At 41.8% G+C, this 122197-nt stretch overlaps 2 protein-coding genes across 3 annotated transcripts; both read right to left on the bottom strand.

Annotated features, from left to right (window-relative positions):
* Nucleotides 1-697: 697 nt before the first annotated feature.
* efna1a (ephrin-A1a) lies at nt 698-14051 on the bottom strand. 2 transcript variants are annotated; one of them, XM_039820854.1, is made up of 5 exons: nt 13724-14051; nt 3384-3679; nt 2778-2843; nt 2583-2678; nt 698-2451 (listed from the first exon to the last, which is right to left on the bottom strand). In XM_039820854.1, exons 1-5 carry the CDS (start codon nt 13819-13821, stop codon nt 2336-2338), a joined length of 672 nt encoding a protein of 223 aa, XP_039676788.1. In that variant the 5' UTR covers nt 13822-14051; the 3' UTR covers nt 698-2335. The 2 variants fall into 2 exon arrangements, with proteins under 2 accessions (XP_039676788.1, XP_039676787.1); XM_039820853.1 differs by having other exon boundaries at nt 698-2454; nt 13724-14050.
* A 37157-nt stretch (nt 14052-51208) lies between these two features.
* On the bottom strand, nt 51209-114247 carry efna3a (ephrin-A3a). Its single transcript, XM_039821181.1, has 5 exons — nt 113612-114247; nt 62321-62622; nt 61984-62049; nt 60114-60191; nt 51209-53567 (listed from the first exon to the last, which is right to left on the bottom strand). The coding sequence occupies exons 1-5, from the start codon at nt 113719-113721 to the stop codon at nt 53449-53451; spliced, it is 675 nt and encodes a 224-aa protein (XP_039677115.1). The 5' UTR covers nt 113722-114247; the 3' UTR covers nt 51209-53448.
* Nucleotides 114248-122197: the final 7950 nt, after the last annotated feature.

The raw sequence follows: 122197 nt of genomic DNA, 5'->3' as shown, positions 1-122197 counted from the left end.
TCTCCTGTCACATTAGTGTGTGTGTCATTATCTGAGCTATTGCTCCTTCTGTGGAGATCTTTTTTTCAGTGTAATCAAAAGTAGAAATGGGCTGGGTTTCCTAAAAAGCTTTTTAGCACCAAAAAGTTCTTTATTAAAAGGTAGAAAATTAAACATTTATTTAAAATGATGTGTGAACAAGACTCCTAGTCCTGTTAGCAGCTGGTGAGGCTGGACTTTGGCACAGTGTTGCTGTGAGCTATAAATGCTAAAGCTTGCATGGCAACATACAATGGCAATGTTAACATAATGATATTTAGCAGGTAGGTTAACCACGTTCAACATCTTAGTGTAGCCTGTTAGCATACATTTAACATTTTGTAATTAGTACTAAACACAAAGTACAGCTGGGGCTGATGGAAATGTCATTAGTTTGGCAAGTGTAACATTTATTTGGTCTAATAAAGCATTAGACAAGTTAACAGTTCAACCTGATGGTGCAAAATTAAAAATTAAAAACGTTAACGGATCAGAGTTATTACAGTTCATCCTGAGGATATGAATGTCTAAACTAAATTTAATGGCAATTCATCCAATAGTTGTTGAGACACTTCACTCAAACGACAAAACAGACCAACCAACATCCCTAGAGCCATGCAAGCCATACGATGCCTAGACATGCAAGCCATAGCTGAAAATGATCATAAGAAAGCCGTTCTGGATTTCCAAAAATATCTTTTATTTCACATGAAATTTTCACATTTAGTATATTTATCAAACAGGTCTTTTTATATAATATTCTATATATATATATATATATATAAATATATACATATTATACAATTTTCCTACTTACACATGTACAAAAGAATTAGGTAATAAGAATTCAGATAAAAAAAAGACTGACTTCAATGGTAGTCATACACTGTTGTGCTTTGTTGATCAAGCCAGCCTGTCAGGTGAAGATGTGCTTGGCAACTCGGGGTGATGCCGTGTCTAGACTGTTGTGAACTATAACATTTTCAAATCATCCAAAACTGTGATCATTATTCTGAAAGTGTAAATAATTTCACTTTGTGTTTAGAAGTATATGCTGGGGTTGAACTCATGAAGAAAAGCACCATGATACACAAGGTTGGTTCCTGTAGTAATGAAAAGATACCAGCACTTCATGTCAGACAGTTTAACCAATACAGCGGCGAGATCCAACAAACAGAGAAGTCCAGCCTCTCTGCGATACACACAACATCTCAGTGTTTGCTTTTGGCAGAAAAACATTTTGTCTTATCACTCTTTTCAATCAATCGCTCCCTTTTCTTACTCTCGCTGCAACTCACACATTTTTCCTTTCACACAAGCACTAACTCCACCAGGAGGGGGAGAGGGAGAGAGAAAAAAGCTCTCCCCATTGCCAACAGTAAACATTTCTTTTCATGAGCACATGGTATATACAGTAAAACATCTCAGCTGCAAATGTTATAAATTATCTTCACAGAATGTACACATAACACAGTTCAATGTGGTGTGTTTTCATGTCATATGATGTCAGTGTGTGTGTGTGTGTGTGTGTGTGTGTGTGTGTGTGTGTGTGTGTAACAGTGTTGTGGAGTGTATGTTGGTGTATCTGTACTGTGCAGTATTAGTGCTACAGTATATAAGCACATGGTCGAGTTCGCAAAGGAATGGTAGTCATGAGAAGAGCCCCCGTGTCTGCCAATGCTACATTTAGAGAAAGTAATCACTTGGGACATCAGCCACTCAATACAATTACGATAACAATACAACAAATAGTACACAATACACAAGGGTGGAATAGTGTACAAGTTGGAGAGAGGACTGATCTTTGGCTCAAAAGGTAAGGTACGGTATTTTTCCATTGAATGTGGATTCATCCCATCTAAATTTATGTAATTCAAACAGAGTTGGTGCCTTTGCTCTTGATTGTTCTTCGGCCGCTTTACGTTCCTCTTCAACTTCTTCATATTTTCTTCTATAGAGTTATCATCCAAAAGAGGTTAATTTTTTTTGTTTTTGGACAGAGCCCTAAAAAAAATACAAATAAAAAAGGAGAACTTGGGTCTTTCCATGAAAAAAAAATAAAAAACATACTGTCACCTTTTGGAAAATAAGACTAAGCACACATACTTTGTCTCAAATGCTCAGGAGTTACTCAGCACGTGTAGTGCAAGAGAGTCCATCTGTACTTTACAAGCTTCAAAAGTCTCTCCCTGTGGCCAGCACTGGGCATGGATAACTGTCTTTTTGAGTCAGTGGTTTCATCCCCACGGACTGTCTTCATTGTAGTCCCTGAAAAAAAAAAATAATAATCTGCCAACAGCAGTCCTTTCATGTACTCTCAGTGCAACAATAGCAGTAACGATGGGACTAGCAATGAGAGGATTGAGAGGGATGTCACTTCAGAGTTTGACCGTACACTCTTCTGGACATCTGGCAGGATTACCACTGGGTCATCTGCTTAAAGATGGGAGATAAAGAAGAAACATTAGCACCACATACATTTACACCCCAAAGTAATCCTCAATGTGCCTAGATTGTTTTATGGTCAGGGATAATTAGAAAGGATGCATGGTCGGCCAACATACCTGCAGGCAGTCTGTTGGACGGGTTGTGAACCCCACCCCCAGCTCCAACTTCTGCCCCACCTGTGCCTCCTTTAGCTACTCGGGCTTCTTGAGAGCCTGAAGGAAAAGAAGAATGCCTTCAATTACTCTGCTTGGGTATAGCCTTACAACTAGCAGAACTGCTCTCCGTACAGCTAGAAAGGAGTTTAAACTCACCATCAGCAGCTACGACGTCCACCCTGAGCCTGAGGCACTCCTGTCCATGGTGGTGCAAAGGTTTGGCTGCCGGGAAGAAACCACACAGGCGTTAACATCCTAACTAATGCACTTATACTCCGCTGGCCCCTTAATTCACCTTCATGCATGCGCCCACACACAAACACTTGGCAACAGACAGGAGCATGGACAAAGCTTAGGAAGCCATCTGTGACCAGGCGAAGTGTGTCTTGTCCTGCAATTTATCTAATTACAGCCATGGTCCGTGTGACAACACTGCTTGCCCTTTGTGGTTACATTCTAGCAGGGTAAGTGTTGAATAAACCTGGCAAACTCAGCCGACACCCCAGTTAAATGTCCATGTTAGACTTAGGTCCAGCATATCACAGTTAGTAGAAAAACATAGCAAAAATGCAGAACTTTGCCCTCAATTCCTTCAGTCGGTCAGTCTAACACCAGACTGAAATATCTCAATTCTTAGATTGCCATGATATGGTTCCCATATGATGAATCCTATGTATTGGATGGGTTGCCATGAAATTTAGTACACACATTTGAGTCTCCCTCAAGATGAATTGTAATAATTTTGGCTATATTGACACTTACAGATATAATAGTAGCTTTCTCCTTGGCGGAACTCCTTTCCCAGAGTAAACGGAGTAAAACGCTGGAACTTTTCCGAGAACTTCTCAGGGGCGTGAGGAGCAAACGGATGGCCACACTCCCAGCGCATCTGGTCGTATGATTGGGGCTTGCAGGATTCATAGTCCTCTCGCTCCACCATGTAGAGCACGTATCGCTCAGCATCCAGCAATGGTACCTCACCCTGAGGGTAATGGGGGCAAACGATGTCCAGGTAGTCATTGAGCTTTACCTCCACGGTGTAGTCGTCCCAGAGAAACCTACAGGGAGGAGGCAGAAGGGGACGGTTATGCAAGTGGCAGGAGACTGATAGCCGTGGTTATAGCATCGGAGCAGTAATAAATATAAGCCTCAAAACCTGTGATTATATATTGATCGGCTACACGCCAGTGTACAACAGGGAAATCAGAGGAAAGACTGAGAGGCCTGGGAATGAGAGATAGAGAGCAGGAGAAAGAGAGTTTGTGAGTGAGGATACATGTGTGTGTTGGAGTGGAATGAAGAGGGGAAAACGTAATAAGGGGAAGAATGATCTGCAGAGAACATGTGCATAAATATGGATGAACGTGAGGCCAGTGTAGCATCTGCTGCTACTTGCTGCCGTGTTGAGAGTTAGGAATGAGTGCACATTGATCCCACGTCCCACAGGAGTTGAATGATGTTTACAGAGAAACATTAGCAGTCAGTTAGCCCGTCAAGACAGGAGATGAGTATTGACATCTGCAGAGCTACACACCAACACCCACAGATAAAGAGGCAGAATGCATGATTACAGTTTCACTTTCACAGAAGCAGACACACACCACAGTACACTAAAGATCGGGATAAGAGTAAAAAGTCACATGTTTTAAGCCAGTCATTAGGGTCAGAGACAGGCGGACACATTCAAAATGAGTCTGGTGACGGCCTGTAACCGTCTCCCACCACACTCCCTCTCATTACAAATAGAGAGACACAGTCAGACTGTCTGCTTCCCCTCCCTTCCTCCCTGCATCTCTCCCTTCCCTCCTCCACCCTCTCCATGATGGTCTTCAGTAAACTCTCCCCTTGGACGTGGGTCAAAGAGCACTCGCAGAAATCTTTTTTCAGCATGCTTCAAATGTCCCCACGAACACTATTTAATTATTATAGAAAGACTGAGGCAGTTGAAATTAGCTTCATCTCAACTGTCCATGATTCCTTCCCCCTCCTGGAGATATTATGAGTTTATCTCCAGGGAATTGTCACTAAAAAGGTATTTCAGCTTTGTTCCCTTCCCCCTGACTGAGTGACTGCTCCAGGGGCGGTTCACAGCTAATGCTCTCTTCTCAGCCAAAGCCATCTATCACCAGCCTAGAGCAGTAGCTGGCCGCTAGCAACACACACACACACAAATACACACACTTCCCAGTAATTCCCATCTCTCAACAACCTAAAGCAGTAGCTACCTACCATTTGCACCCATCCACCCACCCCCTCCCCCCAAAGCAATGCCTATCAGTTTACCATCTCCTACTGTTCTGGATCTCCAGGGGTTCTCCGAGAATGGATGAAATTTGACAGACTTCAATATTTTCACAACACACAAGAAGAATGTGTGTCTAATATAGGGTTTTGTTGCTTTTGCAATGAATACATGAATGGTTCATCAGGTTTTCAACAACCCCAAAAAAAGAGGCAGGCAGCCAGTGTGAGTTACAGATTGCAATTTAATCAGATCTACAGATCTCAAAGAGTTATGAGTTCCCAAAAGCCTGCAGAGTGCCAATCGGACACCTTTAGCACGGAAAAAAACCCCTCACCACAGGAGTAGATGTTTCTTCTAGAATTTGTTTTCTCATAAAAACTGAATGTAACAAGCAGCATTTGGAGAGTTTGTGCGACAAGGTCCATATGTGTGACTAACGATCAAAGTGCACAGGCCCCTGTCGCTGGTTAGCTGCTGTTGTTTTTTTCGTGGCCAGGGATCTCCCTGGTACCCCCTGGTAAAAAAGGACAGACGCTGTGGCTCCAAACACCAGGCCCTGACTCCTGCTACCCCCACCCCTTTAGCCCTCTCCGCCTGACTGCATTCCCTCAATGCTGATGACCAGATTAGCCAGCAACGCCATTACAACAGCAGCACGGGCCTGTTAGAAAACAACCACCTTTTCAGTATACTGATGAAAGTTCCATCTAACTGGGCTGATAATAGTGTGCCCCCAGCCAACTTTTGGGGGTGGGGTGGAGGGGGCAACAATTATCATTTTGCCATGTTCCAGACAGTTTAGTGCTTATCTGCAGTTTGCCTGCCACGCTCTGTTTACCAGATTGCCGCTAAAGTGTTTTTTCCCCCTGCCACTTTCAATTCCAGTCGAATCGATAACACTATTGAACAAACACTGTTGTCTGCTTTTGCCTGACAGAGTTATCACCCCCTGCAAACACTGAAAACACACACAAACAACCTTCCTATACCAATCCCTCCCTCCAAGCCCAGATTACAAACTGGTTGTGGTATGCTTCCAATGGGTTCATCAAAGGGGGGTCGAAGGGGGGTGCAATTAAAACACAAAAAAGGGTATTAAAGTTGCCCTGGAGGGGGTAATTATGCCCTCCTGCTCCCCACTTCCCAGCCCCTTTTTGGGGGGAGGCAAAGGGCATGAATAGGCGTGGGCGGGGGAGGGTCAAAGGGCTTGAGTTGGAATTGGCTTTTGAAGTTTCTCTCAGTAAAAGTATCTATGCAAGTGCTACAGTTGCTTTATCAATGCCACTGTTTCATACAGTGTCTCTATTGACAACATGGCTGTGCTGATGGAATACATTACTTAGCAGAGAGAACAATGGCTGAATACACACCCGGGGAGGCTGGTCAAGCCCCTTTTATTAATGGCAAATAGTTTTGATTATCCTGCTGCCTTTTGTTCCCCTCTAACGCCTATGCATCGAAACGTTCCACATCATCTGCTTAATTAACTGATTGGAGTAACACACTTCAAAGAGAGCTTAGGCATCTGTGTGAAATGGTTTAGCTAACAAAGTCAAATCATGCCACCTTCACTTTTAGCAAACAAAATCATCTGCCCTGTTATTTACACCACCAGACTGAATCCCTCTCTCTGCCAACAGGACGACTGATTTATTCCCATTGTTTATCCCAGGAAGCTCTCTTTAAATGACAGCGAGTAACAGTAACAGCATGTAGGAGTTGTATTCTCTACTTAAGGATGATTTGTTGAGGTATGGCGGATATGCAGCAGGGATTATGTGCTTGTGTGTCTGTCTCAGCCGGAGACGTTTAAATGTGTGACTGTGTTGGAGTATGTGCGTGTTGTGTCTGTAGAGCTCTGAAGAATCTGGGAGTGTGTTTCAGTCATGATAAGGTGGATAATAAATGTCAGTAATGTGTGTATGTGAGCGCACAGTCACAGAATTAGACTACAGGCTGTTCCCGGCCACTCTTCCTCCTGTCCTAAAAAGGAATTCCTGATTTATTGGAGCCTCTTCTGGAGCAGGAGTCTAATCTCTCTTCTTTAATCTCTCTGGCCAGCATTTTGCTTTATTCTCCACCTCTACCCCCTCCTTTCATCCATCCATCACCCTCTCATCTCTGCACTCTATCGCCCTGTGGAATGCTGGACCTCTGATGCGAAGAGGCCGCAATGTGGATCAAAGGTCGGACAATCGCCAAGTCAGCACCAGAGAATTTTATACATGAACAGTCAGCAAGAAGGGGCCTTGTGCATTTCAAATTCTATAGACAGGTGCTATGACGGGAACCGCTCTCTTTAAAGATCGATTCAGAACTATTTTAAGGTCCATAAAAGGCCACCGTAGGACAAACCGCATATATCCACCACTACATGTAAAAACAGGAGCTCTAGTCTACTTAACCTGTGCTGTCACCCGAACCATATAAACATGATTATTTTGCTCCTGGATTTTACACACGCCATTAATGCAAAGTAAAGGTGACTGGCCTGCGTCACAGATGAGTGAACCGGAATGTGGGGACCGCCTAATCGGCTGGTCCAAGCCTGGATTATTGGGTGGAGCAAAGGCTCAGCTCTGGTCCATTCATCAGCACCAGACCCTGCTTAATACAGGGGCTTAAAGTGGACAGGGAGGCCCAGAGCGGGGGCTGAGGGGCTGGGGACAGAGTAAGGGTGAGATAGGCAGGGTGGAGTATTTTTTTCCATCCCTATTGTTCTCACACAGAGAAGGGGTAATACTTATTTACACTGGAGTTTTTGGGAGTTCAAAAAGAGACATATGAATGTGTATGTAAAAGTGTGTCGATGGTTGCAGAGGGGAAAGTGAGCGGTGTTAACAGAGTAACACAAGGGAGACATTTCTTTCAACAAAATATCGGTGAAAGCTACGCGACTCCACGAGGGAGGTGGCACATCATATGGTGGTGAAGCCTTTTAGAGGTGCATCATGAATTTAGTTAAGCCAGACTGTTTAATGTTATTGCTCAAACTCTTTTTGTTTCATCTGTCTATCTATTCATCCATCAAAGTCGCCCGTCCCCTCCCACTCTCTGTCCGTCTTTCATCACTCAATAAGCAAACCAGATCCTCGTGTCAACTCTGTCCCTCCCCCACGCCAGACTTGCAAAACCAATCACAAAACGGTTTCTGGTGGTATTCCAAATATGCAACTTTCTGACCCACCGTTCTGCAAAGCACAATGTAGCGTGGGTATGCTGGGGTCGTCATAGAAACAAATATGGTCCAACTCATTTTGCTCCTCCTTTTTAACATAATATTGCAGCTTTCATTCTTTGCACCTTTTGACTTTTTGTCATCCATCTTAATCAGATTTCTCCCATCTGTCATTCAACCTTTGTCTGTCCGGATCATTGGTCATTCTGCCGGCGTTCCTGGCTGAACTTGCATAGCTCCTTCTGCCACCCAGCAAAGCGACAAAGCTTTAAGTCCAGCAGAGAAATAATTGGCTGATTCCACTGCAATAAGAAGGCTTAGATGAATACATATGCTCTTTCCAATTGTCTCACACTGTCCCCTGTATCTTAAAAAGACAGGCCAGAACACAAAAGGTCACCACTGACATCACATTTCTCAGGGGGCAAATATGTGTACAAGAAAATCGATTTTGCTGGATTGATTTCCACAAGGCAAATCTTTCATGCTCATGTTTCTTTTTTCTGCAAACACAGTCTGAGCTTGTGGCTTAATGAATTCCATGGGGAAACAATATGTGAGTACAGGCCACAGTTAATAAATTGATTTTTTTATTTATTATTATTTGTATGTAGTAGTAGTAGTAGTAGTAGTTCTTGTTTACAGATATCTAATGGTAATAATGTCAATAACACAACTGACCTCTAGGGGGTGGCAGTATTTGCTATGAGGATATGTTTACACACTAGCCTAGACATCTAACAAACCAGAGAAAAAAGGAAAAAGGAAAAACGAAAAGTTACACAATGACCCTTATTTACACAACAAAACAAACAATGGTTCATTTTCAGAGATAATATCTGACTCTTGCTATCTCATTCAAACAGATACAACGCTGTTGAATGTGACCAAGATTCGACAAACAAGTTCACACACACACACACACACACACACACACACACACACACACACACACACACACACACACACACACACACACACACACACACACACACACACACACACACACACACACACACACACACACACACACACACACACACACACACACACACACACACACACACACACACACACACACACACACACACACACACACACACACACACACACACGTACTAATGGAGTTTGTCTTCCTCTTTGATTTTTGTGTGGGGTTATAGCAGCGCAGAAAGGAGGAGCAAAGTGGAAAAGAGAGAGGAAGTCTGCTGCGAAGATAAGATAGAGACACAAGGATGGGCAGGGGGCAGAGAAACACTGGCGGGGGTGACACTGATCAGAGGAGAACCCCAAATAGAGACACAGAGATTTGACAGCAGCGCAGGCAGGGAGGCAGATCCCAAATCATCCTCAAAGCTCGACAGTTGAGCACATCCCTCATAAAAGCAATCACTATTAAAAATCCCTACACAAATAATATACCTATTCTCAGAATTTGAACAAATTTGTTTCTCATACAAGCCTGGGAAATTCAATCAACTCCAGAGTCCAGACTTTTACAGTCTTGCGTGTGTTGGTGTGAGAACTGTATTGTTTATTGTGCAGACAGGATACGCTGTTTTCCCGGGAAAAGACGTAGCCAGGAAGTGCAGCACTTCACAGGGAAATACACAGCAGACAGCGTGCAGACTTTGGTAATGCCGACAGTTAAGTTACAACATTTTGGCCCGATTCTTTATCTAGTGCAGTCAATAAAACAAGCCCTCCCACCCTTGACACTGACAAAAGTGGGATAGAACAATCGGAACCGTTGTTAATTTGGTCACTTTACTAAGGTAAAGTCTTCTTACAGATGATTACAGACTGTATAAAATAGGAAACGTCAACACACGTCATGAGCATTGAACCTATAAGAGGCGATTACCATCCATTTGACAATCTCAGAGTTTTTTCCCCAGATTGATTTCACCAGACAGATTACAAGGCCAGATTAAGGGTGGTGTGAGTGGACAGATGATGCAAGAAAAAGACTGAGATAGATTTAGAACTTTACTGAAGAATAGAGGTGGTGGTGGTGGAGGGGGTTAGAGCATAGGCTGGATTAGGAAGTGAAGTGGGAAACACGCAGTTTTTAAAAGGAAAGTAGCACCCACTGACTACCCAATCTTATTCTTCATCTCTCAAACATGTGCACACTCACATGCACGGAAGGCAAACAGACATGTTAATCCACTCCTACATGTATACCTTTGTTTTTTTCCCCTTCATTTAAGTCCTGTCCTTACATTGTTTGAGTTCTCAGACTGGCTCTACCACTTCCACTGCTTCAGCAAGACACTCAATAAGAGGGGAGAAGCGCACACAGACAAGAGGGGAAAAAAACAGTTTGCTGGGAAGACTAGAGTGGCTTTTCATTGGGAGGTAGAATAAGGAAGCTTTAAGAAAAAGCTGAGAGAGGGGAAAAAAAGCGTGAAGGAAAGGGCAAAGTGCCTTGTGACGGATCGCCATGGGTGCCAAGAACGATATAAAAATTCCACACCTCTTAGCATGCTTCCCTCCTTCCCCCCTGCTCCGTGAGCCAGAGTTGGAGGTAAGGAAATAATAGACTGAAAAGGGACAGCTTGTAAAGTTGAGATAAAAGCTGGTGAAGGAGTAAAGGGGACCGAAAAGACAGGGGGGTGGGGGGGGGAGAATGAGAGTTTCCCAGAGGCAGAGCCATGGCCGTGTGAAGAGGGGCTGGCCTGAGTGGCAGCCAGTATTCAGGGACCACCGCCATGACAGAATGACTGACAGATTGATAGAGGCTGTGCCACTTCATCACATAGCGAACTCTGACCCCCAATCGGTCACACCAGTTACTATTCTCTTTCTGTGGCTCACCGTGAAGACTATTCCCCAATTTGTATGGGAAGCATCACAAAACACCCATATTGACTGGATAAATACCACAAAAAAAAAACACATGTGGGTGAAACATGCCTTAAATACCTCCCTCATTTGAGTCAACACAGCACAAAAGCATATTCAATTGAATTAATTAAACCACTGCACCAGCAATAGTAAACTGAAACTATCTGGAAGCGTTTTTTTTTAACAAAATCAAAAAGCTCATTAAAAAAAAGGCATAGCAAAAACCAAGACTTCATAGTTCGAACAGATTAGCTTAAAAATGGGTTACCAAAAACTGAAAAGGTGATGAGGATGATGTTAAAATAAACAGTGGCTCAAACTTCTCTCATGAGAGAGCCATGAAATGGTTAACAGACTCGCAAAACTGGAGACCATAGAACAGAATTTGAAAAGGGAACTTGGCCAAGAATAGGGGGAGGGAGGTGCTGGAGAGAGGGGGAGACAGGTACAAAAAGAGGGGCGGGGGGGCTGCTCCTACTCTGTCGCAGCAGGGGAAAAGGGAGGAAGAAGCAGTGAATGAACAGATTATTGCCTCACATCAGAGCTGTAGAGTCCAGAGGGCTCCTGGGATGATGTTAACATCACTCACAACTGTGTGTGGATGTGTGTGTTTGTGGATGACTGGGGTTAATGTGTATGAGTCACTCGAATCTGGTGATGTTGTGAGTGCGCACACACCTACGCGGGCTCCTGCACAGACACTCCCTTCACAAAAGACATGTACACACCCCCGAACTGACTGGGCATACTGGGGAGCCTCTTTCTGGGAAAGAGGCCACACACACACACACACACACACACACACACACACACACACACACACACACACACACACACACACACACACACACACACACACACACACACACACACACACACACACACACACACACACACACACACACACACACACACACACACACACACACACACACACACACACACACACACACACAACGAGAGAAAAGATGGACGTCAACATGCTGGATCAAGTAACGGATCAGAGGGGAGAGCAGATTACCGGGAATGATGAAAAGTACCAAATGAAAACATCTCAGAGACTCTGTGCTTTTTCTGCGAATACAGGATTAAAAGTAGCCAAATGGAGAGATTTAGCACAGTCATCCAGAAAAAAATAGCAAGTGCAAAAGGACGGATTACTAGTAGCCTATATATACACAGGAATGATCATTGTCGTTCCACGGCTGGAACACAACAAATGCCTTTCCATCTGGGACTTTCTTATTTTCAGTGAAAGGTTTTGTTGCTGTAATTGTGACCTTTCTGACAACAGTAAATGCTGTAGCTTTAACCACAGGGTTACAGTGGTTGCATTCAAGCTTGTGGGAGAATATTTGAATATCCGGGTGTTTGCAACCAAGACAAAGCATTCGTTTGTACAGCAGAGAGAGAGAGTGTGAGCCCAACACTGATTGATTTAGATGGCGTCAGTTGGTGTGATTGAGTGTCCTAGTTTGTGATTGAGTGACTGTCTGCCAGGAGTTTGGTTTGTGCTTGCCCGGCCGATTGAGCAAATGGGTGCGTTTGTGTGTGGGTGCATGTAGAAGTTAATTTGTGGTGTATAAACCTAACCCTGCTGGTACCCCTGAGCCATTTTACCCCAGCCATCATCAAACATAATTCTAATTGACCCCCACTTATTCCGAATGGCCCCTCACCCCGACAATTTCAGCTCCAATTTCTTCTCCCTGAGCAATCCATCTCTCTCCCACAGCGTGACCTACTGGGCAGGCCTCAAGTTACCTCCTCTGTCTCTGTCATACACCATTATTACTCGTCTCACCACCTGAAATATGAACACCCCTAGGTCTCCCTGACAGCCACGCAAACCCCATGTGATATCTCTTGATTTAGGATCTGCTGCAAACTCCCACTCCACACAAAGGTTAGGACTCTGTCAGATGGGGAGGATATTGCAACTGATATTTCAACACGTTGTGCTGTGAGTCAGACCTGTAAAACCAACACAAAAAATATATAACTCTTGACAGGGGAAAAAAAAAAAATCATCCCCTATAACATTTCAGGCCTTTGAATGAAGACACAACAGAACCAATAACACAAATTCACTGACTTTTAACAGTGTAATTAAACTAACTAACTGCTAAATTATTGCTGCACTCCTGCAATAAATAAACTCAGAAGACAATGCAGAAAAAAAAGACACGTTTGCATAAAGAGTCCAAATAAGATGTATTTCAGTAGTAGCTAAAGGTCATACTCAATCAGGTCCTGAAATGTAGAACAAAAAAAAACATTCTTGCATTTCTCTGTCCATGAAACATACATTCACCTTTAAAGGAGCTATCGCCTGAAAAGTATGTGCTATTAGCTCACTGTCAGTTCACAAAGATAAATAGATGACATCACGTGGTGTAACTAATCCCGCTGCATACACAGATATTGTGAAACATTGAGATTAAATCTGAACAGGTTCGACAAAGTATTACAGGTAAACAGCCAGATAATAACAGGTTCGAGCCCAGAAATGGAGGGAGGGAGGGAGTGAGGGGGAGGGAGAGAGACTCCCAACTGTCTTGCATTATCATGACAACAGCAGCCAGTTGCTTCCATCACAAATTCATCACAACAAGCTCGCTGAATATGCATGAGTTGCAAGTATTCAAATGCATCCGAGTATGGATCATAATGATCTAATCTGCACTGAGAACTAGGTTAAAAGTTCTTGTATATTTAAGTTGCCAACCAATTTAGTTTTTTGCACTGATAAATAAAGTAGTGAGTGCGAGGGTGGGTTTAAGAGCACTAAATTAACACGGGAAAACGCTAATTAAATGAGATACTTACTTTGAGTTCGTGCTGTTCCAGTAGACGCTGTGTCGCTCCGCTGACGCAAACCAGGCGCAGACGCTCACAACGAAGCCCACAATCCAAACCAAATCCATGGTGGAGAGGAGTGGAGGCGTGCAGAGAGGAAACAACTCAGGTAGGTTGAGAAAAAAAAAAACACCAAAAAGTTCACCGAGAAGAACTCCACGCACCTGGAGACTGCGCGCTTGAAAACACTTTACGCATGCAGTAGGTATACAAGAAAAAAGCTAATAGATTCGTACAGGAATAAAACCCGTAGAGAGATAAGGGCAACTCGACAAATCCGTAGTGAATGAACGCTCAAGCTGCGTGGTGGCTGGTTTTGTGAAACACACACAGCCGTGAGCCCCGCCTTTTTCACCGGAGGGGACCAATCAGAGGGCTGTCCGAGAGACGCGAGCTCCGCAGGTTTCTCTGTATACTGTATGTATGATTACGTGTTGTACACATTATTACAAGCCCAGCATGTACAGTATGTTGAAATTGACCTACAACATAACATTTAGAAATATGTTTCTGGATGTTTTTTGGACAGTTGAATGTGTGCTTACAGTTACCGTATCATACTTCATGGTGTTTTTTTTTATGCAATAAAATGTCACTGTGCATATTTTATAGTATACCTACAATTCTTTAGTACCCTATACTTTTAAATTCTTTCCTCAATGATTATTCCAGCCCTAGGAAGGTAATCAGATCATGCTCTGAGAATAACTACAGGTATAATACACAAAGAGTCATTTCCTTTATTATGTTGTAAAACAGGAAATCACTCATCATTTATTCATATGATATATTTTTTTAACGTTACTGAAATGTTAAGTAAACGTTTTCATTGCACTTATGAAATATAAATTCTCTCCTACAGGAGAGACAAAAACATGAAACTTAAAAACACAAAACGCCACAAAATACAGCCTAAAAAAAATGACCATAGAGTTATTTAAGCAGCTCTTTGCACATTGTAAATGAATCCTGAACATTAAAAGCTGCAAAACATTATTTGATTGTATTTGTTGCAAGGCTATTGCATTTCCTTGTACAGTTGTTCCAGTTATTCATTCCAAAGTCGAATGTATTTAAACTGTTGAGTTTTTCTCCTGAGCTCTTATCCATCACTGAAGTGCACCACCCTTGCTGAGTACTGTATCTGGTGTGTTTGCGCAGTTATTTCTTTTTATATATCTTATCTACAGGTTTTCTATGACTCTTCACTATGTGTTCATTTGTAATATCAGCATGGAAGTAAAATCCTCCTTAACTTTGAATATTATGGCATTTTGAGCCTTTGAAATCATTTATAAAATGTCAAATGTAGATAGTCAAAACTGTACCTTCAACTGGAAGCATTTAACCTCAATGCTGTTAGATACATTGCAAATCCCGATTCTCATTTTCTGTTCTATTGACAAGGATAATCTGGACTGCAAGCTGCTTGTTCAGTCTAGTGAGCCATATTGCCAGAGGGGGGTTTCAAGCCTGCTTCTGCTTGACATGGCACTTTATTTGCTATGCCTGCTTTGCAGCACAACAGCTTAAAAGGTATCAAAAAAAGTAAAGAAAAGTAAGTTTAAAAAAAAGGGGCAACCATTCTGGATACTGTAATACATTCAAACAGCTAATTGCACATAGTTTTGAGGATTGACTCCATTTTAGGACAAAGATAATATTTAGGGATGTGATCAGATAAACTCTGCAGGGATTTGGTCCATATTTAAGAAAGCAGTGAAGGAATGCAAAGAGTGCAGGATACCCTCCTGATGTAACCAGAATGTGACACTTAATCTGAAAGGTATCCCATTACAGAGAAAAAATAATGAAATAAATCAGGTATTCTTACAATATATGAGGCTCTGTGCAGCCCTGAGATGGAGCCTTTAAGATTTGATGTTTTTGCTTTAGGCGATCTCATCTAGACTGGGCTGGCCACAGGATGCATGAAATGTTAGAAGGTTGCGGCTGTCACAGAAGGCCCAATGTTTTCGCAAGAGGATTAAACTGTCAGGTAGACTGCTGATTGCAAATCAACAGTTTATCTGACAGTTTAATTGTCACAGTGCAATTATATCCCACTCATCTGGTGCTCCAACCAGATTAAGCAACTACTAATATCTATTTTCATCTTCTGTCCGAGTCTGTGCTGTGTTGTCCATGTCTTTGAATAATCACCTCTATGAGACACCCACACTATTTCGTCAAGCGTTTTACATAATGCCTTTATTTTCATTATTTACATTATGTAGCAAAAAACTCAAGTGGCGTTCTCTCTGTATATTACAGGCAATATATTCTATGATCACTGGTTCTGAGTATTCAAAGTTCAGGCAATTGTCAGTTGAAAATTCAGTCCAAACTGACAAACCATTTCAGATCTAACAGTACAAACGCAGAAAGGCACATATATATGGTAATTGTGTGCTATTCAGTGTCAAGCAGGTCGTCCTAAATAATGTGTTTTGTATTCATGAAGAGTGCTCATCCCAGTGGATCAATTTTTTAGAGTCCAATTGTTTTTTCTGGCTCGGTGGGAAGATAAAAGGGTTAGAGAGACTGCCAACATAATTGTCATTTGCATTGCAATCGAAAATTGTTGTGGAAAAGCTTTCGCTTTCGCCATGCCACAGACATTTATGTCAAAACTCTATCAGGAGCCAAATGAGTAGACCTTTAATTTCAAACCTGAAATACTGAATGAGTAAATAGAAAGATGAAGTGGAACGAAAGGCTGCAGCTCAGCCCTGATATATGTATTTTCTACAGCAGACAGACACACACAAACACACACGCATGGATCTCTGCAGGCTTGCACGTTCACATAGACACAAACGCAGTCGCGTATACACACATAAACACACCCCTATCCACCTCAAATCCTGACAGAATTTGCACTGGGCCTGTTCTGCGGCATGAAAATAAGATATAGGAAAATGATAGGGAAAACCTTTTCATGTAGGCATGGGAACTTGACTGTCCATAATTTGTTTTTGTCGACCATTTCAACCAGAGTAATTAGATGATGTCATAGAGTTGCACTTTCTGTGATCCTGAAAATAGGAATCAAAACACGATAACCTTTTCACTCCAAAATCTCTGAAAATTATAAAGAATATCTGCCTCTGTATGGGAACCACCTACACGTGGGACAGTTCTTATATCCTGCTGCATGATTTAAATTGTTTAATATGTTATCAAACAGTAATGTGCAGTGAGTCGCCTTCTTGTCTTGAAGCTTGTTGCCACATTTTTCCTTCTTGCTATACAGCATGGCCATTAAAAGAGAGAGAAGTGTTTGGTGGTGCCTTCACTGTGATGTTAGCTTTAATGACAGACTATCATCATCTTCCCATCCCCAAACAACACTCCACAATCTATTTAAATAAGAGAACTGTGTTGGTGTAAACTGTGCAGCAGCCCAGCAGTGCTCGGTCCAGTCAGTGTGTGTCGCATCGGCCTCCATTGGTTTGAGTCCTCCATTGTTAGTCAATGCAGCTCCTCTGCAGGAGTTGTTCCTAAACCTATGAGTTCTTTCTTTGCAAACAATAGAAGTAAAGTGTTTCCTGTAATTAGCATTGCACAGTTCTATCTCCTCTTATGAAATAGAGATGCAGTAAAGGTAGCTTAACCATCCTACCAATAGTTTGCCTGTAAAAAAACAAGTTTGCTCATGGTCTTGTTTTTGTCTGCTCTGGCGCGATTGTTGATTTTCCTTTGACTTTCCCGAGGCAATAGAAGCAAAGCTAATGATTAGGTGGAGCAATTTTAAAGCAAAACAAAGGTAATCAGTAAGTAACCCTAGCGTTACAGCAAAGAGATAAAGTGGTAAGTGCCAGTTCTTAATTAGCTGTAGTTAATTATCAGAGGTAAACAAAGAGGTGGTTGATTATGCATAGCCGTATCCAATGATCAGTGTGTCAGCTGGGAGATTGGAGTTCAGGAAAGACTATTAAGATGACATTGTAGCGAGTGGCCTTGCTGACAGCCAGGCAGTCGCCGTGCTTAGACATTTAGGAAGGCACACACATACACACACACATACTCAGACGCACCCACACACACAGACGCACAAAAATGTACGCCTGCATACCCACCGTACAAGCCAAACTGAGAGACAAAGAGCAGCTGAGAAGGAGGCGGATGAGGAGGAGGAGGATCGAGGAGAAATGCAAACACAATGTTAGATAACGAGAGTGTAAGACCAAGAATGAAAGAAAAAGTAAGGAGGCGTGTGAGATGAGAGTGACGAGCTTAAAAAAGATGCACTTAAGAAGGACGATATGCAAAGTAAAAAGATGCAAGAGGAATAGAGCAAAGGAGGCGTATGCCATGAGGCAACAATACACATGTTGTCAACTATAAATGATGCAGAGAAACCTTTGGGCCAGTAATTAGCAAACATGTTACCTTTACTGACCTGTAATTATGGCTCCCTCCCTTGGGCAAATAAAATTTTTAGAGGTGCGATGCATCATTTCCCTCAGACTGTCAAAAACGAGTAAGTGGTCTGAGATATTGCAGGTGACTCACAGACAAACAAATGAACAATGCAGTGCCTTCTCTTGGGAAATGCAGAGTCATTTGGAAAGGCTGGATAGTAGCAGCAAATGGAGGCCTCATCCATCCTGTTCATCCAGCTTTGAGCAGTGCGAAAACACCAACGATTCTACATGTGAGACAGAATTCAACAGGAAGTGTAATAACGAGGAGGAGATAAGAAGGAGGAAGGTTTAAAATAAAGGTGAAAAGAGACTTAGTGTGTAAACATGAATATATTTGAGGCGAAAGGAAGTGCAGAGAAGAAGCGGAAGCAGGGACGGATGCCAAATGAATAGGAGGGGGCCGGCGAGGACAGTGAGAAAGCTAGAAATAGACAGGAAACAAAAAAGAAGGACAGAGGGAGAGAGGAGAGGGACAAGATTTAATAAGATGTTCAGATGAGAAATAACTTGCGAGAGTGAGGCTGGAAAGATGGAACTTGATAATAAAGAGGAAGTGAGGAGATGTATGAGTATGATTTAATAAAGTGGAAATAGATTATTACTGTATTTACCACAGGACATTTTGAGCAGAGGAGAGACAGTCTAAGAAAAATAGCAAAGATAAGAAAGAGTGTTTGAAAGCATAAACGATATAGTTTTCAAGAAAAATATTGAAGACAGTGAGAAATTGAGATTTATTGAAATAAACATTTGGAGTGGGGAGAGAGAGTTTAGAGGGAAAAAGATGGAGAGGAGTATGAGTTAAGGTAGGCAGGCTTTGAGAGATGCTCACAAGAGTTTTGATCTAAAAAACAAAAGGCAAAACAATTTGCGGCCGAAAGATATTTGTAGCTAAGTGGTGTGAGAAAGGGAGGGGTGACGGGGGCTTGCGTCGAAGTGGGCAGGTGGAAGAGAGGGAGAAAAACAAATTGAATAGTGGAATGCAAAAGTACTTTTTAGAGAGATACAGACAGTCGCAGAGAGAAAGAGAGGGAGAGATTGACACTCAAATGTAAATAGGGAGAGGAGGGTAGGCTGGATTAAATAGCCGCACACTGGTGGATTCCTCAAAAGCCCCTTCAATATGTATGAGGGCAGTTCCATAGACTCCGGCAGCCACAAACAAGCGACAGAACAGAAAGGAGAGAAGAGCAGCTACGCAGGTTGTGTTGAAAAGAAAAGAGCTCTTCTCCTGTCAGCAGACTTTACAGTGTGTCCAGGGAGTCTGAGTCCAGAGAAAGGGGACCACCCAGAGGCTCTGTTTACCATCCCCTGCTATTCCTTGACACAACAACACAACAGCCTGGCAGTGTATAGGAGGCTCTGTGTGAATAACCTGCCCAGCTAAATTACAACGACACGCCAAAGCACAATTACATCATTACAGCAAATACAGGACTGTGAAGTGAAAACGGAAACCAAAATCATATCGCTTGGTAAACAACCCAGCACCACATTACACTTATACAATGGGGTTTTAAACTGAAAGCTCTAACAATCTCACAGGGGCCAGCTGAGCACCTTTCTCCAGAGAAAAAAAGGCAGAAGGGAAGCTGAATAGCAATGACAAGGTTTGCAGAGCCTTGTTTTTTTTGGAAGAAGCTGTAGGCTAGATGCACCTGATCCCAGAGAGGAGTCAACATAACCAGATTTGAGAGAGAACAGCATGTACCCACGCTGTCAATTCCAAGGAAGCCCAAGCCGTCCACGTTTGCTCGTTAACCCCTGAAATATGTTGAATTGAAAGTGACATGCTCTGCCTTCCCCCAAAGAGCAGCGATCTGCCCAAAGTGCCCAGATCTTTTCAGCACTGATAGGCCCTGGGGAGCCTCGAGCGAGAGAGGAGACATGGGCAGTTGGCATGCCCAGAATAGTGCCGTAGTGACTGTCACACTGACAGCAACAGCAAGTGACACCATTGCTAACAAGAGGTTATACTTTACATACGGCTACAGTGGCATTGCTGCTGATTCCTGCTGACAGATGGGAAGTAGTATTCATGCAACTTTCTGAGGTTTCTTTTTGCAACTCGTTTTGCTGATAGTGTGAAAGCGGGGGGAAAAAAATCATGTTTTGATAGAGCGTTTTATAATTGAAGATGGTTTGCAGAAACATAGCAATAGATGGTGTGAAAAAATATGCAGTGACAAGGTCTGGATGTATACACACTGAGAGACAGTGTGGTAAATAAATGGCTCGGGGCTTTTCAGCTGAAACAAGATAGTGTGAATAAAAAAGCTGCTGCTGGAGGAGCCCAGAGATAGTGGTAAATCCAACTGACACGAATGGTGAGCCTGTGTGCATGCTGAAGATGTGTTTACATAAGTGTGTTTATGAATGAGCAAAGAGTGTGCATATGTGGTCTAGGGCTCTAAAGGGAGGAACTGTCTCTGTTGCTGTGTCTCTGTGTGCCGTGCTAAAAAATCTGCTTAATAGCAATTACTCCACCCTCCATTCAAACAGGCACATGCTACTACTTATTACTTGAGGAAACAAGTGAAAGACTTTTACAGCTTCTGACCTCGCTTCCTTTTTTCCATAAGAACAGCTGTCCCTCTGCCACGGCACACTCCGCTAGTCAAACCTCTCTCTTTCTTAAGAAAATACAGAATAGGAAGAGAGGAAATGAATTTTATTGCCCCGTTTTAACTCCCTCTGCTTATTGACACACTCACTCTCAGCGACTTCTGCTTTCCCATTACTTAAAGCGAGGAAGGGAAAATGAATTTTACAGCCTTTGGTCCTATCTGTCTCCTCAGACACCCCCTGCCTCCCATCTAAAGTGGCACACTCCACCACTCTCCCTCTTTCTCATTACTTAACACAAAGATTGGAAATGAATTTTACTGCCCATGCCCTTTCTTCTCTCTTCAGCACTACCCTGTAGTTACTCATCTACATTGCTCTTATTGTCTCTCTCCTTTGCAACCTTAAAGAAGGAGAAAATCAATTTTACAGCACCCTCTCCTTCACAAAGTGGCACACTTCAGATTTTTCTTGTTTCTTCCCTTTCTACTTGTTCAAAAAAAGAGGGTCCAAAATCAATTTCTTGGCCTCTGCTTCCATTTTACAGCCCCGGGCCTTCTCCAAAGGAGCGGCACACTTCATCCTTCTGCTTCTGCAGTGCTGGCCTCTCTCTGAAAGCCTCACAAAGCATTAGCATACAGGTGGTGTCTTTTGTCTCCTTCTGAGGCACACTTCTGCTCTGTATATTGCCAATGTGTCCACTTTGAAAGCCCGCCAGTGGAGGTATTGTGAACGGGCCGAGGGTAGTAAAAGGTCACTTAAGATAACTCGCCCTTCTGTTGCCACACCTCCTCCGACACCTCGCATAGATAAGGTGAAGCCATTAGTCTGGAGCTGAGCTGCCCTTTCCCTGCGGCCCCACTTCTGTGTGAGCCCATTCAGCAGTATGGGGAGTGTGCAGGGTTACTGAGTTTATCTGAATTTCCGATCTTGTTAATACAATATTAAAGGTTTGAGCTTAAAATGTGAGCACTCACGTTTGACCTTCCACAGAATTTATTTTTTTACAAAGAAACATTATTGTGATTATAGGTATTATTTGCATTTGCTACACTCACAGAGCACATTTTCTACCAAGCAGGTCACAGAGAGCACTGGCTTCAAAACACATCTTTTGAGTCCTCTCCTCCCCCAAGACGTGCACTGTTACCGCAACCTTTTTTACATGACTACACACATATCTGCTGCCCAGATGCTACCCAGCCCCCCATCCTCCAAGCCTCCACCATGCCTCCCTCCTCCAGCTGCCTTGCTCCACTTGTGGCTGCTGCTCCAGCACCCTATTCATTAACAGCTTCTTAATGCTCCCAGATGGGACGACTGTAATTTATGGTGGCCTCAGTGTGTTTACGTTTGTGTGTATGTGAGATTGTGTGTATGAGTAGGTGTGTTTATCCATAAAATCTATGCATAGCAGGCACATTTGTTTATATGTGCAACTGTTCAGAACCAATGGAAAAAGCGTTATCTTAATTAGACTGCACCTACAATTGTTTAGATCCATTTTCCACACATTTGCATTCGCTCAAGAGTAAACTGTGAGCATATGCAAATATGTTTGTGCTGATTTCCCTTTTCGTCCTTTGTTTGACTTGAGCAGAAGCACGTATTGCTGGAGGGCAGAGTAAGGACAGCGATTAAGGCACATAGTTCAGGTTTTTACTTTGCTCACTCATCTAGGGGTTCGTCTCCAAAACTGACCTCAGCTGGAGCAATACAGTTTTTCCATTCTGTTATTCTCTCTGCTGTGTACCACTTTGCACTCGGTGATGCTGAATTAAGATGTCATGAGCTTGTGTGGGAAGTCCCCATGTCCACGCAAACATTAACATATGTGCGCAGTGTGTGCACGTGTATGCGTGTGTGTTTACGTGTAATTGTTTGGATGCTCACATGCGCATATGTAACTGACTGATGTTCCGTGCCCAAAACCTCAGCTTACGGATGCTGGCACGCTCACTTCTTCAGATTGCTGAGTATCGATTCCCAGCTTGTCTCCAGGAAGGGAAGGGTGGAGGTGGTGGTGATGGTAGTGGTGGGCGGGGGTTACAGAGGTTACAGCAGATTTGTCGGCTTTGCCAAGGAAAGCCTGTTTCCTAGAAATGGGGGGGACAAAGACACACAACACTCGTACAAACAAACACACGGGCAGTTCTCCTTGCCTAAACACAGCGCGCACATACTGTAAAAGCCCACCCGCATTTGGTTACAGTGTAATGTACACATACACACCCACAGATACACATAAACATAACCATGTGCACTACACTCAGAATGAAACACACATATGACAAACTGCTGTGTTAAGAGGGAACTTTCCCCTCCTTGACTCTTTGACCATGCTGCATTTCCTGCACATCTCTGCTGCCAGTCCAACAGAACTCCACACACAGTAAAAATAACCCCTTCAAGGGCCAGTCAGCACTCCCTGGGGCCCGCTCTGGAAACACAGGGTGCCCACATAGCCTGTTAGTAGCACCATTTCTATTTGCAGAGACGAGAGCGTTGGGTAACAGTCAGGCTCCAGTGGTGGGAACGGTGGCCTGAGAATGCGGCAAAGCATTGTGGGAAGGTATCTTTGGGGGGTTTGCGGGGTCTAACTGTTGCACCTTTGAGCACTTATTCCTAATTACTCCGTTTGTGCTCGACATTGCTAATGGTTCGCAGACGTGACACACATGTGGAGACACAGCGAAGAGGCTGAGATGATGGAGTGGTACATGGGGACACTCTACACACCAATATCCTGCCCGCTCATGGCTGCCGAGCAAGAAAAACAGATGAAAATGAGCACCAGCACACTCCAGCAGACGTGTAAATATACGTATACACACACAGATGTGCATACAGGTTCAGGGACATGAGCACAAAGGCACAAAGGCTGGAAGGAAATCAAACACAGACGGTAGGATTTTTGGTAGCGTCCACACTCTCTTTAGCACGCATGGATAGGCTGTCACATCCAAACACACACTCAAACACACACATGCATACAGGCCAAGTATGTCCTCATCACCAGCATGCGTAGATAAGTATATGTGTGTGCGAGTGTGTCCTCTACAAATTGACCACAATGCACAGCTGGCAAGGAGAGAGAGACCCGAGTGTGTCAGTGTGGTCAGGTCAGGGGCCCCGTCTCTCTCAACTTTCTCCACCATCCAAGTTCTCTCTGCCTTTTCCTCCTCTTGTCCTCCCTTGTTTTTAACATCGCCTTCCCCTCTCTTGGTCACATTTTGGCATGTTCATCCGTCTGTCTGCCTGGTTTGTCCAGACACTGGCCGTTCCCAGGTTTCTCCCAATGCAAATATACAAACACATGCAGATGGAAAGTTAAGAGAAAGAAAAGAGAATACTTTCCTAGAACTGCAGAGACACACACATTTAGAAATGTAGAGATGCATACATTTTGGACAAACCTAAACCCAAAAATGCAGATATTTTTATTCAGTTGTACAGCTCAGTTCACACGCTCGCAATAATCATCCAACCACCCTCCACTGGACATGTCTCTCGTGTGAGTGCTGACCACATTACAAATCGTCAAACAAAACACTCACTATGTAATACCAAACACAAAAGACCACAAAACACAGAAAAACCAACTTAAGTAAATACAGTCATTGGTCAGGACAAAATAACACAAAGACATGGGGATGTCACTAGGAGACCAAACACAAACTGGAATATCAGTGGAGAGTTGGGTTTGGAAAACAGGTCAGTATGCTTTTAGATCAACTAAAAGATAACCCAATGATGAAGCATAAATTAAAAGACTTTTTCTTAGAAGCTTTTGTTGTTTTTGGCACAGAGGATCCCCCAGGCATGACGGGATGTGATTTATTCTTTTGAAAACTTTATTGACATGACAGAGACTATACTAATCAAATTAAAAGGACTCAGCACTGCCGGTGGCAGGGAGGCAGCGGAAGTAAAATGGATGGAAATGAGAGTTCCAAAAAAAAAAAACGGTTCAATTCATCTGTCAATTTTGTGAAAGTGTTGGGTGTGACTGTAGCCAATAGCGGGACTGAACCAGACACAAGCAATTGGCATGACCTTTGAGCACAGTTTGGACATGATGCATTGATATGTGTTTTGTGGAAAAATGAGGGGAGTTTTGTTCCTTTGCCAAGAATAATTATCTTTGTTTTAGTGAAGGGGTAGAAATTCAACCAGCTAAACAGTTTGCGGCAAAAAGGATTTCAAACCAAAAAGTACATTTGTTGATATAATCATGAGCGTTGATAATAAATCATGTGCCTCTATGTAATGTAGACAAAGTGCTAGCGCGTACAGGCATGTGTATCAACATGTGTGCATCTTGTGTGATTAAGTGTCGCTTTGTCTGCATTTGTGCACGTTTAATGGCCGTGTAAATGGCCTGCAGCACCTTTGCATGAAGAACAAACACACCTGAGCACATTCAGCTTGGTGATAACAATATTTCATCTAGCCCTATTCACTATGTTTGTTTTTTTAAAGCAGAGAAACCTGTGACGAGGAGATCCTTGGATCAAATATAATTAGCCTGGACATTTGGCTCAAAGCTGCATGAAAGCCACTAAAAGATTCCTAACTGTCAGAATGATTTATTCTCATCCAAGCGTGGTTCAGGGCTTGCCAAAAATGTCTTTATTTCTTAATTGAAGAATGAAATGACCTTGGAAGCTAAAATAATGAGTTGTGTATGGGGATACTTGTATTAGCTGGAGTACAAAATGTCACTGCTTTCACAGACAGCAAAATTATGTGGTCACATCGACATGAAGATAATGATGTCCCACATGGAAACAAAGTGTCCTCAGCAACAATTAGGGTGTATGTCAGCCCTATTAAATGTACAATGTTGCTTAAATGACTAACAGAGAGCCAATATGATCTTACCCACTGCACCCCCTGACTGATTTTGGCATCATGGCAAAAGAACAATCATCGTGCAGAACCAAAACAAAAAAAACCCTCAACATTTGGCTGATGATGCCCCACGCATTGTGCAAAACAATGCCATCAAGCCCATCTCCATGACTTCTCATGACAACCAAGGTTTTTTCCCCCCTGATGTCAAGTGTGCCTTCCAGCTTGTTTACTGCTGGCAAGAAATTCAATCTTGCATCAAATCAAACCAAACAAGTGAAGCCATGTCTTTGTGGTTTAGCCTGACGCTCTACCTTTAGGTTATTTGCTTTGCCTAATGAAGGATGAAAATCACAGATGTGTTGAATGTCTTTCAAAATCTGGAAACACAATGAAGGACGGCCACAGAGCTATGAAAGGAAGTTCAGGGAATACATAATGACACATGGCTGGTGGTGATATGGGTTTTCTCTGATGGGCTGACTCATCTCAGCAGTGACTAGCACGCCGGGCTGCTTTTTCAGAAACCATAGAGAAGAAGAACATTGTGGTAATAACACACATGCCGAGCCAATAAACTCACAAATGTGTTTAAGCAAGTGAATACTATCCCACAGGAAGGAAGGCTTTCCTCAGTGGTTAAAGTCACGGATTAATGAGGTAGGACATCTGAAAACAACCTGAACTGCTGCAAAGTGAAGGCTGCAAATATGAAGCTAACAGCTGACTGCAACCTGTTAGCTTAGCATGAAGACTGGAAACAAAGGGAAAAGAGCTAGCCTGGCTCAGTCCAAATGTAACAAAATCAGCCTACCAGCAGCTCTAAAGCTCACTAACATGTTCATATCTAGTTTGCTTATTCTGTACAAAAACATTGTTATACCTGTGGACAGAGCCATGCTAGCCGTCTCCCCCTATTTCCAGTCTTTGTGCTAAGCTAAGCTAACTGACTGCTGGCTGTAGCTTCATATTTATGTATAGACACGAGAGTGGTATCAATCTTCTCATCTAACTCTTGGCCAAAAAGAATTTTTTTTTTTTTTTCATTCAAATGATCCCTGCTAAAAAACTGCTGTAGATACAGCATGACCCAGCCCAGTCATATTGTGAGGAAATACTATTGGCTGCTGCATGTAATTCTGCTGATTTAGGAATTTAATTCTAGTGATGCACTTCAAAGCTTCTGCTAAGTGCCTAGAATCTAAAAGTGAACAAACCTTAATCTCTTTCCATCCTCAAGCCAGTTTCTAGTTTTAACAGTCAAAATGAGTCATTGAGTAGGATCATAGGGTATTAATCCTGGAGTGAACATTATTGTTTGTTAATGAGGGCAGCGTACACTTAATGGCCCGAGGGCCATCAGCAATAGGCCAACCTGACCCAGTTTCAATCAACAGCTGACCTACTTCTTACGCTTGACCTGCTGTAAGAGAGCATTGGGCGGAGGGCTGACAGCATCGCCACAGTCTTCGTGAGCTTTTTTCACTGTTTTCATTCTCCGTCCAAACTAGTGATTAGATGTAAATGCACAGTGAGTCAGACAAGGTGAAAATGAATAAAAAGGTTCTACTCCAGAGAGAGCACAGCAGTGACTGTGTAAATATTCCTGCCGGTATGACAAGCCAACACATACATTAAAAATAGATAAGCAAGCTTCATCTAAATGAATGTGGGTTATTACATTTATGGCACGAACATGGACATTTCAATCAAGAATACATTACATTTCAGGTTAACCTTGTACTCAACAATATGGATCTTTAGAATTGGCATGATGAGGTTTGTATTTAGTATTGTAACGCTCAGCTACTATGGCTATAGTTGTTGAAGACTCATTTTGTTTTTGAAAAACAGCTCTTTTTGCTTACTTATCAGTCTAAATTTAGGTGTGTAGTCATAATCTGCCAATTTATAAAAAAGAGATATTTACGTGACTATGGTCAAGAAATGTACTTTATGTTTGACAAGAGATCAAGGTTAAGAGTATCATTATATATGAGTTTGTCTTGGTTTTGACAATGAGAGATTAGTTTAACAATAGTATAGGACTCTTAATTTAAAAATTATTCAACACTATTTCTTTTCTAATCATTTTCTTCTTTGTTGCATTTGCCCATTACTGGGCAACAGTTTTTTTATGTGTAACTATGTCCATGTACCTCCTTGAGGGGTCAAACACCAAAGCAGTCTTTTGTTTTACTCCTTTATCAGTGGGACCAAAGCTTGCTACTATTTTGCTGCCTTGCTTCAAGTACACAGCTGCCTCATTCACCCACAACATACCACTGTTGATACATTGCTAAAGGGCAGCACTTACTGAAATTAAACGGAGCAGTTTTTAACGGTTTTTATTCTTCCCCATTAAGATTTCCCCAACAGGGCCAGAATTGAAACCAGCTACCTTCCAGTCAGAATCGTGCTATTATAAAATCCACTCACGAAATGATAATGAAGTAAAGCTGCATGAAAAAGAGATATGGTGAGGCTTGACATATTAGAGCTGATTTTCCATCTTTTTTCAGTGCTGTGTGGTGAATGACACTTTGTTTATACTTCTCTGCAATCCATGCTGTTAAGGTTTTAGACAGTTTGTCAAATCCTGCAGAGTTTTTTCACAACATCTGTGTCCAGTTGGGCTGAATGCATATATTTAAAACTATCGGCAAGCATGATAGACAGCTGCTGGAAGCCACATATCTCTGTGCATTGTCTGCACAACTGACATGCAGCTGAAAGGGTCTTGACAAGGACATAACCTCCACAGAGATGGATATCTAGAGCTCACTGTGTGCGCCACTTTGCAGGCCTGTGTAGGAGTGTTAAACGCAAAGTCATAAATCAGCTGTGACACAACTTCTGCTGATGAGATTATTAGTTTCAGCTGTTTTAGGACATACCAGAACTATTAATTACTTGTAGAAGTGGCGTGATCGGTTACAGAGACATTTGTGTCAGTAAAGAACAACAATGACCACAGCAAGAAAAACAGGAGGGAAAAAAAAGAAAAATGTAAGAATAAATCAATTGTGTTGTTAGCTTTACAGCAACCGCCATTGGAAAGTCTAAGGCTGGAATTATGGTTCTCTGAGGATGCACAAAAACGTCTCTGTGGGTCTATGAAGCGAAGGGTGTTATGTAGAGGACTGCAGAGGAGCCGACACCTCCCAAATCTCAAGACGTCGTGCAGACCTGAGTGTCAAGGATATTGTTTGGTTGATCCCAACTCCTGAGCTTGATACCACTCTCATGTCTGCACACTAAGGCCACAGCCAGCCTATTTTAGCATAAAGACTGGAAGCAGGGGGAAACAGCTAACCTGGTTCTGTCCAAAGGTAACAAAATGGGCTTACCAGCACCTCTAAAGCTCACTAATTAACTAGGTATATCTCATTTGTTTAATCCGTGCTAAAACCAATTACTTTGTGGGTGCATCATCACCTTGTTTTACCAGACTACAAACTGTGTGATTGGTCTCAAACACTGTTTACAGTTTGTGATCGCTTTGCTCAATAATTTATTACCTACATCAGAAATGTGACATCACTTCCTTTTTTCGGTTGCGGAGAAATTCTGTTGAGCGGAAGGTTAATGTATCGTTACATTTATACTTAAAATCCAGTTCAAGGTCACATGAGAGTTACACAAAAGATTAAAGGAATAGTTTGACATTCTGGGTTTATACTCGCTTTCTTGCAGAGACCTCAAGACAAGAAGAAACAGCTTTAGAGGTGCTGGTAGGTGGATTCTGTTCCATTTCCCAGTTTCCAGTCTTTGTGCTAAGCTAAGCTAACTGGCTTCTAGCTGTAGCTTAGTATTCACTGTACAGACATCAGAGTGGTATCAATCTCGGCAAGAAAGAGTGTATTTCTCAAAACGTTTTCAACAGAGGGAGTTTCACGGTCTACACATACTGTTTTGTTTCTGTACATGTACATGTAACTCTCTAATCCTTTGGGGGTGTATATATATAAGTACAGTGGTGTATGCATTGCCTATATGTATAGCTATATACGTGTGTGTGTGTGTGTGTGTGTGTGTGTGTGTGTGTGTGTGTGTGTGTGTGTGTGTGTGAGATATGATGGCTGTCCTGGGGAGTGTGTTGTTGTGCGTGTTGCGTGCTGCTAAAGAGTTTATGTTATTCCGTCCCTCCTCTCTCCCTCGTTTACTGGCTATTCTGGGAAAATCCAAATTACAGTCTTTCAGCGTGTGGTTGGCTTGTGTGGTTCCAAATTTGTACTTAACCTACCCCTCCTGCTCCGTCCTTTTCCCTCTGCCTTCCTTAACTTCCCCCATCTCTCTCTCTATACCTCCGTTGCTCAAATGGCATTAATTTATCTGTCTCTCCACTTTGCATTCTTGCAATCTGCTTTTTGTTCATTCGGTTGAAATATACTTTGAGCGAGTTATTAGGATCATATTTGTTGAGTATGATTTAATTTAAATCCAAGTCGCATACAGTACCACAACTGTGAGAATTACATATTGAAGTCATAAGACACTAGTTCCTCCATGGTCCTCTCTGTTTTTTCTCTTTTCCCTAACACAGCTCATCTTTTTCCTCTTCTCTTTCCACATTTCTTGTTTTCTCTTCTTGTTGTTTTGTCCCAGTGCCTGTTGCTGTGCGGATGGAAGTCCTGAACACATCCACGTCTCCTCTAAAAACATATCCTCCCTGCGGCTTCACTCGCCGCTCAGTTTCAGCTCTTCCTGTCTTCCCCTCTAGCCCGCCTGTAATTACCATCGTAACCTATGGATTTGCAACCCCCTCTTCATTCACAAAATGGCTATTTTCATCTGAGTCTAAGCGACAGTGTATTTTTTTCAGATGTCTATTTGTGTAAGGATTTATGCAAATGCTCATTTAGTGGGTCTCTTTGCTTACATAATTGTTCAGCTCTATTCCTGATACCTGTTAAATCTATTCTGGCCCTCTGAATGACCCCTGCGCACACATATGAGCCTGTAAGATATCAGATAAGATATCAGTAATGGGTGCAGTCACTGAATTAAAATGACTGTATGAAAATTCTAACTTTACGGACACTGCACCTCGCTAATTGCTCATTGCTTTGACACACTAATGCACTTTTGGCAGGGCTTTGTAATCATCTCTGAATATTTTTAACATTGCAGAAAGTTCAACACCTTAAATGGCATGATGTACCAGGCTCCTTTGAAGTCCCTCTAATGAGGATAGGCAAAGCAATTTGTTAGTTTTATCTCACAGATGTGGGTAAACATTTGAGCTTTAAAAAGTCCAAATGAGAGTGCTTGACTTGTCAAACTGAGTCATCAGCTTTGATTTATTTTTTTCTTCTAGGCATCTTCATCTTATGTGTTGACACAGACCAGCTTGCTCTCAGATGGCTCTTTCACTTCTCCTATTTGACACTTTACATAATAAAAAAGTGTGCTTATATGGCCGGACATAAGTATCAATGCGTGATGCCTCAGATAAAGCTATTCAACTTTGACATGGAGCATTCTGGACGGGCTCAGTACAGATTATGTTATGATGACCACCTCCTCTGCAAAGTATCACGTCACGAGGATTTAACCAGAAATAGTACACAGAATCAGTTTGACACATTCTCATCATTGGGGCAACTATTTTTAGATTATTGCTTTTCAGGGCAGATTAATGAACTTCTTGGTAGAAAGATCTCAATGGTGGAAAGATCTCATTAAATCTTTGGGGCAAATCTGCTTTACGTAACATCTCTCAAGTCTGTTATTTCTGGTCTCTTGCTTTTTAGTCAGAGTGAAAGGCGACTGGATCATTAACCATCTTAAGTGACCAGCTGCCTCACTCTTTCCTTGTCCTTCCATGGCCTGTGGCCCCAATCCATGTGTTCCTGTGGTACTTGGCTACTGTTTATTACTTTATGCATGTGTGTTTTCCCTGTGTGCGCTTGTGAAGCAAGCTGGTGAAAAACGCATGACCATGATGAGTGCTCACCACTCACCCCTCTAATCCTGTGGAGGAGAAAGGGGAGAGGCTGCCTCAAGGCCAAGCCCTGCTGGTATGACCGAACACTGTGTGACATTCTCAGCAGCATCCCCTTCGGCTCCGCATGACAGCGACAGCGGTCACTTTTTTGCCTTCTCTTCCTCCTCCTCTTCCTTCTCTTCACCCGCTTTTCCGAGCAAAAAGAGCCCATGTTTGGTTCAGTCGCATGGTTACACACAATAAATAAATAAATCTGCATAATTACGTAATCTGTGTTTTTCTGAACTGCAGCCAAGAGTATTGCGAGTCAAGCGCTGATGTTATTTCTCATTAAGGGTGGTACAAAGCTCTCCTCAAAGTTCAGAAAAAAATAAAAATAAATGATGGAAAAACATTCAGGGTCATGCAATGCACGCTGGATATGTGCTGGTTTTGTCTGCACAGTGTGTGATCTAACAGGCTGGAAACAACTACAGAGACAAGAGCTTCTGTTGGCCTGATGGCTAATCTCAGATCAGCAGATGAGGAGCCAGTTTTCATCCACCTTCAAATACTCCAATCCAGTTATTCTTTTAATTCTGTTTTTTAGTCCAGCTTCTAAAAGTCTCACCAGAAGTCTCTCTTCCATCACAAGCCTTTCTTTCCTGCCTTTAAACCGCTCTGCTTATCGCTCCATTTTTCCTTCCCATCTCCTTTGCCTTTCCACACTTCCATCACTGCCTTTCTCCCCCTTTTCTCCCTCTTTCCCTCCTTGTTCCCCTCCTTCAGTTTTGTGAAAGGGGGCTTTATCAGTGAGCCTGAATGGTGCAGGTCCACTGGAAGCACGGACAATAGGACCATCATCAGAGGGAAGCAGAGCCCATGAAAGAGGAACAAAGACCTAGTGCCCAAGAGGGGCCCCACTCTGCACCTTACTCCAACACAGCAACAGCCTCCATTGGCCCTGCATGCTGTGTGTGTGTGTGTGTGTGTGTGTGTGTGTGTGCGCTTGGGAAAGACGTGCGTTTTTGCCTGTATAAGCAGGCAGGTGCTGCCCCTTGGGATTTCTGCATTATGGATTTGCCCCCTATAATGGCTTGGCTTTCACCTATCATTCTTAAACAGGCTGCGTTCTTCCACTGGCACTACGCAATAATCATTGTCTGAATCTATCTTTCTGCATGGCCTCCTGTGCATCATGCACTTGTGTTGTAAGATTCACCCAATGCAGGGATAGAAGGTACATGGTTTCCTGTCTTTAGCTGTAACATGATAATACACACTCCTATCATGAATATGCATGCTCACTCCCTGTCTCCTCAGGGGAGTAGGAGACTCTTTAAAAAGAAACATGTTTGTGCAGGGAAAGCTGTTTGTGTGAGCGGAGTGCAAGACAAGTCCTGTCTGTCGAACAGGTTTTTCAGTAGAAAGTAACTGGACATGACAGAGTTGACAAAGAACTCATCTGTTCCTTCATTTGGCATCGCTGTTGAGGAGGTGTACTCCCATATGCTGTAGGCTACACTTTCTTGGAAACAAACATGAGCTGAATTTGATAATTCATTAACTTTTTTGTTGTTCTTATGAATCACATAAAAGCCTGCTGATGCAGTTGCTAATCTTTTTAAAGGACAAAAACATACACATAACTAAAGTTCTGGACATTAACAGTCACGAGAGAGAGAGAGAGAGAGAGAGAAAGAGAGAGAGAGAGAGAGAGAGAGAGAGAGCAATGTAGAGATAAACAAAAAATGATTGAACAAGAGTCTATAGCCTAGCTCTGTGAGTGCTTTGAGCTAAATGCTAATGTCAGCATGCTAACATGTATACAGTAACAATGCCAAAATGCTGATGTTAAGCAGGTAGGCTATAATGTTTACCATTTTCAGAAATTAAGGTGGGCAAAGGGCAAAAATGAAAAAAAATCTCAGAATGCCCCTAAAAAACGCGAGGGGCAAAAATTGGTCTAATATTCTAATCATACATCAAGCCATAATTTTATTTTCACTCAATTAATTTAATTTCCATTTCCGTCTTTAACATACACTCACACAAACATCGCTATTACATATAAATGCACTGATAATAGCAATAGTAGGCTTTTTATTTACTCGTGTTGGCACAAGGTGGTAACCTGACTCCGCCAGATGGATTGCTTCGCATTTGCTCGGCATATCCATCTGGGAACTTTCCGTTGGAGAACTTTTGGGAAGGGCCGAAAATCCTGGTTAGCTGATTGGATAAACCATCTGTCTATCACCTATATTAGTGATAGACAGGCCAAATCAACCAATCAGATCAACGAAGCGTATGAAAATACAACCACAAGCCCCTGCTGCTGCAGGCAAAGCATAGCTCGTTAGCTCAGCATGCAAGCAACATGTCAGTAAAGGATATTTGCCGTTTGTGTAACGAGAATTTAGGAATAAAAAGGTACCCTTTCAGGTTCCCGGTCCATATTCCAAAAGAAGGATCCAAGAGAAAAAAACATTAGCGAGCAGCTAACAGAATTAGGGCTAGCGCTGTCTGAAAATACTGGTTAGCTGATTGGATAAACCATCTGTCTATCACCACCTAAACCCGCCTCAAAACCAATGCTGATTGGCCCGGTCGTTTGGCGAACGGCTCCAAATTTTCTCTATCTCAAGATGCCAGACTGATGTGCGAGTGGAAACTGGAGCTCGCGAGATCAGGACGGTCTCACGAGGCTAACAAGGTGGTGATTACTGTGTGCATTTTAATCTGGGCTCATTTCACATAAAAAAACCTGTAACGTTATGCACTAATTAGCCTACTATTTTTAGAAGTGCCCCCAAAATTTTGTGAATGGCCCGATTTTTTTGGCGTACATCTTCAGCGTGTAAGCATGCTCACATTTGCTATAGGCCAATGGCGGAGCCCGATAGATACTGCTGGACCAAGTCTCTCTGCAACCTGCCTGAAGTCACAATGTGGTTCGGATTGTAAATGAACACTTTCAAAGTAAAAAACATTTTGAAAACGGCAAAAAAGGCAAAAGGTTTCAAGACCGTGTACAGAAACTATAATAGACTTCAATGGTAGAAGCTTGCTCTAGCCGTTCGCAGTTTCGCGGGTACGGTAAACGTTTCTATGGTAACAGCGAGTTGGACCAATCAGAGACGTTGCTGTTATGCTTAAGATTGTGGGTAGTGTAGTTTTTCTCCATAAGATCGCGGATAAAATATGTTTTTCTTAAAACAAGGTTGATTTCATACAGACTTCTAGCTTCTACAGGAGCAGAAACTTTCGTTTCATAACCACATAGCTCGTGGTCAGTCTACCTCAGATGGTTTAGACATTATGGCTGATAATCTAAATCCTTATGGAGAAAGGGAATGTTCTGATTCCATACTCCACGTTCCGGAAGTGTGACATAGGCCTATTAGCATCAAAACACAAAGTAGGGCTACAGCTGATAGGCATGTCATCAGATTTGCAGATTTAGGTCAAAAACCAAAGTAGGCTATTGGTACTAGTTTTAAGTCATAGCACATGATCGTCATCGAGAGTTAACGGTGTCATGGAGATGGATCTGGATGATGAATGGATTTTTGTCCAACTACTGTTCCCAAGGCCAACAAATTAACTTTGATGTTTGACTTTAAAGACAACATGGATAAAGTGATATACAATCACAACAACTACTGAGCTAGCATATCAACAGACCCATCTCCATGACAACCAGGGACACAAAAAGAAAAAGCTAGTAGTGGACCTCGAGCTAGGATTGTTTTAGTTTTGGGAAGAGACAATTCATCCTTTTTAGCATTGTAGAGGTGTTCAGAACACAAACAAACAAATCACTGAATCCTCGAGCTGTACGGAGTATACTGAATCAGCAGCTTTCTGCAGCAAAGCATCTCACCGGTAAGAAAAATGACAAGATGTCAAAGAGACAAATAAAGGTAGTTGCTGAACTAAAGCAGGGATACATTGGAATGAGTTTTTGCCAGTGTTAATGTGATAAGAGTAGTGCATAGTATCGCATTGCCAGGTCTTCCTCCACAGTGCTGCAGAGGAGGGTCTGGTGAGTCCACACAGCATTCCTGGTTGGGAGAAAAATGTGCTCTGGTGTCTTGGCATTTCTTTAAACCAATCGCAATCATCTTGGGCAGCGCTAAGCGCAGCATGGTGCAATGGCGCAGCTGCAAAATAGCCTCGGGAAGGAACTTGTTTTGGAGGAACGTGTACGTTCAAAGGTTGTTTTAGTCGTGCAACAGAAAACTCAGATTGGACGGATAGTCTAGCTAGATGTCTCGATTTACCCTGCAGAGGTCTGAGGAGCAGTTAACCATAGTCCTCATAATTCGACCGGAGTTTAAAATGCCAACACAAAGAAAGAGGAAGGTAACGGACATCCGGCCAAAATGAAAGAATTACGGCGGAATTTCCGGCAGCACCTGAATAATCCCGGAAGTGGAACATCGGGGATATAGACTAGGTAGTGCATTACTAATATAACAGCTCTACTTTTCACCCCTTGCAGATGCTTGTTATACTATATATCACAAGATATATGAAAGAAGGTATGCCATTGAAGCAGGACATGTCTGACAAAATTCTGCTTTCCACAATCAACAATTGCTCTAGCCTTTTACTGCTTTGAACTCTGAAGGTACATTATGGCCATGAATGGATTTCTCTGAGCTCTGGACCAGATGAATTTTACTATGAATACATCAAATAACTACAGCTCCTACAGCTACTACGGAGAGACATTATTCTTTCCGATCTGACTGTATTGTGCAATAGTATTATATACAATACTTGAGTGAAGGTTATATTCATCAGTTGACTTTAAAGGGCTGAGCTGACTCATTAATGTCCATTATGCCAATGAAGACCTCTTATGACCTGGTGCAAATGATACTCTTTATGCAGAGGTTTAGAGTGCTTGAAAGGTCACTTTAGGCCTTTCTCGCTCATTAAAGAGAGGAAATGACGTGCTGTATATTGTATATATGTGAGTGTGTGTGTGTGCACCAGCTTGTTTGTGCATGTGATGTCCATTTGATGTGATGGCGGATACTCAGGCGCTGACCTGGATGAGAGGTCTTTCTATTTCTGAATGCAGACAAGATACAGGAAGCATAATATGCCGCCCACAGAACAGGACACTTGTAATCAACCTTTGACCCTGGGCCATTTCAAATCATTATCTCCAAGCTTTAGAGCAGGGGCTAATCCTTGCTGTGTTTACCACACAACTGGCACAACAGCTGGATGGTCTGTTTGCAGCCTCTCTTGACCCTTTTGGTCGGCTGATACATATGGATACTATCTGGGGTGATGTGCCCTCATTTGGATCTCCACCAATGGGCTTCAAGTAGGCATTAGTGCATGCACAGTAAGCTTCATCTCAGCAGATATGAAGGGCTCAGCCCAGTCGGGTCTAAATCATTCCATTGCTATTGCAAATTTCACTGTTCCAGTGAAACAACGCATTAGTGAAGGATTAATTAGAGTGTTCATGTTGGCCAGTGGGGTACTGGATACTACAAAGATTTGATAGACCTTCCTTGCAGGTGATCTGCTAAAAATAGATTGGGTTTATTCCAGCAGTTAGTCTGTTGCCTGGAGCAGCAGGGTAAAGGTGTGTGGAGAGCAGAGTAAGAGCCAAGTAGGAAATTGGTGGTGCTGGAAGCTTGGTGATATAGTGACTACATTCGCGTCACGTAGTCACGTCAAGTACACCAAAGTTAAAGGAGTAGTTATGACATTTTTGGGGGGAAATACACTTTCTCACTGATTAAATGAGAAGATCAATACCACTGTAAATATGGATCAAAACTGGAAACGGGTAGCTAGCGTGTTATAAATGTAGGTATATGACCAAGTTCTAAAGATGCTGAATCACAGCCAGAGGTGGAAAAAGTACTAAAATATTGTACTCAAGTAAAAGGACCAATACTTTGATGACAAATACAGTACAAGTGAAATTACCTATCTGAAAAATTACTCAAGTAAAAGTAATAAGTAGTTCATTTAAAATGTACTTTAGGTAAAAGTTACTTAGTTACATTTTTTTAAAAACTGTAAAACGGGGCAGTGGGGATCTCTCCCATGTAGTGAAAATAGGACAAGGGGTCATAAATCAAAAACTATTTTGTTTTTAATTTTTAAAAATCTATAAAAATGTATACACATGTAATAACAACTTAACACATTTCACACATGACATTAGATGTATGTGAATTAATTTAGCCAGTGTCCTACATACATTGTCCTACGGGTTGCTAGTGCTAGACAAAAATGAGCAATGCCCGAAACATGTTGTTTTGCTAATTGGCAATTTGCAATTAGTCATGAAAACTTAGTTTGAAGTACCAATGCACAAATAATTACCAAAACATGCTTCTGCAGATTAGATGTGGAGTTATTGAATGCTGCCAGTTCAGTCACCTTTGGGAGGCACATCTGACAATGCATGATGATACTATTGGCCCTCTTGAATTTACAAAACAAATGTCTTTTCAAATGTTGCCAAGGACTTTCGTTGTTTTGGGCAGCAGAATTCGATGTTTCAGCTATCATTTCTACTGAAACAGTCTCTCAACCGTCGTCGCTTGCCTGATCCACCTCCATCTCCTTCTCAATCTCCTACAGAAAGACTTGGCGCCTGGTAGGCAGCCTAGATGCTGATCATTCGTCACTGTAGTGGTAGCGATTTTTTCTTCCTTTCGGTTTTCATTAGTCAAAGTTTTTTTTTTTACTCAGTAACAGATGGAATTTGTAATGTAGTGAAATACAATACTTTACTCAAAAAGTAATCAAGTACATTTTAAATTACCAATTTTAAAAACTACTTGAAAAATACAAAATACACAACAAAACTACTCAATACAGTAACATGAGCAAATGTATTTTGTTACTTTCCACCTCTGATCACAGCATCTGGGTTAAAGCAACAATGACAGCAAGTCTCCTGCCTGATGAAGTGTGTTTTTACAAGACATTGAACGTCTACCAGTTGTTGGAAATGTTGTTTTGCAGCTAAATCTGTAGTCTTGCTGCCTTAAAAAGAAACATTTATTATTATCTATGACACAAAATTAATGATAAAATTGCATTAATTATAAAATTACTAATAATTAGTAATCATAATTTCTTTCATCAGTAAAATACCTATTTTATCAGAAAATATCCACTTACGAAATTGTGAATACCATGTCAGTGAGTTGTTTAAAGGTGCTCTAAGCGATGTAGGGTGACGGCACTTCTTGTTGACGTTCAAAAAAATTTCAAACAAACAAGGCTAGCTCGCCCCTCCCTCCTCCTCATCCCGTCCCCTCTCCCTCCCTTCCGTGCTTCCCGCACTAACCCCTCCCCCTCCCTCCCCCCGCTGGAAGACTGTTTGTTATGTTTGGTGTAGGTTGGCACAATTTGTTTTTGTTGCCGTTTGTGGAGCCTGGGCTGTCTACAGAGGCCGCGTTTTTTTACAGTGTGTTCAGGGGACAGGCAGCTCGCGGATAGTGAGGAGATGTTTGCTGTATGTGACAAAAAAAATTATATAGCCCTAAAAAACGCGTTACATCGCTTAGAGCACTTTTAAATGTAGGTAAGTCTTTCGCAATAACAACAAACAATTGAAGGCATTATCTGCTCCATCTGTGGGCGGAGGAAATGTATGACAAATTAACCTAAAAAAGACAATCTATGATAGAGCACAATGCAAGAATGGGCATTTGCTATGTAAAGCTAAAACAACATTTAAATGTACCACTGCCAATAGTGACCACAATTAACAATAACTTGTAGAAAATATGAGCAGAAGGCCAATGCCATTTTTAGTTCTGCTTTACTGTGACGTGTCTTCAACTGAGCAGGGATTGTGTAACAGCTCTGCCAGGACAGGTGAACCATGTAACCATGTTCTGACTTGTTTTCATTCTGTTGAATAAGTACTGCCTTGAGCATGCATCCACATGCACACACACACACATGCACATCCCCATTTGCACTCAACTCACTCAAACGAGCCCCCACTGACACTGAAACACGTCTCACACGTCAGTCTTTTTTACTCATGCTGCATCTACTTCATTTGCTCTTTCAATATCCATTTATAGATTTAAACACAGATGCTACGGATGTGTGTGTACAATTTACCTCCATTTGATCCCACTCAGTAAAATCAACGTTATTTCATAACACATCCTGATAGCCTAAGAGGGCTTAGCCCCATGCATGTCCGGGCCGAGGTCACAACTGTGGACTTCCCTCATATTTCCCTCAGGTTGATAATGGATAATAGGCCAGCTAAGGTTTTTTAATTGATCTCTCTCTCTCTCTTTTTTTTTTTTTTTTTATTTTTCTAAAAAGAACTGCTCTCAAACTCTTATTAATAGGGTGTCGTTAGGGATAGCAGCATTAGCCGTATGGGGATAAACTGAGTTTGTGCCTGGAAGTCATCAGCGTCTGTCAGTACTGACGCTTGCGCCCATTCTGGGACCTCGATGCCAGAGTGGGAGTGAGGTTTGTTCTGGGTCATTAAAGGGTAAATGAACCAGGAAGTCCCACGCTCTCTGTTAACAGTCTCTTTTATTTAAATCACACAGAAATGTTATGGATAAGAAATATTAAAAATCATTATCATCCTTCATGAAAGTGACATAAGATATGTTAAATTGAAGATGGAGCCATTAGAGATTGCCAGAAGTGCAAACTGGCATTTTAACATCAATTCGTCTTTAAAATTACTTTTTTTAAATCACAGTTGTTTTTTTCAGCATTGAAAGTTGCTAATTCTATCAGAGTTTCTCATAATGGCTGCTGGTGGAACAAGTAAAAGTGGTGGGGAAAAAAAAATCTGTTCCAAAATCTCAATTGTCTTCAGGGAAGTGAGAGGGAAAGAAAACCTTCATGCACAAGCAGCAACATCCTTTCTGACAGAGAAACAAAGGTGTTTATAAGTGTTTGCCTTAATTTTCTGTAAAATACAGGCTGGTAATCATATCTTCCATGATCCAATTTGTCTAATTATATAAAGGTGTCAGAATTAATATGACACCTTTGACATGATGATGAAGATGAAGATTGATCTTTTTGAAAGTGAAAAGAATGAGAAAAACACTTGTCAAATTACTTTTTACAGTTTAACAAAAAAAAGTTCTCAGTAACATTATTCCTCATTCTTCCGTCACTTTAAATTGCAGATGCAAAAATATGCAAAAGCAGAAATAAAAGTATACGCGATCAGAAGAAAAAAACATCTGATAGCTCTATCAATGCTCCATGGGAGGGATTGGGATTACAACCCATTAGTTATTAATATGAATATCGCACCAAAACATGCTGTGGCCTCCGGTCCTGCAGAGAAGCAAGCCAGGCTGGAATAGTCACAGTCAGGTTTTACTCATCAGAGGGCCTTCTATTCGTCTTCTTCTATTCCTGCTGGTTTTACTGTTAAGCTGTTTGATCAGTGTGTGGAGCGTTAAATGTACCAAAGATGACCAAAGTGTAGCACACTTACTACACACTTTACCAAAAACAGGTAAAACTGCCATTAGCAACTGTTGTCAGTTGTCCATTCACAATAAAATTACATTTAAAGCTTTAGTGCATAACTTTGGGGGGGGGGGTTGCGCACGATCACAGAAGGCTGTATCATGTGGATGCGCCGACAGTTTTGTTTTGTTTTGTCATTTCTTAGAACAGAAACAGAAACTACGCAATATAGCTTTAACATGGATGGCTGTAGAAGGGATTAGTAGCCTACAGGATGACCCTCCCACCCACATAAACCCTGACTACTGGACAGACCTTCAACATTTGTCATTATTGATGTGGCATTTAACACACCAACTCTTTCTTCTCTTCTTTAATTTCTTAAATCTCCTGCTGATGGAAAATGCTGGAGTGAATCCATTTTCCAAACGTGTAAATCAGTGGGATATCAGTTAAGGAGTTGGTTTGTGGGGAGTGATTGTTAAATGTTTGCTTTGATTTTATTGGTTAATTGTTTTACATAAAGCCTCCTGGTACAGTACGCTGTGGCTGAGTTTGGAGGGGTTGTAACATGAAACATACCACATGTGCCACAGTTTTACATGTAGTGTTTAAAGTTAAAGTCGTTCTTCATTTCAGTCCCAGCCTTCCTCAGTGTTTACTGAAGCTCACAGATATAAAGGCAGGGGTTTGATTAGGCACAGGTGCGGCTTGTTAAAGGCTGGTCCTCTGCTGGCTTCCAACCAACAGTCATGCTGCGTTCACGTAATGTTGGGTTTCCCGTAAATAGAAGTTGCCAGTTGGGAATTTTCTTTTTTTAAGTAGGACATGCAATCTCTGCAAACACTACAGATGTTGCCAGTCTAACTTAAAAAAAAAATGTTAAAAACCAATTAACTCTACTTATGGAAAGCTATGTTTCAATTATATGGCTGATTTATTAAAATAACTCAATGTGTGCATTTACAACACTGTCAAGCTCTAGCAACAAGATGTCACTCTGTTCTTTCACTTTATTTGAATGCTTCAACAGTCTGTTAACATCTCATCTATCATTATTTCCATTAACACTTTGCAGGCTGCTGGTGTAATGTGGCGCTCACACGAGTCTTATGTGCTGTGAACGGGTATTTGGCTTCAGTCTGAAATATTATTTATGCTCCAAAATTAGAAACCGTTTTCTGTTGAAGCCAATGCATAGCTGTCAATGAAACACAATGAAAACAGTGACAATTTATAGACACAGATTTTTTGTGAAACCATGAATGTTTTCATGAGATTGGTTTCCGTATTTCAGTTTCTTTTTGAATGTTTCTTTTTAAGTCACACAGCATGTCGGTCTTAGTTTGCATCAAAGGCTGCAAAAACAGAAGAAAAAGACTGAAAGTGAAAGGCATTTGCAAAATGAATTTGTCAATCTGACATTTTGGGAAAACAGAGTCGAGATACCTTGTGACATCTGAAGCAGTCAGTTGAAGTAAGTGGATTTGACATATGCTCACACAAGGTACAAAATATAGTTATGAAGTGCACCACGCCTTACCTTTTAATAAAATGCCCCCTCATATCCGTGATTTGTCATCAGACTAAAGAGTTTAGTCTAGGGTTTAGGAGTTAAAATGTTCAAAACTGGTGATGACAAAACCAATGTGTCATTTTAACAAAAATCCCCTATGAAATATTTATGCTACATGGTGTTATGGAATTGAATTCATATTGTGCATATTGTGCATTTGTAAAACATTTTGCTGGTATTGGACATGAGTGGACTTCTGCATGACTGCATGACTCTTGATATAGCAATGTTAGTTGGTCCATCACTTTGAATTATTAAAATTTTTTTTTTTTTTTTTTTCATAAACCATATCTCGAGATCTATTTTTTTTCAATATTATCCGGTCAAATTTTAAATTTTTTCAATACTTTGGTTTGTGACCAAATACTTGCAAAACAAACGACATCAGCTATACTTTTGTGTCTAGTACTAATTAGCTTATCTTAGCATAAGATGGTGAACATGGTAGACTTTATACCTCTTAAACATCAGCATGTTAGCATTGTCATTGTAAGCATGCTTAATTTAGCATTCAGCTCAAAGTTGTTGTGTCTGCTGTGCCCAAGTATCAGCTCACAGAGCTGCTAGCATGGCTGTTGACTTGCTTACCTTTCAAACCAATGATTGATTATTTCTTTAATGCTAGCATTCATTTAAAAAAAAATATTATCAACATTTAATAATATATCAACATTAGCTCAGAAGTGATATCCGCAGCAGTTTCGAGTCATGAATTAAAAGTAAGAAATCCAAGTTCCTGGTAATATAACATGTCATTTTTAAAGCGGATTTTCTTTTTAAGATTTGTTTACAAACCAGACTAGATGTACTCTCTTTGCAGCTTTCTGGGAATTTTACAGCATTATCTGTTTGCTTTGATACATATTTGGGTCAGTCTGCAACATCCTGAATCGTTCGGCCTGACACAAATACTCTCTCACAACATCTTTTTTGGAGACAAACATTAGCTATTCCTGGGCTCAAGTTTTGACCAGATGCCCAAAGTGTGGGCACATGTACATATCTGCCCACACACACACACTGCACAAGGTCTATTGCTGTTTGTGTGAGTAGGTCCCCAGCTGTTGAGTGCTGTGCAGATGTAGCAACCAGAAATGAGGGATTAAAGCTAAATCTAGAGGGAGGGGGGGAAGAGGAGGGGGGTAGGGTACAATGTGGAGACTGGAGGGATGGAACCACAGTCTAAAATGAAGAAAAGGGTTCGAGGGGTGAGAGGAAATGCAACCTGATAGAAAGATTACACACAAAATAAGAGAGAGGACACAGGCGGAGTGCAGTGCAAGATGTAGTGAAAATTAGAGAAATAGTGAGAAAGCAAAAGAAGGAAGAAGAGATGTGAGGCAGGTTTTTTTTAACAAGTGAAAGCTCGAGGGATGAGAAAAAAGTCTGTTAAAAAGAAGAGCTATACCATTGTGGGAATTTGTGAGGCTGTAGCACAGTCCGTTGTTTTTCATTTCATTACAAATTCACAGATTTCTTCGACTTTCAGAAAAGGTTGTGTTAATGCAGCCAAGAAGAAGCTGCAGTTAAAGCATCTTAAATCTCCATCCATCCATCTTCGTCCGCTTATCCGGTGTCGGGTCGTAGGGGGAGCAGCTCCAGCAGGGGACCCCAAACTTCCCTTTCCCGAGCCACATTAACCAGCTCCGACTGGGGGATCCCGAGGCGTTCCGAGGCCAGGTTGGAGATATAATCCCTCCACCTAGTCCTGGGTCTTCCCGAGGCCTCCTCCCAGCTGGACGTGCCTGGAACACCTCCCTAGGGAGGCGTTCCGAGGGGCATCCTTACCAGATGCCCGAACCACCTCAACTGGCTCCTTCGACGCGTGAAGGAGTAGCGGCTCTAATCCGAAGCTCCTCACGGATGACTGAGCTTCTCACCCTATCTCTAAGGGAGACGCCAGCCACCCTCCTGAGGAAACCCATTTCGGCCGCTTGTACCCTGGATCTCGCTTCTTCGGTCATGACCCAGCCTTCATGACCATAGGTGAGGGTAGGAACGAAAACTGACCGGTAGATCGAGAGCTTTGCCTTCTGGCTCAGCTCTCTTTTCCGCTACGGTGCGATAGATTGAATGTAATACCGCACCCGCTGCGCCGATTCTCCGACCAATCTCCCGCTCCATTGTCCCCTCACTCGCGAACAAAACCCCAAGGTACTTGAACTCCTTCACTTGGGGTAAGGACTCATTCCCTACCTGGAGTAGGCATTCCATCGGTTTCCTGCTTAGAACCATGGCCTCAGATTTAGAGGTGCTGATCCTCATCCCAACTGCTTCACACTCGGCGGCGAACCGATCCAGTGAGTGCTGAAGGTCACAGGCCGATGATGCCATCAGGACCACATCATCTGCAAAGAGCAGCGATGAGATCCCCAGCCCACCGAACTGCAACCCCTCCGCACCCCGACTACGCCTTGATATCCTGTCCATAAATATTACAAACAGGATTGGTGACAGAGCGCAGCCCTGGCGGAGGCCAACCCTCACCTGAAAAGAGTCCGACTTACTGCCGAGAACCCGGACACAGCTCTCACTTTGGTCGTACAGAGATTGGATGGCCCTGAGAAGAGACCCCCTCACCCCATACTCCCACAGCACCTCCCACAGTATCTCCCGGGGGACCCGGTCATTTCCAGATCCACAAAACACATGTAGACCAGTTGGGCATAATCCCAGGCTCCCTGCAGGGTCCTTGCGAGAGTGAGAGCTGGTCCGTTGTTCCACGACCAGGACGGAATCCGCATTGTTCCTCCTCAACCCGAGGTTCGACTATCGGCCGAACCCTCCTTTCCAGCACCTTGGAGTAGACTTTACCAGGGAGGCTGAGAAGTGTGATACCCCTGTAATTGGCACACACCCTCTGGTCCCCCTTTTTAAAAAGGGGAACCACCACCCCGGTCTGCCACTCCTTAGGCACCATCCCAGACTTCCACGCAATGTTGAAGAGGCGTGTCAACCAGGACAGCCCCTCCACACCCAGAGCCTTGAGCATTTCTGGACGGATCTCATCAATCAAAGTTGTTTGACTACATCAGTGACTTCTGCCTGGGAAATTGACAATAATCCCCCATCATCCTCCAGCTCTGCCTCTAAAATAGAGGGCATATTAGTCGGATGCAGCAGTTCCTCAAAGTGCTCCTTCCACCGCCCTATTACTTCCTCAGTTGAGGTCAACAGTGTCCCATCCTTACTGTACACAGCTTGGATGGTTCCCCGCTTCCTCCTCCTGAGGTGGCGTTTTCCACAGTTTTCCAGAAGCAACTTGGTGCCGACTGAAAGTCCTTCTCCATGTCTTCTCCAAACTTCTCCCACACCCGCTGCTTTGCCTCTTTCACGGCAGAGGCTGCATCCCTTCAGGCCCTTCGGTACCCTGCAACTGCCTCCGGAGTCCTCTGGGATAACATATCCCGGAAAGAGTCTTCCCTGACCACCGGTGTCCACCACGGTGTTCATGGGTTACCGCCCCTTGAGACACCTAAGACCACAGCTCCTCGCCGCAGCTTCAGCAATGGAAACTTTGAACATTGTCCACTCGGGTTCAATGCCCCCAGCCTCCACAAGGATGCACGAAAAGCTCCGCCGGAGATGTGAGTTGAAAGTCTGTCGGACAGGGGCCTCCTCCAGACGTTCCCAATTTACCTGCACTACCCGTTTGGGCTTACCAGGTCTGTCCAGAGTCTTCCCCCACCCCCTGACCCAACTCACCACTAGATGGTGATCGGTTGACAGCTCCGCCCCTCTCTTCACCCGAGTGTCCAAAACATACGGACTCAGATCAGATGAAACGATTATAAAATCGATCATTGACCTTCGGCCTAGGGTGCTCTGGTACCAAGTACACTTATGAGCATCCCTGTGTTCGAACATGGTGTTTGTTATAGACAATCCATGACTAGCACAGAAGTCCAACAACAAACAACCACTCTGGTTTAGATCAGGGAGGCCGTTCCTCCCAATCACACCTCTCCATGTGTCTCCATCATTGCCCACGTGCGCGTTGAAGTCCCCCAACAAAACAATGGAGCCCCATACAGGACTCCACTCAAGGTCTCCAAGAAGGCAGAATACTCTGAACTCCTCCAGATCTAACCGGTAGCGCTCCACCTCCTGCACTAGTTCCTGCTCCTTCCCCCACAGAGAGGTGATGTTCCACGTCCCTAGAGCCAGCGTCTGCTGCCCGGGTCTGGTCCGTCGAGGCCCCTGACCTTCACTGCCACTCATGTGGCAGCACACCCGACCCCAGCGGTTCCTCCCACAGGTGGTGGGCCCATGGGCTGGAGAGATGGGAGCCACGTAGCTTTTTCGGGCTGTGCCTGGCCGGGCTCTGTGGCAAACCCGGCCACCAGATGCTCGCTGATGAGACCGCCATCTGGGCCTGGCTCCAGACAGGGGCCCCGGGCTTCTTCCGGGCAGGGTCACTCCATCTCTACCTCATTCACTCATAGGGTTTTTGAACCATTCTTTGTCTGGCCCCTCACCCGTGACCACTTTGCCTTGGGAGACCCTACCAGGAGCACAAAGCTCCAGACAACACAGCCCTCAGGTTCATAGAGATACACAAACCCTCCACCACGATAAGGTGATGGTTCCCGGAGATTAAATCTCACATCCATTAATATACTCACACATGGGAGATGTTAGGATGTTTTTGCTAAAAGTTTCTGCAAAGGAACAATGCAGCTTTCAGCAGTGTTACATAGTGTTTACTATAATTGATACAAAGCTTTAGCTTCTTAAATGGAACGACAGATAACTGGTTATCATCAGAAAAAAGGTGACTTTACTGATACGTTTATAAATGAAAATATATACTGAAGATCTTAACTAAGAGAATAAAATCTTTGTCCCTTTTTATGACTAATATCTACCTTGGTTTATTCTCGCCCAGTTAGTCAAATCCTGCCCTCTTCAATATTTAAAACATTTTCAAGCACACGCTGTTGCAGGTAGTACTCAAGGCTGCTGCAGACGGCGAATGTGGTCTGTTTAATATTCTGCGATAACTTTCCTCCACTTGTCAACACATTAGTCAACTGATCTGAAGAGGATTGGCAAGAGCCCAAATTAATGTGCGCAACAGCAAAGCCCTCTAGGAAGCTTAACGCCGTTCTAATTAAGATGCATTCACATTTTCCTGCCTCTCTTAACATGTCCAAGAAGGTCTGCCTCATAAAACCCAGCAGTGTGCTGACATTGTAAAAGTGGATGTTTTCATTTAATTTAGGCCAATTATGACTGTTAAATAAATGCAAGTTTTTGAGGAATTTCAAAGAAGCTAAATGTCTCTTGCTGACAGATTTCACATTTCGACTTTAACACGACTCGTTCATCTGATCAGCTCAAAAGGGAATATTAATGAGATTGAATGCAGACCCCACATATCCTTCTCACCCTGAGTGCCGCGTGTATCAGATCAGTAGCTGTGAAATATAATAAAATCACCTGCCTTTATAGCTTGCTTACATCACCAGTGGACTGTCACATCATCCTCAACTGTCCTGCCAATAGTTCTGGGTTAAAAAAAAAAAAGCTTTCTTGCTGAAAGTGTGATAAATATGGAGCTACTGCCAGCAGCTAGTTAGCTCAGCTTAGCATAACACTGGACAGGGGGAAACAAGTAACCCTCTGTACACCTAAAGGTAAAATAATCTGCCTAGCACCTCTAAAGTCATTTCCCTGTTATACTGTGTTTCTTTAATCCATACAAAAAAAGAAGTGTAAAGACGACAAGTAGCAGTTTTACGGGGGGGATTATGTGCCAACAAACCTTTCCTCAGTTTAACTCAGTAGAAATAGGTCAACTTTTTCTGTTTTACATGGAAAATAAGTTCATTCTTGTCTTAATCTGTGATGGATCACCCTTGAACTAACATAATCCTGAATAGGAGCAGCTTAACACATGTTCAGACCTGCTTAGATGAATAAAGATAACAAAATCTATTCCAAGTACACAGACCACATAATACATAAACCAAACTCATCATTGTTTGCCTGAATTGAATTTGTATCATATAGGCAAACATACTTACAGTAAATCTGTTGCATAATGTTTTTCACATGTCCTGTATGTATCTCGCTGTCTCCCAGCAGACACACAGAATGAAAGAAAGCTTTGGCGACACCTGTGGGTGGAATGTAAATGTGGTGATTACACTATGTAGACTATACTCATAATATCTGCTGTCTAGCAACAAGATGGCTGGTAGAGATGTTTTCCCATGTTATCAAAGTTTTTTTGTCTTAAAATTGTAGCTGGAAAACTTGTGAGTATATCTGACACACAAGAGCACATGAAACTGAAACCTTGTTACACATAGATTATACAATAAATGAATGGCTGTACATATACTGTGCCTACACCTCAAAGTATTTTCAAAAATCAGGAACCCACAAAAAACTGATATAAAAAAGGCTTCCTCAGCGGTTCAGTGAGTGAATGCAGAAAATATGTAATATACTTAATATGTACACACACATACAGGCACTGAGTGGCATAAAGATCACAGAAAGACTTTTGGCAGCTAGGCCTACTATGGATTGTAAAGGATTTCCATAACCAAAGAAAGTAGACTGTAAAGTGAGAAGCATCTTTTGTAGATAGCTGGCATTGAAATATGTTTTCATGTTCACTCTGTGTAGTTGCAGTGCATGTAAAAGTAATCATTATGCCATGCATTATACATTTCCTGGTGGTTGCTCAGGTTGGTCATAAATCGTAGTTGGTGTTTGATTCCTGCCTCCTTCTATTCCAAATTCAGCAACCCCTGATATACAGTATGTGTACTGTATTAAAGAATTTGTTTTTAAGTATCTTTGGACAAAAGCAGCTGCCAAATTTCTTTCCTGTGCTGCATGATTCCACAAATAAAACACAAAAAACCTTGATTATGTCAATTACATAATTTTCCTCGCCAGAGGCATGTGACCGAAACACAACTCATTTTTTACGACTCCAAGCCTTGAAAGAGGAGTTTCCAAAAAAGCACTTGAAGGCAGCACCAAGTCTCAGTGATTGTCTCATTGATGTCCTGAGCTATAACAAGTTCTCTGAGGAGGAGGCATCTGTTTCATTGTTTGGGTCAGATGGTGCAGCTTGTCAGGGGAATTCTTCTCGACGGCACGGGCCTGCCCAAGCTACAGATGGCTTATCTCACAGTAAATGATTCAGAAAACGATAATATGTCTCCAAATGGAGGAGAGGCCAATCCGCTTTTGCTAATGGAATGTCTTGCGTAGTTAGAGTCTGGACAGAGCACTTGTTGGATATTTATTTCACAGTGGAAACGTGAAGCTCTGTGTCAGCTGCAGAGGGAAAGGTGGGCATTTTTAATCCACTCACAACACTCATTTGAATAGTAAGCGCATCAATTAATGTTCAATTTAGGCACAAGCAAAACATACGATTTTCCAGACATATTTAAGGTGTAAATATGACAGCATAAATTCCCTTACATAACTAACCAGAGACAGCCTCACTGCCAAAAATGCAGCAGGATGATTTCCTGCAAAATTATGGTTTAAGTTGTCAACTCAGGCCCTGGAGCCGCAGCTAAAACCCTTCCCCTCTTCCCCGATGACAAAACTCAAACTTCTAAGTAGGTAAAGGACTGTAATCCAAGACCTACTGTAATATTCAACAATTATCAGTCTGTCAGCTAAATGCACAAATGTCAGACAGAATCAGAGTCAAACAGCTGTGAAACAGATATTAAATACGTAATCACTTCATTGGAACCTGCTTGGTTAAGTATGACTCAACTTCTGACAACTAAATCATCAATCACATACAAATTAACGTTGAAAGTTTCTTTGCACTAGCTCCACACACACACACACACACACACACACACACACACACACACACACACACACACACACACACACACACACACACACACACACACACACACACACACACACACACACACACACACACACACACACAAAGTCTGGAAGGTAGAAGTTGACAGCCGACAGCAAAATCTGCTCTACTTCTTTCTCTCCAATGTGATGTCAGGCCTGATGTGTAACATCAAAGACAAAATCTTATCTGCTCCCTCCGTCCTTTTTGACATGGACATTAGTGCATCTGAGACATATGTCCCTCCCCATTGTCAGCTTCTTTCTGTTCTGCGTACAAAGATTAGAAAGAAGCTGACAGGGGCAAAGTGAAAGGAGAGCGACATGGAGAGACAGAGGGAGACAGATTTGTGGAGACATGAATGGCTTGCAGGTGTTATTTTCGTTTTTTGAGAGAGAGAGAGAGAGAGAGAGAGAGAGAGAGAGAGAGAGAGAGATGATAGAGTGGGAGATGTGGAGCCGTGACTTTCCCCCCACGCTGTCATTATGTTTTATGGCAGAAGTGTTTGCAAAAACCGAAGCGAGGTGCTGTAAGGATGGGCTGTGTAAGAAAGTGAATATGCAGCAAGAGTGCTGTCTGTTCAACCAACAGATCTAAAAGTGGGAGTGGGAGAAAAAGAGGGAGAGCATTGCCTTCAAGTAGTGCTCAAGAAAAACAAACAGAAGTGAGTGCAGAGTGAGTGAAGGTGAAGGAGTCACTGTCAAGACAAAGAAAGGGCAGAGGCAAAGAAACAGTGCATTCAGTTTGTTATACACTGATAAGTAAACAGAAGTAAATTTGCAAAAAGACTTTAATTGGCATTGCTTTAATCATTCTTGGATCAATTTACAGTTTTTTTTAAATTCATTCTTGTCAAAGCTAAACACGTTTCTTGTGGTTGTCTTCAACACCAGTAAATGCTTTTTGCCCGCTTCCCAAACCCCGTAACGTAAACTAACATTACAGAAGAGCACATTCTCTCATACACACTTGCATATTCAGATCCTACAAACGACTCCTTAACGGGTACGAAATTTCTAAATGCAACATACTCGAAAAGCGCGGACAAACACATTCTACATACATACGCATACAAATGTGCACACGTTTTTTTCTCTTACTCGCTTCCACACGCAGGAAAGCAGGCAGATAGAGCCACACACACACACGCACGAACACAGCACAACGCACACACACACACACACATTCCATAACCAGCATGTATTATAAATATACATTACAATGCAGACGCATTCATTTTCGCAAGTGCAGCACTTGAGGAATGCTGCTCTTCCATCAACTCTGTTTGTGCATTCACAGTTGGTTTATGACATGCACTTCAGCAACACAATCTGGTTAGCAGTATCTGGTACATGAGAGTAGGGTTACTTCGTGTATATCCCTACTGATTAGTCATAACCAATAACCCTCTCTGTTTGTCAGGCTGAATTACATCTGCTTATTTATCTACACAAGCAAAATGCTGCAGTAAAAATTCCACTGTTTAAAAAAAAGAATAAAAAAATGGCACAATAGCTTATTGAGCAAAGGCCTACAAATGCACATTAATAAATTAGGTAAATAAATAATATACTTTAATGTTAAAATAAATACATTTGAAAAGTAAATAAATTAAAAAAGCACAACATTGTAATCTGATTATTTGCCAGCCTATGTTGTATTACAATATAAAAAAGTGAACTTCTCTTTATTTGCACATTCACACGTTTTTTTTTTTTTAACAAAATGGCGGCAGCGTTACTTTGAGACTCAAAGCACAATTTCTCCTCAGGCACCTGCTGCCGCACTCTGGCGACTGTATGGGGTCGTTTCCATGGTGACTGTGACTGCTGTAATGACCATCAGCACTGATTGACTGGGAACCTCTGAAGTGGAAAAGGAATAGATTGGTTTGTCTGGCATTAAAAAGGGAACTTGGTGCGAGAGAGGTTTTTGAGAATTGTAAATTAGTGGTATTCTGAATAACTCGGCTGATTGCTGCCAGGAGAAAGGTTTGACATCCGGAAAATCTATGCGAAGTGCTGAAGGTAAATGCATCTACACACATCTACCATGTCTAAGTGCCGTCAAATTACTAGTCCAGGGTCTGTATTTTTCTAGGGTTGTTACAGTGTGAAGGCAGAAAATGCAGACAAAGGACTAGTTCTAAGAGGACACTCGCTATCTTCTAAAAAACACAGGCTTTGCATCTGTACCTATCACAAAGCCAGGGGTATTTTTGATGTCTGGTGAAAATGGTTTCTTGAAAGGCCTGTGGATATCCTCACAAAGTCTTTCCCTTTTCTTAAGAAACAGCTTGGGCTCTTATTACCAGCAGCTCCCTCACACCAGTGAAAAAACATTCTTCAATGTCCAGGATAATGGCAGCTGTTCTCATCGCTGACTGATTATATAAATATCCTGTATAGCCCAGGTAAGATCAGTACAGTTCTAGAGTCCAGCTTGCTCTTAACTACATCTAAGTCGAGTTTTAAACATTTGCATTCCTAGTCCATGGTCCAAGGCCTAAAAATCCACTGCAAAGTCCAGGTTTGCCACCTTTTTCAAAGCTTACAGTCACAAAAAAACGTTGCTTTCATCAGCTGAACAGTGCAGCTTAAAATCCTTTTTTATATCCATGCTACAATAAGAGTGTGTAGTCTACATCCAATTTATTACAAGTCCACTTTCTCAGGCATGACAGCAGCACAGAAGTTTGATCGGAATGGTCTCCATGTTGTGGCATGATGATGCTGTGGTATTCATATGATAATGACGTCCATCAACGCATGGAGTGTCAAAATACACTAGTGTAAATATGACAGCAAAAGGCCTCTCCTTTTTAAAAGTCTAGTTAAGTTTAAGTTCAAGGATTTCCTTTCTGTGTCCCCTTTGACTGTGGTTCTGTTGCACCTCTGCATTATCCTCTCCTGTGTTTCTGCCAACTTTTACTACAACAACTTGGTGGATACAAAGCCCTTTGGACAAGGCGGTCCCAGCCATGCATGAGGTGTCACTCACGGTGACAAGTCGCTAGGACAAAAGGACAGCAGACACGAGCAGCATCGCCACGGTAAGAAGAAGGCGGTCACGTGATGGGCTGCTGCCACTGACGCTTTTCTCCAGTTTGGGAACTTCAGGGTTAAATTCATCTGGAGAGAAAGTCACAGAAAGAGAAAATAAGGAAGCGAGAAAAGAGAAGAACGTGAGTGTGAAAGTGTTAGAGGGTGTGTGTGTGTGTGTGTGTGTGTGTGTGTGTGTGTGTGTGTGTGTGTGTGTGTGTGTGTGTGTCAGACAGAAGTAAACAAACCATTACTACATTATTAATTCATCAATCTAAAGGCAATGTGCGATGCATGCAAATTGTGCTTTAACACATGCAGAAAAAAAGACACAACGCAATTATCAACAAACCACCAATTATCATCAGCACTGGTACATATGGCCATTTTCCCCGTGGGATGGAAAATTAAAAACACTTTTATTTCTGATCTGTTTTTGTTTTTTTCATGTATTCCTCTTTTCACACTAATGATGTTTTTATCCTAGAGGGATTTCAATCAAACCAAATTACTATGGCCTTGCCATTGATTAGACACAACAGAACATTAGCTGGAGGGGAAAGATGGTGAAAGAGCTGGAAGAACACATTTTGTAATATTCGGTAAAAAGTGGATTACAGGGAGTCATTATGCTCTGTCTTGACAAAATGTTTCTTATTATAGCGAGAGGTTTATTACATGCCAAAAGGAGCCAAACTGCTCTGTTGCTTACACAACTATAAGAACAGCTGGGCTGACTGCACTGAGATGTTAGAAAAACCTGTTTTTTTTCTATAGAGTAATCCAACAAAGTCAGAAGAAAGCTGCAATTTCTTCCTGACGTGAGTCACATCCAGCCCACATCAGACATGAAAGAGAGATGTATGTGAAGAAGAGGGGTGATGGAAGAATTTAAAGGCTTGATATGTGTCATACTAATGTTATATTTAATCATTAGAAAGTTACTTAGGTTTAACAGCTTAAAATCACACTGCAAAGATGAAAAAAAACTTTTTTGATTGTTTTGATACAAGAAAGGATATATCTATTTGACAAATTGTGTGGCAAAACAGCAAAAATCTTGTGTTTGTCTATGAAAATCCCTTTACTTTTACTTTATTATGATGTCAACATAATATCCCAGTGCGTTAAAGTTCCAGCGGGCATATCGTCTTCCATTAAATCAAACCGGCTTTCAACAGGAAATACATCAAATTAAGAAGGTACGATGTCTTCAAAATGCTGTTTCACGGTGACGTCAAAGCCTCGCCTAGAGTTTACCAAATATAATGGAGACAGTAATTGGCTGCAACTAAAAACAAGGGTTGTGATAAGAGATAACAGATAGAGACAACAATCACATGATGTTTGATGGATGAATGGAATTTTGTTGTTGCCTTGTCAATGACACACAACACTGACATTCACACCGCAGTACACCGGGATGAACCCAAACAGAAAACAGTCAGTCAAGGCAGAAGGGAGAATATAAACCAGCACTGCCTCAGGTAATGCTCACAGGTCACTGCGGGGCCTTCACACCATCTGGGTTGTCTCTCCAAAAGGTTTAATCAGAGAGGCTCCAGAAATAAGTTGTAGACTCAGTGACCAGAAGAAGAGACACCCTGCGCCTGCAGAAGAAGTGAGCTCTCGCTTACTTTTACACAAACAAGAACATGCAGCCACAGCTGCATTTCCACAGTTTCTTCAGATGAACTGATTCATTTTGTGTGATGTTACAGACTTTATTTGTGGGTGCCAAGAGCTTTGACAATCACAAAGCTGTACAATATGCACCTCGTAAAAACCCTTGCTATTTAGGGAGGCCGCCCTTGGAAGATAAATGTGGGGGACGCCGGGCGCCTCGAGCATAACAAGTTATCAAAAGGTCCACAGTATGACACTGAACATCACAGTACAATTGTGGGATACAGCAATCAATTTCCGAGCGCTCTGGTGCTGTCTCGTCTGTATGGGGTATAACAACAGACGAGCACACAGGGTAGCTCTCCTGTCTGCTGTAATCGCCCAAGGCATTTACAGTGAGATAAGAAACATCAGCTCTAGACTGTCCGTGAGTGGAAGAAGGCTGTCTGGTCTGATAAATCCTTGCGCAAACTATGCCACAACGATGGTAGACTCGCAGTGATGCGTGAACAACGTGAGGCGATGGACCCGTCATGTATGGTTACTGCTCTATAGTGAGTCAGTGGGGGAGATGTAACAGTGTGGGGGAAATTCAACTGGCTTAATGCCATCTTTCTTCATAGTTACCTGGAGCTACCTCCGTGACATAGAGCAACAGAAAAATGACAACAAGCATGGATGAGATTGATGCAGCTCTAAGTTCTTGTAAGATTACAAACAGAGCGAACAACTGTTTAATATGAAAATGTCTTTGATTGTCATGACAAACCTGAACTTAATTGCTCCTAGCAACCGCTATCGTAGCTTTTGTGTGTCAATTCAAAATATCGTGATGGATACATTACTCACAACTGACTGGTTAGAACACAACAAAAAAATAACTCCTCGACCCAAGAAAAGACAGAAAATGAAGAGGAAGCTGTTAAATGGGGCACATCATGAAAACTTCTGTAGTCCTTGTGCACATACATTTGAGTATCTGGAGTGCCTACCAACCCGCAATCTGTGAAATAAGACAACCCAGTTAGTTTTTTGTGGGCTGCCTAGATCAGAACCATGGGACCAAGCCACTTAGATTTGACTCCCCTTCCTATGCCACATACAGGCTCCTTAGAATATACTCCCCCACCCAACCATCAGAGTATCTCCCCCCACTACCTTTGCAAAGGTGCGCCATAATTTTCTCACAAGCTAATCAGAGCAGACTGGACTTTTCGGGAGGGAGCCATAAAGAGACAGGCACTCAAACAGAGTGTTTCAGACAGACGGTGAATACAGGTATATTCAGACAGACAGCACGAGAAAAAAATAATGTGTTTTTTGAACATTAAAGCATGTAAACATGTTCTAGGAGGAACACAAAATACAAGTATGAACCTAAACATTTGCATGATATGTCTCCTTTAAAGGGATACGCCACTGTTTGTTGAAATAGGGCTCATCACGGTCTTCCCTAGCTGTGGGCCAACGCATTTTTTGTCTCCGTGCAAGTAATTAGGTTGTTGTTTTTTTTGTTGGCTCACTTTTACTCACAACATGCTAACCGGCAACATAGGATTCCATTCACTACGCTAAGCTAACTAAAGCGGACTAAACAATGCATGCTCAAAAAATGCGTTGGCCCACCTATCTACAGCTAGGAGAGACCGTGATAAGTCCTATTTCAACAAACGGTGGCGTATCCCTTTAAGGGTAACTACCATTTTTTTCAACCTGGACCCTATTTTCCTATGTTTTGTGTCTAAGTGACTGATGGGAACAACAATCTTTGACATTGGTCCAGTATTAAGCAAGATCTCTGCAGTCGGCAGCAGCGAAACAAGCTACAATGTAAGTTAATAGGGCAATTGTCCAGCTTGTATTTACCTTCACAAAAGTGTTTGTTTTACCACTTACAGGCTCAGATTAATATTCTAAGTGTCTGACAACATTATGGAAAGGATCCCTTCAGAGATAGACCTTTAAAACCTCTCTGAGACCTTTCTGTTTAACCAGAAACAGCTCTGAAGTCGCTAGCGGTAAACCCACCAGATTCCATTTAAAAAAGCAATACTTTTAGCGTGTATAGAGCCAACATATTTTCACATGTAAATCGGTAAACTATGCGTTTATTTCAACCAACACTAAAGTTGTGATGGTTCGAATGAAGTGTATTTAACGATGCTAAAATTACTGTCTATTTACATGGAGTCGGGTGGGTTTAGCGAACGCAATTTCGCGGATGTTTTTATGTTTAAGAAAAGGATCTTACTTTAACAGAAAAGTCGACCTCCTTAAAAATCCTTGTCAGACACTAACAATATTAATCTGAGCTTGTCAGTGGCCAAACGAGCACTTTTGTGAAGTTAAATACAAGCTGGATAATTGCCCTATTCTAATCAGTCACTTAGAAACAAAAGCATTGGAAAATAGGGTCCAGGTTGAAAAACGGTAGTTACCCTTTAAGTTGCTACTAAAGCACTGTAGCTGCTATCAGCCTCAAAGCTGTTTTTAAAGCAGTGTTTCAATTCTTCTTTGTATACAGACTGCACATGTTGGATGAAGTGTTTCTGATTACTTGGTGGATCACAGCTATATTTATGGCGGATTTTGAGCAAATCTGCACATAACAAGTCACTCAGAACGGATGAATCCAAGGTGCTGGTGCCTATTGATGCATCTTAAAATGGTCTGTTTACGGTTGCATTTTCTGGTCCACCAACTTATTTATATTGCAGCCTTCAGCCCTTCTACTGCTGCAGACACTCAATATAGGAGGAAAATGTTTAAGGGCAAGTCACAGATGGAGGAATGCAAAGAGTATACTAAGCTTTGCTGCAGGAAACTATAAGGTTATGATTAATTCAAGCAGCAAGCAGCAAGGCTGATGCTGAACTGTTGTAGCACATTTGTGGCAATAAGCCGTTCATTATAAGACGTTCTACTAACTAATCTCTGCTATTCTGCTATATAGAACAGATGTGTCTTTCAAGGGGTTTGGAAAATAAATTAAAATCATTAAAAAAAGATAAATCAAGTCAATTCACAGGATGCTTCTGGTTTATTACAACGTGGGTCTTGTTTTTGTAGTTTATGTTACAAAGTAGACTCAACAAAGTAATAATTGAGATATGAAAACACTTTCTAATGGGGCAACAAAGACAGGAGAGTCAGATTATCTGGTAGGTTGTAAACAAGCCAACAGCGTCCACTTTCACAAAAATGATTCACAAGCACTGCAGATTGCAAATGATGGCAGCAGCTCATTTCACAAATGATAAACTGTGATGATTACAGCAGACAGCTTGAGTAATATTTTTATTGTTGGCCTCCATTTTCTCTTCCAAGTAGGTTTGGCTGACCCAGGGATTTGTTTAAATCATCTAACTGCCCATGTTTCTTGCCCTCTCTGACTTTAGCAAGGTCACAACGTTTCCAGAACTAACTTAACAGCCTTATTATTACCCATAGAAATGATGGCTGAAAACTACAAGTTGTAATAGACCAGAATTATCCTCAAAACACCCTGTTAAATAAGGATAATGTGACATAGAAGCGAAGCTAATAATAAAGTAACGAGGATGACAGCAAATCCAAACATATGTGGAGAGAGAGAGAGAGAGAGAGAGAGAGAGAGAGAGAGAGAGAGATTTGTTGATGCAAAGCCAGTCTGTGGGCTGGGCTGGACCTGAGGGTGAGTCAGAGAGTGGGTGTCCAGCGGTCAGCAGGACCATCAGGGTTACCAGTTGTATTTAAGTATGTGTGCGTGTGTGTGTGTGCATACATCTGTGTCTCTGGATTTCTCTAAATTTATTCAGCAAAATGCATCACAATGCTAGAGGCTATGATTTCTTTTATGATTCCCTGCCAGTGTGTGTATGTTTTTTTTATATTAAATTCTACGTAAGCTCGGAGTCGGAGATATACATCAATTAATTTCGCCCACCACTGACTTTCTCTTTCCTCTGCAACCCCCTCTCTGCCCACTCAATGGTTTTATGTCTTCTATTTTTCTTTTTTTTTTGCCTGTTTTCTCTCTCTCTCTCTCTCTTTTTCTTTTTTTTTTTTTTTTTTTTTTTTTTTTTTTTTTTTTTTTTTTTTTTTTTTTTTTTTTTTTTTTTTTTTTTTTTTTTTTTTTTTTTTTTTTTTTTTTTTTTTTTTTTTTTTTTTTTTTTTTTTTTTTTTTTGCTGATCGCTCAAGAGCTCTCTTCACTCCATCTCTGTTGGTCTCAGTTTATCTTTTAGGCAGTACACTTTTTTCCCTCCACAAAAACCCTCTCACGCACGTTCCCTTTTTTTCCCCTTTTTTCACCCCCCCCCCCCCCCCCCAAATGAAACAAGCAAACTAAATGATTCCCGGCAAGAGGCTTTTGTGAAAAAGAAAAATAGAGGGTTTATGTAACCACTCAGCTGCACAATTGACTTGCTCTCTGACATGTTTGCTCTTTAGCAAACAGGAACCTTTCATTCCTTACAAGACCTTTACTGACCTTGTATACGTTTTACCTGTGTGTGTGTGTGTGTGTGTGTGTGTGTGTGTGTGTGTGTGTGTGTGTGTGTGTCTGTGTGTTGTACATTGAAGGAGATCAAGTTTTAGTTTTTTCTTTGTAATTCTGGTTTAATATTACCCATTATACCCATTCTGATAATTTAATTTAGGTGTCAAACTGATCCAATACTCATGCTGTTGGGTTAAGTGGGTTCATTTGTTCTTACACAGATGCCCTTAAATGCAGTATGTAATATGTAAGAAAGTAAGTGTGTCACTACTGTAGAATCACTAGTTGTATTGTTCACCGTCTTACCCATGTAACATTTTCAAAAGCAGAAAATAAAGGTTTTACTCATCGACCAGCTATGGGCTGTGAATTTTCTTTTGCAAACCACAGAATAAATAAACTAAAACGAACAAACGGTTGGTTCCTTTCCACAATGATTGGGACACAAATCGAGCTTTGCGGCCTCAGCAAAATATTGACCGGCATCTGGCTATTGGCTGCTATTCATTTTCGCCAACTCAAAGTCACTCACCAATGTTGTGTATTTTGATGTTTGGCCTGACTGTGTACTCGGGAGAGGTCTGACTGGAGTCATCATCTGCCTGGGAAACTGAGGAACACACCGCATGTACACACAAAGACAGAAAAGAAAGAAAATAGAGGGAGAAATAAAAAGAGAGAGGGAGGAGAGACCGGGAGAGAAAACACCTCATTAAAATGACAAGACTGGGAAAAATGTGCATTTTTTGGCACCACTAAATTGTATACAGATATAGCAGAGCATGGAGCAGTTGGTATGCCCCTGTCACTGAGAAAGCATAAAGAAATCCTGGACTGAGAATCCAGACTTCTATGTGAAGATTAAAAGCATTTGGAACCTGTGGACAGAAATCATTTTTACATTTGCTGTTCGTCTAGACACAGAATAACATTCAGTCTGCATCGCCAAATTATCCATGAATGAATGATGTGTGGGTTTGTCGATGTGCATGTGTATACATCTGTGTATTTTCTGCTCTTTTTAAACTAAATATGTGTGTTTGTGTGAGCCTGTGATTCTGAAACATAGTTAGGAAGATGAAAGAGCATTCACGGAGAATTTACATAGAAGCTGGTAGCAATCAAGTTGCAGCTCTTCCCAGATGAAAAACATATGCTATGATTATTCACATTATTCACTCTTTGTTATCTTAAAGTCCTAAAGTAAGGGTTAAGGTGGGAGACACGCAGAGAAAATAAAACCGGTCTGAGGGCAGCTGAAATCAACAGCTTTTTGATAGAAAGCTATTAAAATGACCTTGCTGAGTAAAGGTTGCAGATTGAAAATTGACTAAATACACCAATGCACAGATTGCCATTCATGCACACGTACACACACACACACATTAAAAAGATTTACAGCTGTCAAACTGCCATGTGCAGTCCTACACACATGCTCTAACTTCTACATCTCGCACACACACACAGCGATGCACACAAACACACAGAAGCAAATGGAGGCGTGGTAGACACATCAATAGATTTGCCGTGACACTGGGATGGGGTGGTGGGTGTTAAGGTGATGTGTACACAGGGGCTGACACTGGCCTGAGTGTGGGATGTATTAGTGCTGACAAGGTTAGAGGAGAGGGGGAGGCTTTCTGCACTGGGCTCCCTGATCAAAGGCCTGCAGGGGAGAGAGCAGGCTACCAGGGTAAAAACACACACACACACACACACACACACACACACACACACACACACACACACACACACACACACACACACACACACACACACACACACACACACACACACACACACACACACACACACACACACACACACACACACACACACACACACACACACACACACACACACACACACACACACACACACACACACACACACACACACACACACGGCAAGCATCAGAGAGCCAGAAAGAGCGAAGAAGAGATAGACAGTGGGGGATAGGGAGGAGGGGGAATGACAGAGAGAGAATGATGGTAGAGAGAGAGTTGAATCTTGCAGCTGCATCAGTTTTTTTCTTTTACATCTTTTGTGCGGCTTCACGAGAGCATGTCATTCACAGAGAGAGATAGAGCATTACTGTAATAGCACTGAGACAGAGAATAACATTAAGCCATCAAAGCGCTGCTTCGAGGGAAAAGACGCTATCATCAAAACCTCGCCAAGACACCGCACGGCAGAAAAGCCTCTCTCTGAGACAAGACTGTCAGATCTTAGTTTTTCTGTGTGTTTCTCTCTGCCTCTTTGTCTCTGTTTCTCTGTGTGTTTGGGAGATACAAAGAGATAGGAGGGGAGAGCAAAGTGGAAATGAGACACAGAAAGAGAGGAAATGGTATGAAATTAGTGGAAGAGACCTATGGAGGTAAGAGGAAGTTGTTGGGTCTCACCAGTGGAGCAGCAGACATAGACCCTGAGTCTCAGGCAGCTGTGGCCGTGGTGGTGGGTGGGCGTGGCTGAAACAGAAAGCAAACACACACAACATGTCAACATTGTGCCCTCTGCAGGCCACACCACCCTCAACAATCAGCTGTGCAAACTGCAGCTCTGCAACTGAGTAGCAGCCTGTCCTCAGCTGAACTTCCAGAATCTATTAGCAGCACCCACATGCTATCAATACATGTGGGTGACAGCGGCTGAAGGGAAGATATTAAAATATTGGATGTTCAGCGCTCTCAGGCTTTTTCTATCCATCACAATAAACCAGTGTTTACTGGCCTGACTCACAGATATAGTAGTACTCCTGGCCAACGTTGAACTCGTAGCCCAGCGAGAAGGCGCTGTAGCGCTGGAACTTCTCAGAGAACTTGATGGGAGCGTGAGGAGCGTGGGGCCGGTTGCACTCCCAGCGCTTGAAGCCCAGCTGGGGGTCACAGGTGCGGTAACCGCGGTAGCTGACCATGTAGAGAATGTACTGCTCGGCCACGGTGCGCTCCAACGTCCCCCGCTGGCTGGTGTTATAGTGCGGGCAGTAGATGTCCAGGTAGTCATTGACGCTGACCTGCACCGTGTATCCCTCCCTCCGTAGCCTGAATGAAAAATACAGATAGAGGAGAGGAAGGACAAGAGGAATAAAGAAAGAAGGAAAGACAGACAGAAATGTGGATAAGTAACTAGGGCTGCAAATAATTAATTTTTTAAATTATCTGTTAAGCACTAGTATAACATTTGGAGCCTAGTCGCCAGCATGAGGTTGCCAGGCAACCAGACTCCAGGAAATTACTTATCCCACACATAAAACCCCATAAAAAGGCAACTTGTCGGTTTTACACTTATAACATTAGTGAGCTTTATAGGTGCTCGCAGGTGAATTTTTGTACCTTTGGACAGAGCCAGGCTAGCTGTTTGTTGCAGTATTCAGTCTTTATCCTAAACTAAGCTAAGCTAAGCTAACTAGCTCCTGGCTATAGCTTCATAATGAACAGACAGATATAAAAGTGATGTTAATCTTCTCATCTTTGTCTCTGCAAGAAAGCAAATAAGAGAATTTCCCAAAAATGTTAAACTATTCTTTTAACCTCTCAAATACATTTACAATTAACTACCTTTTCCTCAGAGCACATTAACACCCTCTTCTCTTCAAGACAGAAACTATTATACCTTTCTCCCTCCTCTGTATATAAAAACACACATTTCCTCACTACATGCCTCAGGGCGAGTGCTGAGAACAGTGCTCAGAATGATAATCTGCACTCCCGTCTCTTCCCCTGAGCCAGCTACAGGCCGGGTCATTGAGGCGGAAGGAGATCCTGTCAGTGGCGATGTATGCTCTGGCCGCAGGGGAACCGGCCTGTACATGGTACATATGATGGCCCAAGCTCCCTTGGCAACCGCCGCTGATGGACGAGCAGGCTGTTAGCAGGTAAGGAAGGCCACTCTAAGGTTGAGCGTGTGTGTGTGTGTGAGTGTGTGACGTACATAATGGCACAGCTGATTCAAGACTCCTCACTGAACAACTGAGTCGATGATGTGATATGATGTCGCATTCAGCTGCCACGCTGTGATCTTCACTGTTTATAATACTAACTATGCTTATTATGTAAATTACACAATCTGTAATTAGACAAAGTAGAAGTCATTAGAAGGGCTCCTGCAGGTGAGCTGATGAGATGGGAATTGTCCTGGGCTGCAGTGATGTGAAACATGCATCAACTACAGCTGTAATGACCCATTTGCACCACTAGGTGGAGATATTGCACTGTCTTATATTTAAATAGCAAACCTCCCCCCTTCCACCTCTGCACTTATTTTTTCTCTCTCTCTCCTGGTTGTCTCCTCTTTCTTACACATTTTCTGTTACACAAATACACAAATACACAAATACACACACACACACACACACACACACACACACACACACACACACACACACACACACACACACACACACACACACACACACACACACACACACACACACACACACACACACACACACACACACACACACACACACACCCCTCACTGCGTATGTATTGTGCTCACACACGCGCACACACAAAGCTGCTCACACAACTATACGCACACATGCATACGTTACTGGGTCAGGCCTCCAGAGAGATTATTATTCAATTACAAAATGTGGATCAGAAATGTCATAACACCTCTCTCCTCTCTCTCTGTCTCGCCATCTTTCTTGCTGTGGCGTTACAATGGTTCCTTTTTTCTGGATCCTCTCCTCCACTCCCGTCCTCCTTCTCATCTCCACCTCTTCTCTTCGTTTACACATATGCCGAGGCAGATGAATATCAATTCTCTTAACCAGAGTTCTTCTTGGGCCATCAATCTTATCTGTGCTTTCGATCCCCGCTGCTTAGATGTGAGATGACAGACTTTTGTCTTGCAGTGTTGCGGGAAGAGACAACACAGCTATGCTTCAAAGGGACTATATTTAGAGAGGGGGTTGGTGGTGGAGGAGGAAGTTTGAGATGGGGGGAGAACAGAGGGGCAGAGACAGATAAAGCGGTACAATGGGTGTGGGATAATGGTAAGCAGATAGACATAAGATGAAAGTGGGAGAAAGAGGGTGCTTTGAATATAAAAACATGCCATGAGGAGAATCCTGGATGCAAGTGGCGTGTAAAAAGTCGGGAGAGTGATGCAGTCATTGAGAAATAGGTGAGAGGATGGCAGTGTGCGAGAGGACCTGAAAGTAAGGAAGCAAAAGCAGGAGGAAGAGTGTACGTGGGTCTGTATTTGAGCACTCAATCGTATCTATGGATAAAACGCTGCTGGCTGCTACTGAGACAGTAGGCTACAGCAAATGCAGCTAACTCACCAGCATCGATGCATAGGTTCAGGTTTTAAGATTTACTGGCTGGAGAGACAAAAAAAAAAAAAGACATGTACTGTACATGAGCGGCTACTGAAATGGACAATAATAACTTATTTGGTGCATCCATGTGGCTTGAGTGGACAAGCTGGGGATGAATCTAGGACTTCAATGATTCATTATCAATATCTAATTAATTTATTGATCATATAGTCCATACAATGTCAGGAAGTAGTGAAAAATAAACATTACAATCTCATAGAGCCAATAGTGACGTCTTCAAATTGCTTGTTTTGTCCAATCCAAAGTCTAAAGATATTCAATTTACAGTGATGCAAGACACAGAAAAGGCCTTTGAGCTGCACATTTGGGAATTTTTTTAATTTATTTTTTGGTAAATAACTTAATTTAATTACTGGAAATGGATTCTCAAAATTGTTGTTGATTCATTTTCTGCCGTTTCTGATTGTGTTCAGCCCCAGATGAACATGTGACTCTGTTACTTTACTGTCAACTGTTTTGTTTTTTCACTTCTGCCTCAGTAGACGTAGCAACACAGCAGGAGAATATTTTGTTCCTATCGTAAAGTCAGCGATAGAAGAATCAGAAGAAAAAAGCAAGAGGGGAAGAAGGAAGAGAAGGTAAGGTGGTGCAGAACAGAAAAAAGGAGACTAAAAGAGTGGAGTGAGAAGAACAGGCTGGCTGGGTGAGACGAGTCCCTCTAGGTGTATGCTGTTATATAAGCAGTCCACTTAGTCGCACAAGACAGAAAGGTTGCAGGGCAGAGAGGAATGGAGGGAGGAGAGGAGAGAGGAAACAGAAGGAGGGGTGAGAGGAGATTTAATAACTTACAGTGGGGGGGTGGGGTGAGGAAGGAAAATGCATTGAATGATGACAACAAAGAGAAAGGCACAGAACGGGAGTCAAAGGCCTAGACAGAGACATAGTGCTCCCCGGGGATAAACATATATGTGGTAAAAGTGCATAAAAAAGACTGATGGCTCTCATTCTCTTGTTGTCTTCCCTTCTCCTGCGGGCCCTTCCCTCTCCAACTCTCTCCCTCTCTTTCCGCTATGCATTGTCTCTGTGCTGGTTTTGCTGTCTCATCATCATTTTCCTATGAGTGGGAGTGTGCAGCTAGTTAGTAAAGGCTGCACAGGCTGGTGAAGACTGCCAGGGGAGGCAGATAGCAGGGGAGAGAGAGAGAAAGAAGAGGAGGAGGGGGGGGGACAAGCAAGGAAGACAAAGATAGCACTACTGCACCTTTCACATCTGCGCTAAAAAGAGTCTTTGGAGAATACTGGCAGTATCAATAAATAACAACTGTAAGGTAGCGCTGAAGCTAAAGACACTTAAAAGCATACAGTGGACAGAAACAGAGCATCTTCTACAGCCACAGAAAATCTATAATTCCTGTAGTAAAATATAAAACACCACAACACCATAAATAATAAGTTGTTAGTAACAAAAGTGAGGAATATTTCCCTCACCCTCCACATGAGTGAATCATCTCTTGTTTTGCTTGACTGAGCTTAAAACTATAACAAATCCATGTCCTCTGTCATGTTTTTGTATATTAATTTTGCCAGATAGCATCAAAGCAGAAGCATTTGATGCTTTCAAGGAAAATAATACCAGCGCAATTGTATTTGTTTCCACCCTACTGACATGAATGGATAATAAAAGTCTAAACCCAGCGAGGTATTCTTTACAGTCTGAAGTTAGTGAAGTTAGTTTGTTCTGCTGCAGGTTCGCCCTACATTACTGCCAGAGGCTCCAACTGTTTTCAAAAATCCATTAAAAACAGCTGGAAGAGACAAGTTGTTGCTTTTGACAAACATAGTCCAACTTTGTAGCAGAAAATACTTCTGACTGTGGAAGAAAAAAAAACACTTGTGGGTTTCAACACTTCAGGTATTAATGCTGATAGGCACAGTAAATAATACAATGATATCAGAATTTTACTTTGCAAATTAACATATCAGGAAATGTTAGAGGCTCACTTTTATGGAATAATATCATAGCTGCTCACTGGAAAATTAAAATGTCACATGAAAGCTAAATAACTGTTGTAAAGCAAAGTGCTTTTATTACTTCCAATACATAACGTTGCAAAACATCGGTTTACGTGCAAAGATATCAATGATCTGTCCTCCAACTTGCTTTATTTGCTTGTACATTTATGAAGCAATTATGAACAGAGCTTTTCCGTGTCAAAAACAGCACCATGGACTCAGTATGATAACATTTGAGGAATCGACTTTTGCATAAATGTTCTTGTCGCCGCACAGACTCACATCCACCACACCAACAGTAAGTAATCTATGTCTAATTAACAGTACAAGGTGTTTTTTTGGTGTCTGAATTACTGCTGTCCAAGATGGCTGCCATAAAAAATTTGTTAATTAAACTTTTTATTAAAGCAATTATGTAAAATCTCGTGTCTCTACAGTGCCACTATCCAGCTATGTTTTTTTTGGTTTCGTTGTAGAAGCTTCTCTCCGTAAAGATGAGGTCAGCGTCGCATCATTGATGACCTTAAAACACACACTCTCTGGGGTAATCAACATCACAATCATCAGGAGGTTAAACTACCGATGCGCAAAATGGCGTGACTAAAAAGCCATTTGCGAATCGTCTGTTTACCACCGACAAGACTCTTCCAATCGAGTCCCCTGGCAGGGACAAGCTGGGCCCTGCTGTTTTTCTCTGTACCTCAGCACCAAAACTCATTACTTGTGCACGCACACATGCGCACAAAGGACACAGACAACCATCACACATGCATGCGAGCGCGCGCACACACACACACACACACACACACACACACACACACACACACACACACACACACACACACACACACACACACACACACACACACACACACACACACACACACACACACACTCTCTCTATCTCCTGTGAGTCGTCACTGATTGAGTTAACGCCACAATTAACGGGTTTACAATGTTTCGATCCAAAATGGAGGATTGAGGGAGAAACAAGTGCTGAGCTAGTCTGTTGGAAGAGGCAAACGCTGCAACTCTCTTCTTAGACTATTAGACCACTGGGAGTCATCCACCAGTTTCCTCCACAACCTCTGTCCACTTTGGCCTCAGAGAAATTGAGGGGCATTACCTTGTCATATTTACTCACTCCTGTATAAACCTCCCAACGGCTTATTCCCCGGCCTTCCACCTTTGCTTTCCTCATTTGCGAAGCTCTGACACATTTCTTTGCAATAACATTTTCTAACATTTACAGAAACCTACAACTGGGAGCTATCCTGTACAGCTACACCACCTACAGCATAGTTCTGCTCAATAAATTACAAGTCTTGCTCAAGGACACCTGGACAGCTACAACAACTACCTTTTAAGACGATTACCTAAACACCAGGCCAAGGCTCACAAGTTAAGTTGTGATTTAAAAAAAAAAAAATTCAATTGTCATAATTTTCTCAGAGTGCTCCACTCTCTGCTCTGCTACTGACAAATGCCACCAATTTAAAATGAATTAATAACTTCAGTAATTAATACATTTGTGGCGATCATGTGGCTGGTCATGACATTTACTCTGCATGTCAACAACAATGAAGTGAAACAACTTCATGAGCGCAGCATTAAACGCTCAATTGCTGCTGCATTTTGAACATGCAGAAAGTTATTGATTTCAGCTTTAAAGTGATACTTTATTGATCTCCTATTAGTGAAGTCTTTTTGCTTTCCCCTCTCGTTGGGAGGTCACGGTGCAGCCTCAGCTAAAGAACAGCATCGGGCAGCTTGCAGGGCAGATTCTTGCCGACACGGGCTGAAAAATGGATCTTTCACTTAAAGGACAGACTATCTGCTCACTATTTCACCCTGCAGTTGTGTTGCTTGGTGTCTCCGTTTCCCCCAGCCTCACTACGGGCATGCCTTTAGTAAAGTGGGTGGGAAGGAGCTAGAGGGACCCGTTCAGAAATGTAAGGTATTTGCCAACTAAACAGAGGCAAATGCACCTATGAGAGGGGCATGCAGCGTCACATATTAAGAAACACAGAATTTCTGGCAGCAGGCCAGGATATATAGATATTATAGTTTAATAGCAGATTTATAGACCACAAATACACACAAGGTTCCCAATATGGGGCTTTTGGACCCTCTAAAGGGGTCACAAGATGATGAAAATTCTAGCAATTCAGAAAAGAAAATCTGATACAAAGGCTTAATTCCTTCTGTTATTCTCTTTTTAAATTATTATTAATTAATGCATCCTTTTGTCTATTCAACATCAGAAACCTTTATCACAATTTCTTACAGCCCAAGGAAACGTCTTCAAATCGCTTGCTTTGTCCGACCAGCAGTCCAAAACCCAAATAAATTCAATTAAGAATGATAAACAGCAAATCCTCACATTTGTGCATTTATTGACTAATTGTTTCACTACTATGTGATACACAAAGTTATATGTGTTATTCATGTATGCTAAAATGGGTCTTTCAGCATTTTTCTTGTGGAATTCTGGATAGCTTTACCTCTTCAATCCTTTCGGTATTTTTCAACCTGGACCCTATTTTCCTATACATTTGTGTCTTTGCATTTGTGTGGACAAAAATCTTTGAATTTGGTCCAGTATTGAGCTAGAACGCTGTAACCGGCAGCTGCAAACCGGCAGCTGCACACCGTGCTTCAATGAAATCCTATAGGGAAAATGCGGACTGTCAATGTACGTCCACTAAAAGTCCTTGTTTTTAGGTTGAAAAATACCAGAATTACCCTTTAAAACTAAACAATATTGGAAGTGTGGTTGAAATGCTCACATATGCCTTTCACATATGTAACGCTTAAACAGGGTTGCTCCTGTTTAAGGAGTTGTGAATCAAAAAGACCGGCCCAACGCAAAGGGCATTTTGTGTTTGCTTGTCGGCTCAATGGGCATTCTTATTTGAATTGTTGCAGTGAGGGAAACAAAATCTGATCATGATCAACATAATAACACCATTGCCACAGCGCCAATCTCTGATTAAATCATTTGCAAAGCATTATGGGTTGCTGCCAGCTCGTTGAGAGGAAATATGGACAGGCATAAATTCCATTGATTAATCTATGTGGCTTAAGCTGCTCTTTACTTTCTAGACATCCACAGAGGAAGTTTAAATATCAAACAGAAATATGGATGACACAGTTGAATATTAAACCGTGGCTCTCCTCCAGCTAGACTCTTTGCATAAAATAAATGTAATAGATGCCACTAAGCGTCTTTTTTTCCTTTTAATACAGTGAAACGTTTCCAAGGACCACTTGGGAATGTTTTTCTGGCTGTAGTTGGCCTCTGTGCTTTGGGCTTTGCATTGGTGTGGCAACTCAGACTGGCAGCAATACTGCTTACACTTTAGTGAGCACTCCAATCCAGCAATTAAACTCCATATTTTAATGACTGTGGTTTAGTTTAATGCAACTGGGATTTTGAGTGGCTAAGATAGATGCGTTATATTCTCTGTAATGTCCAAAAATCTGTTGACATTTTAATTATAAAAGCAGCATGAATGACACACACACACAAAAAAGAATAACATGGTGAAATGTGAAAAGATAATGGGAACCGCTCTTCTCCTAATGACAGAAAATCTTCAGAGGGATTACGAGTTTATGTCAAACCGCGGTCACGACTAGTCTTGAAAAGTCACCCATTTCACTGACTTCCTGGTGTGATTATATCCTGCAACAAGCCGTGATAACAAAGGTCCACCTCTCTCAAGGTGAGGCTCTAATTGTACCTCATCATTAAAGGCTTGATTGCTCACATCTGCTTTCTTCTCATTTACTGTCTCACATCCATCCCCCTCCTGCCTCTCGTTCACTATTTATCCGGCTTTGCAGAATGATGTTGTCAGATCATGAAAAGCACAACTCATTCTCCTCTCTTCTTCATCCAACACAGTCTGTTCTCCCGCAAAAGTGTACCTCATACATGGATAATGGACCGCACCAACCTTGGAAAATGACTGTGTTTGTGTATGTGTTCAGCAATGCATTCTCAGGAATGGGTTCGTATGATATCAACGGCCCAGTATATAGCAAACAAGATTAAAATTGACATGTTCTCTGTTCTATTCATCTTCCAAAATGAGTGCCTTTCATTAAATAAAACACTTTTTTTCAGAATGAAAAACAACAAATCACATGACAAAGCACTGATCATAAAAAAAAAAAATGAAATCAATATAATTTCTTTCAAAACAAAAGTAATTCCAACACCATATTTGTTGCATTCTGTACGTAACATTTGTTTGCTCTTCTGCTAAACACCTGTTTAGTACCTTCCATGAATGGACCTCATGCCCTTAGGGTGTCTGCTGCATTATGGAGTGAAAAACAGTTTAAGTCTAAATTCAGAAAACGACGAATTATGTGTAAATAAAAATGTGTAAAAAAAAAACTCACAGCTGCTTTGTCTCATACATGTTCTAATGAATCTGTTATAATACATTCTTAGAGTAGCTGAAATGACACTGAAGCTGTACAGTCAACATTAACAATCAATATCTTTTCACCTTGAATTGTTTATGACTGGAGGTGTGGGCCGATTTTTTTTGTCAACCAAAGCCAAATGCAGCCCCTTTTGTTGTCACAGACTGGACATATTACCTGTGAGAACACACCAATTTCTATTTTGTGCTGCTGCTTAAATGTAAAGGGTGCTGGCCTTAGAGAGAGAGAGAGTGTCAGACAGACAGAACGCGAGATAGCAGAAAGGCTGGGACACACAAAAGAAGCTCTCATCGAGATGAATTCTCCACAGCACGCCTTCAGCAAGGGTGCCAGGCAGCTCCTGCTAGCCCACTGTCGCCATGTCCAAGATCAAAGTGCTTATCTCACCCATCTCCAACTGTCTGGCCACTGACGGAGCAGAGGACACACTTAAGAAAGAGGGTTCACAAACACACAACAGCTTAGTATTCTAACCCATGCTCGTAACCAGAGGTGATGGAGCCTTTGCTGTAGCCGCCCCTAACTTGTGGGACAGTTTACCATTTCATATTAGAACTGCCCCCACTCTCGTACACTTCAAATCACTGTAAAAACACATTTTTTCTTTGGCCTTTCTTTCCAGTTAAGGAAAGATATTATTACCTTTTATTAGTTTATTATTTTTCTTTGTGATACATCACTGTATTCATCACACTCCAAACCGGCACCGTCAGACACCACCTACCAAGAGCCTGGGTCTGTCTGAGGTTTCTCCCTAAAAGGAAGTTTTCCTCAACACTGTCACACTAAATGCTTGCTCTTGGGGGAATTACTGGAATTGTTGGGTTTATAAATTACAGAGGTCTTTTTCTACTATATCTGTAAAGTGTCTTGAGATAACTCTTGTTATGATTTGATACTATAAATAAAATTGAATTGAATGATTGTGTTATTGCTGTATTTTACCTTGTAAAGCACTTTGGTCAACCTAGATTGTTTTTAAATGTGCTATATACGTAAATAAATTGACATTGACATTTACATTCATGCATCTAAAAAATAAACCGACAAATTAAGCATCTGAACAGCCGTGCAGGTAAAACCGGACATGAAATAACCACAACATATAAGTAAAACACAACACAAATGTAAATCCACAGAGATGCTTGGGTGCCATGGGACAACTCAGCCACTTCTATTATCTTTATGAAGTTGCTTTTAAGTTCAGTGTGTGAGAGGCTCGACTTCTCTCACAGGAAGTCAACCACAACCCTTTAAAAAAAAAACTCAGTCTTTAAGCCTTTACTCTGGGTTGGCACACATATCCCTCTATCAGCCAAAACTAAAAAGAGGAAAGAGAACAAAGACAGGAGAGAGGGAGAGGGGGAGAGGTGGAAAAGATGAAAGAAAGATGAAGAAAAGTAGTTCTGGGTCAGATTTAGACTGGACGATATTTAGGCAGCGCCAACCTAATGGATGCCAAGTAGAATAATCTGGTCTTTTATTTCCAAGCCATGGCAACTGCAGGGTTTCATGTAGGTATGCATCCCCCTACAGACCACAAAACACACATGCTTGTGCACTCTCAGAGCTACAAAAGTAACATCAAAGCAAATTGAACACCGATGACTGAGGCTAAATGCAATCAACATGCACACAGCATAATCACCCTCACATTACGTCATTTCCAGCTTGTGATGTCCCTGAATACGTGAACATACAGAGGCACAAATGCACAAACACTTCTGACCAGGCCTCCATAAATAATTCACCCATTTTCTTAAAATAACCTGTCGCCCTTTTACAATATATCCTCTTTTCTTTGTGCAAACAACCCTCCAGCTTGCACAGCAGAGTGGTCATGGAGTAATTATTTACACGTTCCACCAGAGAGCACTGATAAGAGCCTGTATAGGAGGAGAAAAAGAGCAACTGGGGGGTGGGGGGTGACAAGGGGAGTGTGCTCAGGTAGCATGGCAATCTGTGGCCCATTAGCAGGTGATGCCAGGCAGACATGTTCAAAGCAGCTCCCAAGATACAACGGACCGTTCTCTTCTGAATAATTGACTGACTGCAGCCCGCGTTTCCTCGCTCCTCTCTATCTCCTCTGCGTCACCTGTGCAGTTCCTATGCTTCTATTGTTCTTTTTTTAACCCCTGTACTTCCCATCTCTCGGTCTTTTGTGTTTTCTTTCATACTTTCTTTGCCTCCCACTATATCTTTTCTCTCCCTTCCGTCACTCTCCGTCTCCCAAGGCTATGAATTGTGAAGGTTGCCGGTACATATAGGCACTTATGTAACCGAGGAGATAAAGAGGAGAGCAGTCTAAAAGCATTTGGTGTGAGACATTCTTAAGAGGCGAGGCATCTCTCAGCATCTTTACTTCTTCAGGAAAAATTCTAACAGCACAGCTGCTGTTTGGTAATGCATGCAGACAGTGAAGGAAGAGAGAGACTGGGAGGACTGGGTGCAGGAAGATACAATGCTACATGTTTGTACTGTTTTCTGTTTGAACACTTTGGATAGATTGAGAGAAGATTTGAGGGGACAGTTGAGAGCGTTGAATACTGAGAAGGCTACGGTGCGATAGACCTGGAACAGAATGAGGGATGGCTCAAAGGGGTGGGAAGGAGGTTGTTGCACCACACAATGATACTCAAGGAAATCCACCTGCTCTCTCAGGTGCTACAATGCCTCCTCCTGAATATGGAAACCCCCTTTCTGGAACAACGTTGTGATGAGGCACAATACATTATCCTGAGGAATCAAATCTAATTCAAACGCCCCCCTGCCTCTGTTCGATATGCAGCGCAGCATCTGGCTGGGGCCTTTAATGAATGCCGCCTCATGCCATCTCCTAATGGAATTGTCTTGTCTTGGAGTTCACTGCTGTGACACCGGCTCAGCAGTGGCAAAAAGATTACTAGAAAGATTAAAAGACAGAATAAACCAGAGGCTGCACATGACAGGCAGCCAGTCCCCCAGATCACACATTAGATAATTGGTGTAAAAAAAATCCCGTCTCCGTCTCTCCTCTGTTTTCTGCCGAGGTTTGGAAATAGCGGGCAGTAGATCTACGCCTGCCATGCAGTCACACTTCTGCAGTGAAAACTGTTTGAAGAGGTTGGAACAAAGCCTGCGTGGTGTATGTTATGTCTGTGTGAAAATGTTGCCTTTCTGGACCCAGAGATGAGCCTAAATCCAATGGCATAGTTACACAGCTGGTTAGATTTGGGAAGGATGCAACTTCGATCTTACTGACATACACAGACAAGCATACACACTTCCTTTCTCACTCCAAAACAAACACCCTCTCACTCCACTACACATGCAGGCTTTATCTTCCTCTTATTGTGCCAGTGCATCTTTCTCTCGTTCATTTGTTCCACTTTGCTTCCCTCTACACTATCTTTCTATCTAAATACAATGTGTATCTCTCCCTCCATCTCTGCCCCTCTGAGAGCAGCCCAGCGTTGGGCTTGTGCCCTTTCATAATTCATGAAGTTGTTCTTATGGCTCAGGCAGCCATGTCCGATGTGAATCTGTGCACCTCAAAGGCTCACTGCCTACGCCGCATCAGCCAGGAGGGTTACTGCTCGAGCTACTGTGCTCAGGTACCATACAACACTAAATCAACGCGCTCAATTACACCTGGGTCATATAGCACATGCAAATCCTCTGCTTTTGTTTAAAGCTCCACAGACTACACCACCTTTTTTTGAAAGTCAATTTGGTATGCTTTTATGCAGCAAATAATAGGGCTAGGCAAAAAATCTAATCCTTTATTGCATCATCCTATTGTTCTAAAAATATGCAAGTTTATATTTTGTTGTGCAGGATGTAATTAAAAATCCCAAAAAATATTAGTGACATGTTTAATGGTTGAACCTCAGTTCACTATTTTATACATGATTATTATGTTTAGATTTTTTGGCCACCTGGGGGCAGCATAACAAGCTGTAGACACAATAATATATTGTCACTTTATAAATTGTTGTGGCAAACGTGTTCAAAACACTGGCTTATTGAGCAGATACAGAGCAACACTGGCAATCATTTTGTGTTTCTGTCAATCTAGCAAATTCAATATTCACTCTCTTTTCTGTCTTTTTTTGTCTCCACCAACTCCTGCGGGAAAGATCTGGCTCTTTAGCTGCTAAATGTTCCATTCTGTTACCAGCTAGTAACTAACTTTGGCTTCCCTTTGTTCCTAGGAAGGTAGTGTGCAGCGGGTTTTTAGAGCCAGCCACCTTCTGCTGCTGGAAACAATGCTAATGAGACCGGTGAGAGTGAACAAAACATAAAATTTGCGAGTAGTAAAACCAAAACAAAAACGTTATAATGCTCCGCAGCGATGAGGGGAACTGCAGAGTCAGGTGAAAATTCTCTGTGGGTTTATCACTATGAGCGCCCCCTGTGACATTATACTTAATAATGTATCGATTATCAATATAAAATATTGATAAGAGCAGCTTTAAATATCACAATATTGATTTCAACGATATTGCCCCTGGCCAACAACTTATCTAACAATATCTGTCTTTATTCTGTACCAAATGAATGCCGTCCAAACAAAACATTAACAGACATTTTGAAGTAGCAAGAAAAAAAAGGTGTACGCATGCATGCACATGAAAAAATATACACATTTTCAAATAATGAAACACCATGACACACTCAATTTGCTCTTGCGGTAAAATGACAGATTGGAATGGTCACTTGATGGGAAGATGAATTAAGCTGCAGGGCTTGTGGTTCTTGTTGTGCAGATCTGTGGGTAAATGGCCCATGTGGCAGGAAAACAAAGGATGAGAGTCTCTGCAAAACAAGCAGCTGAATTAGTGAGTGTCTTTCATGTGTGCTGTATACTATATACACAAAATCACACACACACACACACACACACACACACAACACACACACACACACACACACACACACACACACACACACACACACACACACACACACACACACACACACACACACACACACACACACACACACGCCTGTGGAAATCCCATTAAACACACAGTCACCTCAACTGCTAAGCACTCACAGCTGGGCTTTTCTTTCCTTACACACCCAGCCCAGATGAGTGACAGCTTTATGGACACATTCTGAACACAAAAACACACACATTAAAAACACACTCTCACACCACAAAAACACACAGAAACACACACATTAAAAACACACACTCACACCCCCAAACCACACACACACACACACACACACACACACACACACACACACACACACACACACACACACACACACACACACACACACACACACACACACACACACACACACACACACACCAACAGAATGAAAAGGAGACTCGTTAGCCACTTTAATCAATGTTAATCACTGCAGACTCGCCTCACTGTCAAGACTGCAACAATGTCTGTCTGAGAAAGGAAGGGAAGGGAAAGAGAGAGAGCAAAACAGATGGAGGAAGAGAAACACAGAGCCAGACTGGGTGGAGCAGGGCGGGGAGAGCGTAAAAAAGTGAAATGGTATCCAAAAATATACACCGCCCATGGAGCACTGAACCTATTTCAGTTTTGATGTACTTTATCTTGTTTTTCAAGGTCTGTTTTCGGGTCCGTGTGGCCAGGCCAGGCTCGCGCCGACGGGGTTTAATTTCAGCCGAGGGGGGAGAGATAGAGGGCACAGAGAGGGAGGATGCGAGCAGAAAGATAGAGAAAAAGGATAGAGAAAGAAGAGATGAAGGAATATAGAGGGGAAGATAAGAATTGTGTCGAATTGGGAGAAATATGCCCAGGCATGGAGAGGTGGAGAGGTGAAACGCTTTAAACGAGGCAGAAGAAAGGGATGCAGAGACAGAGGGCGGCAAAGGAGGGAAAATTGAAAGATAAGAGGAGAGATTATTAAGAAAAGATGTGTAATGCATAAATAACTTGTCACAAAGGGAATGGATCCGCAGAATGTGCCATGAATGTGAAGAAAAAAAAACATTGTTTTGAAGTTGGACCAGTGGAGGCCAAGGTGAGGAGGGAGGGAAGGAAGGAGACGGCAGATTGGGGGCAGAAAGTAACACACAGATTGTGTTTATCAATATGTAATACAAACGTGGGTGTTATGAAATGGGTTTTGGCCTTCACGGTTTAACCAAAACTTTAGTGCAAAGCTTAGCCGTTGTGCAGGCAGCCAGCGGAAGGACAGACTGAATAATAATGTCTGTGAGCGGTGATTAGAATTTCAGATAGAGACAGGCAGGCCGCTTTGCCACGATTCCTGGGCCTAATGCAGCCGGCCTGTGTATCGAGGCATACAGGAGCTCTGAATGTGACCTTATGTGCGTAAAGATGGAATACTCTAACAGCCTAATGTACTGAGCTGTGTGTGTGTGTGTGTGTGTGTGTGTGTGTGTGTGTGTGTGTGTGTGTGTGTGTGTGTGTGTGTGTGTGTGTGTGTGTGTGTGTGTGTGTGTGTGTGTGTGTGTGTGTGGCTTTGCATTCATATGTGCTGAAGCATGACAGAGCAAGGTTATCTGGCCGTATTTAACATGCACAAATCAAACCGTAAACACATGCTGCTCAGAGCTGCAAAGCAAACAGGGTTAAGTGTTGACCTGGCGCATGGGTCACACTAACAGGCTTCACATCATATTAGGTACAAACAGACAACCGCACACACTTCATATGCTGTTTCCGTGAAGTGTGTCCGTCTGTCTGAAATTGACGTCTGTCAGTATGCAGGGAGGGACGGAGGGAGAGAGAGGTGAGCAGTGTCGGGTAGAAATGACAGGAAGAAGCAGATGGACGGGGCAGAGATCAGGAGAGGAGAAACAAAGAGGGGGAGAGTGAAAGAAAGAAAACAGAGAAGGAAAGACAGAGGGCAAAAAGAGAGAGAAATAACAGGATAACCCCTCCCTCTCCTGCCTGTCAGTCTTTATGATCATCTATTCCTCGTCTTCTCTCCATCCATCACTCCGTAACCTTGATCAAGACCCGCAAGATCGGAGATGATAAAAAGAAAAAGAAAAAAAAAAAAAAAAAAAAGAAAAAAAAAAAAAAAAAAAAAAAAAAAAAAAAAAAAAAAAAAAAAAAAAAAAAAAAAAAAAAAAAAAAAAAAAAAAAAAAAAAAAAAAAAAAAAAAAAAAAAAAAAAAAAAAAAAAAAAAAAAAAAAAAAAAAAAAAAAAAAAAAAAAAAAAAAAAAAAAAAAAAAAAAAAAAAAAAAAAAAAAAAAAAAAAAAAAAAAAAAAAAAAAAAAAAAAAAAAAAAAAAAAGAGGAAAAAAAAAGAATGACATTGGGGGAGGAGTGTGGAGGAGAGCAAGCCGCTGGCTTTTAGCTGGAGGACGGCCACAGGATGACATTAGAGGAACGCACTTTGGCTGCTCCTGCTGGGAGGTTCTGCGCGCACACACACACACACACAAACAAAGAGGCGGATAAACAGACACATGGACAGACAGCTCTGTAAACATGCACACCTACGCACACACACGTAAAATAAGCACCTAAATGGTGCTGCATACTTATGCCTCCTAACCTGTGGGGAGCCCGCCTCCCCTCCACCTCTAGTCTAGTTTGTGCGCTGGCCTGATAACCTTCATGGCAATTGGGCTAAACACACACTCAGGGTGACAGGTCTGCCTACCTGCAAAAACAATGATAACTTTGTCGGGTTTATAGGCTGCTGCCAGCTAGTTACAATACTGATACAATTATTATCACCAAAAATTGAACATTTGACACGTTGTAATTTAAGCCAAATGAACGTTATCACATTGAAACAGAGTTGTATTTTAGTGTTAATTTTATGACAGTGCGGATATTACTTATTGCTTGGGCGCGACAGATAAATCAGCTTGCTAATATATTTGACTGATACCGGCCTTTAATTAAATATCAGATGTCAGCCAGTCTGTGTTGTAAAATAAAATAATGGAGTTTCGTCCCTCCACAGACACTAAAAAACAGATCGTAAAACCAGCAATGACATTTATTTTATTTTTATTCTTAGTTTATTCATGTGGTATGTATTTTTGTGAATGTATTCTTCATTCAAAGCAGTAATGTATCCCAGACCTTTCCACGCTTTTGCACGAACATCCAGAGTCTTGCCAATTCTAAATTAATTTCATTAGTTGATGATTTATAAGCAACAGGGGTGGAAAGTGACAAACAACTGCAATTACAATCATCACTGCAACAAATTCACTCTTTGCAACTTGTATTTTTAAAAAACAATAATTATCTTCACTTGACTAAATGCTTTTTGTACTCTTTCCACCCCTGTTCAGTGGGGAAGAAGCTATAGTCTAAAATCACTGAAACTGTTGAAACTGCATGAAATCGGAATAAATGAATAAAAGAGCTAATTATCTGCAAAATATATCAACTATCAACATGTTTGATTACATAAAATGAGCCTGTTAAATTGAACATAAAAGTACAAGGACATTGACATTATTATATAACATCTGAGCCGTTTATGTTCCCTGTGCAGTAACTCAGACAGCAACCAAACTAGTGCTGACACAAATGTTGATTAATTTATTAGTTTACAGAAAATTAATTGAAAACAATTGTGATAATCAAAGTCATTTATCAAGCGAAAAACATGAGAAGCTGGAACCTGTTTTACTGGTTCCAGCTTTTCAAATGTAAGGATCTGCTGCTTTTCTCTGTTTTATATTGCTGTGAATTGAATAGTTTAGATTGTTGTTTGGCCAAAAAAAGCTAGCTATTTAAAGACGTAACTTTGCGCTCTGGGTAACAGTGATGGGCATTTTTCAAAGATTAATTATGAATAAAATTGTCAACAGATACGACTATTATAAAAATAATGCAAACCTCAAAACCTGCCACCAAACATGACATGAAAGTATACTGTATGTTCTCAAATACAAGAAAATAAGCAACTACACAAGAAGGTAGAACAGTACACCCTGTATTTGTTAAGGAAGAACAAGGCAAGAGAGAAGAGACTGTGAAAAGGAAAAAGGGTGGTGGTGGTAGAGGAAAGAAAAACAACCTAATGAAAGGAGGGTGACTCATTCAGTGATGAAGAGAGCACTACAGTGCTTTTTCCAAATTTCCCCCATTCTCACATGAAGCATCTCACACACACACACACACACACACCAACAACTAAGCGCCCTTTACCTCTCCCTCGGAGCGAGGCATAAACGAGTGGAGTGACAGACATAGAGCGCCGATGGTCCCCCCCTCCCCAGAGAGGGGAAACGCACTCATCCGTACTGATCTTAAAACAACAACCTCCCCCCTTTGCTTGCTCGCTTTTTCCTCTCCCTCTCCCTCCTTTCCTGCATCCCTTTCCAACCTGACTCTCAACCTCTCTCTGGCCTCTTTCCTAGTCTCCTCACATCTCACAACCTCTCGTGTCATTTCTTCATTCCCCACTTATTTTCATTTGCCGCCCCTTATTCATCGCCGTCTTTTGTGTGTCTGTTTGATTGCTCGGTGTTGGTTTGTTGTTTGCTCTTGTTCTCTCTAATACTGCAACCCAACGTCAGTTCTCAGCCCCTCATCAGTAATCGTTGCTCTATCAAACATTCATCTCTCACTCTGTCTCATCCATTTGATCACATTTTCATGTCACTCTTTATGTCTCATAAATACCCAAGAAGGATCCCTGACCCTGTTCTAGTTTCTCGCACAATCAGCTCCTCTCTTCTCCTTGTTCCTTTTCCACTCCTTACTCAAGCTGAAGGAAATATCTAACTGCAACGCAAACAGGACAACATTGTCTTTAAGAATAAATAAACAACATACATTCGTATCAAGCACATTCACAAAACTTGTATTTTGTATGTTGTATCAAATATATCGAAATTATTGAACAGAATGAGGTAAAATAATGTAGTTGCTGTTGCTGATGTCCTCCCTTATTTTCAAAGCAACTGAGAAAAGGTCACATTCAGTTGAAAACTCCAAAAACTAGTAAGTGGACTTTTGAGCTTATTATTTTGCCACATATACTATAGGCTACTAGTTGAAGATTAACCATAAAGATTTCTATTAAAAAAAGATCAATTTAGTCCACATGTATTAAGATATTACATTAGGGATATACTTCACACCAATAAATATTTAAATATCAATCATGACATTCACACATCTGGATATAGACCGTTCTATGATGAGGTTCGAATAACTTTTTGAGCACAAGCACAAACTTTCCTGAAGTCCACATCACGTAGACTAATTTAATTCAACATATTGCATAGGACTTACAAATGCCTCCTAATTTCAGAAATATATTTAACAGAAATATCTCACCTGTGTGCCAAACATGTACAATCTCGGTATGAAGTACATTCCAAATGTGCAGTATGCATGTAAGACATATTTTCTTATTATCCTTGAAACGACTGTACTAGACATATTTTGTCTTCCAATTAGGGTTGGATACCGTTCACATTTGAATCATCAATACCACTGCCGGTACCTGGAATTCAGTGCTGGTACCCAACGGTACCTTTTGTAGGTGTTTTCCCTGTAATATTTTTTCTCTGTAATAACAAAAACCTAATTTCTGTTGTAAAAATAAGTCCAAACCTATTTATCCTATTTATTTAGAACATTTTACACACCACGCATAAAAAAACCTCTCCCAAAACTGTCCCGAGTTCAGTATCCAACCCTACTTTCAATAGACCTTTTTTACAGCAGAGATTTTGACTGCTGTCCATCATTTACTCAATGACTAACAAGCTCACTGCTAGCTTCCTGTCTGAAACTGACGTGGGGTGATCGGGGAGAGTGTTTACCTAGAGAAAGTTGCAGCCAACGCTTTATTTTGTCCAACAACTGGTGTCTTTCTTTTCTTGACAAAAGCATCTTTGGACATGTGAACACCAGCATGTATGGAGCTTAATAACCAGACAACAGCCAAGAATGCCTTAATTGTTTGGGCAGCCCACAGAATTAACGTCAATTAAAATCTTGCATCAACAGTTGTTGTTATAGTTTGGGAAATGAATGGTTACCAAGTAAAACTTTCACCTCCTAAAGTACAACAGCTTGTTAAGGTACTGTTATTTATGTGAGGTTATAATTAAAATGTAAAACACTCCCTCAAATTGCACTTTAAAAACTATTAATGATTCAGCTCTACTCCCTAAATTCAGTCTCTTGCAATCCTTACCTCTTTTTCTCCCTTTAACTCCCCCCCACATCTTTGCTCATGCTGCCCTATTCCATTTAAGAATCAATTTGGGACAGAGGTGCTCTGCCAGTGGCCTTAGTTTTCATTGTTTTCCAGTCCACATTTAAAATGGTACACAGGCAATCTCCACAAGCCTGATTCCCATCTACACTCCAGCTGAGTGAGAGAGCTTTTCTCCGCTCCATGACACCACTGAGATGCCACTGACGCAGTCCAGCGTTTGACAAATGAGCCAACAAATTGACTTCTCCGAGCATTCCAAACAACAAAGGCAAAACCAAACAAATCTCGCTTAACTAAATGCTGAATGAAATGGTGCAATAGAGCACACAGGCTATTACAAATGATTCCACTCGTGTGCTCCATCTCATTGCTCCCACCCTCTTTTTCTCTTAATCTCCTCTCTTCTCTCCTCTATCCCCTCCCTTTCCTCACTTTTTCCTGTTTCTTGTGGTTTGTGCCCCAGACACACATTGACCCACACGCTCTGGACCCAGTAGGGGGCCTTGTTCCTCTGCATTGCTCCACTGCACATGACTGACGTCCTCCTTACGGGAGGAGAAAGAGGAGGAGGATGAGGATGTAGGTGGAGGTATAAAAAAGACAGAGAGAAGGAGTCAGAGTCAGTCAGTGGGAAACGGAGTAGCCCTTAGTTTAGGAAGGAGGGAGCTGAATGTGATTCATGATCAATGGTGCTTCTCCAATTACATACCAATTAAAAGGTGAGTTTCAAGCACGGCTCTAGTGCACTGCACTGCAGAATGGCTTTTGACAGGCTTTGTACTGGGTATGCTATCCCCATTACAATGGCCATTTATGCAGCTCTCATCCTCACATACTTTCGATATCTATCCACAAATATTTATGTGTGTGTACTGTATGTGTGTCGGGAAAAAAGCCTCTGCCACCAAAATAAATGTGAGTTTATTACAGTCAGATTAAGGGCAGTTCAGAGGGGTAATGCCCACTATTATATTGATGCTGGTTTAACACCGCCTTACACTCAACAGTCAATAAAGAGCAAGGGAGATGGAAGGAGAGCAGTGGACCAGAACCACTGGGGATGGAGACAGAGAGCGAGAGGAAAGAGAAAGGAAGGAGGGTGAAAAAAAAAACTGTGTTAGAGGGGACTGAAGCATGGCTAACATGGATTGGAGCATGAAGCTTCAAATGATTTCAATTACACTTAAGTGATCAATTAGATTGTTACATTGGTTAGATTAGGGTTGGCAGAATGCAAATCACAATCTGAATCAGTCTATTTGTAATGTGCAGCCAATGTAACGTGGATCATCTTATTGAACTTAAAAGCAGCAGGAGATAGTGAAAGAGACAGGATTTCACATTGAGTACAAGGAAACAACACTATAAGAGCTGTGAATTACAAACACACAGAAACAACTGAGTCATTCTGTGTACTGGGGAAAAGGCACACTATGTTTGAGGTAGTGCTGTGTATCAAACCCAAACCGTTTTAAGTATTGACTGAAATATGTTTGTAGCGTAGAGTATCAAAAACTGTTAAGAAATGAAAGTTAGCATCAAATGGTTGGTAACATTATAGTTAGACAAGACATTTCCTGAATCAGGAAAACTGGAAACTTTGTATTTAATTCCAGCAAAGTTCTTGGACAGCTGCTTGTATGAAAACATTAAACTGATGCATTTGAGAATTTTGTCATATTTGTAAATGAAAAAGAAGTATTTATCTTACAAATTAAGATAATAACTTGAAAAGAACTTGACAAAATAAAAACTCAAAGTCCACTTACTAGCGTTTGATATCAACGATTCATCTTTTGATTTTTCTTTTTGATAAGTCGATTGGTCTGTCAAATATAAAATAGTGACGAATATCATCATCATCATACACTGTTATCCCGAATTAGTTGACTTTGCTATAAATTTGCATGGAAACCCGTTGCCTTAAACCATTTAAAGCTATAGTGCATAGTTTCTTCCATATGGAATTGTAAGTAATGAAAACAAAACTGTTGGTGCGTCAACATGATACAAGCCTTCCATGACCGCACAGAGCAGTTTAAATGACCCCGCCCCTCCCATACTGAAACTTAACATCCTTAGTTATCTCTGCTTACTGTAATATGGTCTGGGCACTGCATACTTAAGCTGATTATTACAAACAACTAATGTTATTTAGTAATGAATATGGATTTTAACAAAACATGAAACAATAAGTTGTGACAACTACAAAGTTTAATTACAACTAAATCTGGGTTTACAGTGTATGCTTAAAACCCAAGGTAACTTGTCTATCCAACAGTCCAAAACCCCAAAATATTCAGTTTATTATCCCATAGGACAAAGAAAAGAAACATTTCAGGAGTTAGAACCAAAGAATATTTGAAAGTTTTGCTTAAAAATGAATTTCAAAATAGTTGCTGATTACATTTCTGTCAAATGACTAAACAACTGATTGTTTCCACTCTTATTATTATACAATCATTATTTCAAATTATATTTATTTCAAGATTTCATTTTGGTATCAGTACTTAAACTCAGGTATCGTATTAGCACCTATAGCTAAAACATGTCAACAATATCCAGGCCTGTGTAGAGGAGGAGCTGTAATACAGTAGCACACACACACTTTGTAATTTGGCACTTAAATACTGCTGGATTCAAGAAATGAATAAAGTTCTGTCTGGCTCATAACTGTGAAGGAGATTAATATCCATCTAATTGTAGCACTGCTTGTTGAAATAACGATGAAACACAATGCAAACCAAATAACAAAAAACTGTAAAGCCTATAATCATTCAAAATAAAGACGGAAGGCTTAGTCATCACCCTACGCTTTCCCACTCTCAATAAAGTGCATCCTGGCAAAATGGCACTTTGGACTGAGCTTGTAGCGGCAGAGTTAATTACCCTGTGTTACATGCTATAATGCATTATTAATGTGTGCGAACAACATGAGTCAGTGTTCTTTGGCCCACAGGGGCGTTTGGCTAAATTCAAACTGCTCAGTCATTACTGATGAGAAACGTGGACAGAGCCTGAGTTGGGAGGAAATTGCGTCCAGTTTCAGCCGGTTGGCTGCGGTTTAAGACCTGTATTGATTTGTGAGGAAGTTAAGAGACCTCTGATCGAACTGGGTTTCAGTCTCCTCTCTCGCTGCCCCTGGGCACAACTACGTGCTAGGCAAAAGGCTTTGAACCACACAACTCCACAGCTGAGCGCGAGCTGGACACGTTCCAGTCTGTAGAACTTCACACTTCACAAAACAGCTACCGATGTCTACTAAACCGGACAAACAGCAGGCGATAACCTGTACTGTGAATACTGGATTGTTGGAAATTCAACTAGACTGTTTAGACAGCAGCAGTTGTAATGTTTTATCACAAAGTTAGTAGCATTATATTTGTTATTAATCCTGCAGTTGCAAATACATTTTTTTCCCCACTGTAATATATCAAGTAATTAAACATTTTTGGCTGAAAGAAGTAAGTACTATATCTTCTGTTTGGAACTGGGAAATACTGCCACATAATCTTGGTCGTAGTAGCTGTAAAGAATAGGAGATCGTATCGGGGATTACTGGATCCTGAAGCTTAATATCAATAGATAAGAGTATAACATTGACCTGCAATTATCAAACACATCTCTTGATGCAGAAGCTTGGGCAGCCAAAAGTGATAGGGCTACTTTGTTCTTACAGCATTGTACAGTATCTCCAGATGATTAGGCACCACATATAGCAGCCAGATTCATGAATTAAAAAACTTGCCTACTTAATGTGGTAATTGTGTCCTTTTAAATGAATAATCCATTATTTGGTGTCAGGAATGTTGGTTAAAACAGTTTCCATGTAGCCTGAAAGATTTACTAAAACAGTCTTAATTTTGCATCCCCTACTTTGCTTTACCCGTTTCCCGCGTCTGCAGGTGCCCCTTTATTTCCCCCAAACCCTTTATCCTTCTCCTGCTCTCTTCTGCTTTTCTCTCCTTAAATTAAATTAAATTCAATTGCCTTGCACACAAAATCGCTTGGTTGGCATGACAGAAGAACATTTGTGTTGCCAAAGTGTGAACACAAACAAACAAATTGAGCAAGGAAACAATAAATGGGAACAATGAGCAGTGATTATAAAGCAGAATTAAACCAGTAATCCTGTGAATGTGCGTCACAACAATTAGAGATAAAAGAGTTTTGACAGGCAGGTGGTTCTCTTCTGCCCTACCTGCTGTTTTGAGGGTTATGACAGGTGGCGACAGGCTTGCTGCACACCTCGGTGTCGATCTCAAGAGGGGTTCAAAATTATTGCTAAACTCATGTTTCCATTTACCGCCTGTTTGTGCACAGCTAGTGTTCTCCAGCGAGGGGCAAATCATCCTCTCTGACAGAGACAAACAAATACACCCACGTTCTTAGAGGTGCGTGTACATACAGTGAGACTGCCCCCTGCAATTCACCACGGAGAACAATGGATTAGGTGTGTATAAAAATGGCAGCCTCTTCAATTGACATATTTCAGTCCCACAGAGCCATCCCACAATGCAATTTGTCCCCCCACGCACTTGCTCCATTCTTTGCAAATAATTACCTGTTGTACCGAGGCTGCATGCGTGTGTTTAAGTACTTCCCCCTGAATGTATAAAAAACAAAAACAGAACTCCCAGAAGCAGAGAGAGAGATGTGTGAGCACACTTACAGCATAATGCTGAAAGCAGCAAAAAAAATGAGGGAAAAAAAAAAGACACTGCACACATAATGGGGGCAGATGGACATTTTGAGTCATATGCAATCCTGCAATCTGTTCCACTTGCTAGCAGTCTGCCCAGCAATCACTCTCTACAGACAAAGCTGCTAAGTACATTATTGCATTGTAGTGACTTCCTACTAACATGGAGCAGATCTTCTCTTAGACCTAAGGAGGGCAAAGCTGAAAAAACTACAGTGAGCCAGGCAGAGTTGGGTATTTTATTCAAGTAACGGTTTCAGACTATTGAATTTATTTTCCTTCCATGTGGTGTCTCCAATTTAGCTGTGTGTAGATTAAGTAGAGGCACTACTTTGTGGTGGTACTCCATTCCATCGCTCGTGTTTGCAACCCTTATTTCTCTGCAGCACGAGCATGTATCTTCATATCCAACCATTCACATCCCCCACAGTTTCCATACACAATCCCATTGATCAGTCAAGAGACACTCAATAAGGATCTGTATGTCGCAGCTGGTGCATTTCTCTCTGTTGTTTTATTTAACCCTACTGCCAGACAGAACATTAATAATAGGAAAACTCTGCAAAATTCCAGATTGCATTTACTGTCAAATAATTAAATTATTGATTTTTTTTTTTTTTTTTACACTCTATTCAGATGCTTTTATCAAAAGAAACTTGATTTTTTTTCTCTTTACACACATTAGGAGGCAATTTTTGGGTTCAAGGACACTCCGACATATAAACAGGAGGAGCTGGGGATCAAGCTGCCAACCCTTATGATTAATGGCCAGCCCTGTCTGTCACCTGATGAGATGTGTGTGTGGCAACTGCAGTATGGTTAAAGGAACACTCCGTCATTTTTACATGGGAAGCTCAGTTTACTCGTCATGGTTGGTATTAAGTTTTGTAAGCTTGTGAAAACATTATAATGTCTTCTGCCGGTCCAGAGGGACATTTGTCAAGAAAAATAAACCCTGATGATGTCATAATGATGGCATCAGGGTTACCTCTGATTTGGCTTTGAAGACTACAAATTCAAAACAGAAAACCTTTATAACAAACTGGGGGAGTAAAATGTGGACGTTTCAACCCATCCACCCACATGTCTGTCTCTTATCCATCCTTCCTGCAATGGCACTGAACGTTGACATTGGATATACTGTACGTTGTGTGCAAGAATTGTCTAATATAACCATAATTCCCTGGGATACTGGGCTGTTTTATTCTATTCCCTTAACTGTTTGTATCAATGCCAACAGGCAAGCTTGAGCCCCTTCCACCATGAAAGATTAGTCAAATACCCAGACTGTTTATCATAATTTACACCAACAGACAGCTGCAGTGATTACAGATGTTGTGTTTGAACATCTTCGTTTGCTGGAATGTAGTTCTGCTGCGTCTTTGATGGAGAGTAAATGGATCAATTAAATCATTGTATAGTGAGTAGACACACATTCACTGCGGTTAAATGTATTCTGTTTCGGTTGAACAGGCTTTTAGGAAATGCAGATGATGCATGATGCTGTCTGTCTGACAGGTTATGTACTGTACACAGCTTGTATTCATGTATGGTACAGATTGGCCTATAAGCTGTCAACTTGTGGCAGAGCACCGTGTGAGGCCGACAACTTGTTCTGTTGCTTTTTCCCCAGTCACCTTCAACTTCCTGAAACACGAAACATTTTTGAAGGCAGGGCTGAAAGAGGGCAGAGAAATGCAATTACTGGTAAATAGAGACTCCCTGCTACTGCAAATTTATCCAGGGTCCAGAAATCATTCCTCACAAGCCTACTGGAGGTGTTTGTGTGTTTCTGTGTGTGCGTGTCTGTGCATGTGTCTCACATGGTGTGAATCATTGTGGCGGTGCCATTAAAGCTTATCAGACTCCAGTGGAGCTGCCAAGCTGTGGTCGGCTCTCTACTCTCGCCCCTCCAGGGTGTCTCTGAGTGGCTGTGACTGGCGGTCGTTGCCCACTCATGCACCCCTGCTGACCCTTGCTGGCTCTCGGGCAAAAAGGCAGAAAGGCTTTGGCAGCTACATCCGAACATTCAAAGACAAGTCCGTCTAATTTAATTCTCCCAATTCAGGGATAATAACAGGTGGTTAGGGTGTCCAAGTTGGGGGCTGTGATAATGGTGCTGGTACATTTTCTGCCATGTTCTTCTGCCACCTCCTTTAACCTCCAGTCCTCTTCTACAAACTATTTTCCTTTAGCCTCCCACAGACTGCAGGTTTCCTCCCGTCCAAATCTCTGTTCCAAGTCACCGCTTTTCTCACTTTACTCATGAGAGAATGACTCGTAATTACTTGTGGCAATTGTGATAACCTTCTCCATCTTAGGAAATATACACTACATTTTGCTCTGTGACAGTTCATTCGAGGACAGAACGATAGTACCAGAATTGAAACAGCGGGAAGGCACAGAAACAGGCAACAAATTCAAGTTACCAATGGATTTGCTGTTCTGCGTTGAGTTTTGAGGCATAGTAAATAAATATTAATCAGCTGTCACTTGCTCGGTCTTGTGATGATTAAAGCTGCTTTTATTTTATGCTTGCATTTGCTTAAATGTGTGTCACCAAAACTAGGGGTACATTTATTCTATGTTAGAATTAGTGGCTCTTTATTCTGGAATTCCATTAAAAAACACTTGCACAATGCATCGTTTTTTATTATAACTTAATTAGTAGCTCCAGCATTTGGTACACTATTTTCTCTACTTTTCCCTATCTCACACTCTTAGATTTACCGTTTCCACTAAGTACAATAAACACTCTAATTTGTCTCAGTTGCACCGGTGCAGAAACATATCAGCAGCTCTCATTACAAAGCATTACATTATGTCACACATGGTACAAAGGCAGCAGAACCTCCAAAATAGTCAGAAAGGATGGATCAGCATGAAACAGGCCTGAGTAATCATATCTACATTCAATATTTACTCCAATTACCTGAATCCAAATCAACTACATATCTATTCCAGACCCACAGTTAACTAGGACATGGACTCAAATATTTATCACAATGCATCCACAAAGACCTTTAATTTTTCCACTTTTCTGGTAAAGCATTTGTAAATGCAAAACCAAATCTGCTGTAAAAAGGTTGTTGTACATATAGAAAAAGCAGCAACTCATTGCAGTTTATATTTAAATTCTACATGTGACATCTCTTTTACACATATAGCTTTCAAGAGGGTGTCTGACATGACAACAAACGGCAACAAGGGATTTTACATTCTTTTTGTAATCAGAGCTGAGCAGGGAGTGTGGTTGCCAGTTCTGCTAATGAAATCAGAAACCCGCCTGGCGTTTTCTCCGGGAGTTGGAAAATGGTTTTGTTCAGGTGCAAAACAATCCTGATTCCATCTGTTCTCGATACATTTCACATTCATTTTCCAGTTACAAATATAAACAACTGCATGAAATGTGCAAATCAATTTCTTTGAAAAGATGTTCTGAATATTGTTTCATTATTGAGATAAAGTATTGTCAAAATAACATTTTGTATTAGCAGCACTCAAGATCAATACAGGGAGATTGTTAAACAGTATGAAAGTTTATTGTCTATTGTGTTTCATTATATACGGTTTATTTCTTGATTCTAACTAAAAAAAAAGGGTTCTCATTTTGTCTGCATTTTGCAACTTTCAACGAGACAAAGGTGATTAACACAGTCAAGACTGATAAAATATTTTCCTATCTAGTAATGTTGCCTGAGTTTCTTAACCCAGTTGTCTTAGCCATAATATGTTTATTTCTAAGTTTATATAGCAAACAGTAAAATTGGCATTACTGATTGTAAGCATTCTCTTTGTCATTTCTTTTAGCATGCATCCTTTCAGGTACTGTACCACCTCCAAAGAACATAAGCTGTTAGTCTTTGAAAAGACAAAAGAAACATAACCAAATTCAACCTTTCATAAGCAAACCTGGCATCCATACACTCTGCCACCATCACTCTCTGATTGGAGAGTCAGAAATGATGTGTCCCCCTTGGCTCATCACACAGAGACATCAGATGTCTGCCAAAACTCTGCATGTGTACAAGATGTGCTCCATGCAATATTAATTTGTGAACAGTACGGTGTGTGCAAAAAAATAAATAATTTTTACACATTCATAAATGATGATGGTGATGTTCATCCAAGGCAAATTCCTTGTACTATGTGAAAACCTACTTGGCAATAAACCTGATTCTAATTCCAGCAGCTGGTAAAACCAGGTTAGATTTGTATTTTTCGGAATTTGTCTTGCAAATATGTTTCAATGTATTCAGAGTACAACTGGTGGACAAGTACAAGCTAAAAAGTAAACTAATATTAAACTAACTAACTAACTAGTGAACTATATGTGGACAAATCATGGTCAATAATGGTCACTTCTTTGTTGCTATGGTATTTCCATACGTCCAGGCTGAAACAATAAGCAACCTGATAAAAAAGCTGGTGGCTTTGTTTCTCTCTCAAACAAAACAGGAAGTCTGGAGAGGGCGTAATTCAGATCAGAACATCTATCGATCCATTGGTTTCTCTGATTAATTCATCTTTTCTTGCACACAGACTTTCTCATTCATTATTTTTAATGCCACTAGCTGCTTCGGCTACCCTTGAGTAGTTTTAAATTGCAATAATACAAACTGTCCAGGGTAAACTGTTACCTTGGTAACACTTTACTTTAAGTTTTCTACACAAGAGTGACATGACACTGTCATGAATACATGACACTCACATGACACTGTCATGACACATGAACCCTGACCATAACCTTAACCCTAACCATAACGTGTCATGACAAAACCGAATGACACTTACTAAAAAAAGAGTTATGTCATAAACGTTTATGACTTGTTTATAATGTTTTATGACACGTTCATAACAGTGTCATGTCAGTCATATGTAGAAAAGTTAAAGTAAAGTGTAACCGTTACCTTTTATCTATCTATCTATCTATCTATCTATCTATCTATCTATCTATCTATCTATCTATCTATCTATCTATCTATCTACCTACCTACCTACCTACCTACCTACTATTAAATCACTATAATCACTACTTTGAACAGCTAAATTAAAACAATGTTAGTGCTTGATCTGCAACATTATGACAAGGCCCTTTATGCAAAGTCCCTTTTCAGAAGCCTGTGTGTAGGGGCTAATTTTTCATATTACCTTGACTGTCAGCATCAGGCCATACATACCACACGTCATTGATGGGGTCATGCATTTTTCATAAGGTTGAACATGTATTTTAAAGACCAGGGCTGATGAGGTGTGCTACTTTGGCACGGTGGATGGCCTTCACCATTCCCCCTCATTCACTATGTTCCTCACAACCTGTCATTCAACCACTCCAAGGCCTCCTCACGTCTGTCTCTCGTAGTATCCTTGAATATCAATCACACTGAAATCCCTGCATATTTCCGTGAGATAATTAAGAGGAGATTGCAACGTGGTGCAGACGATCAATCTGCAAATCAGCGGACCAGATTAAATCCAAATTCCGACTCCGTTTGGCAGATGGCAAACTAAACAGCCTAAACTGACAGAGATGCGTTTGGATGGCAAGTCGGATACCCCCCCTGCCGGGTGGAGGAGCCCATGTCAGTGCCTGTGTGTAATTTGGAATTAATGGGACGGTAAAACTTTTAATTCAAAATCCCAGCCTTGGGGACAAACACATTTGCATACAAATGAACACAATTTCCTGTTTGTTCGGTATGCAAATACAAAAGAAGGAATTTACAGAGGGGCTGCCAGAGTTGAACAAGCACCACGACTCTCGCCCGAGTGCAGAAAGCGGAGGCACCCAACCAAGCACTTCAAACACAGCTCTGTTTGAGATATCAGACTATGGCAAGGGTGAGCCGAGACCACCCTGAAGGACTGCACAGTCTTGTGGGGCTCAGAGTAACCTTTATCTCCTCATCTCATTTACACCTGGAAATGACAAGTGAGGTGGGTCTTCCTCCAAACACAAGATGCAATTAAAGACTACTGATCTGAGGTGGCGGAGGAGAGAAAGATGCCCTTCCCAGGGGCAGAATGTGGCTGAAATGCAAAAATTGGAATCATTTCACAGTGTAATTAACAAATTATACCTCTTTAGACCTTTTACTTGGAAAAACTATGAAATCTCCGAAAGCAATTTTTGTATTAATTGCAGGATTTTCCTATACAATAGACTTAGATAAGCTTTTCTGAATAATGCAAATAATTCAAGGCATCTGTCCTCAGTGGCTTTTCAATAAAGGTTTCAGGAATGCTTTGAATGCCAATGACAGTCATGAAATTATGTTAAGATCTGATAGAACATAATTCATCACTGTAAACATTAAAGAGAGAGAGAGAATGAGGAAACTTCTTCGCATTAACATATATGACTGGCATGCTGGATGAGAAATAAATCCCCAGCTTGTTCAATCCGCCAGCCACAGCAATCTGCTTCCCAGGTTGGATTCTGTTAAGACACTAAACTGTGCACTGAAGGCCATGGTGTGTTATGTTTGCATTGTGTGGGAGACATTACTTATTTACAGCTACACATTTGAGTGACAGCCAGAATGAAAATATCTACAGTAGTCACAGACTGGCACACACACACACACACACACACACACACACACACACACACACACACACACTTACACACATCACCATACACTTAACAGCAGGATTTGTAATTAAGTCTCAGGTCGCAACTGAAATGACCCTGGACATCGCGCTATGTTAAAAAGCAACCCATTTCCCAATGACTTCTCATTAATAGGCGCTGCAGCAGCTCCCCATGTACAATCCTCCCTTGAAACTCTGAAGGTGACACAGCAGTTACGGTGGACTTTGATGGGGCACCGGGGAGCTGTACTTCATATCACAGGACTGCTTCCTCTGCAGAGTAAAAGGTTTCAACAATCAGCAGCTGCAGCCATTTGGGAGGAAGGAGGTTAAAATCTTCCTTTTCAGGCAGGGGGAGGGTGTTTTCTCCCCGCACTGGTACACAGGCTCGACTTCTTTGCCAGTAAACGAAAGATTAACCTCCTCCAGGTCATTCCAGCCTTCCACAGATATAATCCAGTCCCTAAATCATTAATTAATTGTGTGTTTGCATCAACAGTAAATCTTGCAAATCCTCCACAGTCACCTCTGGCGCCTTGCATCCTCAGCATCTCACAACACTAAATCAGGGGGTTAAGGGGTCATCAGAGCAAAGGTTTGTGGACAGTTCAGAGAAGTAAGGAATGGCTTCAACATGCCTGTCTGCAGATACTATGTGGATGTGCTCAATTGACAGGTTCAGATAGGATCAAGGTGTCTCCTCACCTGCTAAGCCAATCCTCCAGCCCGTGGATGGAAACCATTGCCCACGGTGCTGGGCCTCCAGTTACCACTGGCCTGATCACATTGCATATTCACTCACCGACTGCGGGGCTGATTAAATCTGTATTTAATTGGATCAGATCTAGTCGTGATGGAGCGCTCCCCCCGGCGTTTAACCCACAGTCCTCTGTCAAGTGAAAGGGAAAAAAATACTGTTGGGGAATTAGGAGCGGGAAATGAATACCAATGATAGGCTGTGCTAATAGCCAGCGCAGGAGGAGTGGACCACACCTGCAGGGCCTTACAAAGAGGAATCAGAGACACAGGCTTTTCTGTATGTACATGTATGTATGTGTGTGTGTGTGTGTGTGTGTGTGTGTGTGTGTGTGTGTGTGTGTGTGTGTGTGTGTGTGTGTGTGTGTGTGTGTGTGTGTGTGTGTGTGGCCCCTTCTTCCTTGATTAGTTAGACATTATGTTCGGGTCATACAAAGACTTTTTCGGTTGATTAGCTGTTTCATAAAAGCACATCACTGATAACTCAACAGCATTCAGAAACTCTTCCCCAATCAAAACTTTAATCAGTTTGTCATGATTACTCTACATGTATCTTTAGGGGGAAAAAAAGGGTGCACCGAGCACATTTGCATAATTTCTCAATAGTCAATACAATTTTACAATTATTCCTCGATTAAGAATCTTTTGCTGAATCAAACCATACTGTGTGTGTGTGTGTGTGTGTGCGCGAGTACGTGTCTGCTGGCGTGCACAGAGGATGTCAATAATCTTCAGGTGGCTTTACAGCGTATCTTGGTATAAATCGCAGGGGCTTATGGAAGGAAAGCAGAAGATCTGGCATTTGGGTTTGTGAGTTAAAGTGTGAGGTGAGCTGTCTTACTGCACAGACTGATGCTACATCTCAGTACTGCTCAGTGGTTGTAACTGAATGCTGAAGTGGGTGAGCATATGTAAGGGAAGCATCTCAGAGAGGGAGTATATTCAGGACAGTGTAATTCCTCCCTACAGTTTCAGACCTATAGGCTGCTGAGTGAAACACTTTGTGAGTGTGAGTCTTGTTTACACAGACCACACTCATTTTTACAGTCACAAGGGAGGAGGGTTACACACACAGTAAAACCAGTCCTGTACCATTGGCCATTAAACAGCCTTACTTGAGGAATTAAAAAGTGTAATGCCTTGGTCAAGGGCACCTTGTCTCTATAAACTCTATTCTAAGCAAATTTAATGTTTGATTTCCTTGTTGTGTTCCTCTGGTTTCCCAATAAAATTGTAAGAAATAAATGTATTTACAAAATGTTCATTATGCATTGTCCTAATATAAATAAATAAATTCTTTCATGGGCTCACAACTAATATTTCAACCACTTCCGCAATATCTGAGCATGGCAAGTGCATGATAGCCGAGGTCAGGGAAAGATTGTGGTTATGGCAAATCATATGAGTAGGATATGGTTAGGTTTTGGCTACAAAAAATAACTCACAGTTGATAAAAAGGTGAACATTAATTGCAAGTCTGTGACAGAACTCAAACTCTGGTCTTCTGCATGAAAGTCAGACATGCTACGCGGCCATCCACCACCTTCACATTTAGGGCACACTACTGCCTGCAGTGGCACTGAGCGCTGGTTTCTTCGACGTAAATCGTGAGATGGGGAACGGTGAAATTACATAATTACTTAAGTTTTCATGCAAATATCTACACAAACAAACTAAACTAACAAACTACTGAATGATAAAAAGAGTTTTAGGGATTCTAACTTTAAAGTGTCATTCACAACCTTACTCACGTCAGAGACTTAAAGGTGTGAAATTAAGGTAGAGAGAGAGAGAGTTGTGAAGGTCACACGGCAGTCATGTGAGAGTCACCGGAGTCACATCAACTAAGGGGCAAATTTGTAATTGGCAACTTTTTGGACTATTGCTTCAGAAACTAAAATTTTAATGGTAAAGAAAAAAAAAAAGAAATCCTCAAAATATCTACATTTCTTATATTTGGAGCGGCAGCAGCTCAGTCCGTGGAGAAACCAGAGCGTGACCGGTTCAGGTCCTGCGTGGACCAAAGTACGGAGTGTCAACTGTAAGCTGGAGAGGTGCCAGTTCAGCTCCTGGGCACTCAGTTCACTACATAGAGCAAGGCACCGAACCAACTATGTGGCAGCTCCTTTGCTGTACACCTCTTCATCAATGCATGTCTATGGTTCCTGTGTGTGCATGCGTGTGTATTTCAGGCCTGTGTGTATAATGTAACAACAGAGTGTAAAAATTGAATTTCCCCCATTGAGGAATTAACAAAGTGCTTCTTTCTTTTTTATATTTGTTCAAAATAGTTTTTCAATGTAAGAGATACAAAAAATGCCTTGTTACATTATTTACTACTACTAAGTTCTGCTGACTTTAACTGCCTCACTAGAGCTGCAGCCAATCTGGCCACTATCTTGTTAGAAATATTACAATGTGTGCTCTTACTTATTTTCAGTGAAATGTTGCCTGACCTGAGACCTGGATGAGTTTTTTCTGCCTGTGCAGAGAAGCTACCTATTGGGTCAATCAACTTTTTTTAGTTCAGAGCTTATGTTATTATAATGCACAATTACCTATTCAGTAAGCACCCAACTCTGGCACCACATGTTTTATTATCACCCAGCATTCAGTGGTGCTAACACGACTCAGTCAGTGCTATTACACAACCATCAGTACCTTCTGTAAATACAAACTCACAGCCAGGTTACTTTCAGTGACCTCGTCCGTCTCTTCGGAGGCCATGAACACCGAGTGGAGGTTAGTGATTAAAGGTGTCATTCCACCAGGTAACCTTGGAGGTCAAAGGAATTCTGGGTATATTACCTTGCAGAAGGCCAGACCTATATCGAACGTGTCAGAATGAACCACAAGGTTGATTGAAAAATGGGTATTTGCATACAAGGCACTGAGCAGGGGCTGGCAGAGCAGCAAACCCTGGCTCTCTGCTCGGGTGGAGGTGGCAACGCTGATGGGGAACCAGTCCTCATTAAGCAGAAAAGCATCATTTTCTGAAGCTTAGAGTGCTCTCTCTCTCTCTCTCTCTCTCTCTCTCTCTCTCTCTCTCTCTCTCTCATATACACACAATAGGGCTGACACTAGTTTGAAAATATAACTGAAACCTAAATAACTAACCTGTGCTGTGTGTTTAGAATGAACTGAGCTCTGCTCATAAATAATACATATGATGATAGATTGCTGATGAACTGTCTAATGAACAGGAGGCAGAAGGGGGAGGGGGGAGCAGGCTTTTTGCTGACGAACGGCATTTTTTTTTTTATAGATTTAAAAACTGAGACCTCGCACACACAGCACGATGCAGGAATGCTAATGTCCCTGGCATTTTTGAAATTGCTGTTATCTTCCTGGCACTGCACATTAGCTAGAGATATGGTTTCCATGGCACTAATTTACCCCTTTAAGGCAGGCGCTGGAGGTTAGAATCAAAACTTAATGGAATCTCTAATTCGACCAAAAGTTCATTCCCGTTAGGGAAATTAAAGCCTGCTAATTAGGGATTACAACCGGTTTTATGAATTTCAAATGCCAAGTCAGAAGTTGTTAAGAGATATTAGGAAATTGTGACAATGCAACGAGTAAACATTTTTTTCAGCAGACAGGATTTATGTTTGACAGAAAAGAGAACTAGAGAGCTTGATGTCCCAATTTACATTAGTCCAGGATCAAATGAAAAAAATAACCTGATTATCTACAGTCTCTCTCGTTTTATCCAATCACAAACCACAATTTTTAACAACAGCTGGGGGCTCGTGGGGAATAAACCTTCTGGTATTAGACCAATTTCCACATGAGGAATCCATCTTTTGCAGTCACTGTGTGTCACTCGCTTTTCACATCATAAACAACGACCTCAGGGTGTATATGTTATTCTCTTCACTACATCATGTAACTCTTAACAATGTTCTCAGCGGTTATTCTCCCTGCCACCATACTGCACTGTATGCCTATACTTCCTTTGCATCTCTGTCATTTGCTATATGAGGAATAAAATATTCATTTCCTGTGCTTCCTGTCTCAGGTCTGTTTCTGGCCCTGTCATTGACTGTCACCTGTGACACAGGCTTCCATGCAAGACAGCGTGTTTCTTCCTTGCATCATGTGGTAAATGAGCGTCACTTCTTTCTCTCCTTTCCTCAATTCCTTTTCCTCTCCCACATTTACACACACACACACACACACACACACACACACACACACACACACACACACACACACACACACACACACACACACACACACACACACACACACACACACACACACACACACACACACACACACACACACACACACACACACACACACACCTCTCACTGTAGATCCCGCAGTTGACAGGTGGTGGGAAGGATTTCACAGCTGTAACTCGAAAACCAGAGTGTGTGAATGTGCATATAATACAGAAAGGATAGATAGATAGATAGATAGATAGATAGATAGATAGATAGATAGATAGATAGATAGATAGATAGATAGATAGATAGATAGAAGGGTGGGAAATTAACTTTGGTGGCATCCACCAGCCACACTTTTTCCGGAATTCAAATTTATAAAAGAAAGTGCAATTGCATATTTTAAATTGCTTCAATAAATTATTTTTTATTATTAATACATATTTTATTAAAAGGGATACTTCACTGATTTAGCATTAAGCTTTGTATCAGTAGAAACCCGGTAGTATTTTTGAATGACCGTGCTTCCCTCCCTCATGTCCCCCTGAGAGGGGAGATCTCTGTATTGTGGGTCTGGAAAAAAAGCCTCAGATGACGCAAAATTACGATTTTTGCGTCATCTGAGGCTTTTTTGCCCAGAGGCTACGGACTACAGCTGGTAGTAGGAGATACTTCTGCATAGCTCATAGGGGGTTGGACTGTCGGCTTTTTCCGAAATCTCCCGAGCAAAAATGAGTGTCAGCCATCTTGAATCCTCCCTTAGCTTCTCAGCAGAAACGGTTAGATAGATTTATTCATCCCGAAGGAAATCTTAGAACAATTATGTGCATAATGTGTCCGCTCATTAGACAACAAACTGGACTACATCCAACTTCAACGAAACTCCCAAGTGAGTTCAGAGACTGCTGTGTTTTGGTTGTTGTGGAAATATTGCTGTTATATATCTAATTTGAACATATGTGTTAGTGGCTTGTTGATCTTTACATTGTTAGTTAATTTCCTATCCTGGCCTGGGACACATTCATACGGTTTGATAAAGGACTTATTGGACTTTAACTTATCATTGCACTTACAATAGCAGTAGCTGCCTCAATTTAGGTCATCCTGCTCTCTCCGTTTTCCTGCATCCACCGTGTTGTTGTGTGTGTGTGTGTGTGTGTGTGTGTGTGTGTGTGTGTGTGTGTGTGTGTGTGTGTGTGTGTGTGTGTGTGTGTGTGTGTGTCGTCAGTCACGGGGTAGAAATGAGCAGCAGAGAGCCGACAGGATTAAAACGGCAGCAGTTTTCAGCGACTTAAACATCGTTACAGTCTACATTGATGTTAAAATCTATACAGGTTGGCAGGGCGGTCTGAAATGTTTTGCACGGTCTTTCGCTGTACGTTTTGTCAATGCACCACTCGAAAAGTACCTTCTCTTCTTTACTTCACCCTCAACAGTTTGTACATTCATAGCTACTGCTGACTCCGCGGCGGGCCTCTTAACACCGGGGATATGTCGCCAAATTTTTTTAACAGATAATTTTCCTTTCGTCTGTACCTCAGCTCAGCTACATGGTGTCACGGACTAGCGCTGAAAACTACTCGACAAAAGTCTGGAGTTGACTGAAATATGCGCGGTCAAAGCCCCGGCTGTGAACGGTTACATTTCCTATAAGTTCCTAACAATAAAAGTCCTCCGTTATTTTGGTATTTTAATGTTTTTATTATTAAGCAGGAAAATCCGGAAATGTTGGGGATTCATTAGCAGTAACGTAACGCGACTCCTATAAGCATTGTGCATTGTTACTTAGCAACAGCATTCTTTGACGAAGGAAGGGTGTCAGTACCCGATCTGTTCCACCTGTACAATCCGTTCTGCGCATGTGCAAGATGACACGTATGCCATGACGTAGGCGCAGATGATAATGCTGCGTTCATTCCACCACCACCTTGGAATAACGGCACCGCTTCCACCTGCACGATCCGTTCTGCGCATGCGCAAGATGTTCACACGCTAGCCTCCAATACTTCGTTAGCTAACGGTTAATTCAGGCGGACCGCTAGGTGATTATAGCGATATGCCCCGTTAGCCTCACTGGGAAGCTAACGTTAGTTTAGCTAACTGTTAATTCGGCGGACCGCTAGGTGATTATAGCGGTCTACCGTTAGCCTCCACCGGGAAGCTAACGTTAGTTTAGCTAACGGTTAATTTGGCTAACCGCTAGCTGATTGCAGCGGTCTGCCGTTAGCCTCCACAGTTAAGCTAACGTTAGTTTAGCTTACAGCTAATTCGGCTAACCGCTAGCTGAGACAGCATGTAAACTTTAAAAGACCCTCAAAATAAAACTTGAAAATAAACATTAACATATATAACAGCTGTTACGTCAGTTCTACTTTACTTGTGCTCATTTAAAATACAATCACTCAATACTTGTCTTTATTGTTATTACTGTAATGTCTTAATTTAGCTGTAGCCTGCTTTTCCCATTAAGTTTGACTTAACGTTATTTTAGACTGAATCTAGCTGCAGAAACAACGTAACCAGTGGGGCGGTGCCTGTTATTTCGAGGTGGCATGAACGCAGCATTATCATCTGCGCCTACGTCATGGCATACGTGTCATCTTGCACATGCGCAGAACGGATTGTGCAGGTGGAACGGATCGGGTGCTGACAAAGTACAAGGAATGTTTTACAATCCACCCGCCACTGTGGCTGGTAAACAAGGCAAAGTCACCCGCCACTTTGAAAAAATACCCGCCATTGACTGGTGGCGGGTGCTAATTTCCCACCCTGATGGATGGATGGATGGATGGATGGATAGATGTGTGATGAGATCTCATCCCACGTCCCATGATATTAATACATGACAATATTTCTCGTCAAGCTGAAAAGTTGTCTCACGATATCAGTACACAACTGCAGAATTGCGTCGGTACAACTGAGGACCGATGCACGTTAAATCAATCGGTGCCAAATTTCGGTACCTGAGAGCGTGTAAGCACAAGCTTTTCTGTCCTCTCTGCATCTGCATGAAGCCTAATAACTGCAGGCAGTAGGTCTGAAGAGAAGCCAGTCATTTGCGTTTACTTTAAAAAAGTGGTAAAATCTTGTCTCGTGAACCCAATCTATGTGTATCATAGCATCGTCTTGTCTCATGAGCAAGTAGCAGCATATTGTTTTGGAATGAGATGTTCATCAATTACATATGGGTGTAATGTTTGAGTGTCCACATATTTTTGTCCTATTAGTATGGATGGATGGATGGATGGATGGATAGATGGATTCACCACATGTAATATTTTAGGTGTTAAGTTTTCAGGGTTATATTTTCTTTTCCAGTTGTTGTGGCGGTTACAATTTGTTTCCTGCAAATACAACTCCTGGTAATGAATGTATGTGGGTACAATTCTGCTATTGATGCAGTTCCCTATTCTGCGCTTTTTCCTGGTTTTACAGCAGTGCCTCCAAGCTGCTTGTTCTGATACAATACGCATGAGCACAAGAAGAAAGGTTGAGGTCTTTAAAGATACTCCACTTCCTGACACACCATTAATATTCTCAATACAGACTCTTCCTCTCCTCTACATATGAATACCCCCCTTCCCCCTCCTCCTTCCTTATCCCCACTTCCACTCTCTGCCTTTACATCTCTGCACTGCCTTATATCTCCCTCCTAGATCTCCTTTTTCTTAATGCTTCCCTCCCCCAACCACTTTCTTTCTCTTCTTTTTAGTTATTTTTTGTCATAACTTTTTCTACTTTCTCTTCCTCTTCCTCCAGGGAAGTGGCACAGAATCGCTTTAAGTGCTGCAAAAGCAAATCTATTTATCATAACCATCAATCTCTTACTGTACGTATACGTTATGCTATACTGAACGACACACACACACACTTGTGTACTTACACTGAACTAGAAAGACAAGTGCATGTGCATTGAGCAAAAGGATTTCTAAATAATGATACAATATGTGTGATTTACTCTCTCAAAAGCAATAGAGCAATAAATTAAAAGGGAGGTAAATGGGCGGTAGTTCCCGCTCTCCTCCCACGCACGGCAATGCAGTTGAGCGAAGCGGTCTTTGGGGACTTCCCATTGACTCCACACAAGGTGAGAACGGCACAGGAACAGAAGGCTGAGCCAAACACTTCAAACAACACGGCAGGAAGACAGAAAGGGCTGGTGCAACGACCAGAGGAACCACAGGCGCAAGGGAGGGACTGACCAAAAGAGACAGAGAGGGCCAAAGCAAGAAGACACAATCATTACTTTGCTTTCACTGACAGTCAATCTAACAAGCATCTATGCACCTGCACCCACACACAACACACACACACACACACACACACACACACACACACACACACACACACACACACACACACACACACACACACACACACACACACACACACACACACACACACACACACACACACACACACACACACACACACACACACACACACACACACACACACACACAGCATAAAAACACCTTAAAAATGACCTAATAGCAGCCAGACACACACAGAGTGAGAGTGCTCAGCAGGACATTGATATTCTATACACCCACACACAGCATGGTGAAGATCTGGACTCGTCTCTGTGCGTCTCCCAGTTTTACACACTATACACCGGTCTAGACACAGTCCCATGCAGCATTACACAAGATGTCATATTAGAAATGTGGCTATTATGGCCATGAGAACACCACACGCACAGATGTGCATAGCCCAAAGCAACCGAATAGCAGCTGAACCAACCAAATAAATACCTTAACCAACAAAGCACTGCAGCAGATTGGTATATAGCCAGAGGAGAACAGGAGCACAGTTTTAACAAGGGAGTATGGTGAGAAGGACCACTGGCTTTGCTATACAATTCCACTATAATCTACTCATTAATAGTGAAGCATTTAAAATCTAGTGATAACAAGCAGGGCGCCAGCCCCCTCGGCTGTAACAAATGCAAATAACAGACTGCACTGTAGGGCTGTTTCTCTTGCCAACACTGATCCAGAGAATGGAGGGAGGGGAAAGGAACCCCCCCCCCCCATTGATGGAGGATGCCAGTAGTGTGAGATGAGTCACGTATTATCCATATAAATCAATGGGTGATAACACCAGGAAGGAAAATATTGCACGTGTGTGAGTACAGAGACATGATTATGCATGTGCCGTAGCTCATGTATTAACCATAACTGAATTTACACATCAAGGCGGCAAATGAATTCCAAATAGATTTTTGATGCAGACCAACACGAGACCTGATTAAATGATGAGGTTGAAGATATGGAAAAATGGCGCCACTGACAGAGCTCTACTCTAATCCGCTGACTTTGTATTAAATATTCAGAGTTTGAGTAGGCCATTGCGACAATGACCCCCCTTTAAAACATAAATGTCCCATCACTACAACTTTCCTGCACCCAATTGTCCCCCATAAAACCAAGGGCAGAATCAAAGCTGTTCGCAGGCTTCTCATTTTTAGATTTTATAAGCTGTATTAACATTTATTTTGTGAGTTAGCCAAATTACAAAATGAACCTCATCACTTTTATCTGGTAAACATGCATCACAAGCCAGTGTTGAGAATGAAATGCCAGCATGTACTGTGTTATTTTAATATTCAAAAAGTAAGCAAGGATTGTGTGTTTTTGCTCTTTGTGACAAACTTACTAAACGTATTGCTTTATCTGTTTTTAATGTGCTAAATGTGCTGGTTGTACTGTAAAGTGTCTTAGAGTACCATGTAAAGCGCTATATAAATATAAAAGTATTATTATTAACTAGCTTTAGTTTCCAGTTCTGCACATTTTAGCTGACCAACAGCTAATGCTAACGGATGGTAAAAAGAAGCCACAATTCCTCAGTTTTACTATAAATACATCACATTAATATTTAAATCACCTTAATTGGGATCTCTGGACATTCAGAGATGATCAGCAGCTTGTAAAAATATGAGTTAGCTAACGTAAGGTTAGCTTAGCATCACAAGGGGAGACTGAGAGCAGGATAAATTTAGATATCTGATATCTTCAGTTTTAATAATCATGCCAGCAATGTAATGATTTGTGTAATGAAAAAGTTATTTTAAGGTATCAGTAAAGTTTCACTGAATGTGTTCTACAGTAAATTGGTCTGATTTTAATGATCATTTCTCAATTTTCATTTATTCAGTGTAATTGAGAACAAAATTAGTTATGTGTCTAAAATAATAGCCTATGTGTAATAAAAATTATCTCTCTATCATTTAATTATTATTTTGTAGCACTCACTGGGTGTTCTGCATTCACAGTATTGTTTATTGCCCCCCTTAAATGGAGCAGTGACCCCCTAGAAAAGTACTAATGGGCCCATTTCACCACCGCCACAACAATCCTGGCTCAAACTGTGTGCAATGCGTAATGGCTTGTGTGTACAGGTCATACTGTTGAGTTTACGACTACAGGTGCACGCTCTCTCTTTTGCCGACTCTGTGTAGCTACCTCGCCAGGCAGAAGTATTTAAATATCTGCACATGTCAAATATGAGCAGCACAGCCCTCCAGCTTCCTCACAAGAATATAACTTTCATTTTTTTTGCTAGAAGCTTCCTGTCCAATCCACTTACATCACACTTTCAAGCTCCAAAGACTTTGCTATCATATTTGTAATAGAACAGTTTCGCTTGAAGATGTACTGATTTAAATATTCCCTCTAACAATATAAGAGGGATACATTAAGCCACTGGAGGTGGTGGCTGCTGCTGCTGAAGGGTCAAATTACCTTTAGTCATTCTAGATGCACAGAGCGCTAGAGAGAGATTTCAATTTTCTTCAAATATTCTCATTACAGAGACAACGCCTGCCAAAGGGTCTCAGGCTTTTCATATAATTACATCCTCAAAAGGAAAAATCTCAATTATAACAGAATACCTAATTATTACACTGCACATATTCCAAATTGCCCTCGCATGAAAGGAAAACTGAAGCCGTATGATCCACTAAGCTGTGAGGACAGTTTCCACTTCTCGTAACACTGCTGCTGTTAAGCACCCAAGAGCATTAGAGGGAAGACCTGTCACGGCTCAAGACCTGAAGGGAATGAACAGAGAACAAGATATGACAGAGCACAAACCTGTGTCCTCACTCGCTGCCTTTTTTATGAGGGGACACTGATAACTCTGAGGGCGCTGGTCGGTGCAAATTACCTCCTCAATTGCCGTACCTCAGAAGAGGCCTTCTGCTTCAATAACAAAACAAATTATTTTGACCAACTGCTGTGGGTGCCATATCGTTTTCCAGGCCATGTAGCCTAACAAGGCCCATTTCCCAAATAATCAAACTCCAGCCAGAGACCATCCACCTATCAACAGCTTTGATCTTTTCCTACATGGCAGCCATTTCCATCATAGCAGCAATGTAATTTCCCAGTGGGTAACGGGCACAGCGGTGCAGACTCCCAGTGTAATGTACTGTGGAGCTACCATTTGGAAGTTAGAAAGCCCTCTTTGTAGAAAGCATTTGCATTCAAATCATTGAGTCTGAAATTGGTTCTACCTGGCTGGGATCAGGACTATCTCCTGTGGGTTCCCAACGCCAGTTAAGTGCAGTTTTTATAACCTTGGAGCGCAAGAAATGCTAATCGCTTTTGATGGCCTAAGAAGAGCCTAACTATGTTTTTTTTGGACTCCTAAGAAAGTAGCCCTCCTCCCCACACCTGGGATAGCTCTAGATGAGTCTCATGGCACTATCCCCATCAGAGCCTATGAACAGGCCAATTCCTCATAATAATGAAGCTGAGCGGACTTGGGGTGCCTCTGACCTCAAGAGGAACCAGAGAGGATAAAGAAGTGGAAATACCCAACAAGATGGGAGACTTTATTGTGAAAGAGTCAGAGATGGGGACTCAAGTCTGAGGCTTGGACTCGATTCACACTTAATAAGTCGCACAAACAGCTGACTACAGACTTGACTTGCGACTCAACCCAAACGTCTTCAAACTTTACTCGGACTCGAGCTTCGAGACTCGTCAACAACCTGTTTTCATGCAATTATTGCTTTTTAAATCTAAATTCATTAATGTATTTCCATTTTCTTTTATTGGCGCATATACTTTGGGAAAACGTATGACGAGCTGCATGTCCCCTGCCCTTTGCCATAATGTGCAACGTAACGCATGCGTTATGCCTAAGTGCATGCACTCACATATCAAAAAATGCATTGACGATTGATAACTTCGTAAACCGTGACTGTAAGCGAACAGCTCCATGCAAGGTGTGTGGCACCAAGATAAACGATGCCGGATCAAAAACATCTGAACTTCATCAGGCATCTCAAAACGCACCCAGATAGGTCAGTCACTTGCTAATGTGAAAGAGACGTTAAATTTCGCATATATCGTCACAGGTAACTAACCATCGCAAAGTGTTGTGCTAATGCTGAGAACATGCAAATTGTATGTTTATAGTTAGTAGTTGCTGAGCCTCAGACATCCATGGCGCACAGGAGGCGGGACGCACGGATCCATCTCCCCAGGAACAAACTGTGTCGGGTGGGCAAACTCATGTGATCCGTAATTGATCCCGTGGATGATTTGTAGGCTATGAAGTGAACAAGGTGTACCCGGTCCACCAAACACTGGGCCGTCTTGACTGTCTTAAGAGAAATTAAAAAGTAAGACCGGTGGGACAGGCCCGTTCTGGGAACAGCAAGGGTGGATTACGTGTATAGAGCATGGCTTATACATTGTCCCATACTAGCACCATAAAATCTCGTATTTTATCTGCTTTTATATTTTTAACTGTTTTTAACTGCTCTTTAATGTTTAATTTCTTATACTGCACTGCAACTTTTATTCTTGTATTTTAATCGTTTTTATGTAAAGCACTTTGAATTGACCTGTGGCTGAAATGTGTTATACAAATAAAGCTGCCTTGCCTTGCCCATATTTCTGTTACTGTAGTCCTATTTACTATTTAATTATTTCATCCATGCGTGGTGCAGCGGATCCGTGCGCACTGGTCCTGCCGTAGAGACGCTGGCCTCACTAACCTCTCCTCCTCCGAGTCGGATCTCCCTCGCGCTGTACTCAGTTTCACTGAGCGTACTAACACTTAGAAAATAAATGGCATTACATCAGTCAGTTCAAACTGCTTATTGTGCGTAATTTGGACTGACACTGAGATGCATGTTGTTCTGTCACTGGTGTGGCGCTGCCACTATTCTCTTGATTTCCACTTCAACATTAGTTTTTTTTAAGTGAAAGAGACGTTACATTTAGCATATATCGTCACAGGTAACAAGCTAACCATCGCAAAGTGTTGTGCTAATGCTGGGAACAGGCAAATTGTATCTTTATAGTTGTATCCATATGATGTGACAGACTTAGGTAAATATTTCACCAGGTCCGAGGGCTAGACGGATGTGTTAAGTAGACCCCATAAAGTTATCCTACAACTGATTTTGATACTGTACTGTATGGATGGTAGCTACAGGACATGCTCTGAATTCATAAGATTTAACAATACAGTGTTAGGGACAGATCAGATGGCCAGAGACTTGAGACTTGACTTGGAATAGTTGCAAAAGACTTGAGACTTGACTTGAACTTGCCCCTCAAAGACTTGAGACTTGACTTGGACTTCCAAAACATTACTTGTGAACATCTCTGGAAAGAGTACTCAAGGTTTTTCCTGATTTCCCTTCGGTTCACATCTATTAAATTCCAAGTGTTCCCTCCTGAGGTGTTATCTGTATCTTTATCTTTTAATTGAACTCACGTTCTGTCCACTGTAGAGTCACATTAGTGTTTACCAAGAGCAACAGCCATTTGAATGAACATTAATAAAATTGTGCTCTTTTCTTTTGTCTTTGTAATTACTTTCACACAAGTGTGACTGTAAGTGTGGAGAATTCTAAACAATGCAACAACACAAATTCAGTGATGGGATTTTTATTTTTACTCAGCTTGCTTAAGTGTTAAGCAGACAGTGAGACATTTTGCAAAAATATATACTGTATATACCGATGTTCTCGCCTAACCTTTGAATCTGTGAAGCAGGCAGAATCCAAATGTATGCTCTGATGAAAACCTTGTCATTTTTATCTTGTGGAGAATTATCTTTGTTTAAGTCTCACAGACTTATTCCAAAACATCTTTTTCTTTAATCTGTGCTTGCACTCATGTTTTTTTAACCTTTGTCTTCTCTGAAGCGCTTGCTGCTGCTCTACCAAGACCTTGTTTAGTGTAGACATAGTTAAGGCCTCCATGGAGTATCAACCCCGGAGCAGTGACTGACAAGCCCGTAATAATCAATTCTCAAGCATGCTGTTCCAAGGCAATACTTCATCTGAGCTTCCCGAGCTGAGCTCCGAATACTTCATGGAAATACTGACACCGTGAAATCCAATTAAAAATGCATTTGGACATTGATCACCTGATGCACTCAGATTGATTGCTGCTCAGAAAGCAACCTGGTAGTGTTTTTGTTCAGCCAGAGTCCATTCACCTCTCCATACCATATAAATGTATTGATCTGCACACCCACTCTTGGATCCATATGAACCATTAAAACATCCTTTCAGTGTTTCTCCATCCATTTATGTGACGAATAGCAGACTTCTATGAGCTAAAAATGGCCAGCACTCCACTTACTAGACCAATAAGCTTTGATACACCTCTGCAGATCTACAGCATAATGAAGCAAGGTGATAATGTAAAGTTAACTATCCATTTAAAAGCACTCTTCATCAAACTAATTTTCTGGATGTCTGGGCCTGATAAAGAACATAACGCATTTAAATGTTAACAAACAACTTGAATAGTTGAGGAGAGGAATACTTCATCACAGATGGAAAGACATGTTTAATTCAAAAACGTATCAAAGGTCAATTTGCACTTTTCAATCAGTGGTATTCACACATTCTCATTTAACACAACTGCAACCAGGGGGCAAAAATACACGCTAATGCTGTTTGTGTGGTACAATGAATGGGAAAGAATAAATTGAATGGCAGCGAATAAGACGCATTTGTATGCAAAATTGCCGAGACAGCACAGAGACGGGGCTGCGGGCAGACGTGCGTGCATGTAATCAGGTATCAAATCGGCTCGTCTTCTGTATGCTCTGTCTGCCGCGTGTGGCGCAGGGCAGAGGGGCAGGTGAATGCTATTGTCTCCGAGCATCGGTCCACATGAATGACCCAGCCTGTGTCCACATTAGCACGGATCAACTCCCGTGGGTAACATCTCGTCAGGAAACAGCAGTTGCAACACATTCGGCCAAATAACCTAACTTCCATATCCAGTAAAACCCACGCTCTCTTTCACCCTTTCTGATTTTTGGCCAACTCAATCAATCCTTCAGTCGCTTTCTTCCTCTGCACGCCTGCTCCACTTTCAACCTTTCCAGCGTGTTCTCCTTCCAATCTCACCATTACAGTACGCCCACCTCTCCCCTACAGTAATGTTCTTCACACTTTGCATCCTGCTCTTTCCCTCCATCTTTTTTCTGATTTCTCATTCTCCCATCACTCACTCTCTCATTTCTCAGTAAGAATTCCCTTTACTGCAACTAAATATCTACAAGCCTTTCCCTGTTGGGGGTCATTGTTCTCTTCTGCCCCGCAGGGACCGCCTTCAACTCTAGCTGGGTCTGCACACACCCACACAGACCGACCTGGCGGTTAATGAGCCAGTTGAGTAAGACGGCACCTCGACTCAACATTGATCACCAGGCCTCTGTACCTCGAACTGTCAGGGAGGCTATTTGTCAAAGTGATAATTTATTTTGTAGCACCAGTTATGGTGTGTCGGCGATTGGGTTGTTTTTTCTTCATGTGGTCTCAGAGCCCGACAGACACCATTTCAGATCAAATTCAGGGTCATAATGTGTAGCATGAAACACGCAACTCACTGCAAATCAGCCACAAACAGCAAAGGGAGAGCAGGCAAGGGAATGGCGATTTAGCAAAGAGATGTGTGGCACATTTTCAAACTCAATTCCCTCCTATTTCTTCCCATGCCTGTGCAAAGGTTTTTTACTTCGGTATCCTGCTAAGTTGTAAACATCAGTAGACACACTGTGTGACTTATGGAAGTAGTGGGAGAATGAATGAGAGGTGCGCTGTTGTTTTGATCATGCTGACATGGGGTGCCCAATTATGGAGAAGCGGCCTGTCTAACCAGCGAGGCCAAACACCTGATGGGAGGAGGTGGCAGGAGCATGGGATGCTGCTTGTGGGTAGGCGAGGCTACCGCAGTGCACCGCTGCTCCCAAGATGTTCCACATCTACCCCCTCTAATTGGCAGATGGCCTCAGATGCGAGATGATTTAATGGCCTGCGTGTGTGTTTTTTCCTGCCTCAGTCAGCCATTAGCAGGGACATCTGTAACGAGTTGGCCAGGCGCACTGCTGAGAGCGGAAGCTGAGAGCAACACTTTCTAATGGGAGTAGTGCGATTGTGACGGACTTAGGCAGTAATCAAAGCACTCTGAGCTATGATAATCGAGTATATCTATCTATCTATTTCTTTAAATTGTCCCAGGCCTGAGAAAAAGCTTTAATAAATCGTCTGATGAGGTTTACTATAGAAAAGCTGCAAAAAAATCAAACAGCCCTGTATTACTGGGTATCAACTGTGTGGCAATCCCCTTTTGACTTTCAATACACCAGAGCAAGACATTTCTAGCTGCGCGTTATCATAAAAAGCCATTTTCATGGATTTGGCACAAACAGCTTGGCTTCCAAGCGATCCCATTTCTTGCAGCTGTGCCGTAACCATCTGTGCCAAATGCTGCGCTCAAGGGCAAAACATTAAGGCCCCAACCAGTTTGATCCTAAAGGCCCCTGGTTTCTGGCTCTCTGTGACTGCCTTCATTTCGTACAGCTCCCTCCCGAGTTTGTCTCTATAACCAGGGCTGGATGAGGGAAGGAGCTGCATCGTTGAACAAGTGAGGCCTTCAGCTGGCTCTCTATGCATGTCGAGAGAGTGGTGGAGAAGTAGCTCCAAGCCTAAGGCCTTTTAAATCTTGATGGCCATCAGTATTCTTGCCATAGCCTCTGAGGATTTGTCTATTACCAGCAAACTGGGTCAATTTTTGCATTATTTTAGAGATTTGTATCTCACTGTCGAGAAAGGAAAGGTTCTGCACACACAGGCATGTGGACCCACACCTGCACTTTGTCTCCCTCTCCGTTTCACTACTCCCTGCATCTCTCTCTCTCTCACACACACAGAGTATTCTGAATTGATTATTATGAGCACATATTTGTCACTTTAAAACACATAAATGTAAATGTAATGCCACAAAATGTGCCAACACTGTAATGAATGACTACAATGAGGAACCTTATCCATGCTGTGAAAACCAATTTTTTTTTTTTTAGACTGGGCACACGCCGAAAGACTAATTAAAATTGATAGATAGGACCAAACCTGATTATGACACTCAAAAACCTGTGCACTTTAACAGAGCTAAAATGCAAGTATCAATTAATATACCACTTCTGCAGTCATGAATCTCAAATAGTTCTGAATGTTCACACGTTAACGAGGAGGTGACAGTGCTGCAGCAGCACCTTGACCGTGGTTCCATCAGGTTTGCTCACTGTGTGACTTGAGGAAATCTTCAAATATTTCAGTTACTCCACATCCACGTACATTCAAATTACTTTCATACAATTTCTAATTCCAATCATCTACTGTATATGTGTACTCTCAGTTGAGAGCCTGGGAGGTGAATGAGGGACCAGGAGCAGATGGGGGGGCGGTAATGAGATGCAGAAAAAAGGGAATTGAGGGGGACAGGCCGGCTGTTGAGACACAGCAGAAAAATAAGAGGGAAGAAAATAACCAAGTATGAGATACAGAGAGGGGATAGGAGAGACCCATGTCTGAGGTGCATACAAATGGACAGAGGAGGAACACAGATAGAGAAGGGGGAGGAGGAGGAGAGGGAGTGTGTGTGTGTGTGTGTGTGTGTGTGTGTGTGTGTGTGTGTGTGTGTGTGTGTGTGTGTGGGGGCGGGGGGTGAGTAGGAAGGAGTAAAAGAATGTGAGAAAGATGGATTCACTGTTGGCTAATGAGAAGACAAAGGCAGTAGAATCCACATTGATCTTTGCCCCACAGCAAGCTGGCTTTATAGCTCACAGGTAGAGAGAGACTGGGGAAGCTTACCTGAGGTAAGCAACCTTACATTTGTAGGAGGAATCCGAGTCCAGGGAGTGTGTGTGTGTGTGTGTGTGTGTGTGTGTGTGTGTGTGTGTGTGTGTGTGTGTGTGTGTGTGTGTGTGTACAGTAATGTGTTTGTGTGGCTGTGGCAAGCATACTTATTTATAGTGAGCGTACATGGTCCAAGCAGATTATTGGAAGTTTAAGGTGTGTGTATATAATTATGTAGCCTATTTTTGCTGCATTTTGGCAGGTAAGGTGACAAGCATAAATCAGTCATTATTGTGTGTATGAAGCAGAAGATTTACTAAATGTGAGATAGAAATCAAATATGTATACATTAACCACTCTACATGCAGGGTGGAGAGAAAGAACACTGTAGGAACACTTTACCTCTGGAGATGCATTACTGTACTGAGACTAAATTGAAGAAGAAAGAAATTTGAGGCTCGAAATTATTTTAGATATGAAAAGAGAGAAGCAAGTATTTAATGAGACTTTTGTTGACCATCAGGTTGATAGTCAGTTGTATCTTATAACGGGAAATAATTGGCTTATTGTAGCTATTTAATGTAGCCTATTTATGTTGTGCTTCAAGGTATAGGCTACATGCTGTAGGCTAAACAAAAGAAATCGCTGCAAAGGGTGACCACTCTCTGTAAACAAGTTATCAGCACAGGTGCACATCAACAAAGAGGAACACAAGTTAATTTGCTGTTAAACACGGACAGCGCTGCGTTACGGCTGCAGAAAGCCACTTACTGTAGGTTTGAGCTGTTCCAGTACACCGCATGCCGGTCGCTGGCTCTCGACAGGTGCAAGTTAGTAAGCGCCAGCGTGATGAGGCTGAGGGAAAACGTTGCGAGAGCCATAATCCCTCCGGTGCTCGTCCAGCCCTGGTTCCCCTCTCTTCCTTCTGCGTCCCCGCTCCTTCTGTCCCAGGCGACGTCTCGTTCACAACATCCCAGCGGTCAAAAACGCCTTTTAAAGTTCCCAGTTACCTTAACAACGGATTGAATCAGCGTGACTTCTGAGTGGTTACGTGTTCTTCAACTCAAATCCCATTGCGACAAGACCCATTTGGACACCTTCACTTGTGCTAAATCTCTCTCGACTTCTTTCTTGTATCCGCTGCGCACTTTCAAGTCACTCCTGGTTTTGTTTGTCAATTCTGCTTTCATTAGAGAGGAAGAACACAAGTATTGGTAAGGCAATGTTTGCACATTCAGAACAGACAGCTGAGGCCGGTGTTTACTGTTCTTTGTACAGCTTTAAAGCCGCTGGATCTCCGTGGAAAGGTTTGTGTACCTTGCGCTCCTCTCATCATCACCAGCAGCAGCGGCGGCCACACGCTGCGCACACAATGCTACAAACCCGCCCTCTGATGCCCGAGATGCGCTCACGTGTCCATCTATGCCGCTGCCCCGCCCCTTCAAAACATGCACTGTGTGTTGTGTGTCTGTGTGTGTCTGTGTGTGCGTATTTAAGTAACCTTGTGGAGAAAATGTTACCATCTTGATTAAAACAGTAAAAATAAGTCGTGATCATTTTACACTGGACACAAATCTTAAAGGATTGGTTATAATTTAAAGTTTACAAGAGGTTTAAGTCAGGATAAGGGTTTGTTTGAGTTTAAAGTGAAAGTTAGATTTAGGAGTATAGGTTTAGATAATGGACATTACCTTTTACAAACCATAACATATTTTAATAATACAGCACAGGTCACATCTAGAAAGTAGTGTATAAGTGTAGGCTACATTCAGGGTTTACTTTGGGATTAAACTGGGGACACACTGATAGACTTAAATCCTCACCAGCTGTGAAATGACTCATTATCACACATTTAATCATTATCATAATTAATTACAAGCACACTGTTCAAATTTCTGTCAACAACCAGAAAAAAAGGAAGCTGTTTGATATTCAAATGTTTGACAAATTCATGAAAAACCAACTTGATGGTGGCGGAGGCCATTGTCAAATACTGGGAACAGATTACATGATAACCCTATAATAGCCCAAATTGAGATCAAGGCAAGCTATGATTGGTTTGGGCCCATCGTGTAGTCTACCATGTCTATTGGCCAAATCACAACAACAACAAGACTCTATAATGGCTAATCTCACACCGACCACGTTCACAGACAATGCACATGCAGACAAAATGTACATTGGTTCTTACGCAGCAATGATCTGGATTAAACCCTTGTAAACCCATCCCTGGCACCACCTTTGCCTGAGTGTGATGCTCAAACCGGTCTGAGGGTTAATCTGGATGCCAGATGTTAGAAATGTACTATACCAAATACTGTATGTGTTTTAGTGTGATTCTTTTGTTTGCTGGATTTGTTTTAAATTGTAAAATATTGAGGTCGTTGGCGTGAAAGATTTTGGTGAAATTATTTTAGATTCACTATTCAGCAGAGGTTAAGGGTTAAAGTTAGAGCTAGAATTCATATTATTATTAGGATATTAATACAGACAGCGAAAGACCATCACAAGTATAGTAACAAAACGTGTGTGAGTAATGTGTGTGTGTGTGTTGTGTGTGTGTGTGTGTGTGTGTGTGTGTGTGCGTGTATATATGTGTGAAATACAGACTGAGGGAGAGTGCATGGAAATTTGGAGACTTTAATTAACCTGTTTAATTTCGCCTGTGGTGGTTTAACCACTCTATCTAGCCTAACGGCAGCACGCATTATTAATGGCTCAGTTAATTCCAAATATTAAGCATTAGCCTCGGTTTGATTAACTCTGCCAATTTCATATCTTATAATAGTGTCCTTTTTGGAGGGGATATCAGTGATATTCACACCCATAAACGTGGTCGTAGACACTGTTGGTGAAACTTTAGCTGCGCAATCCAAACATTAATCTGAATGACCTCCAGTGATGAATGAATGTTCATTACACTTCTCAGCCGAGTCCCTGAAGGTCACATTCACACTTCTTTGAGTGAGGAGAGTTCGTCGCAGTCAGTTGTAGATCTGCTGCCTACTTTCTCCTCTTTCTGCACTCATTCATACACACAGTCTGTCTAGTTTGCTCTCGTTTGCTCTCACTCACTCCCCGATTCTCTGTTGTTTTTGTCAGTGATGACGCCTCTCTTGAGTGGCCTCCAGGCATGTTGCCGTGGTGACTGGAGTAAAGGGGCGGATGAAAGAGCAAGTACCATCACTTTGTTTTCCTCCCAACTCTCCCTCTCTCTGTCCCACCACCTATCTGTGCGGCTCCAGTGGATCACTCGCCTCCATCCACTCTAACATTTGTCATCCTTTTGTCACCTCACACTCAGAAGGAAAGTGCTGCATATAAAGAGCATATTCTTCCATTTCTTCATGAACTGATGATCTCCCGCTTCCTGTTGCATGCACCGACCACACAGTGCCAATAAAAGTGAGATGAAAATATAGAGAGTGACATTTAATATGTTTCCTGGACCCGTCTCAACCAGCAGCGGCACAAATGCATATGTATGATGTGCCTTGTGTTTATGAGTGTGTATTTTGAACATGAGGCTTCCCAGTGTCATAAGTTATTACAGTTGTTCTTTCAACTTTGTGATGCACTGTTTATGTATGCTTATTGCCTCCTGCAACTTCTTCAGTAGCACAGCTTGTATTTTGCAACAGGTGTCGGTGCACACTATAGTAACAGTAACCATGGCTCATATTGATTTCCTAACTGACTTCATTCCTGGAGTAAGCAATATTCCAGGAGAAAATACGTTGTTTTTTCCTCAGTGGGATTTCTTTATTCTTCCTCCTGGCTTCTATTTGTGCGATCTCTAATTTCCGACACCCATCTGTTCCTCCTTTCCTTACTTCTAATTTTGGAGTAATCTCATTTTATGTTAATGGTTTAAAATGAGGTTGTCTTGATTGAAGTTAATGTCCAGTGGCGGTGTCAGTAAACAACAATTTATTTGATTAATCAGTTAATCTATTTAAATGTCAAACTTGAATATAAAGTACCTGTGACAAAAATAACAGCCTTTTGAACTTGGAAACGCAGACAAATAAACATCTCTGTGTAAAAGTAAGAGTGTGTAAAAATGTATCTTTGGCCTGCCACCCGAGCTCAGCACTGTGTCAGCAGTCACGTCGGCAACTTCCCTCATCCTGCTTTCTTTACTTCTTTCATTTGGTGTGAATCTGCATTTTACAGTCCCTTAACTTCACTATGCCCAAAAAGGTGATAGAGTGAGCAATGGAAAGAAAGAGTTAGGAACAAAAAAGTTATAGTGTGTGAGAGAAAGAGAGGAAGAAATAGAGAGCCTGGGGGCACAGATAGATCGAGTTTGGAGGAAGGAAGAAATTACAGTGCAGGAATCAAGGGAGAGGTAGAGAAGGTTAAAGAAGACTAAAAGTATAAAGTGAGAAACTGTAGGGAGCAGAGATGGAGAGGGAGACATGGAGGCATTAGCTAAATGGAAGAAAGGCCAACAGTGTTTTGGGTAATGGCATGGTGCTGAGGAGAGTCCTGGCCTGAGCTCCAGGTGGGCCTCCATCGTTTTGCCCCCTCGAGTGTGGTGCTTAACCTGCCTCGCTTCAGTAAGTACCCAGCTGTGCAAATGGCTAATGTGATTGTGAAGATATAAGCCCAGGATAATGGCATCTGCCAAGCAATCAAGAACAATGTTCCTCAGTGTTGGGCTGTGATGAAAACGGAGCACCGGGAAATGGATGCTAGAATGAGGGCTGAGCCTTTGGGGAAGGGGAGTGATGTGTTGGTAAATGGTCATAAAGGACAGAGGGTTGGAAGAGCGAGGAGATAAACTTTGAGGACAATCTGTTTTGAGGAACAAATAGAAATGAAAAAGCAAAATAAAGTTGGAGTAAATTGGCATGGATTAAGGGCACAGTACTTAAGAAAATAAATATTGTTATATGAGGATTGTAAAACGAGCAGAATAATAACCACAATGCAGCAGAATTTTGTGCCGCTTTGGGAACCTTTGGTGGTTTGGGCCTGTAAAGCCATTTTATGTTATATTAGGCTATACAAAAACTTCAATTGACTTGCCTAAAATACTTGGTTTGTAACGGAAACAAACTAGTTAATGTGACAAGTTTGTCCGACCACGTCTGAAGGCAAATGTGGAGCTGTAGTGAACAGCAATATCATCATATCATCATCAACTTTATTTCCAGACTCAAGGTCCATTCAGAAGACACAGACACGACATACAACATACATTAATAGTTGAATACAGAGTGAAAACCTTCATATAGATTGTACATACAAAAAGTAATTGTTTCAACCCCTCCAATTCTGACAACATAAAGGTGTGGGAGAAAGGGGTTTTCAAATGATGTTTGAACATCTGATATTATTAATAACTAATGAAGCTCAACATATACAGTATTCTTTCAGGAAGACTTCTATACGGTTTTCACTTCAGGGTCCTCGTACTTCTATACTGCACATCTTTCTCTCTCCCAACCTAATCAGCTGAATTGTCATCAGCTGAATGCGGGTGTTTACTCTTTCAGTTAAACCAACGAGATTTGCCACATGAGCTATGGCGTTGTTGCATTCAAACGTTAAATCGGTTCTACTCTCTGCTGCTGTCAGTTGTCATTTCAGGCAGAATTGATACAACCCTCCTTCACCCCAATGACCTCCAGTTCTCATCATTCCCAGCACCAAGGGTTCCTCCATCAGAAGCACCACTTCACTTCACATCACATCCATCCAAGTCTTCAGGCTTCCTTTAGGGCTGGGACGGTTACCGCCTACCACGGGTCTGAGCTTGTCACCGTCATCACCGCAAAAAAACATTGGCCTGCACATGTGAACACATTGTGTCTAATGTTCCTTCTGTTCATAGCTTTATCACGATAAAACGGCATGTTTGAATTTCAGCCTGCATGCACGTTTCGTAGCCTAAAACAGAGCAGCTTATATTGGTAAAGAGAGCAACAAGTTAGCGAACTGCCGAGTCTGCTCAGCTGCTAGACGGGCTGCACTCGGCATTGTTGGCAAACTATTTTATTTATATTTTACTTTATTGACAAAAGAGCTTTCTGAACTGTCTGTGGAATGGATCAACAGAGATGAGAGAAACTATTGTGATGACAGCAAAACTCAGTAAAGACACATGGTGATCTCACACATGGAAACACTGTGCTGCAATCTTTTTATACAGTCTATGGCTGCAACATATGCTATGTTGTAAGGTTTAAGCCGATGTTTTTTCAGGGGTAACACTAGCACTATGGACAATAGATAAAGCCACAGTGTCTTGAGAAGCTCTAGCTTGTTGTCTTAGTGTTCACTTATGAAGCTCAGCGCAAATTCTTTCAGGAAGACTTCTAATCACTGCAATCACCACTATCTCTCCCTAAATCTTTTCAGCTGTTAAGGTGTTCACTCTTCAGTAAACCATCAGAATTGCTTTAAATGTCTCGCTCCTTGCTATCAGCTGGCTTCTCAGGCAAACGTGCAACCCTCCTCCTCCCCTTCCACCTCCGGGCGTCATCATCCACTGCAACCGGAGTTGCACCTTTCGGCGGATGGGTCCTTCGTTTGGCCTCCTGGTTCCCTCTCCGCCATCACCAGTGTCTAGGCTCCATCGGGATATTGTCAGTTTCTCTACCCCTTTAAATATTTTAATGATGGAGTCTATTCCCCAAAGACTTTGTACATTTCATGTACATTTCATATTATGCTTATCTACAATAAATATTTGCATATCTGCAATGAAGTCTCTCCTGATTGAATCAACTCACTTTACATCAACTTTGCTAACACTTTTTTCTCTCGCTTTTCCTCACAGCGGCACTCATAACGCTAAAAATACCACTAGCTACCTTGCCGACGGAACACACTTCATTCAACTCGCAGTCCTCTCTTCCCGATTTACAGCCCCCCTCTCGTGGCTTAAAATAACTCACCGTTGTCGGCTCCAGCCGCTGAACTACACGTTGTAAACAGCCATGGCCCGCTTGCCTGGTCCTCCCAATATCTCCAATATTTACCAGGGGATGGTACGTCTCTGGTCACGCAACTGTTAGAAACATGCTGTTTTCTTTTTTTTTTTAGAATCTATCTCCGTTGATCCTGTTCGTTTGTGTGCTGCTTTCATGGCTGTACTACCGTTACAGCTGTAGCGCGCTGGGTTTACGTTTTTACAGGTATATCTGGCAACCCGGCCTGGCTGTCAAACTGGGCAGTTGATAACAACACACAGGCCAAAACATAAACATAAATTCCGTCACGGAATGTAAATTTCAAAAAGAAAAAATACTGACATTAGCATTGTTGTCAGAAAAGATAGTATTTCAGTTTAACATGTTTCCTTAATATCTGATGAGGCATTGGTGTCATTTTTGGATTTATTACAGTACAAATATTACATATTGGACCTTTAACCCTTGTGTTGACTTCGGGTCACATTGACCCATTTTCAATTTTTGTTTTATATCACAAAATATTAACAAATTTAACAATTTAAAACGTTGGAAAAGCAAAAACAAACTGAAAAAAAGGCGTCAAAAACGTTGAAGGTTGACGGGAAGACAACACAAGGGTTAAGGCACCCTGCAATTTCTCCATTGACAATTGGAGTATAAGCCATAAAATGGTAACTGTCGATGGTAGAGTTAAAACCAGCTATGACTAAGCGATTGTATATGCTCATATAGATGCCAAAAGTTCATGGGGCACCAACCTTGTTTTGAGATAAATGTCTTTTATTCGCGATGTCTTGGATAAGTACTCCATTACCCACAATCCTGACAGTGATGCCTCTGATTGGTGGAACTCATGCTGGTGAGGAGGGGGAGCTGCTGGAAGGCGCCTGCACGATCCGTCATGTGCATGCCCAAGATGATAATCCTGTTTTACGAGGATTTACGACACTGCACGAATCATGATCTGTTCCACGCTTCTGCCTCCAACCGGGAAGCTAATGTTAGTTTAGCTAACAGCTAATTTGGCTAACCGCTAGCTGACAGCTTGATTCAGTCTAAAATAACGTTACCTCAAACTAAACACTGGGTGAAGCAGGCTACAGCTGACATAACAGCTGTTATATAGTTTAACGGTTATTTTCAGGTTTTATTTTTAGGGTCTTTTAAAGTTATTACATGCTGTCTCAGCTAGCGGTTAGCCGAATTAGTGGTTAGCTAAAGTAACGTAGCTTCTTTTAGTCAGTGGTGCGCAGTGGTTTATGGGATGAGTAGTTCCTTCGCTTGATAATGAAAATATGTACACAGTCTTGTACCTTTGACTTTTTTTGGATTTTCTGTTCGTTTTTTCACTCGAAATTATATGTTATATGCTTATGAGTCACGTCGTAGCTGGTTAGCCTAAGGCATGGTCTAAAACTCTTTATATACAGATTTTTCCAGACGTCAAAGGGACAAATGAATGGGAAATTTACTTCCAGAACCCAAGGTCTCTCAGAGGAGAGCTGGGACTGTTGAGCGCTATTCTTGCTAAAACTTATTTTACTCTTAAATTAAGTCTCTCCTGATTGAAATAAACTTAAAACAAAAAGTAAGGAAATTTGTGTTTGGTGGATTATTTCTCTGTGGTAACAATGCATTTTGGCAATAAATCTTATACCGTTGGAAAGCCTGTTTAGTTCCCTTTCAAATGGTGCCCCATTTGTAAGGAACATGCATTTGTGGGATGAGCAGCAGCGCTGAGTATGTGGGTTGCGCCCATGAAAAATTTGCCAAATCTTCTCTGCCATTGCCAAACAGGTTATTTTGCTGTTGCTATTGACACTTGTTTTGAGTTTCTGGTATCCCCAGGTGCTGGCAATCAGGTGCCTGATTGGCACTTTATACTCCAAGATGACAACGCTTGCCCCCACAGTCTGGGGTTTATCAGAGACTTCCTCCAGAATGTGGGAGTGGAGAGGAGTGACTGGCCTGCCAGCAGTCCTGACCTCAACCCCATTGAACACTTGTGGGATCAGCTTGGGCATGCTGTTCGTGCCAGAGTGACCAACACAACCACGTTGGCTGACTTGCGACAAATGCTGGTTGAAGAATGGGATGCCATCCCACAGCAGTGTGTGACCAGGCTGGTGACCAGCATGAGGAGGAGGTGCCAGGCTGTTGTGGCTGTGTATGGTTCTTCCACACGCTACTGAGGCTCCTGTTTGTGAAATGAATATTGTTAAATTGCCAATAGGTCTTGTTTCTTCAAACTTCAAATCATCCAATCCACCAAACGAGTCAATGGCAGAATAAGCTGTTTGGCATTGGCAGAGAAGATTTGGCAAATTTTTCATGGGCGCAACCCACATACTCAGCGCTGCTGCTCATCCCACAAATGCATGTTCCTTACAAATGGGGCACCATTTGAAAGGGAACTAAACAGGCTTTCCAA

This window comes from Perca fluviatilis, chromosome 13 (genome assembly GCF_010015445.1).
Source record: "Perca fluviatilis chromosome 13, GENO_Pfluv_1.0, whole genome shotgun sequence".
In the NCBI taxonomy this organism is placed as follows: Eukaryota; Metazoa; Chordata; class Actinopteri; order Perciformes; family Percidae; genus Perca; species Perca fluviatilis.
This window is presented reverse-complemented; position numbering and strand designations above follow the sequence as displayed.

Excerpts from the sequence above, each read along its gene's own strand:
- efna1a (XM_039820853.1), bottom strand. The coding sequence starts at position 13,821 with ATGGATTTGGTTTGGATTGTGGGCTTCGTTGTGAGCGTCTGCGCCTGG. Across the intron at positions 2,679-2,777 it reads GGACGTCGTAGCTGCTGATG|GCTCTCAAGAAGCCCGAGTA; the intron begins GTGAGTTTAAAC and ends CTTTTCCTTCAG. Across the intron at positions 2,455-2,582 it reads GTCCAACAGACTGCCTGCAG|CAGATGACCCAGTGGTAATC; the intron begins GTATGTTGGCCG and ends CCCATCTTTAAG.
- efna3a (XM_039821181.1), bottom strand. The coding sequence starts at position 113,721 with ATGGCTCTCGCAACGTTTTCCCTCAGCCTCATCACGCTGGCGCTTACT. Across the intron at positions 62,623-113,611 it reads TGGAACAGCTCAAACCTACA|GCTACGGAGGGAGGGATACA; the intron begins GTAAGTGGCTTT and ends TTTTTCATTCAG. Across the intron at positions 62,050-62,320 it reads CCAGGAGTACTACTATATCT|CCACGCCCACCCACCACCAC; the intron begins GTGAGTCAGGCC and ends TTTCTGTTTCAG.